This window comes from Manis javanica, chromosome 3 (assembly GCF_040802235.1).
Source record: "Manis javanica isolate MJ-LG chromosome 3, MJ_LKY, whole genome shotgun sequence".
Lineage (NCBI taxonomy): Eukaryota > Metazoa > Chordata > Mammalia > Pholidota > Manidae > Manis > Manis javanica.
The window spans coordinates 181,513,066-181,633,867 of NC_133158.1; the positions used below are offsets into that span (position 1 = coordinate 181,513,066).

The window sequence follows — 120,802 nt, forward strand, 5'->3', positions numbered from 1 at the left end:
GCTGACACACCATATCTACCCCAGAACAGTGCCTGCCCTGTTTAATTTTATGATGAGAGCTGTGTGTACATTGAATAACTCATCCACTTTCACACATTTTTTCAGCAGCAGAGCCTGGAACAGGATGTCAGAGCCCAGGCCACAGGATTTCAGAACCTAATCTCATATTCTTAACCAGTATACACACTGTCATTCACCTAATAAATGGTTTTGGAGGTACTTACAGAGTGAAGATGGAGTGGGTACTGCAGGCAAGGGGAACAGACCAAAGGCCCAGAGGGGCCACTGATGCACTGAGCAAGAGAGAGGACATGGAGGTATGAATACGGGCAGGTCAGGATTGCCTAGGGAAACCCAGTGAAGGATGGAGGCTCAGTTTATCCCCTAAGCTGTGTCCAGTACCACCGAGGGCACTGCCTTTAGCAAGAACATCTTCTCAGGGAGCCTGATGCCGAAACTTGTGGCTACATTTCAAAGTGTCCTTCTCCACTCTGCCAGGGCCTTCAGGGCACAATGTCTGGGGGTCCACCATCACCACCAGCCACATTTTTAACACCAGGCTCAGTTGCCTCTATCACTGTACCTGGGATGGGGCTGACCCCTCTGGGTTGGAATCCCAGCACTTCCATTACTGGGCTGAGCTTTGAGGGCTGCCTCTTCTTTGAAATACGTGTGGTCTTACGGGTGACCAGATAAGTGGGTCTGTGTTTCTGGGTTAAAAAAACAAATAAATGGAAACACCTCCTAACGATCCCAGATCAGGGAGGTGGCAGTGTAGCAAGGAGTGTGGCTTTAGAGGAACAGACCTGACGGAGTCCTGGTACTTTCCTCTGCCGTGGGCCCTGGCCAGTCTCCTAACCTCCCAAATTCCTTCAGATATTACTTGGTACCCAAAATACTCCTGTTGATATCTGGCTCTAAAGCTAGAGGGTATGGCCCGACTCCAGGCATGGTGACTGCTGGCATGGCACTTGGCAGATGCTGACCACTGTGTTCCCGCAGGTGAGGTCAGATTCTTTCAGAACCTGGGGCAGGGATCTTGGTGCCAGCAGTTTACTAAGAGAGCATTCCCAGGAGAATTTACTACAGGAGTGGGGAAAGCAGGCAAAGGACGGGGAAGAAGCCCCCAAGGAGTAAAGAATCCTGTGGGGAGCTCTGTGCTTGGCTCAGCTGGAGGCCAAGGAGCTGGGGTTCGCCCTCCACATCAGTCAGGTCATTGGCCACAGGCTGCCCGGAAGGGGAGCGGTCGTGAGCTCCTAAGCACTTCCAGCTCTCCTGAAGTGCCCAGTGGCTCCAGCACAGGGGACAATTTTCTGAGAGTCACAGGGGTCAGCCCCACAGGGCAAAGCATGTAGAAGCTGAGGGAAGAAGACCCAGAGCTGGTGTGAGGACTGGAAATCTGTGTGAACTTAACTTTTCTCACTTGTATTCTAAGGGCCTACCCCAAGCCCAGGCAGCTACGACCAGGACCCACTGCCTGGCCAAAGGATAAAGTTGACAAAATCTTGACTTTTAAGGAGTTTGAAAGCCTTTGTCAAGTGTACGATGGAAAACGTTTGGAAGGAAATGTGATACATTTTCTTCCCCCAAGGGAACTGAGTGGTGTCCGGGGAGGACCCTGCCCTCAGGCAACCTCGCTGGCAAGATCGACTCCAGGTGGGTGCTGTCTCCAGGAGGAGGACCAGGCAGTGGCTTCTCCCTGCTGTTTGGGGGCAGCAGGGGAAGTGATACTTAGAGGGTTTGGGCATCAAGTCCAAGGGCATGGAGCTGCTAAGCAGACCCAGGATTTGAACTCATGACTAAGGGGCTTATATTTGTTAGCTAATGCTGCATAGCAAATCCCTCCTAATCTGAGTGGTTTAGAACCACAGACATTTCTTATCTCACAGCTTCTGTGGGTCAGGGGTGTGGGAGCAGATGCCTTGGGTGGTTCTGGCTCAGGGTCCCTCAGGAGGTTGTTTTCATGCTGTTGGCCAGGCTGCAGTCATCTGAAGGCGCGACAGGGGCTGGAGGACCCAACAGCAAGCTGACTCACGCCCCCCATCAGGTGGCTGGAGGTGACAGTTCCTTGCCACTGGGCTTCTCATAGGGTCCCTTGAGTATGTCCTTCACATGGGGGTTATCGAGGCTTCCCCCAGGGCAAGAAATCCAAGAGAGAAGGCAAGAAGGAAGCCATAATGTCTTTTATGTCCCCATCTTGGGCCTCACACACCATCTCTTCTGCCACATCTTACTGGTTAGGAGCAAGTCGCTAAGTACTCCATACCTACGGGAAGGGGGTGTGCCTGTTATAGGGGGAAGCAGCATGTAATTTACGGACATATGTTAAAGCCATCACAGTGTGTACAGATGCTCCTACCTTACACATCTGTTTGGAGAGTGCTGCCCTTGATGTCCTGGCTGGTTCGGGCCCCCTGTGCCACTCTGCCACCCTGGGGGCTGTCTCCCCTCTCCTGCTTCACCCACCATTCTGTCCTCCAGACGTCTTCTTCTCTAGGCACCTCAGTTCCACTTTCCCAGACACAGAAAGGAGGTGCCCTGAGACCTGTGCTTTCACTTTATGGGAAAGGAGTTCTGCATGGTCATATCCATTGAGGATGCTGGTGAGTCTCTGCAAGGCTGAGGCAGAATTTCTCTGCCCAGAAGATCTGGTGCCCATGCGTGTCTTAGCCTAGATGAATGCTGATTCACTTAGCACATACTCTCTGATCTGAGTATGAAGGAAGGCTTGGCCACATCCCCCCATCTCCCTCTCCAGTGTCCCTGTGAGGCAGGAGGGCAGGTGGGGGAACTTGGCCAGAGAGAAGGTGAACTGAAGCTAGGAGCCAGATGTCCAGTGATGGCTGCTGCTGACCTTTCTGCCACCCTGGGCTTTGTGCTGGGGTGTGGCAGCTTAAGCGTGTGCCATGAAGACCCCCACCTCCAGGGAGCTTAACTGACCAAGGGCCTCAGCTCCTGGATCTTAAATCTACCCCTCATTTGTGCTGAGGCCACGATGCTTCCCATGGACCCATCAATACTGAGTGCAAAAGGGAGACTCCGACTGGCCATCTGACTCCTTGGATGTCCCCTAACTTTGGCCCCAGGATGCCCGGATGGCTTTGCCGAGCCTCCCTAGACAGCATAGCCATCCAGGCTGCTCAGTCTACTCCTCTCCCTCACTCTGAGTTAGGGTTTCCAGACAAAATACAGGATGCCCAGGTAAATATGAATTTCAGATAAACAACAAACAACTCTTAGTATAAGTACATCCCAAATATTGCATGGGATATGCTTCTACTAAAAAATTAGTTGTTGTTCATCGGAAGTTCATATTTACCTGGGTGTGCTGACTATTTGTTAAATCTGGTGATTTTACCTGGGATCAGACTGCTCTGCTCTCTATTTTCTGTCACACATGCACGTCCTCTAATAAAATCTTTGCATGTTTAATCCCTTCTTGGCATCTACTTTTCAGGAGACCTGGACTAACACAGTAGGGTGGGGCTAAGGGTGGGGAGCGCAATGTGGGCAGGCTTAACTTACAAGCATCTAGTTTCATTACAGCTCACATGGACCTGGGAGGGGCCCATTTTTTCCTGCTCAAAGCCACAGTAGTTTGGGGGAAGGGGAGTTGTTCTCCCCAGGTCCAGCTTGGAATGTAGTTTCTAAGTGTAAGAGAGTTCTAAACCAATTCTCCAGTTTTATTGGGCTTGATAATTGGAAGAATGCAAGGGAAAAGCAGATTCCTGGGTCCCTTCCTCCAAAAATTCTACTTCTAGAGGTCTAGCACTAGGGGGTCAGCAATGTGTATTTTTTCAGGCTCCACACTATGTTTTGAAAATGCACAAGAAAAATAACTCATCATCAAAAGTTTGGTAAAACTTTCCATGAATGCTACTGCTCAGGCTTATTCAATGCGCTCTCCAGGTGAGAAAGTTTAGTAGTCAAGGCATCAAAGCTAGGAGTAAGTCTGCTTTCCTTTTTTCCCCTTCAGACTTATTTTTTGAAGCCTCTCTCTCAAAAAATTTGCTAAGCATTTGAGTCACTGAGAAAATACACACCTTTTTTTCTTATGAGAGCAGCACAAGTCACTTTACCCCTTGCCTGCTAGGAGGCTCAGAGCAAGATTTTCATGTAAGCTGCAGTGCTCTTCCTAAATCAGGAATTCTGATACCACAAATTACTGCCCCCCGCCAAGCAAACACACATGGACTTCATTACATTCTTACTGTTGTTTGTTCCTGTCCTTAATAGTGTAATGTCTCTTTGTTTCTTACTGTAAACAGCAGCCTCTAGTCCTTTCAGAAGTAGGCAGGGTAGAAACCAGTCCTCACTCACCTGACTCCTGAGAACTGGAGGTGCTTCCCAGGGGCCATGATAATCTGTTCTGTGCTTCTGTGGGATGGTTAAAGTAAACAATAAGCTGCAGAGAGGGTGTGAACTTCAGCAGAGCAGCCAGCCAGGTGACATCCTTAAAGGCAGAGCAGTGTGGGTATCTGTGCAAGGGTGGTGGTTGAATGGTGGAACCAGTGTGTTTGGAACGGGTATCGGCTTATTCTTATCCCAGGCAGGCAGGGCGAGTTGGCAGGGAAAGAATGTCCTGACTCATCTGTGTCTCAGTTTCTCTTAGGGTGGAGGGCTGCCCTTGGGGGACTGGGGAATCTGTTAAGAAAGAGATGGACAATAGGGCTTCACATGAAGCTTGTGGGAACAGGAGTTCCAGCCAAGGGGTCAAGGCTTCTTTCATTCCAACATTCAACCACCATTTCTCATTGAAGACCTATAAAGTTTAGCCATGCACTAGGGGCTGGATTTGGGGCCATCAGGAGGCCTGCCACCCCAGAGGCTCAGGCCACCAATTTCTTATTTTATGATCTGCCTTAGAGGACAGCTACCTGAGGTTGAAAGAATCCAGCATCTTTATTCCCATTTTCCCAGGGGTGTCAAGTTCTTGTTCTTCAGGTTCAGTAGGTGACATGGGGAAGGTTACTTGAACTATGTCTGTAGAATGGGTGCATGGGGTTGGGGTGGAGGACGTGGGGCTCTGAGTCCCAATGTCCTGTGCAATGACATCAGTTTCTCCTTCCCTGGCAGTGGGACGGCTGGACATGCTGATGCTCAGAGCCACCCCGAGAATGGGTTCACTGGCTGGGTGCAGGGCCAGTGACTCCATCTGCCTAGGAGCCAGGAGCATTAGTGCTGCATCTGGACTCCTGCCCTTCATTATGGGAGTGCCATCAGCAACCCATGGACATGCACTTTTTCTTTTAAATGGAGCTCTAAATCTAAGGGGCTGGGGCTGGGGAAGTAGGGACTCAGTTCTGAGTAGGTTTATTCAGTCCATCTTCTAGCTTCATACGGTGACTGACTTGATGGAAGGAAAAGAAACCACCCCCAAGCCTTAGGCTTCCCAATGCGATGAAACTGCAAATGGGTTTTTAAGCCCAAACCAAAGGTGGCCAGAGGCAACTGCTGACAAGACCAAGCCTGGCCAGTTGGCACTGTAGGTAGAGGAATAGGGCAAATTCTGGCCCATAGCAGACCATGGGAAAATCACTGGCCATCTGGAGCTGCAAGTTTCCCCAGTAACATAGGGAAATCTTGTCTTCTGTGGAGTTTGCCCCAAGCACTCAGGGTGAGGCAGGTGTGAGTACACCAGGTACCAGGTACTGGGGTTCTCAGTGGGACTCACTCCCCTCTGTCTTCCAGGAAAATAAATATCAGGACCATGACACTCCATTCTGGAGGGGGGATAAAGAGCCATTTGGGGCCCCTGTAAGCATATTTTGTGAAATTAAGTCATAGACATGCAAGCACAAAAGGTACCGTTTCAGAACAGTAGAATTAAAGGATCCCTAATTCCACAGTGCTGGCTTTCTCCCAGATGCCACTCTACCCCTGGAGGGCAGTGTCCTGTCCTTATTTACAAAGTGACCAGCACTGAGTGATCCTCTGCCGAAATAATTCCCAGAGTGTAACTACCACTGAGTGTAAAATCTCTGGCTGGTGAAGACATTAGCTAATGTCCAAAGCCCACGGGGGCTGTTAAGTGTAGTCTCATTGTATAGGGGAGGGAACAGATGGAAGTGTGAAGGGGCTTGTCAGGGCCCCCAGGGAAGAGCCCCCAAGAGAGCCCCAGTGAAGGGTTGGCACTGGGACCTCCATTCATGAGCTCGCTTCAGAATAAGGGATGGCAGTGGGGGTGATGGCCTGAGCTGAACAACGACCTTCCAGGTTTTTCCAGCTCCCTTCCCTCTCAAGTGGGTGCACTCAACAACCTTCTGTCTTAATAATATGGGCATATTATTACTTTCCCAGCCAACAAAGTGGGGAAAATACATCTTTGCTGGGAAAATGTGATGCCATTCCTGCAGGGAGGGAGGCCAGCATGAAGAGCAGGGGGGGCATTAAGAGAGGGGCCCAAAGGAATGGAGGAGTGGCATGTGCAAGGCCCCCCACCTATGAAGTGACCTCCCTATTTCATTCCTCCAGCTGGAGCAAGGTCTGTGGAAATCATGACACGCTGGGAGTGGCTGGAGTTTTGCTATGGAAGCCAGTGTACAGCCACAGCCTGGTGTGAGTTGACATGGGGACAAGACACAGTTGCTGAAAGGGTGCAGACACTGCAGACCTCTGGCCAGGCCCTGCCAGAGAGGTCCCTGCCTTCACAGAGCCCTTATCTTGGGGAAGAGAGGCTAGTGCTTCGACTGTGGTTGCTAGCCACAGGCTTGTTTTGGTGGCTTCCAGGCTGGGCCATCTTCCATGCAAGTATCAGTTATGTCCTGCTCTTGCAAGGGAAGAAGAAAGAAAAGGTCCTTTCCCTTTGCCCTCTCCCCAAAGGCCTGGGTTTGTGTTCAAAGGGTCAGGCTAGAGCTATAGGGTACCTGCTCGGGCCAGGCAGGGACTGTGAGTGAGAGTCAGGAAGGAGGAGAACTGACAGGAAGGGCTAGGAGAGTGCTGGTCGGCACCCCCGAGGGTTATCCGGGGCATCAGCTTCACCCCACATTGCAAGATCTGATTTTTCAAGAGTAGCTGGACATCTAGATGAAATCACAGGACATGCAAAGGTTGGTGGCTCATTGAAAAAATTGCAGACATAGTTTCTGGCCCAACAAAATCCCATCTGTGAAAAAAAAGAAAAAACAATAAAAATAGAAGAAAAAAAAGAAGTGTCCATCAGTGGATGAATGGATCACAAAGTGGCCTGTCCATGCAATGGGATATTACTCAGCCACAGAAAGGCACACAGTTCTAATCCAGGCTACTGCACAGATGAGCTTTGACAACATGATGCCAAAGCAAAGAAGACAGGCACAAAAGGTCATGTACTGTATGATTCCATTTATATGAAGTATTCAGAATATGCAAATCTATAGACACTGCCAGAGCCTACGGGAGGAAGGAGTGCAGAGTGACTGCTTAATGGGTACAGGTTTTATTTTTGGGTGAGGAGAAGGTTTTGGAACTAGATAGAGGTGATGGTTATACAACATTGTGAATGTATGAAATGCCACTGAGTTGTTCATTTTAAAATGGTTAATTTTATGTTTTGTGAATTTCACCTCAAAAACCCCAGACCAAAAACCTTACAATCAGCTGCCTTCATCTCAGTCACAGACACACACACACACACACACACACACACACACACACACACACACCCTGTCTCTTGTTCAGGGGTCAGGGGTCAGGTGGTCAGGAGCCTCCCTCAGGCCTTTCTTCCCAAGAAGGGATGAGGGTGGTGGTACTCCAGAGGGCACGGAGTGGGCCTGGCTGGGTGAGGGCAGCGGGCTGCCGGGGACTGGAGGTCACACACTAAGTGTGGACGGCTCCGGCATGGCCAGGGCCCGCAGGGCTCCCACGGAGTCACTGCTGTGGGGGGTGGCCCTGGTCACCGGGAGCAGTGTGCCAGTCAGGGTCCGAGGAAGCACTTGACAACAGCCTCAGGCAGCAGGAGGAGCCACAGGAAGGTCAAAGCCCCAGGAGCCCAGACTGGTCCTCCCCTGTGTTGCTGGCACTATACTCACCTTGATATTTTGGATAGAATTGACAGTATCTAAAAGGAGGTATGGAAATGAGTGACACAGCACATCCTCTGGGTCAGGGAACCTAAAGTCACATTATTCTGACTTAGGAAAACAAAGAAATATGGTGCCGGTTCCAGGGAACCATTGTCCGTGGGGAGACAGGCAGGGCAAGCCAACCTGGCCAACCTTGTCTGGTGGCAAGTGACAGGAACCTCGAGGACACTGGTCTGCAGAGGTGGATGCGGCGTGGGCACCGGGGTCACTGGCTCAAGCAGCAGGGGCTCCAGGGGCAGCCCTTTGGGCGCACTTCCCTCAGGCCTTGAGCACCACCAGGCCCTTCTTCTCATTCTGTTTCTTTCCCTCCTTCCCTTCTTTGTGTGTGCCGCGTTCTCACACGTTCTCTCCTGGATCTGGCGAGAGCTGCAGCAGCCCCCCAAGCTGCCCTGCCTCCAAGTTGGACACTGTTCCTGAGTCAGCCAAAGCCTCCTGGGGTCTCACTGGGTGCAGTTCCTGCACCATCACCGCAGGATGCACCAAGGGAGGGCAGGACCCAGCCACACTGCAGCCCAGCCAGTTGCAGCCTTTTTCCAACAGATGTACCAGAAGGGGGCCTGTGTGTTTCTCTGGCCTATACTGAGGGCTTTCTCTGGAGGGAGGGTGAATGGATGCTGGGTGGACAGACGAAAAATAGAAAAGCTCTCATGGGAAGGCTTCCTGGAGAAGGTGACATCTAAGCGAAAGGACAAAGGGAGAGATTTGGGGAGTGAGTGTAAGACTGGATAGTGTAAGTGGATTGGGCAAGTCTCAGAGGTAAGCCAGAGCAGGCCCGGGAGCTCCGGGGTTCCGCCTCTGGCAGCAGGCAGTGCATGTGGGGGAGTGGTGAGAAGGTCAGGGGGCCACCGTCAAGGGCTGTGCTTGCCAGGCCAAAAGCGTGTCAGCTTATCCAGAGGACAATGGGGCCATGAAAGGCCTTTAATCAGGGAATTAATGTGGCCAGAGTTGCATTAAAGAAAGACAGCTGTAGACGCTGTGGGCATGCTCCAATATCTGTCCTGTACAGAAAGACATCCTCAACAACGGTCTGGCTGTACTCAGCCATGAGAAAAAACTCCTTTATTCTAATGATAACCATCCACAAATTTAGACATTTTTTAAAAAGACTTATTTTAAATTATGAAGTATTTCAAACATACAGAAAATAATGTGCCAACTACTCAGATCCCACAGAAGTTAACATAGCTCCGCATATGCTCCAGCTGTTATTTTATTTCAGAGATAAGAAGTAACTGACACAGACACCTTTCTCTTCCTTCCTGATCAGAGTTCACCACCCGCTCCCCCAAAGTTAGCGTTAATCCTTTCCAGGCACGTTTTTACATGCGCAACACAAACATTGTATATATGAACACAGCAGTGTGCACTGAGCACTTAAAAAAGAGTGTCTCCTTGAACTATATCTAAAAATTCCTTCTTTCCGAATTGCTTTCTGCACAAAGACCAGGTTGTACCTAGTGAGTTGAAACAGAGTATTGACATGGATACTGGGATAATTCATGACCACAAAACGTTAGGGACCGAAAGATTGAGAGAAGGCAAGCAAACCCCTGCCTTGCCTCTGGAGAGCTGATAACATGCACAGTCTTCTACTTTCTTGGTCGATGTGGTCTTAGTGTAAGCCTCTGGAAGGGTCAAACCAATCACCCCAGAGGGTCTTGAGTCAGTATGACTAGTTTTTGGGATCTCAGCTCTTGACTTCCTTTATCTCCAATCCCCTCACCCTGAGAACAATCCTTGCACTATGTTGGAACCTTTCTGGGATTCCAGTAACATGTTCAGGGACGATTCCAGGACATGTTCAGGGACCGCATGTCAGCTGTGGTGCTTGCCGAGGCCTTTCAGGCACACAGAGAAAACACATTACTTGGAATATGTGTCCATCCTGGATAAGATGGGTCACTGCCCCCTCAAGGGTAATTAACTTCCCTCCAAGTGGTTCCTTGTTCTCTTCAAGGGATAACACTTTTTGGGGTCTGGGTTGGTGTCTGTTGCTGGTAGGCAGGACCCTCAGCAGTGACAAGAGGTAGATGAGTCTGGGTAAGTGGAAGCCCATGCTTCTGGCCCATGTACAGACTCACCTCTGCCTTGTGGCTACTCCACTTGTGAGCCCGCTGTGCAAACACGGGGTGGCCAGGGACAGAAATGCGCTAGCATCTGCCAGCCCAGTCCTTCTGCTCATGTAATTATTTAGTGTCTCTTCTGCAGCAGACATTCTCTAACTGGCATTAACATGCAGCACAGAAAGCCTCACAATTTGTGCCTACGTGCATAGGTCCACCATATGCCTCTTCCTGGGACCTTCTTGTCCCTGATCTTCCAATCTGGTTCCTCCTAGACTCCCGGTCAACCAGTTAGGCCATCCATCAGTGCTCATGCATCTCTGTATATTCTTATCTCAGGCCACTCTCCTTCCACACAAAGTAGATGCCCAGGTGTACTCTGCCCACAGCCTGCCCATGGCCAAGACTTCCTTTCTCTACTGGCTTCCATCCCTAGGTGGGGCTGCAGTGCAACAGCGGCCCATTTCCTCTGGGACCCTGAACTGAGTAACCCACCGGGGGATCTGGGCTCTGGCCTTTTCCTCTTCTGTCAGCTGGTCACAGGGACCCCTTGTGGGGCCAAAGGCATGGGCTGAGGGAGGGACCTCAGCAGCAGTGATGGGTCACTTGCAGGGCTGCATTACCTGGTTGCAGCTCTCCTGTGCTCTCCGGCCCCGTTTATGCCTGATCCTGGATGTACCAACTCCACTGTGTGACGGACTGCAGCTAGGCCTGCCCACTTTATGAACTGGTACGTCTGACATTGCCCAGCTCATGATGGGCAGTTTTGCCACAGGGTCATCTGCTGTCCCAAGATCCTATGGTCAGTTCCAATGTGCTTTTTTTCTGAGTGGCATATAGTTCTTTTCTGCAATTGTATGACTTTGGTCCAGAACCCTGTGGGTCTGTGCTGTGCCTCTCCTGTTGAGGCTTGCCAGAGGCTCCACATAGCAGCTCTTTCTGCCACGGATAGCATGGGATCTTACAGAGCACATGGCCTTGCAGCAGGGCTGCAAGCATTACATCCAGGACCTGAAGCATAGCCCTTTCTTTCTCTGGGCCCCACTCATAACCGTCAATTTTTAGTGTCACCCCCAAAATGGACCAGAGCATTTTTCTCAAAATGTTACCTCCAAAACCCAGAGGCATATGCAGTGTTGTACTTCTTTCAAAGAGGCAGAAGACCCAAAGGACAAACATATGTCTTTTACATTGAATGGAATGTCTCCCTATGTCCCAGAACCATTGAACCCCTGAGTCTTTGTAGTGTTTATGACTCATTATCTGAAGTGACTGTGCATCTGAGGTCCTTGCCACTTCTTATACATCTGTTCCAATTAACATCATGTCATCTATGTAGTAGATCAGTATGATATTTTCAGGAACAGTCTAAGTGGTCTGGGTCCATAGATGCTATTGTGACAGAGAGAAGGTGAGTTAATACAACCCTAGGGCAAGACCAGGAGTGTATCCTGTTCTCTGTCCTGTGGGAAAGTAAACTGAGCTGTATGGAACAGAGTGCATTTGGCAGATCTGTAGGCACACACAGCTTACCAGAGGCCATGCTAATCTGCTCATATAAAGATACCATATCCAGCATAGTTAAGTTTGTGTTAGGCTCCTGTCATCAGAACCAGGCTTTTGAGTTAAATGGTGATATAGTGGAGATGACCAGGTGTTTGAGGGTGTCCTAATCTCTGTTATCCCCCTGAAGTGGGATATCATTTGTGATTTATTGTCTTGGTAGGAGTGGATATTGTTTCAGGAGCTTCCACTTAGTTTTTGCTTCAACGTAGCTCTTATTCTATTGGTTGAGGAACCAATGAGGGGATTTAATTGCAAGTAAGTCCATTGCAATTAAATAACTGGGAGCTGGAGAAATGACAACTAGATAGGTCAATGCACCCAGTGGACTGACTGTGAGGTGAACTTGAGTTTCATTTATTACCTAACACTTACATGTCTCGTTCTCACAGGTACATTAGGGCTTTTTGGTGCTAAGAGATCTGGGCATTTCTCTTCCCCCATTGTGCAATTACATGAGTAAACATCCATGGGTTCATTTGAGGAAGGACTGGGGGAATCACTACTAAATTTAGTTGGCACGATCTGCAGAGCTCTTCCTTCTGGGGACCTGGCAACTCCAGGATGGGTTCCAAGTCCAAGCACTGGCTCAAATCTGGAAACCGAGCAAGATAGTGATAGTGAGGTGGCTGACCTTGGTCTTCTGACTGTCTCAATCACTTCTGATTGTATACATAAAGCAATACCTATGTTAGCTGCCCATCAATTTTTCCACTAGGAGCATCATCTTACATTATCCATATTACATAGATCTGTGCAGATCAGGCTGCCCCGGTTGCCATTTCAAATTTTTCACCTGTTATGTTAATTAATTGTACCTTGATTCTGTTGGTTAAGCCCTGTTACCTGACCTCTGCTATTCCTAGCTTCCACCATCCGCACTGGTATCAGGGCACCCAGTTCTGTACCAGCACCCCTTATATTTAACCCTTGTCTTCAGAGGACAGCCAGCACTGAGCTTCTCAACAGTTTGGCGCCACCTTCCCAGAGCATTGCTTACTGCCTTGGTAAAGGGAGAGACCTCCAGACCTTTCCAAGGAGCATAATACACTAATGAGTATTTCAGTCAGTCTGATAGATTTGACCCATTCTAGCTGCTCACCTTCTGAACCTTCTGATCCATTTCTCTCAAGTCTTCCATAGCAGCTTTGGTATTTTGTCTTCATTTAATGGGGATACTGCTTTCCCCAAGCTCCCAAGAGTCCTCTCAGCAGGGTATCAGGACAAACCTCTAGAACATGTTCTGCACGTTAAACCACGCAGCATGGGAGAGTGTGATCATATCAACAAACTCTTCCTTATTTTATTTATATTCTGACTCCCTTACTCCAGCACCGTGAGGCACATTCTCTCCCAGATCCTGCTTGTACGTATTAGCCGAGAACTTCAGATCCTTCAACACCCAGTCCCTCTCCTCCCTTAGCATGTCCAGCATGTCTCCATTCAAACAAATTGGCTCTGCTAAATTCAAGCTGTGCTCAAACTCAGCAGCAGATTGGTGGCTAGGAAGGACAGTGGAGATGGAACAGGAGGAGGGCAAGCATTGTCTTGCAAAGGCTCTGTCTCACAGAGAGGCCTCCGTGTCTGTGCTTCTACAGACTCAGCCAGCAGCCGAGGCGCTTCCTCTAAATGAGGGGCAGTGAGCCACTGGTGCAGATGCAGAGGTTCCAGGAGAAGCAGAGGGCAAGTTTGTCAAGTACATCTACCTACATATTCCCATCCCATCTCAGAGTCCCACTCCTTCCGTATAAGAGCTTTGAGGGGGCTGAGAAATAGGCTTCTCTGAAGTTCTGCTACTCTTATAATTAGGCTCAAAGGCTGCTCCTCAGCTCAGTCTGCCCGTGGTGCCAGGAGGTGAGCACTTTTTTAATTCTGCCAAAGAGGCCCTCTGGCTTTCACATTTTGGACCAATGATTAATTGCCCTGAGGCTGTTATTTTTCTTCTTTAAAGCATGAAGAGGTTCCGGAACAGTCACCCAGTTCCACCATCCATATTATTCTCCCCTCTCGTTGCATGTTTTTCACATGCCAAAGACATTGTGTGAGCCAGTGCACCCCCTTCCACCTGAATCCCATCTCAACCACGCATGAGAGTCAGCGTTTGTGTGGCTATACAGCAAACCAGATGGAGAGAAAGGGGAAGTGACATGCCCGGCTCACTCAGCGTGTTGCTAACCGAGCCAGGGCTCTGGTCCTTCTGCTGAGCTCTACTGATCACAGGGTGCAGCTCCCTGGATTCCAAGAAGAGCAAACTCCCTCAAATTACCTCCCTAAGAGAGAGCATAGTTACTGCAAGGACTCCCGTGCTCAGGAAGCTAGGGAAGCCCAAGATCCAGTCCTGGAAGAACCACCGAATTGGTCTATGAAGGCTAGAATTCATATAAGTACCTATGAAGCCACAACAGGAGGAGCTAGGAACCTCTGCTCAGAAGCTGGTTACTTGCTCTGGGCCTGCCTTCTTCTCTTCTGTCCATTCACTGGGCTTTTCTGTCCACATTTGAGAGCTAGGGAATCTGGCGCAACTAGTAACTGTTACTGCTGGGGAGACATTTTGCCATTGGGCCGCATCCAGGCTGCTGACCTTGCTGGACACTGGCTGCTGCCAGACCAGTGAAGGACATGCAGGGCACAGAGGGTGTTAGCAGGATCTGGGCCCGGCCTGCCTGCTTTTGAGTCCTGGCTCCGCCACCCAGAGGCTGTGTGTCCTTGACCAAGTAATTTAACCTTTCTGTGCCCATTTCTCATTTGTAAAAGGGAGGTGAAAATAGTACTTGCCTCATAGTTATCAGGAGGGTTCCAGTCATTAACGCTGTTTAAAGCCCTCAGACTAGTGCCTGGCACACCGTCCCATGCTCTGTGACTGTTAAAGAAAAAATGGGGCAGAGTGGGAGCAAAGGGTGCAGAGAGGAAGAGAGAGAACACACAAAGGGAAGAAGAGATTTGCGGAGGGAGGGACAGGTCCCTGGACTTGGTTCAGTTTCCAAGTCTCCCATTTGCAGTTCACTCTAACTTCCCTGTAGGAAAACTCTTTGCATGAAGAGTTTTTTTCCCCTTGCTACCAAGAACTTCTGACTTGAACAAACCCTTTTTTTCCACTTCCACACATGGCAGCCCCGCCCTCTCTTTAAAGTCTCACTTAAGCCTTCATTCCTCCATGAAGTTTTCCATCTTCCCAGTTTCCCAAGTCAGAAATCTCCCTAAGTACCCAGAGCACGATTTGATCTTCTCATGCTTCTTCCCACTTCTTAGCTGGTGCTGTGGGCATCTGGGCACATGCCTCGCCTCTCTGCTAAAACCTCATGGTGTCTGTCAAGTTGGGAAACCCTGCCCACCAAAGAGATGTAACATCAGAGTTTTCCAATATGTTAAAAAAAAAAAAAAAAAGGAAATGTGATCTACATCTCCAGCACCATGGCCCCACCACAGATGCTGTTAGTGTGCAGGAAGGAGCCTGTCTTATCCATCCCAAAGGTGCCTTAGCAGGATGCTACACCTGTCATGGGGAGAGGGGGTCCTCTTAGGCTGTTTTCCCAATTTAGCTCCTCTCAAGAAAGGAAGAATTGACAGTATGATTGGTCAGAGCCTGAGATGTCAAATGGGGTCATTTTTACAGGTGGACAGGGTCACTCTGTGTTAGAGGAGAGGGCACACTGGTGAATTTCCTCTTGCCCTTCCCATCCCCATGTACTAAGTATGGCTAAGTGAAACCTGTGTCTCAGCGCAGGTGCAGATGTGCTCTTCCACGCTGTTCCGTAGGGGGCTCATGCTTGCCAAGGCCTGCCTCTCTGCAGGCTGCGGAGTTGCAGGCTTCTGATTCAGGTACCAGAGATCTGGGGGTGGGAGACTAGTGAGACCCAAGTGTTCACTTGGGTTTGCTAACCTGAGCTGCCTCCTCTAAGCCAGCTTGTCCCAGAACTCTGGCCTGGGCATCTCAGTTGGGCCACCATGCAATTCATCATCTAAATCAAGCATTTGGAAAGTGAAAGGGAGGTTATTAATACTGACACTGGGGAAATAAACACAAGCTGGGTGCGTTGCAGGCAAACCAGGGCACTTGGTCCCCCCAGTCCTCAGGCTCCAATTCTGTATCCATGCAGAGCGCTTTATTTCCAATTTGGTTTTCATTGCTGGTGACAGCGCCTTTGGTGAGAAATCCCAGAGGGAGAAGAGGAGTGCCAGGACCTGAAAACCAAACCCTACCTTGAATACCGTACACATATAACAGCTTCTTGATTACTATGGGTGAAAGAATAGTGAATGTAGCTGAATTACGGCACAGTTATAATAAAAGCAGGACTGTAGTGGGGTATGTGGTGGGGAATTGATAATGGGGGGAGTCTAGTAGCCATAATGTTGCTCATGTAATTGTACATTAATGATTCCAAAATTTAAAAATTATAATAATAATAAAAGCAGGAGACAATATTGTAGCAATACCAGTAGTTAAGAAAAATAACATTGAAAATGTGTGGATCCCAGCTCATCTCTCACTAACCACGTCATTCTGGGCATGTAGCTAAACTCAGGGCTGTGTGTGATCTGAATGTCTCCTGGGGCCTTCCTGTCCCATGCAGATTTGCTACCTTTGACTTAAACACCTTATACTTCATACATATTCCAATTCCTAATCCTTTAAAAAAAAAAGCAAAACTTTTTTTCTTTATGCTTCTCTCTTCACCCTCCATGCCCATGTGTGTCGTTTCACATCAAACCTAGATGTGCACCTTAGCCCCGTCACTCTTCTCCATAGGAACCCCAACTTTTCCCAACATTTCATAGGTCTGAAGATATCATTGAAGATCTCAGGGGCCCTGTTGGGGGCTTGTCACACCATGACCGTCTGCTGTCCCGGTGGCTCCGGGTGTTCCCTTTCCACTCGGCTGTCTTCCAAGTTCTCTTCTTGTCCCACAGCCCCATGCATTCCACAAGCCTTGGAGAATGCACCTCTGTCTCCTTATGATTTCTGCTCTCTTAGAGTGGTATGCACCACCCTGCCTCTGACCCAATGCTCTGTTTTAAAGCCTTCCCCTGGGTTCTGGTGAAGAAAATTTTCTCCATACCATTTCTTCCATAAAAAAATCTGGTATAGGTTGGGCTCACAGCTCCATGAACGCTCTTGCAGCTGTAGAGATTCTCAGCCATGATTTCAGAGCCTCTCTGAAAGCTTTAGCATAGGAGACCATTGAGTGTGCTCATACATTTTCCTAAGGTGCTACTTCTTGCCTCTTTTCAAATTTAATAGGTATCTGTTACCTCTGAAATTAGAACCAGTGCTTTGGAATTTGATGTCTCATTTTACTTCAAAGGGTCTCCATTTCTATGATACAGGTGCAAGGTTGACCTGTCTCCTAAACTTATTAGCAATTATTAGAGCCATCTTTGGGTTCACAAAAGGAATAAAAAAGGAAAAAGATATAGAGGCTGCCCAACCCCTTTTCCCCAAAACAACTGGGTAGGAGTTGGAAGACTAAAAGAGGAAGAAAAATTATTACAATTCCAAGTACAAGCAACAGAAACATAGACTAGAAATGGATTAAGCAATAAAAATACCCAAGCTTGGATGTCTCTAATGTCTCCGATTCAGCACACCAATAACATTATCAAAGGCCAGGTTCTTTCCAACCTCAGCTCCTTCCCATCCATAGCCTCACAGCATCCAGTGGTCAGAGGGGCAGCATCTCTCCCTGTAGGTCTCTTCCCATCAGTAAAAAAAAAATTTCCCAAAAGTGCTCCATAAACTTTCACTCATTTCTCACTGGACAGATTTATATCATATGTTCCTCCCTAAACCAGTCACCCACAAGGGTAATGTACCACCAACACTAACATCCCCCCCTGGCCCAGTCAACCCCCACAAATCACCTGACTGCCGTGGAGGAGCTTGGGTACCAGGATGAAACTGGGCCTGCTGGGTGGTGAACAGCCACGTGTCTGCCACAGTGAGACTGAACGAATGGATCTTGGAGTGTGAAAGTCAGGGAAGGAGGGCTCAACCCAAGGATGTTTGCCTGGCTGGGGAAGAAAGAGGAAACAGGTCAGACAGCTGTCCCTGCTGGGGGCAGGGTGCTGCCCTCAGTTGAAGACATTTTGTTTTCTCCTAAGAAACATCAGGGCAGCTGCAGGCAGGGCAAAGCATCTGAGTGGCTGTGAGCATGAGACGTGGTGAATACACTGCTTCTCGCCTTGGGGAGTCTCTGATGAGACCTCGTTTGCAGGCTGTGATCACAGTTGGTTCTGCTTCAACATGTCCACTCCAATTTCATCTGCACTGCCTTTCTGTAACACCTAACACCTAACATGCTCTTCCTTGCCTCAGATTCTTTAAAGCTGTGTATTTGCTTTTCATTTCTTTACCATTTCTAATTTTCACAATGTACCAAGAAAAAGTTTCCTTGGGTTTAAAGTCCTGTCTAGACACTCCAAGTCAGGAGAAAGTTGCAGATTCCAGCTCAGATTCTGTTCTGCACAGTTATAAAAATGTTCAGTCCAACCAGTTGTCCTTTCAGACCCCAATGCCCTGATGGAAATATTTTTCTAGTTATATATCAAACTAATCTTGAGATCTTGGCTCAGATAACCAGCTCCTAGCTGATTTCCAGTCTACAGTATAAAGTCATTTCTGTCTGCCTGGCATAACTTAAATGCATTTTAAAATCAACATAGTTTGCAAATAACACCATTGTTATATGCTCCCATAATGGCACTGGTGTCTACACAAGTCTAGAAAGAAACTTGCAGCAATGCTCCTACAATACCCCCCAGGAAAGATTCCCATGACTGAAAGAGTTTTATTGCCAGTGATTTTTCTGTCTCCATTCCTTCACCTTCATTTCACTAAAATGCTATTTAAATAGTCTTTGTCTTAATTCTGGCTCCTCAAAGGGCTGTTGCAAACCCTGGAGATGGGGCCATTGGTTGAGGGTTCCAGTTAAGAGAACACTTTTGGCAGGCTGTTCGGGGCTTGGATGTATAAAAAACACTGCACTCCCACTCAGCATCTCCCTGGATACATGGGAACTTTGATCTGGATGATGGGAGTGGGGGTGAGTTTTATTTGGGCTGAGGAGGTGGAAGGACTACAGGAACAATGCTGTGGCACCTGTTCTTTGAACCATGATAGAGCAAGAGATTAGAGATGGAAGCTGCTCAAGTGAGAGTTTTTAAGACCCTGGATCCAAGCGCAACTGCCTTAGGGCCCAGGGAGCACAGTGGGGTGCTGGCTGTGGGTATGACTGGCCCCTTGCCCGTGCCCAGAACCACGGACAGTGTACCGCTGGTCTGCATCTCTGTGTGCAGGTGGGAGCTGGGGCAGGAAGGGGTAAAATATCAGCATGTTAGCAGGTCCAAGAGGACATCCCTGCGGGACTCCTGGAAGTAGCAGGTTGCCCCACAGGGTTGCTGATAGCCCGTGGTCCAGCCACTGGAGCTGGGGCCCTCCACATCTGGCTACAGTCAGGAAGGGTGGCATCATTTTGAAGTCATAGGCTAGTGAGGATTCTATCAGTTTAATCTAATCAAAAGACCAAGAAAGGCAAGCAAACATGTTTCTTTCCTTCAGTGGAGTGCATGACATCAACTTCCCACTTCACCTTCTAACATAAACTTGGCCAGAATCACGGTTCCAGCTATCCAGTGCTGTGTAACAAATCACCCCACAGCAGAGTGCTTAAACAATAGTTGCTGTGTAGTCTCCCACGGTTTCTGTAGGTGAAGAGTTTGGGGAAAGTTCATCTGGGTGATTGCGGCTTGGGTCTTTTGTGTGTTTGCCATTGGAGAAGGGCTAAAGCTCAGAGAGCTGAGATTGAAGCACAGCTGGCTGGGCACCTCTGTCTCCTCATGGGGTGTCAGGGGCTCTGGGTGACCTCTCCATATGGCCTACTTTAGGTTTCCTCACAGCATGGTGGCCTTAGGGCAGTCAAAATGCTTCACACATGAGGGCTACAGTGAGAAAGGTGGAGTGTGTCCCCTCTGATGGCCTGGCCTCCAAAGCCTTGTGTTGCACCACTTCAAGAATGCACTATTCATTGAAACAGTCACAAAAGTTCACCCCATATCAAGGGAGGGGAATTAGATCCCACCCCTGGCTGGAGGAATGGCAAGATTCTAGAAGAATATAGGGGACGGGGCGACACATTGTTGCATCCATCTTGGGGAAATATAATCACAACCACCTTTTCCATGCATGGTGAAATCATTCTTCTGAGACTCCCTCCAAGGATTCTTTAAAGACAGCCTCTACCTGTGATGCTGTTCCTTATCAGCATTCAGCCACATTTTATACTGGCTTGAATCCCACTCAACCCCCAAGCCAGATCCTCCGTCATGTCAGCCGCTCTCCTCCTGCATGCTGTCTAATATGCAGTGCCTCCGAGGAAAACCACTGCAGCTCTCCTGCCCTCCTGCCCAGTGATCGTTTCCTAAAAAGGCATTGAACTAACAGTTCTCATGAAGGAAGAGTGCAGAAATCCATCAGAACACTGACTAAGACTCAGGGCAGCTCTGGGGCGCCTGGCTGATTGCAACATCCTTGAATTCTTTGATCTGAGCATTGCACACACCAATGAGATACTTAATTACACGGGGGCTGGGTGGCCGTGGAGGAGAGGGGAGTGTACGTTTAGGGAGAAGGCCAGAAGGATAAATGGATTTGGAGACTGGGAAAGGCTCTCAGGGAATATTTTCCAGGCCTGCAGGCGTGTAAGGACACTTCCAAATTGCCCGTAAGTGAATCATCTTATTGTCGATCATCATGAAGCCTAGTTAAGAATAATCATATGTAACAGGCCTAGAATCAAAGCCTTAAATTCTTATTATTTTATCACTAGAACCTATTTAGAAGCTTGGAGAGCAATCTAAAAGGAAAGGTCAAGATGAGAGCATTTGGAGACAGGACAGCAGAAAGACAAGGGTCTTCCTATGTGACTGTTCAGAAGGACAGGCTCATGGAGAAGCAGGGAGCTTCAGCCAGAAGAGACCTGTTCATTGAACCACCTAGGTCCCCTGAAGCCATACTCAGCTGCTGCTCTCTCTTCTCTGGGGTATTTGCCCTTCTTTTATGTGGTAGTGACATAACCAGGCCCCACACACATCATGCAGTTTCATTTCTTTGCAGTTTTTCTAAGCATTGAAGGTGGAACTCAAGACACAAGCGTGAATTCTGGCTCTGTTACTGTTGAGCTGTGTGACTTTGGGCAAGTCACTTAACCTCCCTGAATCTGCTCGTGGAAACTGTAAAAAGGAGAATTTTAAGCCCTACCTTTGTGTTATGATAAAATGATATGAGACTATGAATAAAGTGTTTGGAATAGGCTTGGACCCAGCTGGTGCAAAATCAAGTCTGTTCTCTTCCTGTTCCCTCTTAATTATCCACTGAGCATTTTATTTTCATTTTGCAACCAGCCTCAAACTTTTCTTTTGCCAGGTGTGCATTATCAAAAGCAGCAAGGCATTTAAAATCAAAACATGGTTATAATAAAGGGCAAGGACTTACTACTCTGGGGGATTCAGCAAAGGAGGGCTCCTTTCCTGTGGTTTCCTTTTCACGCCTGGGCCTTGCAAACCGGGTTCTCTGAATGGGAGCGTGTCTCCTGGTGAGTTGGAATTCCACTTCGGTCTCTCAGAGAGCAGACCGGGACCATGAATCCAGGATACGGCCCACCTCCTGGCTTTGGATCCATGGATCCAGGATCCCATATTTCCCAGCCAGTCACCTGTGGCCATCACAGCTTTAGAAAGAGATGTTGGGTTTTTGCTGTGGACCCTGGGTCCGTGAGGCCCGCAGGGGCCTTGTAAGGCAGACCCCACACACCCCATTCAGATCCAGCACCTTATGAGCCCACAGGGAAGGTCAGCTGCTCCTGCTCCTAGGAATAAAAGCCCCCCAGATAATACACCTGAGAACCCAGCCGCCTCCTGCTCCCCCTCCTCATTGGGAGGCCTCCCCTCTCAACATGTGTTTCTCCTCAGGGCACACAGTGCCTGGGACATGCCTCCATCAGGGCCCTGCCCCCTTGGCAACGGGACCCCAACTTGGGTGCGAACTGCCCTCCCTGCTGAGCAGTGTGCACACGGTCCCTGCTCTCTCCTCTCACCCTCCTGGGTCTCAGGGATGAGCTTGGCACAGAGACGCTCAGGGGATACTTGACCTAAATCAAACTGATGACAGGCAAGACTCTTAAGGTTCTTCTAACCCAGATCCATGATGCCATGATTAATTTTTTTGAAGTGCCTACCCAATCAACTTCATTTTCAGACTCTGATTAAGTCAAAAATTTCACATTTCATCTCAGATGTACATAAAATGTTGCTTAAAATTTTTCTCTAAATGACTCATCCTGCTTTGAACCTTCATTTCTTTTTCTTAAAATCGTCTTTAGAATTAAAAGCCTCTGGAATAGGAAAAGTGTTCTTAAATATAATGTGAAACACACTATCCATAAGGGGAAAATTTGATAAATTGTGCTACATTAAAATTAAGAACTTCTGATCATCCAAAGACACCCTTAAGGAGTGACAGACTAGGAGCAGACATTTGTAATAAATACACCCAACAGAGGATTTAAGATACTTAAAGAACTCACAGACATCAGTAGATGAGGATGACAGCTCCATAGGAAATGGGCTGACCACCTGACCTGGCACTTTACAAAAGAGAATATTCAAATGCCCAGTCAGTATACAAGAAGAGGCTTGCCTTAGCTCGGGAGGCCACAGCAAAATGCCCTGCACTGGGTGGCATGAACAACAAACTTACTGCTCACAGGCTCGAGGCTGGGAAGTCCAAGATCAGGGTGCCAGCCAATCTGGTTACTGGTGAGAGCCCTCTTCTGGGCCTGTAGATGGCTGTCCTTTTGCTGTGTTCTCACATGGCAGAGAGAGAGAGAGAAGGAGAGAGCTCTCTCCGCCATCCCTTCTTATAAGCACACTAATTCTATTGGATCCAGCCCCATCTTTATGACTTGATTTAACCATACTCACCTCCTCATAGGTTCTATTTCCAAATACAGTCACACTGGGGGTTAGGGCTTTAACATATGAGTTTGGATAAGGGGACACAGTTCAGTCCATTAAAGGCTCAACGTAAAACTATAATGAAATGCCACAGTATACCCCCCAGAATGGCTAGTTGTCAAAGGTTGACAACTGCAAGTGCTGCAGAGGACGTGGTACAGCTGAAACTCTCCCCACTGCTAATGGGAGAGTAAATTGGGATAACCAGGCTGGAAAACCTCTTGGCAGTATCTACTACAGCTGAACATATCCAGACTGTACAGTCTAGAAATGCCACTCCTAGGAATATAGTGAACCAAAATGGGGACATTTGCGTGTTTTTATTTTGTTGTCAATAATATAAAATCACATGAGCAACATTGTGGTTACTAGATTCCCCCCATTATCAAGTCCCCGGGGCATTTGTTTTTAAAAAGCTGTACACAAATGCTCACAGTAGCCCTATTTGTAGTTGCTAGAAATCAGAAGCTCCCCATGTGCCTTCACCAGCAGAATGGCATTGTCATAGATTGAACTGTGTCCCCCGACAACTTCATATGTTGAAGTTCTAACCCCCTATACCTCAGAATGTGACTACATTTAAAGAGAGAGCCTTTAAAGAGATGACTGAGTTAAAAAGGGACTGTTGGGGTGGGTCCCAGGCCAATCTGCCTGGTGTCTTTACAAGAGGAAATTTGGACACACAGAGAGACACACCAGGGATGCTTGTGCACAGAGGAGAGGCCATGTGAGGACACAGCAAGAGGGCTGCCACCTGCAAGCCAAAGACAGTGGCCTCAGAAGAAACAGCCTGCTGACACCTCGATCTGAGGCTTCCAGCCTCCAGAAATGTGAGAAAAGAAATATTATGTAAGCCACCTAGATTGTGGTATTTTGTTATGCAGCCTGAGCTGACTAAGACAGGCATATTCACTCCACAGCCACCACACAGCAACAGGGATCATTGAGCCATGACACACTCCACAGTGGGTGGGGTCCCACAAAGGTGGCGGTGAGCCACAGGAGCCAGCCGCCAAGGAACACCAACCACACATTCTACTGTATAAAATTCAAGACCAGGCAAAGCTCATCTGTGCTGCTAGAAGCTTACATTGAAGTGTGTCATATGTATAAGAAAGTATGCAACTGACCTGGGGGTAAAGCCCATAAGGAGAACTAGGGGCTTCCTGGTGCTGGTCAGTTCTGATTCTTGATCTAGGTGCTGGCTACAGGGTGGGTTTACTTTATCGTGAGAGGCACCAAATTTGGTACCTACAATTTGTTCACTTTTCTGATCCTTGAATAAAACTTTACCAAAACTTTTTGGAGAACTATGTCCCTCAGCTGCCTTAGAGTGCACCTTCCCCATGAAGGCATCTCCCCTAGCCTTTTTCCTTTCAAAAATGAGAGCAGAGTTGTCCTTCTCCACAGGCTCCCACAGGTCTGGGCTGAGGTAAAGCTCTTCTGACCTGTCTTTGGGTATTGGCTCTTCTCACTGTGTCCCCTGCTCAAGTGTCTGTGGCTTGTGTCACCTGTGCTGTCAGCCTGGACAATGCACTGTAATTGTTTCCAGAGAGATCAGTCAATCTGCACCGGCATGTGATGTACCTAGGGTTGGGCAGTGCATAACCTGCACAGCAGTCCGTGGCAACCCTGACCCTCGCCTCAGCTCCCAGGACTCCGTGGAGCCTGAGACCGAGACATGCCCTCCACTCATCCCCTGCCTCACCTCTGCCTTCAGCTGCTGTCACTGCTGTGGCCTCTGCACCCTTCTCTGTCCCTCACAAAGACTGGAAGACAGGGATTCCCTGGATCTCCTCTGGAACGGGCAGGTGTGGGGAGCCAGGGCGGGGCTGTGAAGTTGGTGTGGCCTGTGGAAAAAGCCAAGTTGCTGAGATAGCAACACAGGAGCCGAGGGAGCAAGGGAGAGAATCGGGAGTGAGCAGGCCTTAGCTCCTACCTCCTCCAAGGCCCAGTTGCCCCCCACTACCTGGGCTTTAGTTATTTAATCCGGCAAATTTCCCTTTCAGCTCATACTGGTTGAAATGGGTTTATGTCTTCAACAACCAAAAAAAGTCCTGACTAATACATCCCTGAAAGGTTTTTTTCCCTAAAGAGGCAGACTTCCTTTAAAGCTGAACTCAAACCCTAGGCTTGAGGAAAGCAGAAACATTTGCTCAAGCTTTAAAAGAGCGAATTGCGTTTGCCCACCACTTCACCCATTTGCCTTCTGATCATTGAGGTTATCCAAATGCCAGGCTCAGCCTCAGCTTGAGCAAGATCAGGATGGGGAATTTAGCTGTGTATTTGCTGAATGAACAGATCAAATGAATGTGACATACAGGCTGTACACTCACTGACCCAGGATTTGCCATCTTAATGGTGGGCACTTAAGATGCTGGTTTGTTCTGTGGGAGTGATGAAGCCTTTCTGAGAACCCTGTGGGGCTGACAGAAATTCAGGCATTGTTAGGAAGGTGGATTCACTGTTCAGATTACAGGGGCGATCTAGTTTTTGATATTTCCTCACGGTCAGAACTCTAGCTCTGATGACCTGTCTGAGTCTTTCCAGGAGCAGCTGACAGTCTTTTCGGGAAGCCAGTGTCAAGAAGCCGTTGTGACATAGATGTCACCACAGGACATGATATGCCCAGCAGAACAAGGCAACAGACATCAGCGCAGGGGGTAAAGTCTCTTGAATGTGGAAATGGTTACAGAAAGCAGGAGGCAATCTGGCTTGCTTCCAGAGAGAAGTAAGGTTTCCAAGGCCCCACAAGGACAGCCCTCTGTGAGTGATGCCAGCTCACAGAGCAGGACCCTGCCAGGCACAAGGTGCCCTCTGCCATTCTCGTAGGGTGAGTGGGCTTATCCCTCCTATTAGTGTCCCTGTAGCCCTGAATGTTTTGGAGACTCTGACCATGTACCTGCCCACTCTCCAGGTGCAAGAGGTGGTACAGAACAACTCTAGCACATTTCAGCATGTTCACCCTGAAAGTGGGTAAAAGCCTTATTTCCCAGGAACAGTTTATTCTGGATAAGGGTGTTTGTTCAGCTTGGAGGGGCATGATAGTGGTATGCATGCCAAATTAAATACAAAATTGCTTTCACAAATGTATCATCTCACCAGTGCCTGCATCCGCACATCCTCACCAGCATTAGATATGAAGATTTTTAAAACATTTTTCCTCATTTGATAGATATAGACTGATATTTATTGTTGGTTTTTGTGTTTTTATCGTTATTTAAATAATGACATGGGATAATGTTTTGAATGATCACCTAATGCATATTTCTTTCTCCATAATCCATTCTTTTCTTTCTTACAGTAAGCTTGGGCCAGGAAGTAGAGGCAAAACTCTCTGAGGAAGAGGAGCGTGGCTACAGTATGAATCAGACACGGTGTATCTCTGCTTTGGGTTTTGAAGTAGTCTTAAAATCTCATAGCAAGACAATCATCTTGAAAGCCAGACTTTCAAAGAGAGAGTTTTCTTAAAACTTCTAAGGCTGGAGTTTTTACACATCAAAAAGTCAAAGCTCAGAGAAATTGAATGATCATTTAGTGAATCACAGAGAAGGTCGTAATGCAGATATGACGAAAAGGAAGTTTCTACCCCACAGGAAGAAGAACAGCTATTTTGAGCCGCGGAGAAAGAACTGAGAAGCAAGATGAGGCTGGCGGGGTCAGGCTGTGAGCACGCTGGCCCTTCCCGCCCCTCCCACTGGGATCAAACCCAGGGAATGGAGGGTGGGAACACTCAGGTGGTTCTAAGACTCCAGAACATCAGGACTGGTGCCTCCCGCTCCCTGGGTGTGGCCTGAGGAGTTGTCACACCCTTCAGAGGAGCCCTTGAGTCCTCCTGACACCGCATCCAGCACAGCGCCCAGCCATGGAGTCGAAGTGGCTGAGGGGTGAGCTCTGGTCCATTGGGCCTGAGATGCCACCCCTGGTTCCCAATGTATGGGCCAGCCTGAAATGTGGAGGAGGTCCAGAAGTTCCTGTGTATCACAGGGGGTCCCAAAGAGTAGCTAGGGTGCTAGCCGGTGAGTTCCCTAGGACACCATCACAGCCAAGGGCAAGTGCCCAAAGCTGCGAGAGGGACTTCTCAACAGAGGGCCAGATGGCTGTCCCAGACAGGCCTCAGGGAACCCGCAGCTTCCAGGAGAGCCAGGCAAGACATAGGCAGCCAGGCAGCCTCCAACCGTGCAGAAAACTTACGGTTGTGCCCCAGGACCTGAAGACACACGTAAGCTCCCCCTGCAACCGGCTGCTGTCTTGGAATGAAGAGGGAACAGAAAACTCTTGTGGTAATGGAAAAACCCAGAGACAGGTCATTACCCAAGAAGAGATGGCTGTAACCCAAGGGAGTCGGAGACTAGAACAGCAAGAACAGGAGTTTTTGCCTGTCACAGAAATGGACCCTCAGGAGCTGACTGGGATTTTCCAGGCAGCCATGTTTTCTTTGTGCATCTGAGCAAATTCCACCTTTACAGGATACTCATGACTTTTATAATGACATGCTTAATTTTTTCCAATTGTAATGGTAACATGATTTCATTTTACAAAATTTGGGGAGTAACACAATGAAGAAGAAAATTAAAATCCTGTCCTTTCACAAACCATAGATAACCACTATTAACATCTGGGTTTATTTCCTTCCAGCCATTTTTTCCTGTATGTGTGTATTATTGTGATTGTACACTTGTACATCTTGTTTACCGACAAGACTCTTTAAAGTATAAAACACTTTTGTTTGTGAGAAGGCATCCCTACCACTTGGGTTTTATTTATTATCTTTGAATAACTAACAATTCTGAATGTTCACAGTACCTACAGCCATTAAACTGAAAATAGAAGAAGTTAACAAAGTTGATTTTCCCAAATGCTTCAACACTGATTGAAGTGTAATCAATTAAACTTCCCTAAACATTTGATTGCATATCTCTAGGACATCAGATTTTCTCATGTGCTAAAATGGAGAACAGTATGACAATGATTTCTAAATGAGCAGTATTTACACATAAAGCAGTTTACAAAAGTGCTGAGACTGTGGATTTACATGCTCTCTCATCATCTTATTCTTATTCTTGGATTTATTTCTCCCCAGGGGCTTGACTTTCTTTCTTCAGCCTGGAAGGCTGGGCTGCCTTCTTTACTGGCTGAGATAAAGAACAGCAGCTCTCAGATGATTGGCTTTGATATGATTTGGGCTTTTGCAGTCCTGGTCTTTGCTCCAAAACGACACTTGCTCTGGGTGTTTTTCCCTTTTAAGTCCAGCCTGTTACAATCCTGCTTTACAATTGTCCTATGAGGTGTTGGGGATACTGGCTTAATTAAGATAGAATTTGTCACATTGAAACTATGTTTCTCTTTTTCATTGACTATTTTGACCTATAATGTTGACCCTCTTCTCCCAACTCTTAACAGCATTATGTGAATGATTAAAATTTCTTCAAAAAAAATTTTTTTAATGGCTCTATAAGATTTACTAGGGTGGATGCACCATGATTTATTTAATCTGTTTACTTAACTATTGGACATTTAGATGGTGCTCAATTTGTTTTCCATTAAACTCATCTCTGTATGAATAATGCTCATGAATCTCAGCTTGCATTTCTAGTTTCTTGGGTTAAACTCATAGCAGGGAGCCTCTTGGGTCAATGGTTATGAAGACCCTTAAGGCTTTTGATACACAATGCCAATCGCCTCTGGAACGCTCTTTAGGCTTCAGTGTTCTCATGTGATCCCACATACAAGAGGAGAAGGCATTGCTGTCTTCCTTTGGAAACAGGGAAATTAAGACATGGCAGAGCAAATTGTCTGAGTAGGGAGTTACTCAGGTTCTGGTGAAGGGCGCTCTGGGCTGGGATTCTGCATGTCACCTGGGTAACTCCCATATAGGGACTGTGCTTTTCAAACTAACAACTCCAACCCAGCCTGACGAGACCAGACTTAAGTAAGGGACAGTGGAAAATAATATTTAGAATCAGGACTGTTCTAGAAAAGCTGGAATATGTTATGGTTAGCTATTCATATCTACATCATCCAGTATGGTGGCCACCAGCCATATCTGGCTATTGAGTTAGTGTGACTGAGGAATGGAACTTACTTTAATTTTAATTCATTTAAAGCACAGATAATTGATTCAATTATTGGAAAGCTTTTAAGTATGTTTGGACAGCTTAGGTATGTGAATCTATTTTTTTTAACTGTTAAGTTTATGAAACCTAACTAAATATAGATCAATATTTCCAATGAAAATTTAGCATCCAAATTTAGATGTGGTCTAAGTGTAAAATAAACACTGGGTTTCAAAGAGTTAGTATGAAAAAAAGAAAGTAAACTACCCCTTTAGTAAATGTTTTATATAAATCACAGGTTGTAATAGTATTTTAGATGTATAGAGCTAGATAAAATAAATTATTAATAATGTCACCTTCTTGTCCCTTTTAAAAATAAACTTTTTATTTTAGAAGATTTTTAGATTTGCAGAAAAGCTGCAAAGATGATATGAAGAAGTCCCACATGCTTCACACCCAGCTTCCCTATTATTAACATCTTAACATTATTATGATATATTTGTCACAATTAATGAGCCAGTATTGATACATTATTATTGACTAAACCTTTTTCAGATTTCCCTAGTTTTTGCCTACTGCCCTTTTCCTGTTCCGGGATCCTAACCAGGATACTGCATAGTACTGAGTTGACTTATGTCATGGGCTCTGACGACCTCTCAGATTTTCCTTGTTTTTGATGACCTGGCAGTTTGGAGGCATCCTGGTCAGGTATTTTGTAGACTGTCTCCCAATAGGGATTTGTGTGATGTTTTTCTCCTGATTAGACAGGGGTTGCGGATTTGGGGGAAGATGACCACAGAAGTAAAATGCCCTTCTCGTCACATCATACGGAGGGGACATACTGTCAGCATGACTTACTGCAGTTGCTGTGAACCTCCAGCACCTGGACAAGGTGGTGCGTGTCAGGTTCTCCATGGACAAGTGGCTCTTTCCCCTGCCCCTACTGTCCTCTTTGGAGAGTACACTATGAGCAGCCTACCCAGGGGGGAAACAGGCGCCACCTCCTCCGGAGTGGGGAGCTACATCAATTATTTGGAATTCTTCTGTAGGGAAAATTTGCCTCTTCTCCCCCAGATATTTATTTATTCAGTCATTTATTTATGTCGGTATGGATTCATGGATATTTATTTTATTCCTTGGGTTATGATGCAATTCCTCTTCAATGTTTTGTTCCTCAAATTGTTCTATCTTTGGCCACTGGAAGCTCTCTCTTTGCTCCTGTATCCATTTGACATGTCCCACCATGGTGGGTGTTTTGAACCTGCTTCTGTTTTCTTTCTTTGCTGTGGTTACTAGGAAATTTGAAATCACACTGTGGCATGCATTTTATTTCTGTTGGACAGCTTCATCCAGACTCCTCTGCAGGCAGGGACTTGGTGTTTGGAAGTCTTGACCCTGGGACCAAAAAGAGGGTCTAAACCCTGTAGGCATAAATCTTGCATTCAGTTAATTTTCCCTCTTTACTTTGGCTGCTGGGCAGCTCAGTGCCAATACTGCAATCCTTATTCAGAAATATCTTGGTACATTGTTTCCTTCTGAATATATTTATACCTTTTATCTCTGTTTCACCATTGCCTCAGTTCCAACAATTAATCATTTTTATCTGTTTGTATTGTACATAATTTTGTTAAGCCATCCTGAACCCTTTATGAAATAAGGCAGGTTTACAGGACACTGTCAATGCTCTATCCAGATCCTTCAGACAATCTATTCAGATCCCCTTTTACTGGTGTGTGTGTGTGTGTGCTTGTGTGTGACTACCACCATTTTCAACAGCCAATCTCTGTGCCTCTTCTTGGGAGATCCAGTCTTACTTAGGCTGTTAGGGGAGCTATTACCCAAGAGTTTACATCCCTCTGGGGTGACCCTGAACCAGTGACTGGAGGAGTATGAGGATGTGGAAATCTTATCTGGTGCACTGAGGGCTGGAGGTTGGGATCAGAGTCTGTGGTGCTACTTATCTGTGGTGCCTCCTATGGCATCAGGCTGAAGCCACCCTCCGTGGGACTTCCTGAGATGGCACTTGGTGTGGCTGCCCAGGAAGTGCAACCTTCAAAAATCACTTGCACACTGAGCTCACCTCAACACCTGCTTTGGGGAACTGACCTAAGACAGCCAATGATACATTTTTTTTGGTATCATTAATCTACAATTAAATAAGGAACATTATGTTTACTAGACTCCCCCCATCACCAAGTCCCCACCACATACCCCATTGCAGTCACTGTCCATCAGCGTAGTAAGATGCTGCAGAATCACTACCTGTCCTCTCCATGCTGTACAGTCTTCCCCACGCACCCCCCAATATTATGCATGCTAATCGTAATGCCCCCTTCCCCACCCCCCTTATCCCTCCCTTCACACCCATCCTCCCCAGTCCCTTTCCCTTTGGTAACTGTTAGTCCATTATTGGGTTCTGTGAGTCTGCTGCTGTTTTGTTCCTTCAGTTTTTTCTTTGTTCTTATACTCCACAGATGAGTGAAATCATTTGATACTTGTCTTTCTTGGCTTATTTCACTGAGCATAATACCCTCTAGCTCCATCCATGTTCTTGCAAATGGTAGGATTTGTTTTCTTCTTATGGCTGAATAATATTCCATTGTGTATATGTACCACATCTTCTTTATCCATTCATCTACTGAAGGACACTTAGGTTGCTTCCATTTCTTAGCTATTGTAAATAATGCTGCGATAAACATAGGGGTGCATAAGTCTTTTTGAAACTGGGCTCCTGCATTCTTAGGGTAAATTCCTACGAGTGGAAATCCTGGGTCAAATGGTATTTCGATTTTGAGTTTTTTGAGGAATCTCCATACTGATTTCCACAGTGGTTGAACTAATTTACATTCCCACCAGCAGTGTAGGAGGGTTCCCCTTTCTCCATATCCTCACCAACATTTGTTATTGTTTGTCTTTTGGATGGTGGCCTTTCTTACTGGTGTGAGGTGATATCTCATTGTAGTTTTAATTTGCATTTCTCTGATGACTAGTGATGTGGAGCGTCTTTTCATGTGTCTGTTTCCCATCTGAATTTCTTCTTTGGAGAACTGTCTGTTCAGATCCTGTGCCCATTTTTTTATTGAATTATTTGCTTTTTGTTTGTTGAGGTGCATGGGCTCTTTATATATTTTGGATGTCAACCCTTTATCGGATCTGTCATTTATCAATATATTCTCCCATACTGTAGGATGCCTTTTTGTTATATTGGTTGTGTACTTTGCTGTACAGCAGCTTTTCAGTTTGATGTAGTCCCATTTGTTCATTTTTGCTTTTGTTTCCCTTGCCCGGGAATATATGTTCATGAAGAAGTTGCTCCTGTTTATGTCCAAGAGATTTTTGCCTATGTTTTTTTCTAAGAGTTTTATGGTTTCACAGCTTACATTCAGGTCTTTGATCCATTTTGAATTTACTTTTGTGTATGGGGTTAGACAATGATCCAGGTTCACTCTCTTAAAATGTAGCTGTCCAGTTTTGCCAACACCAGCTGTTGAAGAGGCTGTCATTTCCCCATTGTGTGTCCATGGTTCCTTTATCATATATTAATTGACTGTATATGTTTGGGTTAATATCTGGACTCTCTATTCGGTTCCACTGGTCTGCGGGTCTGTTCTTGTGCCAGTACCAAATTGTCTTGATTACTGTGGCTTTGTAGTAGAGCTTGAAGTTGGGAAGTGAGATGCCCCCTGTTTTATTCTTCCTTCTCTGAATTGCTTTGGCTATTTGGGGTCTTTTGTGGTTCCATATGAATTTTAAAACTATTTGTTCCATTCCAGTTTGTTGAAGAATGTTGTTGGTATTTTGATAGGGATTGCATTGAATCTGTAGATTGCTTTAGGCAGGATGGCCATTTTGACAATATTAATTCTTCCTAGCCAAGAGCATGGGATGAGTTTCCATTTGTTAGTGTCCTCTTTAATTTCTCTTAAGAGTGTCTTGTAGTTTTTAGGGTATAGGTCTTTCACTTCCTTGGTTAGGTTTATTCCTAGGTATTTTATTCTCTTTGATGCAATTGTGAATGGAATTGTTTTCCTGATTTCTCTTTCTTCTAGTTCATCTTTAGTGTATAGGAAAGCAACAGATTTCTGTGTATTAATTTTATATCCTGCAACTTTACTGAATTCAAATATTAGTTCTAGCAGTTTTGGAGTGGAATCTTTAGAGTTATTATGTACAATATCATGTCATCTTCAAATAGTGACAGTTTGACTTCTTCTTTACCAGTCTGGATTCCTTGTATTTCTTTGTTTTTTTCTGATTGCCGTGGCTAGGATGTCCAGTACTATGTTGAATAACAGGGCAGATAGTGGGCATCCCTGTCTTGTTCCCAATGTTAGAGGAAAAGTTTCCAGCTTCTCACTGGTAAGTATGATGTTGGCTGTGGGCTTGTCATATATGGCCTTTATTATGTTCAGGTACTTGCCCTCTACACCCATTTTGTTGAGAGTTTTTATCATGAGTGGATGTTGAATTTTGTTGAATGCTTTTTCAGCATCTATGGAAATGATCATGTGATTTGTGTCCTTCTTTTTGTTGATGTGGTGGATGATGTTGATGGATTTTTGAATGTTCTACCATCCTTGCATCTCTGAGATGAATCCCACTTGATCATGGGGTTTGATCCTCTTGATGTATTTTTGAATTCAGTTTGCTAATATTTTGTTGAGTATTTTTGCATCTATGTTCGTCTGGGGATATTGGTCTGTAATTTTCTTTTTTGGTAGGGTCTTTGCCTGGTTTTGGTATCAGAGTGATGCTGCTTCATGGAATGACTTTAGAAGTATTCCCTTCTCTTCTATTTTTTGGAAAACTTTAAGGAGAATGGGTATTATGTCTTCTCTATATGTCTGATAAAATTACACAGTAAATCCATCTGGCCCGGGGTTTTGCTCTTGGGTAGTTTTTTGATTACCACTTCAATTTTGTTGCTGGTAATTGGTCTGTTCAGATTTTATGTTTCTTCCTTGGTCAGTCTTGGAAGGTTGTATTTTTCTAAAAAGTTGTCCATTTCTTCTAGGTTTTCCATCTTGTTAGCATATAGGTTTTCATAGTATTCTCTAATAATTCTTTGTATTTCTCTGGGGTCCATTGTGACTTTTCCTTTCTCATTTCTGATTCTGTTGATGTGTGTTGATTCTGTTTTTCTTAATAAGCCTGGCTAGAGGCTTCTCTATTTTGTTTATTTTCTCAAAGAACCAGCTCTTGGTTTCATTGTTTTTTCCTGTTGTTTTATTCTTCTCAATTTTAATTATTTCTTCTCTGATTTTTATTATATCCCTCTTTCTGCTGACTTTAGGCCTCATTTGTTCTTCTTTTTCCAATTTCAATAATTGTGACTTTAGACTATTCATTTGGGATTGTTCTTCCATCTTTAAATATGCCTGGATTGCTTTATACTTTCTCGTAAGACTGCTTTCACTGAGTCCCACAGAAGCTGGGGCTTTTTGTTGTTGTTGTCATTTGTTTCCATATATTGCTTGATGTCTATTTAAATTTGGTCGTTGATCCATTGATTATTTAGGAGCATGTTGTTAAGCCTCCATGTGTTTGTGAACCTTTTGCTTTCTTTGTACAATATATTTCTAGTTTTATACCTTTGTATTCTGAGAAATTGGTTGGTAGAATTTCAATGTTTTTGAATTTACTGACACTCTTTTTGTAGCCTGCTATGTGGTTTATTCTGTAAAATGTTCCATGTGCACTTGAGAAGAATGTGTATTCTGCTGCTTTTGGGTGCAGAGTTCTGTAGATGTCTGTTAAGTCCATCTGTTCTAGTGTGTTGTTCAGTGTCTCTGTGTCCTTACTTATTTCCTGTCTGTTGGATCTGTCCTTTGGAGTGAGTAGTGTGTTGAAGTCTCCTAAAATGAATGTATTGCATTCTATTTCCTCCTTTAATTCTGTTAGTATTTGTCTCACATATGTTGGTGCTCCTGTATTGGGTGCATATATATTTATAACAGTTATATCCTCTGGTTGGACTGACCCCTTTGTGATTATGTAACGTCCTGCTTTATCTCCTGTTACTTTCTTTGTTTTGAAGTCTATTTTGTCTGATATAAGTACTGCAACACCTGCTTTTTTCTCCCTATTGTTTGCATGAAATATCTTTTTCCATCCCTTGACTTCTAGTCTGTGTATGTCTAGTTTGGTTTTGAGGTGAGTCTCTTGTAGGCAGCATATAGATGGATCTTGTTTTTTTATCCATTCTATTACTCTGTGTCTTTTGATTGGTGCATTGAGTCCATTTACACTTAGGGTGATTATTGAAAGATATGTACTTATTGCCATTGCAGGCTTTAGATTCGCAGTTACCAAAAGTTCAAGGGTAGCTTCTTTACTATTTAACCATCTAACTTAACTCGCTTGTTAAGCAATTATAAGCACAGTGTGATGATTCTTTATTTCTCTCCCTTCTCATTCTTCCTCCTCCATTCTTTATATGTTAGGTGTTTTATTCTGTGCTCTTTTGTATTTCCTTTGACTACTTTTGTGGGTAGTTGGTTTTATTTTTTGCCTTTAGTTAGTATTTGCTTGGTCTGCTTTCTTTGCTGTGATTTTATTTTTTCTGGTGACATCTATCAACCCTTGCCTTAGTAGTGCTTCCATCTAGAGCAGTCCCTCTAGAATGCCCTGTAGAAGTGGTTTGTGGGAGGCAAATTCCCTCAACTTTTGTTTGTCTGGGAATTATTTAATCCCTTCTTCATATTTAAATGATAATCATGCTGGTTACAGTGTTATTGGTTCAAGGCACTTCTGTTTAATTGCATTAAATATACAATGCCATTCTCTTCTGGCCTGTAGGGTTTCTGTTGAGAAGTCTGATGATTGCCTGATGGGGTTTCCTTTCTAGGTGACCTTTTTTCTCTCTCTGGCTGCCTTTAATACTCTGTCCTTGTCTTTGATCTTTGCCATTTTAATTACTATATGTCTTGGTGTTGTCCTCCTTGGGTCCCTTGTGTTGGGAGATCTGTGAGCTTCCATGGTCTGGGAGAATATTTCTTCCCCCAGTTTGGGGAAGTTTTCATCAATTATTTCTTCAAAGACATTTTCTATCCCTTTTTCTCTCTCTTCTTTTTCTGGTACCCCTATAATGCAAATATTGTTCCATTTGAATTGGTCACACACTTCTCTTAATATTCTTTCATTCTTAGAGATCCTTTTTTCTCACTGTGCCTCAGCTTCTCTGCATTCCTATTCTGATTTCTATTCCATTAACGGCCTCTTGCACCTCATCTAGTCTTCTCTTAAGTCCTTCCAGATATTGTTTCATTTCTGTAATCTCTATCCTGACTTCATCCCTGAGCTCTTGCACATTTCTCTGTAGGTCCATCAGCATGGTTATGACCTTTATTTTGAATTATTTTTCAGGAATATTGATTAAATCTATCTCCCCAGGCCCTCTCTCTGGGGTTGTCTGGGTGATTCTTGTCTGGACCAGATTCTTCTGCCTTTTCATGGTGATAGAGGTAGTCGTAGACAGGTGGCACATGTGTCTGCTGGGAGAACAAAGTCCTTTCCTGCTTGTTGGTCACCTTGCCCTTGTCCACTGCCTGTGTCTGTTATCCGCACACCAGAAGCAGCATCCGGGTTAATTCCCTGAGCTGCTGTGGGCGAGGCAGCCCTCAGGCTAGCCCAAAGTCCTATGGGGAGTGGCAGGCACACCAGGTGTGCTCTCCTGCAAGAACAGCACCCCTTCGTGCCTTGCCCCAGCTTCCTCTGCCTGCGCCAGGCAGCTGCACACTGGCAGCAGCGTCTGGGTCTGGCCCCAGTAGATGCACACTGGGAGGAGACTCTGGGCAGTTGCTGAGGGCATGGTCGCTCTCTGGCTGCTCCACCACTGTGGCGGGGCAGCGCCAGCTGTGAGGAACAAATAGCAGGCTGCTTATCACAGTGAGGAGCTTCAAAGCTGCATTGCCACCCAGGGGGCTAGGGCGCCTGAAGTTCACCAGGATTCCCAGCATGCTGGGCTAAGTGTGCCAGATCGATTCTGTCCAACTGTGAAGTCCCTGTCCCTTTAAGATTTTAGAAAAGCACTTGCTTTTCTTTTGTCCCAGGGGACCCAGCTGTGGGGACCCACTCACAGAATTTTCTTTTCCGTTTCTCTAATATCCAGTACACCATGCAATGTGTGTCTGTTCTCCCGGTGCAGATTACTAGGGCTGGTTATTTAGCGGTCCTGTGCTTCCACTCCCTCCCTGCTCTGACTCCTTTCCTCCCGCTGGTGAGCTGGGGTCCAGTCAGGTCACAGCTTTGTATCTTACCCCATTCATGAGATGCTGAGTTCTTGCAGATGTAGATGTAGCCTAGCTGTTGTACTGTATCCTCTGGTCTCTCTTTTAGGAATAGTTGTACTTGTTGTATTTTCAAAAATATATATGGTTTCAGGAGGCGATGTCCACCGCCCTACTCATGTCACCATCTTGGCTCCTCCCTCATTGTATATTTACACATTTTGTTTGTTCATTCATCTTGTGGGTAAAATTGTAATATTTTCAGAATATCTCACCTGGCTTCAGTGTATCTGCATATCAAAAGGTGTTCCTAAGGGGTGGAGAAAAGTGGTTCATCTCCACATCAGTGAGTAATTACCTGGGCAACTGAGGGCTTATCTGAACCTGAGAGGTGAGGGGAAGGTCCTTGCTTGCTTCTTCTGGAGCAGGAGAGAAGGCCCTGGCCTGCAGTTTGTAAGCTTACCCCATAAACGGGTTTTAAACTTTATTTCTCCCTTCAACTGATTTCAGTTTTAGAGGCATTCTTCCCTGGGATTTCTTCTCCCTGGAGTTACACATGTGTTGGTGGAAGTAAGCCTTTCCTTTACATCTACACCCTATCATGCCCTTTAAGCAGAGAGGCTGAAGGCACTCAGCCCCAGTAGGATGCTCTCATGGTGCTGGCCCTGGCTCGTTCAGGCCACAGGCACCCCCACTGGTCCCTGACACCCTTTGGTAATGGTTCTGAGAACAGCAATTAGTAGTAAGAATAGCTTACACACGTTTCCATCAATTAGCCATAGCATGAACTTCATGTCTTGGTCTTCTGAGGGGACTAGAATAAGCTACTTGTTCCATGAGGGTGGTCCTGTCCTGTTTGATTTCCACTGTGTACCCAGGGCTCAGTTATTACCATGTAGCATACAGTAATACTGAATAGGTATCAGAATATGGAAAGAGAGAGCTGGCTGCTGGACTGGAGCAGTAATACTACCTCCAGTACTGTCTGTTGAGCACCTACATATGCCTGGGGCTTCACAGATATTCTCGCTCTTCCCCCTCAATAGTTCTGCAGGGATAGACATCATTGTGCCCATTTTATAGGCAGGAATGCTGAAGTTAAGTCTTAACCCAGGGTTGTACATAGTAGAGCCAATACTCCTGGTGGAATCTGTGTTTCTGGAAGGACGTGGAGAGGAGGTAAAAGTAATGCCTGTCCACATCTGCCTTTGGTATGTTATCTTTGAAAAATCTCTACAATACCTGCAGGGAGGTACTGTTATGATTTCCATTTGATAGACAAGAGAACTCAGGCCCTGAAAGCAGCTAGCAAGTGGCAGGACCAGTATTTGAATCTGACCTATCAGGCCTCACTGTGCACCACCTCTGCCCACCTGACTGATCCCATTTCTCACTCCCTTCTGCAGGACATCACCTCGCAAGCCAAAATGTCAAACATTGCTGCTTCTTTGGCTTCCCTCTGAATGAGGCTGGCAGGACGAAGTGAGGCTACTGGGATTTTTGCCATCTGGCTGCCTGGGACTTGGGGACTCCAGAATGAAGCGGATATGAGTCATAGAGAACACAGGCTCATTTGCACCCAGTAACCACACTAGTCATGGATCCATGCTTAAAAGGATTTGGGAAGCTGCAGGAGCTGAGGCTGGGGCACGCCTGGGGAGATGAGGCCATGCTGGAGGATCCCACGTCTGTTTGCTGCCTTGTCCATAGGAGAAGAACATCAGCTAGAAGAGAATGTGGAGCACCCCCCCCCTCACCCTGAAGGAGAGGAACTTTGCAGTCACTTGCCCCAGCACAGGACTCTGACCCTCCAGGTGGGTGTGCAGGGGGTGGGTCTGTGGCATCCTGGGTGAAAGGCCTCTGGGCCTGCCCACAGCTGTCTGTGCCCCTATTTCTCTGGCAGTCCCATATGGGAGGCATAGCTGTGTCTGCCCCCAAGTGCTCTAACACAGGTGAGAAGTCAGAGCAACCAGGCCAGGGCGGGGGCCTACCTGGAGGGATGTCACTTGGAAATAGGACTGCCAGTTCCCATGGAAGTATCTGGGGCTCTTTAAGAAAAATCCTGAAGGTTGTATGAACTACAGAGGAATTCTACCAAATGTTCTCTGAGCCTAGGCTGGAAGGGGCCCAGAGGAAGCCACCGGATACATGATTCTTGCCAACAATTCAGCAGAGAGCTCTGGAGGGCCTGCTGTGGGCACATCTCTGGAATATCAAGATGGCAAAATTCAAGGATTCTCTTTATACTCAGCGAGATAATATCCTGATACCCCACAGCGGGTTTTGTGTGTGGGAATCACAGACGTGGTCTTGATCCTAGTTTTGCTTCTTAGCTGCTAAGTAACTTTGAATGAGAGACATCAGGTCTCAGAACCCCCCTTCCTCCCTGTCACAGGCTGGGAGCTGAGGATGGGTTCCACTGGCCAGGAGCGGACACAGGTCACCCTCAACCCATGGCAGCTATGGCCATCCTTCATTTAATTATTCGGCAGAGCAGTTAAAAGTAGGTTTGTCAGATAAAATACAGGGTGTCCAGTTAAATTCGTATTTCAGGTAAACAGCAAACAATCATTTCAGTACAAGTATATCCCAAATACTGAGTGGGACATACTTATATGACATGCATTTGCTGTTCATCTGAAATTCATATTTAACTGGTGGCCCTGTATTTCTATTTGTTACATCTGGCAACTCTGCTTAACCACTCTGGGTCTTGGTTTCCATATCTGCCACTCCAGACAGTTATTGTAACTCCCTCACAGGCTATCCTGAGGCTAACTGAGAGAATTCTGAAAGCATGGGCCCTGCATGGTGACTGGCTGCCTGGCCTAGCGGGCACTGCGCAGAGAGGGTCCGCAGTTCATGCAAGGGAAGGGGGTCCATGCCTCACAGTCCCCACCACTTGAGTCCTGGAGCTAATCAAGTCCTCCTTCAGTGGGAAGGAGGGGTTGCCCACTGCTCCAGGTGCCTCAGGCCTTCCACAAGTGCCCCTGCCCTGCTCTTACTTCTGCTGCCCATGAGCCCAGCCTTGCCACCTTCCTGCCTGGGCCTCTGCCTGTTCCTGCCCCGCCAGACTCTGGGGGCTGCTGGCCTGCTGGAAGTAGGCGTCCTCTGCCTGGGTCCTCTGCCCCAAACTCCAGCCCAGACTGCATCCGTCCGTCTTCCTCTACTGCTCCACTCTGCAGAAGGTGCAGGCTCACCATGCCAGGCTCCACACTGTGCCCACCGTGTTCCCACAGGATCATTCCCCCACAGCCCTTTGACCCTGGGTCAGTGTATCAGTGTAACAGGACTGTCGCCTGAGCAGCCGCAGCACCTGTGAGTCCTGAGTGACAGAGAGAACAGAGACCTCCCAGGCCACAGACCCTGGGGAGGTAAGCTGCTACTTTCCCTGATTCAAGTCTGACTTAAGAGGCTCATTTCCATTAGAAGTTTGTAGGTTGCAGTGTCTTCTGCAGGTGTCTTCCAGTCCCTTGCCATCACTGTATATCTTATTTACTTAGAAGGTCAGAAGAGAGGATTTTGAGCTTTGTTTCTTTGAGGTTTAACTTTTGTTTTTAAACATTCCAGTTGTTTTTGAGATGTTTCCCATCCCCTTCCAGCTTCAAATTGAGGTTTGATGTTCTTTGAGGAGATTCAAGTTCTGTACATGTTGTATATGAGATCACATTTCCATCAAGGGCCGCAGAACACCCAGGGGGTGAACAGCTGGTACAGTAGAGATATTCCAAACTCAAGGGCCATAGTGCCAACCAATGGGTCACGTGTGGTTCTCTACCCTGAGAAAATGGCAGCCCTTTGAACTGGCTTTAAAAGGGAGGGGAAGACAAACCAATTTTTAAAAGTGGATAAGAGTCTTCACGAAGGAAGAGATATGAAAGGCCAATAATCACGTGGAAAAGTGCTCAGTATAATGAGCCATCTGAAAAATTAAAATGAAAACCACAATGAGAAAGGGCTGCACACTCACCAGAGCAGCTGAAGCGGCAAAGATGGACACCACCAAACGCTGAGGATGCTGGAACCGCTCCACTCATACTGCTGATGGGAGTGTAATATGATACAGAAACTGTGGAGAAAATGGAACTCTTACAAAGATGAATATAAACATACATCTAGCCTATGACTGCCAATTCCACTTCTAGGTGCCTGCCCAAGAAAAATGAAAATACATGTTCATGTACGTGAAGTTTCACAGCAGCCTTAATAAAGTAACTCAAAACTGGAAGTAACCCACGTGCCCATGAACTGGAGAACAGAAGTGCTGTGGTACAGCCGTAGAATGCAATACTACTTGGCAATAAAAAGAAGCCAAGCAGTGAAATGCGTGACAACATACTTGGGTCTCAGATGTACACTCAGCAAACGTGGACATACACGAGAGTCCATACCATATAACCACATTTGTATGAAGTTCTAGAATGCTGAAAGAGATGGGCATGGTGGTGACTATGCGTGTGTGTGTGTGCGTGGTGGTATGGTATGGGAATTATGGTTATAGTTCGGGAAGGGAACAAAAGAACTTTTGGAGGTGATGGAAGTGTCCTATGTCTTAATAGGGTCTGGGTTATATGGATACATTTTGTCAAAAGTGATCATATACTTGCAATCTTGTTATGTGTAAATTACACCACAAATAAAACAGTGAAGCAAACCCCTCTGCCCCACATAAATTAATTAATTTTTTAAAAATAGAGGGGAAGCGAACACATTTTAAAACGTTTCCCCTTCAAGCTGGATGCTCAGCATAGCTCATCCCATCCTAAGTGAGAAGATTTTATTATCAACTCTGTTTTGCGAGTGAGAAAATGTGTTCGGAGAGATTAACTAACTTGCCCAGGGTCATCAAGAGAATGTCAGTTCCAGTCTGGACCCACGGCTGTCTGGCTCTGTGACCCATGCTGGGCCACATTCCTGGGCTCCCTGACCAGGGTGTTCAGTGATGCACCAGGAGGGAAATAGGTTTTACTCTTTGATGATCAAGTTAAATAATTAATTATGAAAATAAACAGACCCTGGTGCAGCAAACACATTTTGCATAAATTTTTAAAATAAAAGATAACAGTAAAAATCATTTCCCCTTGAAGGAGGCAGGAGTAGGTAATAATCTTAGTCTACCCAGGGTGGCGGAGCATTTTCCACCATGCCCAGGGAGACTTTCGTAGAAGTTAGAGAATTAATTTGTTGCATTGTGATACCACCGTGCCTGTGTGTCTGGCCACCAGCCCCTGCCCCTGTTGGCCTGAACCACTCACTGAGCAAGTGGGCCCTTGTCTGATGTCCATGCACACCCGAAAAAGACCTGGTGCCTGCCCTTGGGGTAGTGGTGGGGTGTGGATAGATCTGCTGTGTCCCTGCTTTCATCTACCAGATAAACAGACAGCAGAGGATACGTAGCTTCCAAGTTTGTTGCATACAGCTGCACCACACATCAAGGTTATGCTGTAGGATCTATCAGTTTGGAGAAGTGGAACTCTGATTCTTTCAATGCCCATGAGATGAACTTTTCCTGGAAGGATCAGGCATTTCCCCCACAGCCTTTAAGGCTTCTCGAATGCTGTATGCAAACACTGTTTGCACAGTGCTTCCAGGTGTTTGCCCAATGATGCAACTCCTCAGACATCCGGACTTTGGAGATGGTGTAGAGCAGGCATCAAACTATGGCCTGTTTGGGCTTGTTTCTGGTATGAACTGTGAGCTAAGAATAATTTTTACATTTGTAATGGATGAAAAAAATCAAAAGAAGAATGATTCATGACTTGTGAAATTTATATGCAATTAAAACTTCCATGTCCATAAAGCTTTCCTCTAACCCTGTCACACTCATTCATTTACAAATTCTTTATAGTGCCTTTGAGCTACAATGGCAGAGCTCGTATTTACTACTTGGCCCTTTTTACAGAAGAAGCTTGCAACCCCCTGACGTAAAGAGATGTGTCTCGCCCAGAGCCCACAAGGACTGTAGGGGGACAGAATTACCCAGAGCAATCTCTAGGGTACGCTCTCTCTCCCCTCCAGAGAGGGTGGGTGCTGCTCCCAGATCCAGCCTCCGGGACATTGGTGGCTCCCACCAGCGCGGCCCGCTGGACACACCTCGCTCCCAGGACTCCTCTGAATGCCTGGCACTAAGCTCTCTTACACGGCACCCGTAAGAATGGCCTTGACCCCTGTGGGACACAGGTTTTTCATCTGGCACCAAAGATTCCTATAAAAAAATGATATAATTTCTCTGACTGATCATTTAACTTTTAACTTTTGGAAAAAGGTTCTTAAAAAAGAATTCTAGCTCTCCTAAGTGAAAATATGCCTCGTTAGATCAAAATCTTCTAAATCTGGTTACACAGGAAAAAAAATAAGAAAAGCAAGCAAGCAAAGGGTTTCAGGTGTTGGATGAATTCATGTTTGTTTGAAAGTAACTTTTAGTGGAATCACCAAGCTATGATCCCCCACCCCCCAACCACCACATGTAAAATGCCAGTGAGGGGGCACAAACTCATGGGAGGTGCTTTGTTTGTGAGGACACCCGCATCTGAGCTGTGACCTTGGGTACGTTAGTCAGTCTCCCAGAGCCCGAGTCTGTTCATAAATCATTGAAATGGTGAAAAAATTCCCTACCTCCTAAGACTGCTATGAGCATTGGAAGGTCGAGCTCCTGTCATAGGGTAGGTACAGAGCGCATGCTCTTTCTCCTCTTCTTCTCCCTGTATAGACCCTGCCTCAGGTATGAGTGTGAACTGACAAAGTCAAGTAAGTCATTTTGTGAACGTAAAAATTTCTCATTTCTTGTTTACCTCACTGGCTTGAAAAATCTTTTTTCCACGGCTCTGGCCATTTGAATAGAGGAATGCAAGAATCATAATTTTGTAGATTATTAGACCCACACAAATTGCCAGTTTAAATAGTCCAGTGGCAAAAATAGTCTATCTTAAAAACCCGCTTTTCTTATTTGTACTATATTTTTCCCTTGTAAGTCACCCAGAAAAATGAGTGTCCTGGGCCTCTGTTTAAGTCTGGCTGGTGAGGAAATATTGGGGGGATGCTTATTCATAGTTGGTGTGGTCTGACTGATCTGGAAAATGGCAAAGAGAAGCCAGAACATGAAACTGCAGGCCTGACGACAGGGCCTCCCCTCAGTCAACAGCCTGATTCTGTGGACAGGAAACCAAGGCTCAGAGGAGGGCCATTGCCTATGGCCAAACAGCAACTCAGTGCAAGGCGGGTAGTGAAGGCAGGAGCCCTGGAGCCCTGTTGCATGTTATAATCAGTCCCCAGACCCTGTTGCATGTTATTGGCAGCCTCAGCAATACTAATACTGCAAGTAATACTAATAATAATTATGAATATTAATATTGACACTGTAGGACTTTATTTATAAGTATTGGGGAGCCAGGACTTTGAACACAGAGGCAAATGGCAGGGACTTGACTTTGTCAGGGAAGGCCAGCAGCACCTCCACTGGCACAAGTGTGGGACACCCAGAAGCAAGGCCGGCCAGCAGACCACACCTGAGACTACGAATGCCCAGAGCTCAGCATGCAAACAGGAGAGGGAGTTTGTGTCCTACTGGCACGTCTGAACTTCACTCCCCACTCTGCCTTGCTGGGAATGGGACTAGGGAGCAGCGTGAGGTCCGCAGTGATTGATGGGCACCCCACCTGGATTCCCTTCCCAGGCTGGCTCACCTTGCCCCTGCTGGGCTGCTGACAGCTCTCAGCTGCCTCCTCTGGAGACCCGTGCCCAGCCAAATGGGAGCTGCTGGGGAGACTTTGCCCTCCCCTACCCCCAGCCTTGGACCAATGACTGACTGATGGGGGAATACAAAAGACCAGTCGCTTTCCTCCAGGTGGGGCAACTGTGTGGTGCTATCGCTGCTCCAGGGCTCCTGTGGGATCAGGCTGAAGCCAAAGCAGCAGAGACGACATCCTTGCTTTGAACCTCTCTCTGCCGCTTTCTGCTTCCCTCGCTCCCCTCCTCCTGAGGGCACCCTGTCAATAAATCTCTACTGTGAGTCTCTCCATCTTGGGGTCTGCTTCTAGGGACCCCAGTCGGAGACAAGATCCATCAATGAAGACCTTAGCACAGTCCATTTATTGTGATGGGTGCTGAATACATTTTGACCCATTGCTGGCTCCTGGCCTTGGCTGGTTGCCACCCCTCTGGCCCCATCCCCTTCCTCTCTCTGGGTGCTCTGTTTTTAGCACTTCTGCCTGCAGCATGGCCATCTGAATGCAGCTGTTAACTGGCCATGCAGAGCTGGGACAGCTTTTTGGGCAGCATTACACAGGAGTGAATATCCTTCCTGCTTACTGAATCTCAGAATTCATTATCACACCACAGACATCAAATAAACACAAACAATACAAAGCAGCTTCTTGATTATTGACTTGAGGAGACGAATCTCATTGTTCATCCTCTAAAGTCATGTTCTGTTTCTTATCAGCCTCATCTGAGACCTCAGACTTGAGAGTTTAGAGGTGGACTGGAGAGGAGGGCCGGTTCTCCGGGAGGTGTGTGGGACTGTGTCTGGCTCTGATATGTGTCTGGAGATGACAAACTTGGCATGAGAATGATGGCAGACTGCCTCATCTGCTGTCACCATCAGGCCTCTGGCCCTTGGATAGGTCTCAATATCCTGTGCAGCTGATCTCTTCCCCACATGTAAGGAATGCAGCCCTTGTACCACCTGAGATGTCCTCCATTACCTTTGGAGGGGACCACCAAAGGGCCATGAGCGGGGAAAGCAGAGCAGTAAGAAGCGGGCACCCACTGGGGGTAAAATATGTATGATATATGCATTTGAACACTTGGTGATAAATATTAGCCCTGGTCACTGGTGGCTACTGGGATGGCCGCTGATACTGCTTCATTCACCTTATGAAGGGTATTTTCTCATTTTTCCATGATGTAGCCCTGGTATAATAAAGAAAAGTCTTAAAAACAGCTAAGTACATCACAATTTCACTTTTTAGTATAAATAATTACTCATGGACACATGCACTGTGGAAAAATGCAGGGCTTATTTTGGGGTGATGGAAAGATGAGTCCTCTTTTTCTTCTTTCTCATTTATCAACGTTTCTAATATTTGCACAGTGAGTATACATTATGTGTTCAAGCAAGAGTACAAGGACAATGCTCTGTAGCAAAATGTCCTTCCTAAGCTATGACAACCAACACGAGTGGCCTCTCGGAGACATTGTGACAGTGTGGAGCTGGCACCGGGGGACGGGCCTCTCAGGCTGGATGAGGCACCTTTCGGAACTCAGTGATCTGAGCCCTCTAGGGCTGAAGGAGAAAACTGGTTAAGGGCATTGGAGAGTTGGTGGAGCCGTCCATTAGGGGGCAGCTCTTGCAGGAGGGAAGCCAGCCGAGCCCGCTCCTGCCTGCAGTCCCCACTGCTCGGGCCAGCAGCCACCCTGCTGAAGGTCCCCAGCTGCCCTGACACTCTCCTTCTCCACCTGCCTCAGGCTCTGGCTCCAGGACATCCACTCCATTTTTATGCCCCGTGTGCCTTTGTGTGGGGTCTTTAATTCTGTGTGTGTGGGGGAGAGTGGGATGAGGTAAAGGGTAATATTTCTGTTCTTAAAGCTTTCTTCTCTTTGATTGAAATGTAGTTGATACACAATTCCTTTGTTTTCAGGTGTACAACATAGTGATTTGGCAATTGTATACATTGCGAATGATCATCAAGGTAAGTATAGTCACCATCTGTCACCATACAAAGATATCACAATATTTCCTATGCTGTACTTTCATCCCCATGACTAATCTATTTTATAATTGGAAATTTGTGCCACTTTATCCCCCTCATCTATTTTTTCTCTCCCCCAGCCCCCTCCCCAGTGGCAAACAAATACAGTTTGCTCTCTGTATTTATGAATCTATTTTTAAGCTGATGTTTTAATTCTTTTTTCTTCTCATTGCTTTTCCGTCTCCTTATCCTTCTCTCTACAGTCCAAAGTGACAATTAGTATGGTGTTTATAGTGATTTATAATTATTATTGCCAGTGCAGCGCGCCTCTAGCAGCTGCAGAGCGATCTAGGAGCACAGGAGGTACTGTAGAGTATAATGCTAAAGCCTATGTAAGAAGATCAGCATCTTTCTTACTAGGAAAACCAGAGAATTTAACTTGAGCCAGGGCACTCCCATGATCATAAAATGTTCTAAAATAAGATTCTAAGGAATTATAATAATAAATTCACAATTCTAGATCATTACACAGTGTAAATCATGATTTAAGTTCACAGAGGCCACAGTATGAGGAAGCCCAAGAGGCCGGAAGGCACAAATGTGTCCTCTGGAATAGAACCAGCATGTTGCCTGTGTTGCTGGGAAACCGCAGGGACTCAGAGAAGCCGCAGCACAGCCCCTCGAGCTGGAGGGGGATTTTAGATTGTGAGCAAGATTCAAAACTGCAATCCAAGGGTCAAACCTGAGAGGGAGGGCTAGGGGGCCAGCGATCTTTCTGAGCTCCCTCCCATGCCCACTGACCCTCAGGATGCCTGAGGGAACTTTCTGGAAATCCAGCAAGGACTCTGGTCACAGAGCAAAGTGGGTCCTGGTGCGTACTATGAAAGTAGGTTATTTCCTCAAGTGCCAGAACAACTTTCTGGGAGACAGTTTGTACTCAGAGTCAAAATAGGGTGTTATCAAGATGCCAATTATTTTGGTTTTTATCACTGCTGCTATGAAGCACAAACCACAGCAGGTCCTCGGGGGTACATCAGCTCACCCCTGTACATCAGGAGACAGTTCTGGGAATGCTCAGGCAGTGCAGACACCAGGACAATACTAAGGTGAGGTGAGGAGAGAGGACTTTAATTGTCAGGAATGCACAGCTGCCATTCCACCAGTCCTCAGAGGACCTCAGTAAATTCCCACCAGTCCTCAGAGGACCACAGTAAATTCCCAACATCCTAAAAATATGCTTGGACCCTGGCCTGGCCCGGGTGTGGCAGAAGACGCTGAGTGTCAGTGCTGGCATGGAGGATCCTGAGGCCGGGTTGAGGACTGACTATGATCCTCATAGCTGGAAGTGAGGGGTGGGAGAGGAAGGCAGCTTCTTAGGAGGTCTGGTGGAGGAGAAAGAAAGGCTGTGGATGTTGAGGGTCCTGCTGATGTGGAGACCCTGGCTTTAGTTGCTGATCTATAACAGAGTTGCCAGGTGGGGCATGCACTAAATGTCTTTACATTGCCTTTAACTTCCCCAGTCCTTATAGCTTTAAACTTCTTAACCTAGCTGAGAAGTGGGTGATTTTCCCCTGTGAAAGGGGAGAATTGGAACAGTGAAGCCTAGCTTCTTGCCCCTGATGTCAGTAAGTCAGTCATTTCTATGCAGTGGGGGAGGGGCTCAGCCAGGAGATAGAAGAGGCAGGCCTCTGCTGACCTCTCCATTCCTTTTCCCCTTTTTAATTCTAACTTTTCTCCCATCCTTCTCCCTAGATGACTTCTTGATCATGGGGATCCAGAGTGTATTTTTGTCCAAATCTTCCAGATTGAGTTCTTTTGGGACCCACTCTACCCGAACACTGGAACAGCCACCAGGTTGATGACCTCCAACACTGGAGCGGCAATCTAGCTTCCAATGTGGGCAAGTGATGTGGGTGTCAAAGAGAGAGTTTAGAGACAGCTCTCCTAGGATGAATCCTTTGTGTATTCACCAAAGTCCTAGAATTGTGGCGGCCGGACACTGGGTTTGGGAGTTGTTCTACCAGTGTTGCTCCTGAGAGCAAGTTCTCCTCTCCAACAGTGACCTGGACATGTGACCTCCTTGGCTCCCCCGTTATAGGGTGGGGCCACGTGACTTGTTCTCCTCAATGGACAGATAGGATGGAACTTGCCTGTGTGAGACCCTCCAGAGGTTACTTCCCACTAAGTAGGTGATGGTGGCCACACTGTCAAGTCAGAGTACGTTCAACTTGGGTCCCTGAGTGATTCCAAAGGGCAGGACTCCTTGTCAACTTTGGACATATAGCATGAGCAAGGAATAAATTTTTCTTTGTCTTAACCCACTGAGATGTTGGGGTTACTTATCACTGTGACATAACCCAGTATATCCTAACTGATATCAAGAAATCGACAGGCATTCTTCTTTTGCCTTCTGTATCTACGAGGTGCAATGATTAAACAAGAATTGGCAGTAGTAGGTGTTTCCATATCACCATTGACTGTGGATATTACAGAACTACCCAAATGGAAGAGGAAAAAATAGAAATGTGTGATCTGTGTAAAAGCAACACAAATAGTAACCTGATCTGCTCCCCATATGTGGAGACAAGTGGCTAGCACAATTCTGCATCTCAATATGCAAATTGCTTGTCACAGGTTGGCTTCCCGAAGAAGCAGGTTGTGAGCTAGAGATGAGTGTGCAGGTTTATCAGGGAGGGTTCTTGGATTAACACCTGTGGAAAGGAAGGGATGGAGGAGGCAAGAGCAGACGGAGGGAGAAGCCAACCCTGGGAGGAGCCCCGATAGTGGAAAGACTTGTCAGAGCTGTCCTGAGGTTCTTGTGTTGACCAGTCACTGGAAATGGTGCCCCAGGAAGGGGGTGTGGCTTTGGGTGGGGGTGGGGGGTCCCTTCTGCCCAGGCCAGCCCCAGTGGTAGAAGACCAGGGTATTCAGATCAGGGGCCGGCACCATTCTGATGATGAATGTGGACAACTGAGTCAGGCAGCCCACAACTGGATTTTGCAGGGTGGGCACACATCATCTTGGGGGTAAACTCTCAGGAGAAGCAAGAATAACAGAATGGTGATTTATCCTGGGGACTTAACCATGTCACTAGCAGCTCAAGCTGTCCCCAAGAGGGTTTAGGAACGGGTTGGAATCTGGGGATCCCAGACACACACATATGCAGGCTACAGTGGCACACTTCCCTTCCTGTCAAAGGAAAACTGCTGATGGAACTTCAGGGCAAATCGAACTGACTAGAGAACACTCCCGACTTCCTTTACCCAGCGGACGATCACAACTTAAGAGACCAAAGGAACACAAGGCTCCACTTGGAGCTCTGGCTCTCAGAGGGCAACCAGTCAGCATAAAGGAGAACCACCCAGTCCATAAGGGTGTGTGTGTGTGTGTGTGTGTGTGTGTGTGTGTGTGTGTGTGTGTGTGTGTGTGTGTGTGTGTGTGTGTGTGTGTGTGTGTGTGTGTGTGTGTGTGTGTGTGTGTGTGTGTGTGTGTGTGTGTGTGTGTGTGTGTGTGTGTGTGTGTGTGTGTGTGTGTGTGTGTGTGTGTGTGTGTGTGTGTGTGTGTGACCAGTCAGCATAAAGGAGAACCACCCAGTCCATAAGGGTGTGTGTGTGTGTGTGTGTGTGTGTGTCTGGCTCTCAGAGGGCAACCAGTCAGCATAAAGGAGAACCACCCAGTCCATAAGGGTGTGTGTGTGTGTGTGTGTGTGTGTGTGTGTCTGGCTCTCAGAGGGCAACCAGTCAGCATAAAGGAGAACCACCCAGTCCATAAGGGTGTGTGTGTGTGTGTGTGTGTGTGTGTGTAATATTAAGTGCCTGACCTCTCCATTCCTTTCTGGGGTAGGTCAACAGAGGACCAAACCTTGAGTGATGAGCTCCTAATTTTCTTAGGAAAGGGAGTTTCTGTTGATGAAAAAAATGCCAGCCAGGGAGGCAGAAGACTAAGACTTAGTCTCAGCTCTGTCTGCTTGTGCAGCTGTGTGATTATAGGCAAAATGTTGAACCTCTCTGGCCCTTAGTTTCCATTTTGGTAAAAAGCAGGGAAAGTGATTGTGAGTGACTGTGCATGTGTGTTACACTAGGAATACTTAATGTGACTTCCAGGATTACAAATGCTGTGATTATATTAAAACTGACAAAGGTTGGCAGTTATTGATTCTCTCCTGCTAGTTACCACAGGATTGGAAGAGAGTGCAGTTCATGACCCATCTTGCTTTGGGGCATAAGAAAATTTATTGTGACTTGTGAGGCAAGTGGATTTGCATTCCATTGAACAACTTCTATGTCTGGACCAGGAGTAGAGGAAGACCTCACTCCCTCCTCTCTGAGAGGCGGGTCTCTGCCAGAGATAGCCCTGGATCTCAAAGAGCCAGAGAGGCAGCTGACCCTGTTTCTCCTTCACACAGATTCCTGTGAAAAAAGGGTCCCATTTCTTTGATATAATAGGGGCATCTCAAGATAAAAAGAGGCTACATATTTTGAAGGCCACTAGCACACAGCGGTTTTCAGACTTGCAAAGTATGAGAATCCCTTGTAGGGCTTGTTAATACGGATTGCTGGGCTCCACCCCAGAGTTTCCGATTCAGTGGGTCCTGGGGTGGGCTCTCAGTTTTGCATCTCTAACAAGGCCCCAGATGATGCTGATGATGCTGGTCCAGAGACTCCCGTTTTGAGAACTATAGCTCTAGAACAATGTCAAGTACTTACTCAAAAATGGGGAGGAGATGGAGCAAGGAAAAGTAGCTTTTAAAATCTTTTAGAAAGCCTTTTAAAAATGGCTTTTACATTAGTCACTTAAAGGACTTCTCATTTACTTTCCTGAAAAGAATGCCCAGCAGACACTATAATGTGGAAACCAGAGGACAAGAAAGCCTTGCAATCAACTATTTAGCCCCAAGTTTTTATCTTTAAAAAAAAATCTTACTGATGACAAAATATCTCAGGTTTTAAAGCCGGTTTTTGAAATGTGCTCATATGCAAAAGTGTACGCATATGAAAAGGAGATGTACATGTCTTTTAAAATGAGTCATTCCCTTGAAAGACATCCGGCTCAGAGGAACAACTGACTTTACCATTTGGGCACTTTACTGGGTGTTTTGCAAGCTGCAGTGGGTTAAAAAGACAAATCACATAAAATCCTGATTGCCACCATGACAAGGGTCAATGAGGCTGAGGGGCGGGGCATTGCGGGTAGTGTGGTAAGAGCTAAGGCAGTTGCGATTCGGACAAGGAATATGGTTTTCATCTCCCACCCCTCCCAGGCAGATAAGGCGGACAGAATCAGCCCTTCTCTAACTTTCTGGGTACTCCCTTCCTCAATTTTTGGGGAAACATCTGGTAATTCTTGGATTCCTTTTCCTAAATCAAATAAATAAAAGGCTCCATATGGATCTTTGGAGGAAAATGTCTGTATTAAAAGCCAAAAAACACATTAGTACAAGAAGAAACGCCCACTAGGCCACGTCACTGGATAGATCCACTTGGAAAAGGTTCATAAAGTTCATTTCAGGCGGTAACAATATGTGGGTGTTAAATCCTTCCCATGCCCCCAACCCCAAACCCATTTAAATAAATTAAAAAACAACAAACTTCAAATACTATGTTTGGATACAAAGAGCTTCTCTTACTACAGCAATAGCAATTTGATTTTTTTTTTTTTACTAAAACTTCCATTTAAAACAGTTATTAAATATATAAAACAAATACACAGGATTTGGTCATTTCTGCCATGAACACAGGGCACGTGGGTGCAAGGAGGGAGGAGGGTAGAGGATGCAATAGAGGGGAAAGGGCCCGTTTCCCAACTGTATCTTCCAAGCGGACCCCACCCTTCAGGGAAAGGGCTTGTCTCTGCTTTTGCAACATGAAGCGCGGCACGAACCTGGCTTTCAACCGTGTTGGGCCTCTCTGGCGGCCCCCTCCCCCGAAGAAGAACTAACGGTCACTACAGCACGAAGCACACTTGCCGAGTCTCCGGCGGGAAGGCACCCGAAAGCGCGGACACCCTGCGGACGCGGGGAGGAGCGGAGCGGCTCACTTGGTCGCCGCCCCCGAGGTGACAGCCGCCGCGGCGGCGGCGGCGGCGGCGGCAGCGGCGGCGGCAGTGGTCCCCGCGGGCACTGCGGCGGGGGCTGCCGTGGTGGCGCTGGCGGTGGTCCGGCGCTGCTCCATGCCGTTGGGCAGGAAGCCGGCGATGATGGGCACCGGCCAGATGAGGGCGGCCACGCTCCACACGACGATGACCAGGGTCATGAAGCAGGCCACGAGCGTGGACTCGATGGGCTTGCGGTTCAGCCGCCAGCCCGGCTCGCCCTGCAGCTCCTCCAGGCTGAAGTCCAGGCAGCAGAAATGCAGCGGCTCGCCCTGCAGCCACAGCGGCCCAGGGGGCTCGGCCGCGGGGTAGGCAGGTAGCGCGGTGGGCGCCCCGGCGGTGGCGCCGGCGGCGGCGGGCCGGAGCCGGCCGGGACGGCGGCCGCGCACCCAGCCGCAGCCCACGCAGAGTCGCAGGTCCTGCTGCGCGCCCCCCGCCGCCAGCCCCAGGTGCTCTATGAGCAGCGGCGGCCCGACGCGGTGGAAGGCGGCGGCGAAGAAGGCACGGCCGTGCGCGTTGGTGGAGAAGAGTAGCAGGTCGCACTGGAAGCCCCGCGGGCGGCCCCAGCGTACGAGCAGCGAGCTCAGCATCTGCCGCTGCACGCTGATGTTGCACGGCGCCGCCGCCGCCGCCTCCTCCGGGCCCGGGCGCTCGGGGGGCGCGGGAGCCGCCGAGGCCAGCAGCGGCGGCGCGGCGGGCTCGCCAGAGGACGACGCGTTGACGGAGGCGTTGGGGGGTGCCCCAAGGAGACCGAGCGCGTCAGCTGCCCCGCCGCGGGCGGGCGGCAGCGGGCAGGCGGCGGCCAGCAGCGCGGCGAGCAGGGGCAGCATGGCCTGCGGCGGGGGCGCCTACGCGCGCGGGGAGGGCGGTGGCTGCATGGCGCACGGGAGACCGGCCGGCGAGCAGACGGCGGGCCCGCGGGAGCTGGCGGCCAGGCGGAGTGCGGGAGAGCAGAGCACCTGCCGGCCCGCGGGGGCGGCGCGAAGGCGGTGGCGGCCGTTCGCCCGGTGCGGGGATCCCTTCCGGCTCAGTTGCGTCTGGGGTTTCCCGCCGCCCCCGGCGCGGGGGCCCTCGGACTGCCGGGCAGCTCTGCGGGGCTCGGCGCTCGCCCGGAGCAGGAATCCCCGGCTCGGCTCCGCCTCCCGGGCGCCCCGCCCCGCTCCGAGACTCGGGGGGGCGGAGTTCACGCGCCGGGGCGGGGACAGGGGGACTCCGGGGGCCGACCGGCATGGACGCGTGGCCAGCTGCGGGGGTGGGGCTGGGACCGAGGGGTGTCGGGGGATTGCCGGCGCGGGACGTTGGCCGGACCAGGAAGCCTGGAACGCGCCCTGGCGGCCCAGCTCCTCAGCCAGAGTCCAACAACGGGCTGAGAAGGCGCCCTGGGAGCACTGTGTCCGCGTAGGGAGGGTGGCGGGCCGCAGCCCAGCCCTTGGTCTCGCCTTAGTGGTCCCTCCTGAAGGAGAAACTGAGGCCGAGAGACAGGAGAAGACTTGCCGGCCACCCTTCAAGCTAGAAGCTGAACCACTAGTCTTTTCTGCCTTTCTTTGATATCACTTAAAATCTTAAAGCTATAGTTGGCTGGTTTTTAATGCGTCTCCAACTCAATTGACCCACTTGGTATACTCCTCACAGCAAGCAAACCTTAAGGAAAAATTCCAAGAACCATACGGATTCTAGGTCGCTTGCCACCCTGGGGTCCGGATGGGCAGTTTCTCTTGCAGAAAAGCACTCCTCCTGTGCAGGCCCCCTGCCTGGCAGGTCTAAGTGAGCGCATACTTAACAAAGATTCGTCTGTAAAGTCTGTGTCAGGGGACAGTTCATCCCAGTTAGGATAGTAAGGGCGGCGGTGGTGGTGGGGAGGTGAGTGGGGAGACTGCCAAGAATAACGTGCCACCATCAGATTTGTATTTTAAAAACTTTCCTAGTAATTTGGCTCCTTACACTTGGAAATAAAATCCACTGCTGCCACTCTAAGGGAATGACTCTGTGGTCGCATTGTGCTCCATGAGCACCAGCTATTCTTAAGAGGGAAGGGGGGTGGAGGGAGCAGAAACAGTCCACCAAATGGCCCTTCCTCTAAGCCAGCTAAATTTCCCCAACAGAACAACATTGCTAGGCATCCTGGCTGATTACATTTCTGGAAGCGTTGTGCATTGTTTCTAAGGAGTAAAACCAGGTTGAGGAAGACATAAAAATAGCTTCAAAATATAGGTCCAAACCTGGCTGGCCTCTTTCCAGCTAAGCAAATCGTTACTCTGACTTGGCTCAGTTTTCCCACCTGAACAGTGGGGTCAGTGGTACCCACCTTGAAGGGTTGTGTGATAAATGCACTCAACCCAGTGTCTGTCCATCTGTCCACAGAAGTGTTCGTGTGATCACTACCAGTGCAGCTGGAACCGGTTGTCTGGAATGGTCCTTGGTTTCAAGAGAAATGGTTCATTCCCCCCAGGGGATAGGACTACTCTTTTGTCTATGCCTTCATCACTTTTCTGCTGGGAAGTGTACTATCAGAGAAGACAATGCGAATTTTCATGCTTTTATAAAAATTACTTTTCCTTTAAACTGTGCATGTCAGGAACAGAATCCGCTGTCTGCTGCAGCAGGACTGTTTAAGTCTAAGCTGTGCAACTGGTGAGCAGCCCAAGAACATCAGGTCATCCTGAGGGCTGAGAGAGGCCCAGTCTTCAAGGGATGTGCTTTGATCCATGCTACAACAGCAAGTGACACTCTCTAGGGTTTCAGCCAGTGGTGAGGGTTTCCTGGCATTGTCTGTGCAGCAGGGAAAGCAGAAGCAAATGGAGAAGACAGATCCAGGAATTTGCTGCCAAGTTGAGCCGCTGTAGCCCTGTGTCCCTGCAAGCTGCATTCTACCCACTTTTCCAGCACATGCCACAGACTCTGCACCTCACCCTCATTTAGAGGGACAGTTGAACAGTTCCTGTGTTTTCTAGATTGATTTGCATTTTGGACAGATGGAATTTGCGAAGAGAAGATACAAACTAAGTAAGTTAATTTTCTGTCTTGTTTACTGCTGTGTTACCAGCAACAGGAAAAGTACCTAGTTCAGGGTAGAGGCTCAGTGTTTGCTGATTGAACAAATTTGCCTATTTGCTAATAGCTCTGACTAGCCACTATTTATTTAGTACTTTGCATGTGTCACATCATCTCTACAAGGATTCCATAGATGTGATACCTATATTATGATGCAAAAACAGACTCAGAGAGTGTAAGTTACCTGAGGTTGCACAACAGTCAGCAACAAAGCCAGAACATCAGTGCAATTTTCATTGACTCAAAAGTTTGTGCTTTTTAAAGAACTAGTGGCATCTTACCTCATGGAGGTTGGGTTCCTAGGTCTGTGCGTAAGTTAAAAGAGTATATGGTGCATATTTATTCTATTTTGAGAAAAGTTTTCTGTTGAGTTTCTTTTTTAAAGATATATGTATTACAGACATGTATATAATATAAAATTTTATATTTTATATAAATATAAAAACATGTATAATAGGGCTTACATTCTGTGCCTATATCATGGCTTATATACTGCCCTGTACTTCTTTCTGTATTTGAAATTAGCTCAAATTGATTGACTTATTCTTGATTTCTGTGAAGGATCCATCTTTATATATGTTTTTAAAAGGGGTGAAAATTATTTTGAAAACTGACACACACATGCACACACAATGATTTCCTTTCTCTAGTCCTTCAGTTCAGTTGACAAAATCCTGTTGTGATAATTCAGGATAAACAATACAGGAGGACACTCACTCTTGGGTAATTTTTTCTCTTTTAATTTAACAGAGGGATACATGGTTGGTCTTATACACCTAACTGATGATCAGCTGTGGAGTATAGTATTTCTATATAAGGGATTATATAGGTTTGTACCATTTATGATAATATGGGTTTGTAACCTATGTGAGTGATAAAATGGGTTTGTGACTTTAAAAAGGGAAAATTTTGTTTTGTATGTTGTTACCTTTATGGAGCAATAAAATAACTACATATTTAAAAACATGGGGAAAATATATCATATGTTAGAAATATATTTATTATAACAACATCATACAAATATTGGAAGACAGTGGAGCGAACAATGATAACTGCAGCTACCTGATATCTTTACGTTTCTGTATCTGTATCATTGTTCTTTTCTGCATTTTTCATATTCTCTGAAATGGGCAACTAAGACTTCTGAATAAAAAGAGACTATATGAAAGGCCCATCACCTTTTGCAACCATTACGTCTTTGTATTCTTCCCTTCAGCCCAGAAGGGACCCGGGGAGCCAGCCGGGACATTGAGTGATCAACATGCTGTTGTCGCCTGGGTGAGCTGCCATGGCTCAGCTATAGGAAGAGACTGTCTTACGTTACGGCTCCTGGCCCCGTCTGATTCATCTCTTACCACTTTCTCTTCCCATTGCCCACTCTGTTCCAGGCATGCTGACTTGCTGTTCCTAGAACACACCCAGCAAACTACAGACTTAAGGCATTTGCCCACGCTGTTTCCTCTGCCTGGGACACTGTTCCTTCTGATAATTGGTTTGCTTGCTCCCTCACTTCCCTCAGATCCATGCTGAGAAGTCAGCTCCTCAGAGAGGCCTTTCCTGAGCACTCCTGTAAAACAGCACCCATTCCTACCATCCATCACTCTCCATCTTCTTGGGCATCATTCTGTGTCTTCCTGGTATTTATCATCAGCTGACATACTGTATGTTTTTATTGCTTAAAGTCTCTCCCTTTGTTGGAATGTCTGCTCCCCCAAAGCAGGGCTTTATCTGTTTTATTTAGTGAAATAGTACATGGCACATAGTAGGGGTTCAGCAAATAGTTGACGAATGAGGGAGTGAATTCAAAAGACTGGCTAAGCCAGCCAGCAGGATGCGGGCAGCAGCTTAGGGACCTGAGAAGCACAGAGCCACACCCATTTTATAGCAGCAGGGCTGCAGAGGATATGGGCCCCACTGGAGGCACCTGGCTGGGCAGTTCGGCCTACAGGCTGAATGATCTCACAGACCCTGCTTGCCCAGCAGCACTGAGGCATGTGAGCCAGAGCAAGCTGAATTACTAGGAAGAGCAGCCCAGATAAGTCCAGATTTTCCTTCTCTCTCATTGAAGGAAGAAAGGCAAACGAGACTCCTTCTATTTGCCCAAATTCTGTAATTTTTATAAACCAAGTGGAAGACTTTGATGAATCTCTGTTTTGTCTATAAATACAGATAGCAAGTTTTTCTACATGGGCTGTATTGTTAGAAAACAATCACTGAGGACTTCAAAGAACATAATTAGTCATCTGCACAGCAGTTCCAGTCTCCTCATTTGCTATGCTCCTCCCTGTAGTAGCTAATTTTTCTTGTATTGCCTATTGAAGTAATACTTAATGAAAAGGTCTCTCCGGGTTTTGGAATTCCTTTCATCCACCGGCCTCAGAATGCTGCAGGTCCAGTAATTCATTAGTCCTCTCCTATTAATGTGGGTGGGATTCAGATATTATTACTGCATATTATGGGCTGAGAAATGAACAAGAACCACAAGAGAATCATAAAAATAGGGCAGAGAAAAGGGGCTTAGAATCCAGTGGTCCGGCCATATTTGAGGCACTGGTGAGGCTGTGGTATTTGGGTTGGTGTGTGTCATAGGGTCGGCAATTGGGAATGGGGTAAGAATGCTTTTCCTGCCTGTCTCCCTGAGAAATCCCATTCCTCAGATGGGAAATTTGAGTACTGGCCACAGGAGCAGCTGTAGAGCTGGACCTCTGTAGCATGCGCTGGGGGAGGTCTGGAAGCCCCCAGGGTTTAGCTGAGTAGATCCGACCATCCTGCACCATCTGTTTCCATGCATCTTCATGATCACCCTGAGTGTCCCAGCCAGATCTCCTGGGTATGGGCATCTATCCTTCCTGCCCACTGTGGGCAGATGGGAGATTTGCTTCTGCAATTATAGCCTGCACAATTCATTCAACAATTAATCCTGGCTGCCTTGGCCCAGTGTGGCTGCCAGCTCACGCTCTGATACATGGACTTAATTCTGCCTGGTGTGTGCATTGTTTGTTTGTGCACGGTGTGCAGGGCCAATGCTGGTGTGTCTTTTCTATCTGGAGACCCAAGCCTCATGCTGGGCTTCTGGTAAAATTTCAGCAAAGACTGAGAAAATAAGCCTCTGCTGTTGTGGAAAGATGGAGAGTCTCTAAGGAAACTGGCAGGAGAAAAATGGGGCTCATGTAGTACATGTGGTGAAGAGAAGGGCTATGGCCATTTCATAGATGAGGTCAACTGGGTTTCCTAGAGATTAAATCACTTCTACAAAGTCACACAGTGGTGGAACCATTGTCTGACAATCTCATTGTTAATCACAGCCCTGCTAAATGATCTCCACTGCTATTAACCACCTTGTGAGCTGGAGGTCATTGCCCTGTGTTACCGGTGAGGGAGCTTGTACAGGATGGCTGGGCTGCTGGTCAGGGCCAGCTCTATGCATCTCTTCTGCCTTCCAAGTATATCTATCCTGCATCATACCCATTTCATAAATTCCACCAACAATGACATTCTGGAGGATGTTTTCCCAACTCGGTGTATCCTTGCTGATGAAACCCTGGATTGCTCTTCCCCTGCATCCATTGCTCTGCATCCAGGGCTACCAGGGTTCCTGGTAGAATAAGTGCTCAGTGATGGCCAGGAATCTAGAATTTGGCAGAGACTGTTCAGCTGGGCAGACATCCAGCCTGGAGCTCCTGAGATATCTGGGTACCCTCAGGTTTGACACTGATGAATTTTAGAATAATGTATTTACAAATTACTCAGAGAGATAGTCAAGAGGAAGATAAAAAAGACCAGAAATGTTGACTAAACCACTCTGATGGGGACAGCAGAGTAGCTTCCATGAAACAGCTGCCATTAAACACTTATTCCCAGGGTTAGTGTCCATCAGATGATCCTAACTGAAGCTATCTTCAAAACCCATTTTTGGCAATATGCATTTGGTAATGTGCATTTCTATAACTTTGATGCTACTTAAAGTAATGTTTTTGGAAAGATGACCTTTAAAGTAAGTGATATTTTGTAGTTCTTGTATCCACCTTCTGAAAAGTCAAAATGTCATTTAGCATTTATAACGGTAAATTCTGAGCATTTCAGTAAGGCAGACCTGGGAGACGGAGCTGGAGATCTGAGTCAAGGCGACTGAACGTTCCCCATCAGCCACTAACAAGCATCAAACAAATTTAATTCATGCTGCTTTTAAACAGCACTAACACTCCCTTCAAGTGAAGGGATAATGAAATAATTGGCATTCCATTTCTAGAGACAGGGAGGAGATGGGGAAGCAAGAGCCCATTTTGAGAGAGCCAGGAACAATGGGACATATTTATCAAAGACTTTGATGCCTTCTAACAGCACCTTTTCCTGCTGGACCTACCGGCTGTGCATGCTTGGGGACAACTGTCACTTGCCTGGGCACATTCAGTGATGCAGATGTCTTACCTGGCATTCCCCTCATGCTGAGGTGTCTCTTGGTCACTCTCTTCTTTTTCTACTCAAGTCCCCAGATTCTCAACTTGAGAGAGTTGTGACTCTGCACATGGCCTTTGCAGCCAGCAGGCCTGGCTTGGCTGCCTCTGCTTCACCGTGCTGTGCCTTAGTGTTCTTGTCTGTGAGATGGTACTGAATGTTGCTCTATTGGGAGCATTAAATGGGACCATTTTTGTAAAATGGTCAGTTCAGGGCCTACACAGGTAAGTATGCACTGAGTGTGGCTAGCACTTTTAGTTCCAGAAAAATGGCATGTGGCTCCTCCTCTGTCCTTACACTGCTATGGAAATTCTTGTATTTGCACCTGCAGTGGTTTGTCAGTGTTCATGGGAAATAAAGAGAGAAGGATAGCTCCTGACTTAAAAGAAGCTCAACACCTGTCTACATGGAGTCATTCCTAGTGATCAGGCAAAACTGGAACCCAGTGGCTGTGAGAGCTGGAAGGGATCCCAGAGACCACCTAGTCCACACTCTTCATTTTATAGATGGGGAAACCTAGGCCCAGAGAGTGATGCTGGCCTTGCCAAGGATCACAGTTTGTTTGGAGCCAATCCAAGTCCCCTGGCAGACTAGGCGTCAGACACACACCTTTCTAAGTACAGTCCTTTGCAAAGCTGTCACAGCCACACTTTAAAAATGAGGTCCAGTTGCAAAGTGAGAGTGAAAAGCTTCCCTGATTTACTTAGGGAAGGAAAGGGAAATGATAGGCTTTGTAATTGCTGGAATCATACTTCTAATTCTGTTTACAGGGTGGAGGATTGATTGCATGGGCCGAAAGTGTCAGCACACTCGGCAAGCTTCTGTTTTCATGCAATTAAGTCTTGCTCTTACCAGGTCAGCTGAGGACCTCTAGCTGGAAGGCCAGGCTAGACTAACCCCAGCCTCAAGTCCTGAGGAAGTCCATGGGAATAGGCAAGAAGTTGGAGTCCCCAACGCAAGTGAGGCCATCAGGGCCATCAGGTCATGCTTCCTGACACCTGGGCTGCTGGCCAGACTCCAGCAGTCCCTGTGTGACATCAGAATCCCCATGTGACTGACCACTCAGAGCCCGTTGTAGTCTGTCCTTGCCTCCCTGGCTGTCCCCTTGATGACAGTCTCCATCTTGACTGTGCCTGGGGTTGCTCTGCTCTTTGCACTTGGGAGATGTGGGCCATGAGCCTCTTCGTGGAAGCACCCAGTGCTACCCTCTGGCGAGCCATTGACCAAGTGACGGAGCACACAGACGGGAGGCATCAGACTTCTCCTGAAGCCAAACCCCAGTGGAAATCTGTGAATGAAGTCCAGAGATCTCCTGAGCTGCCCACTTGCAACTCACTTTTGAGTGACTCTAGTAGAAAGAAAACACACTATTTGGCCTTCCATAGGCACACAGAGGCTTACAATGTCCCATACTCCACCATGACCCAACCACCTGTCACAGAGTCTGCTACCTGTAGTCACCTACAGGCTCAGGGGCAGGCATCTCCCATGGGGACTTGTGAAAGTTCTGAACTGACCCCCTGTAGCTTACACGTTCCTTAAATCTGGTCTACTTTAGTCTCTTGCTGATCAGTGACCTGGCATGCATCTTGGTTTAAGTTCTAATATGGAAAATAATATTTATCTTGTAGGCTAACTTGGTTTGGCTGGAAATGGTTGCCTAAGTGCTGTGTTAAGAAGGATTCTGAGGCCATATCTGGGCTCAAGGGGAAAATATTATGATGGATCAACAGTACCTGCTGGGGTGCAAAGGAATACGGAGAGCAAATATCTGTGGTTTTGTCTGTTATTTTCTTTTAGAAAGGGCATCCCTTTCTCTTGGGTATCTGCTGCTCACAATTCCATTTGTTCTGGTGGGGCTCTCAGTTAGAGTACCTTGCCCCTGGCTTCAGTGATGAGCATGTGACCCAGACCCATAAACACAATGATGTCCAGGGGACAAACATGTGACCCAAACCAGCCAATCAAAGATGCTCCTTGGGATGTGCCACATGAAGCTGGAGGAAGGTGGCTCTTGCCTCTGAAATACTAGGTGGGATAAAGTGAGATAGAAGCTGCCTGCAGCTCTGCCCAGCCTCTCCCCCATCCCCTGCCCCTTACTCTTCTTTCTGCACATGAAAAGTCTGTTTGCAATAGGAGGGAATAAGGCCAACAGCAGGAATGGAGAGATACAGGAAGGCCTGACATCATCATTTGAGACCCTAGATTTCACTGGAACCAAAGCCTGCACTGCTCCTGCTCTGACCAGATTGTGAGCTGAAAAGCACAGCTCTGAAACTGTAGGCTGGTTAGAGTTAAGTGTCTGACACCCACAACCAAAAATGTGCCACAGCCAGCTGTCAGCCCTCTTGTCACTCAAAACACTTTCAGCTCTACCATAGCCCTAATCCCACTACCTGACTCCATTCTTTGAACCCCTGTAATTCTCTAAAAGAAAAAAGACTTTTTCTCTTGCCTTAATCATATTCACTAATGTTTTGTGTGCCATTCCCTTCCTCTGCTCATTTTCAGAAGAAATTTCTGTTCTCTGTGATACTTAGCATTTGAACCAAGCCACTCAGCTTTTGTGAATCTGTGTTCTAAGGTGAATGAAGAAAATGTTTGTAGCTCCGAGACATTTATCATATGTTGCTTACGATAGCAAAAACTTGTAATATTTCCAGAATATCTCGCCTGGCTTTAGTGCATCCACAGGGGTGGAGAGAAGTATGGCTTTAGTGCATATGCATATCAACAGGTGTTCCTCAGGGGGTGGAGAATGGTTCATTTCCATATCAATGGGTAATTACCTGGGCAATGGAGGGCTTATCTGAGCCTGAGAGGTTAAGGGGAGGCCTGGCTGTCTTCTGCTGGAAGAGGAGAGAGAGAAACGGCCCTGGACTGCAGTTTGTAAACAATAAATGGGTATTAAACTTTATTTCTCACTTTGATTTTGGTTTTAGAGGTATTTTGCCCAAGGATTTCCTCTCCCTGGACTTACAATTGGAAATCAGCCAAATGCCCCCAAATAAGGGTACTGTTAAGGAAATGCAGAAATCGTCACATTGTGAAAAAGTATGTAAGCCATGACAATTCTACTTACAAAGAGGTTTCTGCATAGCACGTCCCTGAGGCTCCCATGCTGAGTATAACCCCTCTCGTGGTGTCAGAAGTGTGGAGCCCCCAAGCACCTGTGGTTATTTGTACAGCCTTAACTGATTCAGTGTGCGTTTAGCAGAGGTCACATCACATAGGGCTTGCAATTCTGCTGATGATCCTTTGACACCCTCCCCATTTTGGGGTCCCACTCTCTCTAGATTTTGCCCATGCAGCACCCAGCCTCACTGCCTTGTGTCCATTCTCTTTTCTTCTATATTACCTCAGAGAACCTCAGAGTCATCTGTATGAAGAGCAATCTGGGTCTTTCCCAGCTCCAACCCCCAATGAATTCGTCCTAGGACTCCCTGACCAGAGCGAGGCAGGTGACAAACTGCACTCTTCCTCCTAATGTGGCAGTCAACTTCTGGTTTTTGCCATGGACATTGGCCTTGAGCTTCCCCACCTCTGCCAGAAATGGCCTTCCAGACCTTAACTGCTCCCAAATCCCCTGGAGTACCCCGCCTTAGCATTTAAGATTCACCAGGGCAGGGGTGGGGCCCGAGAATCTGCATCCCTAAGAAAGCCCCAGGTGATGTGCATCTGATGCTGAAGCCATGATCAGACGCCACCTGAACAGATAGAGGACTCTCCTTAGAGAAATTTTGGTGAACAATATTTTCTCCGTCTTGTCACATATTATTATACCATTATTGGAGTTTTCTCCAATAATGGTATAATACAGTTACATAAAAATGTTAATGCCTGGGGCATCTGCTTCCCAGTTTCTTCAGAGAAGCAGAGAAGAGGATCCCAGACTGCCTATCAGCTGGGTTTGCTTAACAAAGAGATCCAGAATAGGTTCCATGTTTTGCAAAGAGGATTTCCAGCAAGTACCCAGGGCAACCCCCACTGTTCCCAGGCCAGAGAGGGTGATGGCATTGGGAGCAGCATCGGGCATGGGGCTGGGCCAGCAGGGATTAGAGCCTGGGGCCCCAGAAGCCAGGTCAGGGACCAGTTGACATACTGCGAGCTGTATTTAGATAACACTGTGCCAAAAGCATGTCAGAGATGGCCAAGGGCAGAGCTTCCCAGCTGTCCCTGCCTGCCCCCCAAGGCCCTTGCTCTCTGCTGGATGGACCAGGCCAAGCCAGCATCAGCAAATAATGACGGCCCCTCAGACGGCACTGCTGGAGAAGCCCCAGGTGGTGGAGAAGTCCTGGGAAACCAAGTGCTAGTCCCAGTCCCGGCATTCACAGGTGAGGCTTTGCTCTTGAGCATCATGTCCTCTTCTGGGTTCCATGTCTCAGTCCATGTAAAACAAGGGGCCTGCACCAGGTGATGTCCTCTGTTCCGTGAGACTCCCACCCTAAACGGGTCCTCAGGGTTTGCCTTCATTAGGATTGTCTTCTGTTATTGTTGGGGGGAAGGCACAGAAAGCCAGCCCAAATGTTGTGAGAACCCAGACCAGTTAGCATGCCTTGATGCATTTTGCAGCCTCCTTGGTTATGAGGGGTGGTCAGATGGTGAGAGACCCAGCACCCTGTCTCAGTCCCTGGGGTGCCCCTTTTATTCTGACAAGTGAGGAGCTGACAAGGATGTTGGGGAGCACAGTTTGGAGATGGATGGCATATTTGGCTTCCAGATATTGGGAGTGCCCATCACAGCTGGACTTCCTTTGGCTCTGCTGTCTGCATGGTGATCTGAAGGTTTGGGAAGAAAAGCATCAGTAGCTCTAGTTTGGGCCTCTCTGTGGATGCAGCCTGGGTGTGGCCTGGTGTAACTTGGGTGGGGATGGGGGTGGGATAACATGCTGGGGCAAAATACCTTTGAAACCAAAATCAGTCAAAGAGAGAAATAAAATGGGAGAAATTTGTTTATTTCTTACAAGCAGTCATCCACTTCTGCTCACCCATCTCTCACACAACCTGGCTGCAACCAGATATGCCCTCAACCTCCGGTGTAATTACCTATTGATTTGGAGATGGATTACCTCTCTCTACCTTTTGGAAACACCTACTGATATGGAGATGCACTACTGCCAGGCCAGAGATTCTGGAAATATTGCAATTTTACCCACACCCGGGATGGGACCAAGGACAGTACTGCCATCTGTGAGCAGGAGTGTGGCACCTCCCTGGAGCCAACCATGGGAATTGGCCTTGAGTACTATGATCCTTGTGGGCTTGGGGGTCATTTACATAGTTTCCCCAGATCTATAGTCACACTGCTCCCAGGACTTAAAGAGGAGTCATCTGCCAACAGGAGCTCCTGTGGCCATGCCAGCCTCAGGCAGGGCCCTTCTCCCTGACGGGGCTGCCCCTGTGACTTCAGGCTTTCTCCTTTTCTCCCTTGCTGTGTCCTTCCTCTATTCTTGTGGCTGACAGCTACTGGGCACTTCACACCTCATTGAAAAGTCACCACGATAATTACCAAATCATTAACAGGGGATTTTGAAAAGGCACTTCAAAGCATCTCTCCCAGAATTGTTAAGACAGGTATAAAAGTCTATCTGGGCAGAGAGCAGCTGGTTTAAGGGGATGTTGAGAAACAATGGGTAGGTGTAAATTGGCCTGGGCTGAGCTGCAGCAAGGCTAGGTAACCTCTCAAATGGAGCACGGCAACAAGCAGGCAGTCTCTAAACGTACAGGTTTAGACAAAACACCTAATGTGTACACTTTGTTAAGGAATTTGACCTGTTTTGGAAGGTTCAGATACAATAAACCTAAATAAACCTTCTTGCATCAGAGGCTTCATTATTAATTTTACTAATTGAGATTAGTGAGCACCACATGCCTGAATGGCTGGGGATTGGATAGGCCAGTTCACTCTCCTTATGCCAAAAACCCCACAGGAAGGAAGCGAACAAATGGTTACATCTCAAATATTGGGGGGACTATTGGGCATGCCTATTTAAGCTGCCCATCTTACTGAGCCCTTAACACTCGTGGTTGCATCATGATGAACCTGGAGATTGTTTGGATGGATATACAACTCTTTCCTACCTGCATACTTCTTTTCAGAGATTCCCTCCCACTTGGAACTGATCTCTGGGAAGCCACAGACTCAAGTGTGGATCTCAGTCTTCCTGCCATGGCCAGAGTCAGTGGGTTTCTACACGTCTGAGACCTCTTGGCAAAGATGCTGGGACTCGCCCTAGAAACATGGAACCAGAATCTCAGAGGCTGAAGACCTGGCATCCATACTTTTTGGAAATTATTAAGGTGATTCTTGGCAGTTTTTAGAGTTCTGGTATTTGGAAACTACAGGAGCTGAACATACTTGTGGTTTCTTTCTTTTTTTGCATTTTCAAAGTTATTGCAGAGCACATCTGCTTCAACATACTGCCTTTGGGTCTTCAGCAATGTTATCTCCTTGTGAGGGCTGTTTTGCAAGATGCATTTCCTAGATGCCAGACAGAAACTGCAAGCTGAGCACAGGAGTGTTTGGCTCGTGGTGACCATCTTTAGCACTATGCGAGCATCTGTCTGGCACCTTATAGTCTGGTGAGGCAGAGTGCGAAGCATCCAGCATTTACTGGTGTTCACATATGGAGTGTAGCAAACTCCACCTAGGACAGCATGCTATCTGGGTATGACTTGCTAACAACATGCAGCTGTCCATTTGTGCATGAGACCGCCATGCTGTGTGGGCCTAAATATGCTGGTCATTTCCACACCCCACCCTAGCCTGCCTTCTAAACAGTGGGCCATGTAGCCTGAGGCTGCCTTTTGCTACCACCATGGTGGAAAAGGGAGGTACTGGGTGGTCCTGGAGGGGAAGAGGTGACAGGAGATTCTGGGTAGTCCCAGGAGACACAGGGGAAATGGGAGGGCTGGGTTACCCGAGAGGGGATGGATGAGAGTGACAGGTAACCTGCAGTGCTAGGGAGGAAGTGGTACCAGCTACATGGGAATCAACAGCTTAGGAGACCCTTTCGAACACACGGATCAACCTGGGGGACCTCCAAATCCTTCAAAGTACTGATAACTTCGGGATTTTATTAAAATCACCTTGAAAAATCTGTCCCATTTATCATAGGCAACCCAAAGTCTCTGATCTATCTCTAGGCATTCTTGGGGCACCCCCACTTCTGCCTGCCACTGGTCCTGACTCCGGTTGGATTTCCAAGTTCTGTTCTGTACTATTGTTTTTCCCACAGGCTATCACCCTGTCTCATGCAGCCTGATCTCTTCTTACTCCCCAGTCCCACCAGCCCAAGGATTTGGGTGGAGCCGACTTCCAGACCCAGTTCAGGAGAGCCCAGAGACATCACAAGGACACCATCGCCCTCAGTCTGGTCTGGATCCTATATGCACATGCTGCTCTGTGTGCTGTGAAAGCCCACATCTCATTCTGGCCCATTCTCTTCTCATCTAGCATCTCCTCACTCCTCAGAGACCTCTGGTACCCGACTTGCCAGGGCAAAACTGCCAACATGGAAGGGAAAGTAAGAAGATTAATTGAAGATTGACCTAACCTTCCTGTATATCTCAATGATCTGACCTCAGCATTAGAATTAAACAGCCAGAGATTAGATTCTGCAGGCATAAACCAATAACACACAAATTTTGGCAAATCATATGCAAATAACACATGTGACTTTGTCCTGGATTGCTCTCCTTAGATGTGTCTCTCAGGAGCAAGCAAAGAGAGATTATTGGCAAAGTACACTCAAGATGTAGGAGCCAAAGGAACAAGAGACGAAATGGTAGATTCTTAAACCTCCACTGCATGCCAGGAAATTTTACGTGTGTCATTTGCTTAACATCTTGAGTGGCCGCTGTGTGCCTGGCATGGTAACAGAGACAGTGAAATAAACAAGAAGCAGCATGCCCTCCTGCTCCCACCTGTGATGACTTCTTTGCTTCCAGCAACCCTGTGAGCTATTTTCATTCCTAGATTGCAGGTGAGTCAGCAGAGATGCAGAGAGTCACCTGGCCAAGGCTACAGTGCTAATAAGCAAAGAAACTCCGATCAGACCCCAGGTCCATCTGACTCCAAACCCCATCCTGAATGCTATAATCCACCGCCCTGGGCCTTGAAGGGAGGCACCATCCCATCAACTGCCCTGGCTGTCTTGGAAATTTGTTGGGTGAGGTCAGGGAGAATATTTTAGGTTTATTGGGGTCACTTCTTTCCTTTGGCAATATGGAAAGAGCCAGAGCTCAGGCTCTGTGCAAAGCAGATGGCTCTGGCCTCCATGCTGGCCCGGTCAACAGGAGGGAGGGCTGGGTTCTGGCAGTTCTGTTGCTAGGGTTTCTGAAAGGGTAATTTTGCAAACAATACCGAGAAATTGATTGTGGCAATAAATTACCATTCTAAAAGGAATTATTTTTATCACTATGTTCTGAGACCCTGAAGAATGCAGCAAAGACAGGCTGAGTAGGTTATTCTCTGTGTGGGGGCCAAGAGTGGGGGCACAGACAGAAGTGTGTGCATGTGTGTATATATTCCTGCCTGCTTCTCAGCTTGATGAAATGTATTATGCAGACGCTAGGCCCTTCCACCCTAGGGTGTTCATCAGAGTCTGAGATGCTGTGTCTTCCCTGGACACCTGCCTGTCCAGGTTGTAGCAAGAGGAACTGACCTTAAGGGAAGATATCTTAAGAGCTCACAGTTGGCCTGGACCCAACAGATATCAGATGGGGAGTCCAAGGCCATCCCCAGATATTTTGCTGTGAGAGGCTGGCCAGGAAAGGCCCTATCACATGTTCAGCTGAGGTAGAGGTGTAAGTGTCACCCTTGTGTGGAAAGGAGAACACAGTGCAGGGCACTCTGACTTAACACCCCTGATATCCTCTGCACACTTCTGATTAAAGCTAACTTCCTCTGAGCTGAGCACCCAGATAAGGAAAACAGACCACGAAGCCCAGAAGGCCCTGCCTCCCTCACTTCCAGCCACACACTTACCAGGGTAAGCTCTCCTGGCTTTGCCTGTTTGTGAATTACATAAAAGCAATCATACAGGTACATTTTGGAAGGATGATTACAAACTCAAGTCCTGTAAAGCTAATGATAGGTTTATTGTCTGGGATACTTGTAATTTAAAGGAATCTTTTGGCGATGTCTTATGTAATTGTGTTAATTGACCTTGGCCCCAAGCCTTGTGCATGCTGAGATTTCTTAATACTGAGCATGTCTTTCAGGACTACAGATGCATTTGGTGTCCTGGAAATTTGCCCACAAATGCAGGCAGAGTGTCAGGGAGAAATCAACATTAACACTGAATTTTCATTAAACAGGACCATCTCTCATTTCTTTTTGTCACAGATTACTGATTGTCAACTTTGACTGCACGTTGGAATAACCTGGATTTAAAAAATATTGATGCTGGGGGTCCCACCCCCAGAGGTTCTGATAATTTGGCATGGATCCCTTTGGCCCTCACTGTCCTCAGAGTTCACCTGTGGGGCATGAAAGAAAAAGTTATCTTGACACTTGGTAAGGCAAGACTTCAAATTATTCAGGTGGACTGCCACAGTGGGGCTTTGTAGTAGGGCTCAACTTCAAATACCATGAGGAGACACGGTGATTTATAGCCAGGGAGCAGGGTGAGGGGGTCAGGGTATGGAAAGTTACTGAAAGAGTCAAGTAATTCTTTGCTAAACTGACCTAACATATTCCTGCTGAAGGTACGTCAGGGCAATCAGAAATTACCTTATCAGAAGAGGAATTTGGTCAGATATCAAGGGTGATCAGGAACTGAGGATGGGGGATTATGGTTAAATGGACTTGATAGGATTCTTACTAAAATTGGGTCATGCAAAATGGACATGAAAGTCCAGATGTCTAGACCTACTTGGGAGGAGGATTAGAGGAGCCTAACTGGAGTTTGGTCAAGGACACACCTAGTCAAGTGTTATGGAATCTGGGTAGAGAAGGTTCTGGCATTGGAAAGGCCTTGAAGATGTTGAAACAAGAAGGAACCAGATGATACATTTTCTACCAAGATGTTGAGTTAAGCAGAGACCCAGGGCAGAGGTCATTTCTCTGATCTCCTCCAATGACAGTCTGGGTCCCTCTTGATGGCGATTATCATGGCAATGAGAGTCGGGGTTGGGAGGGAAGAGAAAGAGGGTGAAAATTGTGTGGCCTGGGGCAAGTTGCTTAATATCTCTAAGCCTTTGATCTATAACATGAAGATAATAATGATAATACCATACCCACAGGTTTTCTGGGAGCATTAAACAAGGTAAAGCATTTAATCCATTTAGCATGGCAAGGGGCACATTGCAAATGCTCAGAAAATACCACCATCATTCAAAGTTGCCACAAAAGGAATGTTTATACTGTATAATCCTCAATTAAAATGTGCCATTTGAGCTTGGTCAGAGAAGAACACTGACATCACCTGATATTCTTTTAGTCAGATGGGCCTCTCTTTTCTTCAGAGGCCACAAGCATGAAAATAATTCCTGGGGCTCATGAGACTTCAAGATGTGACCACACTGCAAACTAGGTCTAGGTCTGCTTAAAAACACAGGATGAGTGCTCGCTTTGGCAGCACATATACTAAAATTGGAATGATACAGAGAAGATTATCATGGCCCCTGTGCAAGGATGACACGCAAATTCATGAGTGTTCCATATTTAAAAAAAAACAAAGCACAGGATGAAAGGAGAGGGTGTCGGATGACCCACTCTGGCCTCTCTAAAGCCTTACAAATTGAAGACAGAAAATGTTTTTCTCAAGCAATATATTAATTCTCTTATGAGAATACAGTAAAATGTAGTGGATTCACACCAGAACCCAGAATTTTATAAAATTGTGAAAAGAAGAAAAACTTTCCTACAGCTGAAAGTTCAAATAACCATAACTCCAAGCACTCTATTTTCTTGGGTTTTGGTGAAATCAAGGTAAGGTGGATCAAGGATGGAGATAGTTTAATAGGCAACTCAAGATCACCCACTCACATTCCATTCCAGTAATGTGAAAGGGAAATTTAAACCCTACCTAACGTTGGGCTAATGTCCAATCTTAGCAGGATGACATCCCAAAACAACTTCCTCTGGACCTATCATTGCTCATCCCTTAACTTTTACATTCTACAGGGCTGTAAAAGAATATTTGGCCCTTTCACTTGATATCCACAAGTGCCCTGTATCTGATATCCAGGGCAGCGTTGCCTCCATCTACTAGACGGACTGTAGAAGATCCAATCACTTTTGCCTTATTTTTTTTTAACAAAACCTCTATTTTGTTTCAGCAGTTACCTCTGCTCACAAGACTTGAAGAAGGTGACTGTATCTCCAGCTTCAAGGATAGATCCTGACTGGACAACCCCAATCCTTCCCAATGATTGTTTAGTAAAGGACATGTGACTCAATTTTGGCAGATGAGAAGTGAGAGGAAGTTTGCCAAGTGTCTCTAGGAATGTTTCTTTTGCTCCTAAGAAAGAGTCAGGCTGAACATTTCTGCATCTGAAAGTGACTCCTGGAGCTGCTGCTGTGATTTTGAGACTAACCCAATAATAAAGTCTGTTGAGGTGACAGCCTGAAGCAATGGAAAGAACCTGGGTGAGCTTCCAAGTATGCTGAGTGGCCCCTGACCTCTGGGCCTCCAGTTATGAAGGATTGATTTTCTGAATTGCTTAGAGTTTTCTGTTACTTGCAGCCCAAAGTATCCTAAATGCTGTAAGAGTATTCTGGGACTCAGAGGTTAAGTGAATTGCTTATGGTCACCAGGCTGCTAAGTGGTAGAGACCAAATGAATCCTACATTTTCCCACTCTTTGTTCAGGTTTCTGCTTTCCTCTATCTCAAAATGATCATTTTACTTCTCTGAAAGGAATTACAGGGTATACTATCACTGAATTGAGTGTTTACATTTCATTCCTCAGGGCAGTTAATAATGCAATGGCCAGTAATGGCCTATAGCAAACAGAACTTTCATGTCCTTACTGAAACCAAGCAGAAGTCCCATGGGGGACAGGTGCTGAGGTCCTGGCCATCCCCCAGACTGCATGTCTCTCCCATTTTACTCCCTCTGCCGTCTCTGCTGAATTGTCTGCCCCACACATGTTCTCAGCCCAAGCATCATATATTCCAATCTCTAATTGCTCTTACCCATGCAGAACAGACCCATCTTTGTTTTGGACATCGCCGGAGCATCTACATGCTTTTATCTCATCCCCAATATGCCTTGTTGCCCAATGATTCCACTGATCTGTTGTATCAGATGATTTCATCTCAAAGAACAGTGACTTAAATAATTAGGGAATTTGTTTCCCTACTTAGTGAGAAGTTGCATTGTTGGCAATTTCCAGTCTAGTGCAGCCGTTCTGCCTGCATCAAGGACCCTGGCCCTTTCTTCTGTGTGTATCCCTTACCAGGCTTTGTGTATTCACCATATTTCTTCCCATCATGTAGAAGTGGCTGCCATTGCCCCAAACACCATGTCATCACATGGAGAGGGCCAGAAACAGGGAACGAAAGGGGAAAGAAAATGCATCAAGGACCCTGGCCCTTTCTTCTGTGTGTATCCCTTACCAGGCTTTGTGTATTCACCATATTTCTTCCCATCATGTAGAAGTGGCTGCCATTGCCCCAAACACCATGTCATCACATGGAGAGGGCCAGAAACAGGGAACGAAAGGGGAAAGAAATCCTCACACCTTTCTCTCTTATTTTTCAGAGAAAGCACTCTATCCTCAAATCTACCCAATAATTTTCCTAAGGCCGCAGAGCTGATAACAGCAGAGCAGGGCTTTAAATGTGGACAGTCTGACTCTAGACTGTCCGCCAGAAATAAGATGCAAGCCACCTATGCAATCTTAGTTTTTTAGTAGCTACATTTAAAAAGTAAAAAGCAGGTAAAATTAACATATTTTATGGAACCCAGTGTATCCAAAGATTATTTCAATGTGTCATCAATATCAAGATTACTAATGAGATATTTTACATTATTTTATACTCTTATTTTTATTTTTTATTATTTTATTTTGTTTATTAGTATTATTTTACACTGTCTTTGAAATCCACTGTTTTTTATACTTACAGTACATCTCAGTTCAATCACTATATTTTCATCGAAATACTCAGTCTGTATTTATTTTTCATAAAATTTATATTGAAAACAAAGATACACATACCTGAGTTGTTCCAAATAGATTTGAAGTTTGCCAATAGTTGCATCAAGTAACAGTTTGTACATTACATTTAAATGTTAAAAAGTAAATACAAATTCATTTCTTCAGTCACACTAGCTTCATTCCAGTGGCTACTGTAGTGGATGGCATAGTTCCAGAGCCTGTACACTTAAGATTATTTTTAAAAATCAAAGTGCTTGTAACCAAGTACACAGTAATGTGTCAGCAGGTGTCCCTCTATATTTAGGTGACACACAAACTCTACAACTAGAAGACTGGAGACCAGTCTTGTTGATGTTGCCCCGTTTCCAGTTGGCTGGTGACCTAGGGTGAGCCACTCTACTTCTCTTGCCCTCCGTAAACTCCTTTGTTAATGAGGGAGTACGTGACCTCAAGGATCTCTTCTAGCTCTCAAATGATGCATTATTTCTCTCTTCTAAAAGAGGAAGGAATAAGGACATTATTAAAGCTGTGGGCACCAGGATACACACTGGCATTCTCTTCACTGAAATATATAACATTGGTGCTGCCACTCTGCATGTACTGTGATGCTGTGAGCAAGCAGGGCTCACACAGCCTCTCTCCCACTCAGCCAGCACTGAGGGACATACTTATTGTATCTTTCTCCAAAATGCCCAGGATAACAAAACCCTGAAGCATTGTCTGGGCTCCAAATTCCAGGAAATATTGCTAATTTGTTCCTTTTGCACACTACCTCTTAAGGAAGAAAAATCCTATAAATGGATGGAAATGCCTGCATTGCTTTCTGCCATGGTTTTGAGTCACAGGCTTCCTGGAGTGGGCTGTGTTCTTTTATATGCAAAAGAAAGGGCCTTTGGCTCTCCCAGACTCCCCTCTGGTTAGACTGTTGGCACTGTGTACTCCTGGCTTGTTAGAATGGGGTTGGGTTTATCTATTCTATTTTAGCTATGGAGCTATGATATGATGACCAGGGAATTCAAGTCAAATTGGAGAGTAACAATTGAAGCCCGAGGTTTAGCAGTCCACATAATAACTGGGTTTGAGTAGATCTTGCCTTCTAACTGGAGGGCATGGAGCTATCAGTGGGATAAAATTCTCAGGGTCTGTGGGAAGGTCCCAGTTCTCAAAAATAATTCCCCCAAACTTGTAACCTTCTACTACTAGAGGTTTATTTCTCTGGGTCCTGTAAGGTAGGCATAGTGCACAGAGCCTCCTCACTCACAAACAAGAGATTCTGGTCTTAATATTGAATTTGGAGAGAAGGATAGTAAGAAACTGAACAGAAGAGGGGGCAGTCCGTCTCCCTGGATGCTGGAGGAAGGTGCCAAAAGTCGTCCACCATTTTACATTCAACTAATGCCATACAGCTGTTTATACAGACCAGGAAATACATAAAAATTTCTGCCGCCAGTTTATGCTCTGCTTAAAGGAAAGACAGGCTAAAAGGAAGCAGGGGCTTGGTTTCCTTACTTCATTAACCAGAATAGGGATTGTGATAATTCATTTGCTCATTCATCTTCTCATCCATTAACTGTGGCAGATGGCTTTCTGCTGATGGGTTCTGCAATCCCATGTGTGGGAAGGGGGTTTCTCCACACTAACAAGCCACTGGCTTGATGTCCAGGAATTCAACTTAATTTTGACACTGTTTACTCAAAGGTAGCTTCAGATTCCACAAGATTGCTCTCCGCTTCAGATACCAATCATACAACCAGGTTGTCACTGTGCTTATGACTGACCAGCTACTGATTAGAGGGTCCCACAACCTCCTCTGTGAATTGGATTAATTTGCTAGAGGCTCTCAGAACTGAGGAAACCTGTTTACTCATTAAATTACTGGTCTGTTGTAAAGTACACTAAAGGATATGAATCAATAGCCAGACGAAGAGACCCATAGGGCAAGGTCTCAAACAAAGGAGATTCTGTCCTTGTGGAGTTTGGGGCCCCCTAGGGCCACAAGCGGAAGCTCTTTGGCTCACCAACCTGTAAATTGTCCATACCCTTGTCCTCTTGTATGTAGGCTTCATGGGCATGATTGATTAAATCACTGGCCATTGGCAATTGCTTCAACTTCCAGCATTCTCCCCTCCTTGGAGAGGAGGAACTGAAAGTTCCTACGCTCTGTTTTACTGGTTTGTTCTCCTGGCAACCACTCCCCATCTCTTGGTGCTTTCCAAAAGTCACCTCATTAACCTAACAAATGACACCTTTATCTTTCTCAACACTTAGGAAATTCCAAGAGTTTTTGGAGCTCTTTGCCAGAAACAGGGGTGAAGGCTAAATATATGTTTATTATAAATCACAATATCACACCTGCCCTCCCTGTACATGTGTGCCCTCCTTCCATCAAAACCTGAGTTTATATTCCCCTTCCCTTAATGCTGGGCTGACCTATGACTTGCTTTGACCAGTGGAATGTGGTGGAAGTCATTTAGGAGACTGCTTGGCCTTCAGGAGATTGCACCAGGGCATAAAGAAACTCAGGAGAGACTATGGATGAGGAGAAGGCACATGGAGCAGGAGAGGACATGTAGAGAAGCCTGAGGAACCAGCCTATTTCAGGGTGAAGCCTTCTGGGACCTTCCTGCCAAGCCCACTCACCATCTTAATGTATCAGTGAGTGAGTGACCCAGACAATGCCACGTGGATCAGAAAACTCTGACCCGCAGCTCTGACCACCACCCAAAATCACAATCTACAGAATCATAAAAGATGTAAATTTTTGTGGTTGTAAGCTGCCATGTTTTGGGGTAGTTTGTCGCCGAGTCATACACAATTGAACATTTACTATATGCTTTTGGCAGCTCTGTTTAAGCGGGTTCCCTTTTACACCAGTTTTCTAAGATAAATTTATGATCACAAACAGGCACTGAAATTTGTTAAATGATTTTTTCTTTTATTGAAATGAACATGTGATTGCTCTTCTCTTTTAGTCCATTGATCTTTAATCTGCTCTGAATTTTTATGTAGTCTTTCAGCAGAAGTCTTGTACATCTTTCATTAAATTTGTATCTGTATATTTTATGTTTTTTGATACTATTGTAAATGGTATCCTTAAAATTGTTTATTTCCTAATTATTTGTGACAGAAATTGCTTTTTATATATTGACCTGTGTTCTGTGACTTTGCTAAACTCACCTATTAGTTTTAGTAACTTCTTAAAGATTCCTTAGAATTTTCTTTATTCACAAGCATATTGTTTATAAATAGACATGGTTTTACTTCTTGCCTAGTGCTTGTGGCTTTTATTTATGTTTGTTGCTTTACTGAACTTGTTATGACCTCTAGGATGATGGCAGGTGGAAGTGGTAAGAGTGAACCTTCTATGCCTTGTTCCCGCTTTTGGGGAAAGCACTTTCTTTCATCATGAAGAACCATGTAAGCTTTAGGGTTTCTCATAGATGCCCTTTATCTAAGGTTGGAAAAGGTTGCATTTGTTAAAAAACAAAGTTCAATCAAGTAAATTTGAAGATCTAATTGGCTTTATAAAATAATTCATGAGTCAGGCAGCATCCCATCTTACAAGTAGAGAGGAGCTTCACGAGCCTCACAGAAGGAAAAATGTTTATAGGCATAGAAAGCATTAAAAACTGAAATGAATTTATTGGCAAGGAATGCATTGTTTAGGCAAGGTTATCCTCCAAAGGGGCCTGTGATTTTTTTCCTTTTTAACACCTTCTATTCATAATTTGTTGGAAGTTGAATTTTATCAGTCTTTCTTCAATAATAAATGATCACATATTTCCTATCTTTCACTCCATTAATGGGATTGATTACAATGTGGTTGGCAACCTCCGAGATAGCCCCAGTAACTGCCTCCTCCCAGTATTCACACCTTTGTATAATCCCCTCTCCATGAGAATGACATGGACTTAGTAACTCATAATGAATATAACACAGCAGAGGTGGTGGCATGTTAGGTTATTAAAAGGCTGTGGCTTCCATCTTGGGTGACTTCCCTGGCTCGTGTGCTCTGAGGAAAGCCAGCTGCTGGGTTGTGAGTTATCCTGTGGAGATGTCCAAATGTCATGGAACATAGGGAGGCCTTTGGGCAATAACCAGAAGAGACTTCAGTCCAATAGCCCACAAGGAACCGAGTCTGGTCTTGGAAGCAGATCCTCCCTCAGTCAAGTCTTCAGATGAGACCACCACCCTGGCTGACTCCTTGGCTGCAGAGAGACTCATGGAGACTCTGTGCCAGAGAACACAGTTAAGTGGCACCTGGATTCCTCTGCCACAGAAAGTTTTGGTGGTGATTTCCTTATGCAGCAATAGATAACTAACATATGTATTGATTATGTTTTAAAACTAACATAAATCTTGCATTATTGGGATAAACCTCATGTGGATAAAATGAGAGTTCCTGTGGCCGGGATTCTCACCTGGCCCTGGTTGACAAGCTCACTGCATACCTGTGGACAGTACATGGCTGTTGACTCTATATAAAGAGCTCCACCCAGTGCTCTGGGTGCAACACGGTGGCAGTGCTGCAAGGCTGCAGGAGAGCAGAGCAGAGGCTGGAGTGGTGGCAGCACCGAGGAGAGAGGCCCAGAGGATGGCTGTGCAGGAAGGCTGTGCAGAGAAGCCCAGAGGATGGCTGTGCAGACAGAGGGGCCCAGAGTCAGAGACTGGCTTGCTGCATGCAGACTCACTCTGAGTGAATGGTATTCTAGTGACTGACCTGCCACCTGGAAATAAAGTTGGGTATAACCCTTTCACCCCAAGGACATTTTGCTGTCATTTCCTTGGTCACACTGAATCCATAGCAAACTTGCCTGGGGCTGAAACCCATTGGCAAGACAATTGGCATAGTCGACAGGATTCATTGTTGACCAAGGAAAAAGACAGGCTGCCCTTATGGGAGGGGTGCTTCAGCAGGCTGCCACTGTGAATGGGAAAAGAGTGGATCATCCCCCAATGGGTATGTGGTCTGAAGTGGCTTGCCTCCTAGAGGACTGGGCCCCACCCCAGGACTGGAGGCAAGTGGAGGTGACACCTGAGGCAGTAGGGGTGGCCCTTGGTATAGTAAGCAGATCCTTTGAGAAGTAGAGTGACCATGAGGCAGTGGGGACTGTGGGTTGGCTGCTTCTCACAGTATTAAAAAGGTCTACAGAGGAGACCCAAGAAATGGCAGCACAAGAACACGAGCTGCAGACTTCTGTGGATTCCCTGAGGAAGGAGATGGCATGATGCAGGAGGAGGCAGCATAAGAGTGCCAGCAGCAAGGTGCCATTGGAGACAAGATGGCAGTGCTGCCAGGTGTTCTGAAGGAGGAAGAGACCATCAAGGAAAAAGACAAACTCCTAAGGGAAGCACAGGTGGAGGTGACATGAGAACGTCAGCTGCGAAGCATTGAGCTGAAAGTAAGAGACCTTCTGAAGACTGAGCTGGCATTGTTGCGAGGCACTGTAGCAGAGGAGGCACTTGGGGAAGTGGAGAGAAAGGTGCCATCAGCCCCAGAAATGGAGGAGCTGGGGAAGGATGAAGGGGTGGTGCTGGAGGCACTGGCCCCTCCTGTATTGAAAGCATGCCCAGTGGTTGTAAAGAAAATAAAGACCCAGCAGCTGAAAGTTCCCCAAGGAGAGGAGCAGCCCCCTCCCAAGGTCGTGGAGCACTCTATGCTCCACCCCTATACTCAGACTGAGCTGGGGGCTGTGGGACTTAGGGATGGATGGAATTGTTCTGTCAGGATCAGAGATGGGAAAGCTGTCTTCCCTGACAGCGCAGCCCGCCTTGAGGCAGCAATTACAAAATGCGAGGTGACACATACAGTAGCCGAAGCAACGAGAACCCGGAAAGAAATAAGACCTGTTACTCACAGGAGGGATTTGAGGGGCCCCGTGAGGGTTACAAGGACCCAGATGTGGATTGATTTGATATAGGCAGGAGTAGATGGAAGGAAATTAGATGGGAAGCCAAATAGGATCTCACTGGAGCTATGGCAACAACTGAAACCAGAGCAGCAGTTCCAGCCATTAAGACCAAAGAGGCAGAGGTCAGAGACACAGCCACGAGTCTGGCCTGTGTGTCTGCAAGACTTTTTGCTGGAGAGGCTAGAGAATGATGTTTGAGCTTCCTTGCACAAGGACCATTGTAGAGGACTGAGGGCACATAGACTGAGAGGAGAGAATCCTGGAGGGGTGGAGTGTGGATAAAATGGGAGTTCCTGTGGCTGGGATTCTCACCTGGCCCTGGTTGACTAGCTCACTGCACACCTGTAGACAATACATGGCTGTTGACTCTATAAAAAGAGCTCCGCCCAGTGCTCTGGGTGCGACACGGTGGCAGGGCTGCAAGGCTGCAGGAGAGCAGAGGCTGGAGTGGGGGCAGTGCCGAGGACAGAGGCCCAGAGGATAGCTGTGAGGACAGAGGGGCCCAGAGGCAGAGACTGGATTGCTACATTCAGACTCGCTCTGAGTGAATGGTATTCTAGTGACTGACCTGCCACCTGGAAATAAAGTTGGGTATAACCTTTTCACCTCCAAGAACATTTTGCTGTCATTTTCTTTGGCCACACTGAATCCATAGCAAACTTGCCTGGGGCTGAAACCCATTGGCAAGACACCTCACTTGGCCATGATATATTATCCTTTTATATATTGTTGGATTTGATTAACTCCTATTTTTTTTAAGGATTTTTGTGTTCAGGTTCACGAGGGACATCGGTCTGTTTCTTTTCTAATGTCTTTGTCAGGTTTTAACATTAGAGCTAGGCTAGCTTCACAAAATGAAATCCTTCCTCCTACTTTTAAAAAGAGTTTATATAAGATTCATGTTATTCCTTAAATTTTTGATGGAATTCACCTGTGAATTCCTCTCTTAATTATAAGTTCAATTATCATATATGTAGTACATTCCAATTTTGTTTCTTCTTAGGTCACTTTTTCCCCTTTTACAGCTTTAAAGATTGAAAATAAAAATAAATGGGCTGATTATCAAAAGAGAGGCAGTCATGGCATAACAAGAATCCTAAGGCTGGTTAGTGTAGCAGAACTGTGAAGTGTGGAAATGCATTTGTAGAGAAGAGTCCAAGGGACCAAGCAGGTGGGAAAGACAGCATGGGTGAGAGGGTTATGATGCAGCAGTGGGGTGAAAATATTTTAGGAACTTTAGGATGCTAGAGAGTAAAGAACAGGAGACTGATTATGGCTTATATTGGACTCCCTAATATCTTTTAGAGAAACATGCATTAAATGAAAATTCTTGTCTGCACCAAGCTGAAGTGTGACAGCCCTTTGGGACACCACTACAAATGCTTGGGACACAGGGGAGGAGGACTAATGCTTTGTAAACATTATTTTTCAGTGCTCTGTGTTATTTCCTGGACTTCATTAAAATAACAGATACTTTGTTCCCATTGCTTCATAACAAATTACTCTAAAATTCAGTGGCATACAAAAGCCATTTATTACTACGTTCATGGATTCTTTGGGTTAGGAATTTGCACAGGGTACAATAAGAACAAGATGTTCCTGCTTCACATTGCCTTAGAGCCTCCACTCTCTCAAGCCCCTCTTTTCTGTACCCACTACACCTGCCAGGCCCAGTCATCTGAATGTCTTTTAGGTTCTTTCACACTGCATTTCCTGTGCTGAGGTCTTTTCTCTATATAAGCTTTTCCCAGTCCAGAATGCTCTTCTCATATCTCCTTGGCTGATTAATGCCCACTCTCCTTTGGGCTTACTTAGATGCTTCCTCCTTTGGAAGTCCCCCCAGGCCCTCTGTGCCTGCCTGTAGTACCCTTCCCCTGGGCTTCCTTAATTCACTGTACATCCCCCATCATACAATTCATCCTGCATTAATGATTCTAATGTCCAACTCCCCAACCAGGGTGCTAGCTGCATGCGGCCAGCGACGGTCTCCGTGCTGGCCGAGTGTTATCCCCCGCACCTGGCACAGGGCTCCATGTTTATTTGTTGAATGCATTAATGTGCAAGGTGCGCATTGTTCTTCCCATTCTGCAGAGGTGAAACGGTGGAGGAAAGTTAGAGCTATCCCAAGTCACGGTCAGTTCATGGCATAGCTGAGTCTAAGTGCTGGTCACACCACCACCCAGACCCTCGCACGACTTGGGAAGAGGTTACCAAGCAGATTTGAAGCAACCCCCACAGCTTTGGTGCTTGGTACTCTGCCAGCTGTAGCCACTGTCTTTCCATCCTGGATATGCCGGGCAGCTGGGTCCATGGCAAGAAAAATCCTGCTTATTAACCTAATTTTACTCTTTCACCTGTGACCCACCCAGGAGGAGATTGTGCCATTAACTTGTCTTGGTCAGACACAGCCAAAGAGATGCAAGTTCTACTCCCGTGATGAAGGCCCCTCCACAACTAAATCCTGACCTTAATATAGAGACAGTGCATAGGGAGGTGCTGGGGGCAGTGGCAGCTGGATGTGGAGACAACAGGCTTTTGCTAGAAGAGAAGATGACAGTTCTGTTTGCTTCCATTGCTAGCATTTTTCTTTCCCACTGAGATCAGTGACAAATTGTTTATTTTTCTTTTTCCTATTTGGGAAAAATGTACCCACAAACTACTTAAATCGGGGAAGAAACAAACCTGACAGCCAGACAACTGGATCACCATCGTTAGCAGCTGCTACTACTGGGTGTTGAATCAATAACGTTGAACCCCCCAGACTTCCCAGAACGGAGCGCTGAGGCCCTGGGACACGGGAAGCAGGAAGGGCCAGGCCTGTGAGACGGTAACCAAGCAACAGACACGCGCTCTGAAGGGCAGGGCAACCAGGGGAGTGTGGCAGGACCCCAAGCAGGATTCAAGACCGCAGCCTCTCAAGGCACAGAGAGGGGTCCTGAGGCAGATAGCTCAGGAGGCCAGATTTACAGGAGGTAGGAGCCCTTGGTTTTTAAGGGTGAGAAATCCAGACAGGCATGGGAATTTCTGAATTCCATAGCAACCAAATGACAATGAAATAACACTGATACTGAAGCCACATCTCAGACCATGGAGGAGCTCTCCACATACTTTCTTTTAAGGATGAAGCCATTTTAATACTCAGTAAACAACACAGGGACCCTTAACAAAAGAAGCTATAGAAGGGCCAATACCCTTATGGAACAGGCCTCAAATTTTTAGTCAATAGGGAAGTGAAAATTGAAACCAAAATGAACCCTTTCATGCCCCTGGGCTGGCTGACCACAGAATGACACCCCCTTACAGGTGAGGATGTGGAACAACAGGGAATGCAAAATAGTAGAACCAATATGGAAGATTGTTTAACATGTTCTTATAAAACATATATGGCTGTACCCTAAGCCCCAGTAGTTGCACTGTTAGATATTTAATCAAGAAAATAAAAACACATGTCCACAAAATGATCTGTATATATTAATTTTCATAAGCAACTTTATTCATAGTAGCCCCAAACTGAAAACAACCCAAATGTCCATCAACTTAAGAATGGAGAAATAACTTTTCTACATAATGAAATACATTCAGGAATTTAAGAGAATGAACTAATGGTATATGCAATAGGATGAATGAATCTCACAAGCATTATGCTGAGCAAAAGAATCCACAGTCATTTCTATGTAATTCAAGAACAGTCAAAAACTAACCTGTGGTGATAGAAATAAGAATATGGACATGAGGGAACTTCTAAGGGTGAAGAAAATGTTCTACATTTTGCTTTGGGTGGTGGTTCCAAGGGTGCAGACAATTGTCTAAACCTATCAAGCTTAACACTGAAGGTCATTGCACTTTGCTGTGTGCTAACTGTACCTCAGTTTTTAAAGAGTCATAAGCAAATTGGAGTCTCAGGTCTAAGATGACAAATACAAAGCTGATATACTATTACTTCAGTTTCTGCTCCCATGGCAGACATTACTAATTGATTTCTGAATTCTGTGCCCTTGAGTTTCAATGGGGCTTCAAAACACATTATAGTATAGCTCTCCAAGCAGCCAATCTATGAATCACCAATCTGTTAGGGGTCAAAGCCAACACGATGTATTACTGCTACAGTGACCCTCATCCTGTTCTCTAATTTGGTGAGGTCTGGGGAGATGCAAGTTTTCTATAAAATAATAATCCCATTACAGAGAAGTATTAAAATAATTCAAAACCCCATTTTCTTAAAATGACCAGTCATTCCATTGTAGTATAATTTCCTTCTATTATGTTTTCCTAGTTATAGTTTTAACATACAACTATAGGTCCTGTTTCTCATTATTCTCAGTATTTTTCTAGGTTACCTAACAGTTTTCATCACTTCTTTTTGTTTTTTAAAATAGTGGCATAATTCTCTGAGGAGATGCAGTAGTATTTACTGACCCTTTCCTAGAGATGCAACCACTCCTCCTCCCTTCTCATTTATGCAGTTGGGGGCAGGTTTGGGGTCATGGGCTGTTGACTAACTTTCACCCAGTGCCTGCTACATGTAGTCACCATGTTTAGCATTTTATATATATTGCATGAAATCTTTACAACCACCCTTTGGGATAGCCAGTTACGCTTTATCCATAAGGTAGCTGAGGCATGGCGCCTCTAAGGAACTACTCACCCCAGGCCACAGCCCAGGAGGTGGCAGTGCTGGGGTTGAACAAGGTGCCTGATCCAGAGGAGCAAGGGAAAGGCCAACGGATTCCTCCCTGCAGAGCAGCCCACATCCCAAAGGAGGCCTCAGAGGGCAGCTGGTTCTCTGGGCCCACTGCTGCAAGCTAGAGCAGCCCGTGCTGGTCAGACCGAACTCCACCTTTCTGCTCCAGGCTGGCCATCCCCAGCATCCAGAGAATTAGAAATGACTATCCCCCTGGTCTGTTGATTTATTACTGGGATGCATTCTGTGGCTGATTCACTCCAGGGATCCCTGTGGGCTAACCCAACAATCCAGAAGCTTCCACTGCAGAGGTGGATGATGAGAACGTCCTGCAATCAATGTCTTCCAGGTTTTGGGATCCTCTGCCTGAGTCTTACGGGCAGAACTCTGGATGCTGTGAAGTATCATTCAATTACCAGAGCAGAGGTGGGCATACCTTTTTGGATCACGACCCAAGGACTGCTTGTTCATGGCACTTTGTGGCCTATTTCTTAGCAAGCAGGCCAGGTGGTTTGTCTGAGCCCCTCTTTCACTGTACATGAAATGGGGCAATAATGTCCACCTCACATGTGTGGAATGTGGGAGGTAATGACAGCCCATGTCAACTCTTAGCCAGGAACTGGCAGGTTTCTTGTTCACCTGTCTGGATGAAAGTACCCTAGTGCTGCCCAAGAAGACAGCAGGCTTTTTATTTTCAGCAAAACCTCAACTATTCTATCAACACATTTGCCAAATAAAGCTTCAGATCACTTTCCCTATTAGCAGAAGAGGACACCTGAAGGCCAGTGGCCTGCAAACTTTCAGTGTGTGGTGAATCTTTTTAGGGGTATTAGCCTACCTCTCCCCCTTCCTCAGACCTACACCCACCTCTCCACCCACACTGTGGCCCTATGAACTCACATGTTCATGCTGACCCTGTCCCTCTGGCCAGAGCTGGTGGGCACATGATCTGACATGGTATCAAATCTTCCAGAAATTTAGGTTGTCATTTAGAAATGAGGTGGGTGCCTGTTGGCCAATTGACAAGGACACGTAGGCTGGGGGGGATTTGGGAGTGGCACATTCTGGCCCCGTGCATGGATATGTAGAGACAGGAAGAATGCAAAGAGAAAATAGAGGCAAAGACCTGCAGAGAACAGCAGGGCCCAGGGACAGTGTGGGATCCAGGAAGAGCAGCTGAGGGACACGGACTCCATGCTGCAGGATTCCATTTTTACATAGTCTAGAAAAGACAAAACAAATCTAAGGTTATAGAAATCAGAACAGTAGTTTCCTGGGATAGGGTGTAGAGGGGGCAAGGAACACAAGGGAACTTTGTGAGTAGTGGTGGGGATCCTGGGGGTGTACAAGTTTGTCAAAATGTATCTACCTATACACTTAAAATACATGCATTTCATTGTATATAAATATACCACAATAAAGTTGATTTAAAAAAAATAAACAGAGGGAAGAGCAGCAGAGAGAGTTGTGGGCTTCAGTTCCTGAGAGGCCTGGTGGTTTTCCCAGCCGGCCTCCTCAGCACTGGAGGAAAAATGTTCCCTGGTTCTCTTACCCACACAAAATTTTGTGAGACCCTCAGATCGCAACTTCCTCCCCTTTTCTGCCTAAGCCCATTCGGGTTGGATTTTTGCTACTGCAGCCAAAATGTTTCTGAACAAGATGGAGCTATGACAACTGCTCCTGGAGAGACAGGGTCTGGGGGACATGGTAACAAGGCATCCTTGGCTTGTATAAGCTGTTTCAAAAGTGATATCTCTCCTCTCTAAACCCAAACCTAAGTATCCCCTTCCGTGTCTTCTGCCCATCACACAGAATCACATCACATGTGTATATGGTGGACATCAATCGAATGAATCCATCCAAATACCATTCCACTTTTTTGTGAAAACCACAGCTGTGTTCCCCTTAAGGGACTTCACCCCCGCTGGTTAGCTTGTGAGGCTCAGCCAAGGACAGGGACCCCACATCCTGGGACAAGGGTTGGGGCATGACCCAGGCTTGCCTGTGAAGCATTCTCCTCCCCCTGCCCATGCTTCAGCTGAGCCAGCGCCCCATCCAGACGGCACGGGCGCTCTGCCCATCTTCTCTCTGGGGTTGCTGGGCTGGAGGATGTGAGCCTGGAGTGGTTGGAGCTGGCTGAACCCGTGTATCATGCTGAGGCTAACATTCCAGATATGCCTCTGGACTTTATAGTTGTAGGAACCATTTCTGCTTTTTTGCTTAAAAGCCGAGTCTCTGCCACTTGTAAGAAAAAAACTCTGAGTTGGTAATATACATATTCACAGTTTTATTCAGGAGGAAGCCATAGCTTCCAGCTACATACATTCTGTTCACAGGAGGGAAAAAGAGGAGAGAGGAAATGGAGGCCTGACTAGCCCAGTGTGGCGAAGTAGCTCTTTAAGGAATGGTCCTGATGATTGCTCCCTGCCCTACACCTGGGTTTATATTTGTTCCAAGCTGAAAACTTCTCTAGGGGCGGGGGGTGTCCCACAGCAATGGCTGTTTTCACCTGTGGAACGATGAAAAACATTGTTCTTTCTGTCCCATTTTCAAAATATTGTATGAGTTTTTTCTTTCTCTAATAAATGAGTTTGTGGAGGTAAAATTCTCATTACCAAGAAATGATCATTGTGAATACTGATGTCTACTCTAAGGATATGAAGATCAGCTTTAAAAATCTCACAGTGTAGCAGGGGAAACAGACAGATGATCAAGTGAAGAAAAATATAGAAGTTCACTGGAGGCTCAAAGGAAAGAGGTATCAATTCTAGCTGGAGATACCGAAAGGGATTCATAAAGGAGATGGTTCCTGGGAAATGAGGAGGTATTTTCCTGGTAGGCAAGGAAGTGAAGAGCATTCTGCCTCAGTGGTGATGTAAGGGAGTTAGGATTCAGGGAGGATATAGTGGCCTAGACAAAAATCACCTTCACCTGTTAATTTATTCTTTCATCTCAGATTCTCATTCTGGGGTATTTTACTTCTTCCTCAACTACAGCCCTTAGAAGTTTCTTTACTGAGGATTTGTTGGTGGCAAATTATCTTCATATTTATATTACTGAAAATGTCTCTATTTCACTCATTCTAGAAATAATAGCTTTGTTGGGTTTATAAATCTAGTTGACAGTTATTATCTCTATCAGCCCTTTGAGAACATTATTCCACTGTCTTCTGGCTTCCACATCTGATGTTGAGAAGTCAGATGTTGACACTTATGCCTTTGTGGGTAATCTGTCTTTTCTTTCAGGATCTTAAGATCCTGTCTGTCTCTGGCATTCTGTAGTTTCACTATGAGGTATCTGGATATGGCCTTCTTATGATTACCCTATTTGGGATTTTTCAAACTTTCTAAATATGAGGATTTGTATCTTTAGCCAATGCTGCAACATTTTCAGCTATTTCTTTGAGTATTGCTTCTTCCCCATTCTATTATCTGCTTTTGGGACCCTGATTAGATCTATATTGGACTTTCTCACTCCATTCTCTAATTTTCTTAATTAAAGTTTTCCATATTTTTGCCTTTCTGAGTTGCATTCTGTATAATTTCCTTCAGATTTATATTTGAGTTCATTGATTCTTTTTTCAGCTGTGTCTATTTTGCTTTTCACTTCTTTTATTGGTATTTTAATTTCTATTCTTTCTTCATTTCTAGAAGTTTACTTGGTTCTTTTATAGTACATCTGCTTGTTTTTATAGTTTCTTGCTTCTTACTCATTTTAAAATTCTATTTAATCATATTAAAATAATATTTTATATTTGATCATTCTAATGCCTAATCTTTATAAGTAAAAATTTTTTCTCCTATTACTCATGATGACTTATTTATATGGTTACTTTCTGATTTTTATATTGTGAGCGTATATATGATGAAACTCTCCTTGCAGGAATTTTATGAGGCCTGACAGAGCTCGCCTCTGTCAGGAGTTTTAGGTACTACAAACCTGGGTGTCTTTGAACTAAATGCTCACCTTGGGGTTTTTGGTATATTCCAGTATACATTCAGTCATTAACCCTACGTGAGGGCTGGTCAATGGCCTTGAAATCTCAAGGGAAGCTTTTTTTTTCCTTCTCCTTCATGAAAATTGGTTCTGAGTCACGATTTCATGCAATCATCTTCTGGTAGATGGGATTTTTTCTAATTCACCCCTTTTCTCAGGTTGTAACCCCTCTGAGCTCTGTATTTATGCAAGGTTTTGCTGCTCTGGATCTATATTACTATTCAGATCTAAGGTTTGTTTTCTTTTCCCACCTTCTGCCTCTGCCCCAAAATGCTTTCTTGTAAGAAATTCCAGGTCACTTTTTCTAAAGACCTCACACTCTGAAGTGCTTTCTGGTTCTTATTTATCTTCAAGGTTCACTTTACCTTTAAATCTTGCTGATTTTCTGAATCACAAGTGATTTCCTTACTTTACTTTCTTGAAGACCATTTCATTGCTACAAAGGAGATTGTGTGTGTGTGTGTGTGTGTGTGTGTGTGTGTGTGTGTAGCACATTAAGATGTTTTAGCAAGAAGGCCTCAGGATGTACAAATTGTTCACTTCTCTTCATCAGGCTAATTTTCGTTACATTGGCTTCTCTTTGTTCATAATACCTATAATCTTTTTTCCAACTGCATTTAAGATCTTTGTGGCTTTTTCTTTGCATTAATATGATTATTGTAAGTTCCTTCATGACAGCAATTTGATTTTGAGCTTTCTACTTCTTACTATTTGTAATATTTTTATTAATTCTTTAATGGTATTGTTTTTGTCCTCAATTTGTTTTCTTAACTCTGAAAGATCTATCTTGATTTCAGCCTATTGATTTGTCAACTTCCCTTTCCATCCCTGCTTCACGCGATTCACTGAATCCATTAGAAGCACTCATGCTCTGTTTTGATTTCTTTTAGAATATGTTCTCCAGCTATCTTTCAGATGCTTTGTTCTCTTCTTCCTTTTTGTTTACTATGGTGTGTTCTCATAGTTTGAGAGTGGACAGTTATATCAAGACAGAGCATGTTCTGCGAGAAATTCCCTTACAAATATTTCTTGTTCTATCTACTTTTTTGTAACCTGACAGTGTGGGGCAGTGGTGAATGTTCTCCTAATTTGCTGTGGGGTTTTGAAGCTCTTTCTTTTATCTGAGAGAGTATCTCCCTTCTGGTTAATTTCCAAAATATATGAAGAATTCATACAACCCAACACCAAAAAACAAATAAGCTGATTAAAAATGGACAGAGGACATAAATAGACATTTTTCCAAAGAAGACATAGAGACAGTCAACAGACACATGAAAAGATGCTCCATGTCACTAATCATCAGGAGCATGGAAATCAAACCCATAATGAGATGTCACCTCACCAGTCAGAACAGCCATTACAAAAAGAAGAGATATAATAAGCGTTGTCAAGGACTGAGAAAAGAGAACACTCATGCACTATTGGTGGGAATTTAAATTGGTAAAGCCATTAGGGAAAGCAGTATGAAAGTTTCTCAAAAATTTAAAGTAGGAATACCATACAACCCAGTAATTCCACTTCTGGGAATTTACCTAAAAAAAAACTGAAAATCACTAATTCCAAAAGATATGTGTGTGCTCCTATGTTTATTGCAGCATCTTTTATAGTAGCCAAGATATGGGAGCAACCTAAGCATCCATCGATAGATGAATGGATAAAGAAATTGTGATATATACATATACAATGGACTATTACTCAGCTATAAAAAAGAATGAAATCTTGCCATTTGTGGGACCATGGATAGACCTAGAGGGTATTATGTATGTTAAATGAAATAAGTCAGAGAAAGACAAATACTGTATGATTTCACTTGTATGTGGAATCTAAAAAATAAAACAAATAAATAAACAAACAAAACAAAAACAGACTCATAAACATGGAGAACAAATTGGTGGTTGCCATAGGGGAGGAGGGGAATGGGGGTATAGGCAAAATAGGTGAAGGGATAAAGAGCTACACACTTCCAATTATAAAAGAAGTAAGTCACAGATATGAAAAGTGCAGCATAGAGAATATACTCAATAATCTTATATGGTGACAGCTAGTAACTACACTTATCATTATGAGCATTATATATAAATTGTTGAATCACTATGGTGTACATTTGAAACCAATATAATACTGTATAGCAGTTGTATTTCAATTTTTAAAAAGTATCTCCTTCTCCTCTCCATGGATGTTTCCACTACTCTTACTTTCCCTCCCACCCTCACCCAAATAGAAGAGGAAAAGAAAATATTGTTTCTCCCCAGAATTGGTCTATGAGTGGAATTCTCAGGATCCTATTGACTCACCAGAGCTACGTGTAGGAGGTATGCTGCACTCTGTCATCTTCTGAGTTATTTTTTCCTCTTTGTCACCACTTCTTATGTCATTGTATTATGCCCTTATCTGGCTCCTACTGATACATTTTCTGATGTGTTTATTTATTTATTTTTACTGTTTTTGTCATTTCCTTAAGAGTTAGAAGAAAAAGCTTCTATGATGTTATTTTACTTCGCCAACTCAACACAGACTTATCAGTGTTTTATCTTCCAGAATTTTCTCAAACATTCTGTTCACTATAAGCTACCATTATTGCTTTCCAGCACTTTTATGGTTTCATTCCTTAAATACACACACACACACAGAGTTACACATACACTCTGCTGGGGGAGCAGCCGTGTGTAAAGGACAATGTTTGGACTGAATGCCCATTTACTTAAGGATGCTCATTAGCTTTTGGCTGATATGGCCTTTATCTGCCAACTTGAGAAAGGTTTCCTATAAACTAAGGCAATACTCTTAAGCAAATTGATGCACTTCTCTACCACACAATTGACTAATATCAAGCACAGGAGTTAGATTCATCAGGACTTCTTAAACAGAGAAATGTTAGAGAGTTATCGGTATGGTACTTAAGTACATTTTTAGGGGGGAAGAGACCTTAGCTTTTATTAGGCAACCTCTCTAAGCTCTAAGCTTGTTTCCTATCTGTAAAGTGAGGATGACAATAATGTTACTCACCTCATAGGGTCATTATGAGCATTAAAGAACAAAATTCCTGTTAATCTTATTTACTTAAGTAAAACATTTGGCATAAGGCCTGGAATGTAGTGAATACTATTATTATTCTCAAAGAAGCCCATGATCCCCATATTTTAATAACCACTGAAATAGAATATATTTCTTCTAGTTTTTTATTACTGTATACAAAACACTAAGATCTAGTAGCTTAACCAGCAATTTCTTATCACTCACTGTTCTGTGGGTTGAACTGGGCTCAGCTGAACTAGGCTCTGTTTCTACTAGGAGCTCTCTCATCCAGTGGCCATCAGACATTGGCTGGCATCAGAAGGCTTAGCTGGGTTGGCCGTCAAGATGGTTCACTCTTGTGGCTAGCAGTTGATTCTAGCTGCTGGCTGAGAGCTCAGCTGTGGCTGTCACTTAGAGTGCCTGTACATGGCTTCTCCATGGACTTGGGGTTTCTCACAGCATGCAATCTGGGTTCTCAGAGTGAGCAACCCAAAAGTAAACCTTCCAAGAGACGCAGTCATGGAAGCTTTCAAGGCTTCTTATTATCTGAGAGAGTAAACACTGGGAGATACGGCTCATGTTACTGAGAGGCTTGGTTCACTGGTTGCAGGGGGCAATTTTTGGAAACTAGCTACCACATTTTAAGGTCTCTTCCAGGTCTGGTATTCCATAATTACATTGTCACAAACTGTTCTCTGTACCTGGAAGTATATCAGATACCTTTGTCTACTTTCTCATTTCATCCTCAAAGCAATCTTTTGAACTCCCACTTTAAAAATACGGAACAGGCTAAGTAACCTGGTCGGGGTCCTTTAACTCCCAAGTCCAGTACTTTTTGCCCTAGTGGTTTGGAGTGCTGCCGTGCATTGAAGCCCTGCCCATATATCTAGCATGAAGCTGGGTTCCTGCATGAGGCTGAACACCTGCTTGCTAAAGAAACAATGATCTTTGAGAACCCCTCAAAAGACAGGATTGCTTGAATCTATCTCCCTGGTGTGGCTCACACACTTGAGAAGTAGAAACATATTTCATTTACTGTCTATATGCAAGACAGGTAAAATCTTTGAACAGCCATCTTTGAGAAGAGAAGTGTAAACCAAAGCACAGTGGAGCAGCTTCCCTGCCACCCTCCTTTGCTGCAGACATGGATTGGCAACCACACTTTGCTGGGATACAGTGTATCTGACTGTGTGGTCACAGAGGAGGATCTTGACAGCCAAGCAGGCCAAGAATTAATCTTTTCCATCATCAAAATATAGATCAATTCCAACCCATCCTGTCTGAGCATGTAGCTACCCACACCGAAACAGGCAGCATCAATTAAACACCCCTAAAAATACCCTTCCACAGAGGAACTCGTGAGAATGGAGTGATTTACTCTGAGATACTTCCTCTCTAAGGGCATTGTGGGAGTTTTCTTGGCCTACTTTCCAGGCCATCCAGCCCTGCCTGGGCTGGGGAAGACCCTAGAGGCCCTGACATTCTTCTTTTGGTCTCCCCTGACAGCTGTTCTTCCCGGCACTTCACAGTTTATGAAGCCCGTTCACATTCCCTCACATGACACTCCTCAGGCATTCTTATTTTACAGGAAGGGAAAGACAGGCAGGAAGAGGGAGATACCTGGCTCAAGGAAATGTAGTAGTTAGTAAAGATCAAAGCTCGAGGCAGAATGATTTTCTTCCAACCCCAAATGCCAGCCCATCCTGCCCTTCTGCAGCCCCCAGGGCACTGCAATCCCACTGCAGGCATGGCTGACACCTTGAGAGCCCACTGTGGCCCCAGGGAACTGCCCTGAGCTTCTTAGCGTCCACCCTTCACCTGCCCTGTGTCTGCTGGTCTCGGTAGAGTCACTTGGAGCCTGGGAGCCATCTCAGCCAGGTCACTCCGGCTACTGACTCCCAGGCTCAGTGCGTTGCATAGCACTAGCTGTAACCATGAAACCTAATTCTTTTCTTCCCAGCGCTAAGTCTTTCAAAAACAGTTCCAGCTAAATATAACAAGGACGCACTTTGGCACATCTTGCCAATCTTACAGGTGATTCATAGACCTCACTCAAGACACCTAGGGGGATAGTAGGTGCTACGTGGTTAAAAATACTTGCTCTGTTGGAAGGTGCCACACATGGATCTAATGAGTCCACTCGGCTCCTCCAGAGGCCTGCAGTAGCATGGGCTGACTGAGCCTGGCAGTGGGCAGGTTTACACAGGACTTCCTCTGGGCCTCAGGCCTGGTTACCACACCAGCAGAGTACCAGTCTTCCCAAATGCCCAAAAGCCAGCCAGGAAGAAATGCTGACAAGAGGTCAGAGCAGCAGGGAGCCAGTTACATTTCATGCATAAGTGCTGCTGTGCAGAGTCCCCTCCTCTGATGTCCCAAAGGTGCTGCCATAGACAGAGGTTTACTGCGGGGCTGCTGCAGGTAAACCTGCAAGGGAGTGAGGGAATCAGGGTGAGGCAGGGAAGAAGCTGGGCACCTGTGGATAAATGGAAGCTCCTCTGGCCAGGATTCTAACCTGCCCCCACACACGTGTGAACAATACGTTGCTAATGACTCTACATAAAGAGCTCCACCCAGTGCTCTGGACGACACAGTGGCATGGTTGCAAGGCTGCAGGAGAGCAGAGCAGAGGCTGGAGAGGTGGCAGCGCTAAGGACAGAGGCCCAGAGGCAGAGATGGGCTTGCTGCATGCAGACTCGCTCTGAGTGAATGGGATTCATTCTAGTGATTAACCTGCCACCATAGAAATAAAGTTGGGTATAACTCTTTTATCCCAAGAACGTTCTACCGTCATTTCTTTGGTCACACTGAATCCATAGTGAACTTCCTGGGGCTGAAACCCATTGGCAAGACAGCACCCATGAGGGTTCAGATTGATTCTAGTCTCAGCCCAATCCCGTGCAGAGCCTGGAGGCAGGAGCTGCCTCACCTGGGGGCCAGGCCTTTTCACCACGGGCTGTCACTGGCTGTGCGCTGCCCCTGGGGGTGTGCAGAGACTTCCAGGCTCTCCGGACAAGCTGCTTCCTTTCGTTGAATGAGTCTGTGGAGGTGGGAACAGCTGTGACCTTCAGTTACTCACAAGCTCAGCAGCTGGGGGATGGGCACACTGGCCAAGTGGAAAGGAGCTTGGCAGGACACCAGCTGCATCTCCTACAGCACCGCTTCCTACCTGTCTTCAAAACCAGAATGATCAAGCATCCTAAGTCATGTTACCCGCTCATGGCAGAACATTATCTTCTATCTGTCTGAAGGGCAAAAGGAAGCCAAATATGGTATCAACTCATTCATCTTGATTTACTTCTGATTTTCCACCTGTGGGGCAATCCCTATGACAGAGGAAGAAGTCAAAGCATAAATATGACTCATTCTTCCCCCTTCCATGCTCAACCCCCCTCTTTTGGGGCCAGTGTACTTGCCGAGACTGCTCACTTGTGCCACACTTCAGGTTGGTCTCGTCCTTATTTCACAGTTGACTTGGCTGTACTCAGAGGTCTGCCCCCCCAAAAAGCATGACCCTTCCCCACGGTCAGGCTAAATATTACAACTAAGTTCATCCCTGGCCACCCTCTCCAAGAAGCCTCTCTGCGCAGGACAGCCACTGCTGTCTCCACCTACCTTGGAACTGACAGCAGTAGCCATTACTTCCTGCTTTATTTTTTTATTTACAGCAGGAACCTTATATTAGTGTCTGTGGCAAGAAGGATGGGAGGCAGAGAGAGGTCATGTGCCAAGCACGGTGTTAAGTGTGATTTACTTAACTGTATTTATTTAGTGGAGCACAGTGTATGTATATGTAGTTATGATGTGTTTAGCCATCAGTAACTCTGAATTTCAGGTAGCTTAAAGGTTAAGGAAGAATCATTTCCTATATAACAATAAATCCAGAGGTCTAGCAAGCAGCTCAAACCATCATTAGCCACAGTATCCAGCCCCAAAACCGGATTCCCACAGGGTAATACATATGCTTCTTCAGAGTGCCTCACATCCCACACAGATACTGCATTACCCGTGGAGTAAATCCTAAGAGTGGTAGGGAAATAAGCAAGGGAGACAGAAAGCACATGCATGCAAGAAAATATGGGCAGCTATTTCAGCCTTCACTTCAGCTGAACACATTCACATAGTTGGGGCATGACATCTTCCTCTAAAACCTATTCCATGCTCCCTTTCCCTTTAGCACCATCACAGCAGATAGAGTTCTTGACCCAGTGAGGTCCCCAAACTGTGAGTTTTGAGGAATCTCGAGTCCTTGGTAGTCTTGCTTAAATGAGTTTGTCAAAGTCTTTCATTAACTTTTAAAAAATACTGGACCTGATGTAAGCAGGTTCACCCTCCTTACCACTGTGAGGGCTGTATGGCCTCTGCCCCTAGTATTCATATAAGAGCACCCGTCCCTGTTGCCACCCCACTAACCCTCTTTGTGCTGTTCACCAAGGGGCATGAACACGTTTAGACAGACAGGTGGCAGCCTCAGTTTTCAATACAATGCGAGCATTCTTTTGTCCCCTTTCTTGAGCATTAGCCCTCAAAGATGGCAGAGCCCAGAACTGCAGAAATAATGTATCAGGCAGGATCCCAGCAGGAAATTACATTCACCTCACTTGATTTACATGAAGAGACTTGACTAAGGGACCACTTACGGAGGGGAGGGCAAGGCTAGGGAGCGTCGCACAGGATGCTGAGGCACCCAGAGACTAACACAGAGAAGGAAGCGGTCATCACCCCAGGCCTGAAGGGGTAAAGGGAGGAGACGGTGTTACCTGAGCCTAGTGAGATGGGGGCTGAGGTGAGATCCCTGGGCAGCAGTGATGTTATGCGGAAAGGTAGCCCCTGACAAAGACGCAAACCATCTTGGAGAGAACAGAGAAGAAATGCCAGCTTTCTCTCTCTTTTTGCCTCCTCTTACCTGCCTGAGCTTTCCTTTGGCTGGTCCAGTGGCTAGCCAGCTAGGAAAGGCCAAGTGAGACAGTCTCTGGGGCAGAAAGTGGGAAAATGGGTCAGTAGAAGGAATATAAAATAACCAACATAAGTAGCAGATAAAAGTATTTGCAGGTGGAGTATTAGGTGTCAGAGTGCGAGATGTGACCACACTTCCATCCCCTGATCTTAGCTACTGGCAAACTGGGGAAGCAGAAGAGGCAATAGCCAGACCAGCTTGGTGGCAGTGAACCCTGTTGTTACACTCATACACCATCTCTGCTGATGCCACTATAACCTCTTGTTTGAGAGCTCACCGTGTCACTGACATCCATGGTCAGACTGCCCACCTCACTCCTGAAAGCCTACTCCCCAGAAGGGCTCTTTTTGTGACCATTCACCTGAGATGCTGTATCATCACATACTCTGTACCCACTCTAAGATGCCAATTCTCATAACTCTTCCCCAAATTTTCTTGACACTAGTCCTGCAATCTTCTCCCTTTCGAATGTCTGACCGATGAGCCAAACCACCAGCCGTAGCCTGTGAATCACCATAGATCAATTCCTCTGGTCACCTTCCCTCTGGAAAAAATGGAACTCAAAGTTCTTCCTTCTGGGAGTTTTTCACTTCTTATTGTTTTCAAAGCCACCTCTGAATGAGTCTACAGAAATTCAGAAGGTAGAAAGCCATAGGTAACCTAAACTTTCTCCTCAGTCAATGGTCTCTTGGTGTCCTTTGGTCCTGCATTCAGTCTCTACTAAAGCTCAGAAGCAAGCCAAGAATTGTTTCTCAAAAGGAAAATCATCATTTGTGAAGAAGACTTGGTTCTTCCCTTAAACCCTTAGACCTGCAGTGTAATTATTCTCCTGGAGTTTGCTATATGCTTTACAGTTTTCCAGTCCATTTAGACCCAGTGTGAGCACTGTTGGATCTTCTGGGTCCTTAACTCAAAGAGACAGAGCTTCTTGTCTAGTCCAAGACACTAGGCCAAGAGCTGATTCCTACCCTGGACCTCACTCAGAACCAGTAGCCTTTGGGTAACTCTGGTAGTAAGCTGAGCAACACATCCAGTCACAGCATGTATCTCCTCCTAAATACAATGGAACCCAATGAGTATTGTGCCTTTTTCGTAGCACTAGATATGACTACTTGTCTTTAACTCTGAGGAAGTCATCAGATCACTTCTCAGATTACCGTATCCTCAGAAACTTCTTCATGGTGCTGGGACCTAGTATTTTTATGGGATTTCTCTCTCACCTTCCGGCATGCATGTGTCTTACCAAGGCCTCTGGAACACCATATACTTCCTGGTGTTTGGATTCTAAAAGCATGATACTATCAATGTAGCATATGATGTCTTGTGGGACGGTGAAGCAAGATCCTTGTACAGTAAATTATGGCCCAGAGTGAGAAAGCTGATATAGCCCTGAGGGAAATGGTGAAGCCAGACTATTGTTCCTGGCAAGTGAACACAGAATGCTTCCAGTTTTCCTCTAGATAAGTAACTACAGCCCCAGAGACTGTTCATTTGCTGAAGTAAGTACCCACATTTGGACAATAGTTATAGTTGGGGTCTCTACCTAATTAAGTTTATGATAATTTGTTGTCATTATCCAAGTTCTATTTTTCATTCTTCAAAGGTTAAACTGGTGAGTTAAAATGGGGGATATGATGGAAATCAATACCCCTACATCTTTCACATCTTTGAATATTTTCAATATTGAATTTTGTTACTATTAATGAACTTTGTAATTCCCTCATGGATGCAGAATTGTGTTTTGGTTTATAATTTTGGGCACAAGAGAAGCTCCAAGCACTCTCTCATGGCCCTTCTTACTATAATTGCCTTTAATCCAAGGCCAGAGAGTCAGCGTGGGGATTCTGCCTCTTGCTGAGCATGTTTATTCTAGCTCTATGCTCAGAAACCAGGAGATTAGCCACTATATGCTAGGCTATAAATGTGTAAAATATCTATGGGCTGACTGATATCTTTTTGGTTCCAAAGGACGCTAGTGGAGTCCTGGGTCCCTCAGAGCAAATGTCCAGTTCTCGCCAAATGGTCTGAGGCTTTATTTCCCTGTCCCCAGAACATAGTTACCCTGGGACTGGCCACAGGTCCCGTTGGGAAAGTGGTTATGGCAGGGAGTGAGAGGACCTTGAAGAGATTTGCATTTCCCATGAAAGTAAATGTCATTAGGTGACTTCATTACAGGGCCTCAAGCAAGGTGGGAAGAGCCTCTTCAGACTGGGGAGGAAGGGACATTTTCTAGAAAGAGTGGATTACTGGGCCTTGGTAACTCTCACTAAGCTGTCCGGTGCACCTGGAAGAAGCGTTTATTCCAGGCTAGTTATGATATGTAATGTACATACTGTTGCCATTATCACATTATGAAGGAACCCTGTCATCTCTGCTCTGGTGGCTAAATTATGCTCTAGTTGGCCTCTGGTGAAATTGTAACATTTCCAGAATATCTTGCCTGGCTTTAGTGCATTTGCATATCCTCAGGGGTGTAGAGAAGTTCATCTCTATACCAATGGGTAATTACCCAGGCAACCAAGGGCGTGTCTGAACCTGAGAGGTTAAGGGGAGGGGCTGGCTTGCTTGCATCCTCTGGAGCAAGGGAGAGAGACGGTGCTGGACTGCAGTTTGTAAGCAATAAATGGGTTTTAAACTTTATTTCTCCCTTTGACTGATCTCAGTTTTTAGAGGTATTTTGCCCTGGGATTTCCTCTCCCCCGACTTACGTCTGGCAGCAGTCAACAGGGTGCCTCTGAACTCGAAATCTGTCATAATGGGTGTGACCTTTGGGAGGGCTGCTCCTGTGGATGGTGGGGAGGCCCCAGCGGATGCAGCAGCAGAAGGTGCTGCTTCACCTGTTATTATCCCCCCAGCTGTGGGGCTTCCAACTTGGGAACCCCTAGAGGGGAATTGGTCTAGGGTAAAGTACCTCCTAGAGGGGTGGGACATTCCCCAGAACTGGGGAAGGGTGGGAACACCAGAAGCTGCAGAATTAGCCCTCCGTGAGTTGGAAGACTACTTGGAGACCTTAGGGGGTCATGTAGCGGCTGCCATTGTAGGGTCTCTTTTTACCCAGATATTGGAAAATGTTATTCAGGAGAAAGAGAGGATTATTGAGGGACTTCGGTGGGAGAGAGACACACTTCAGTATCACTTGGAGGAGCTGGGTGATAACCTATGGGATGTTGTTAAAGAAGAGAGGCAGTTACTGAAAAGACAGGTCACACTCCTAGAAGATTCCTTAGTGGCGGTGAGGGGGAAGGCAGCAGGAGAAGCCACATTGCAGGAGGCTGGGGGGGAGGGAGAGGAAAGAGTAGTGCCTTCAGCCCTGGAAATGGTGAAGAAGGAGCCATTGGTGAAGGAGCCTGAGGGAGAGGAGGAGGAGGCAGGGCCACTGGTGGATCTGCTACCCAGGCCACCTCTGGAGGTACCATCTTCTGTTTTAAAGGCCCACCCAGCTGTAATTAAGAAAATAAAAATGAAACAACCACGGGCTCCTCAGGGGGAGGAGCAGCCCCCTCCCCACGTTGGGGAGCATTCTATGCTCTGCCCCTATACCCAGAATGAGCTGGTGGACATTAGAGTCTGGTATAGGCAGAGGCCATCAGAAGCTCTGCCAACATGGCTTTTATGTCTCTGGGATCTGGGGGTGGAAAACATTGTGTCAGGTACTGAGATGAGTAGAATGGCTTCCCTGATGACTCACCCTTCCTCCAGCAGTGGTTGCAAAATGCCCGTCACGTCTCAGGGACTCAGACACTCCTGGAATGGCTGACAGCTGCCATCGGGATAGTTTGGCCTAATCAGAGTGATTTACCATATTTTCTCAGTAGTTGGAAAACATATGCAGAGCTCCCAACAGGCACTGCAGGAATTGGGTATGAAAAACATCATCTATAATATGTATATCATGTGACTGGCCATTTCACCAGAGGAGTGAGAAACCTGGTGCTGCACACACCTCCCACATCTCTCTTTGGGTCCCTAGTGAATCCTCTTGCCCCCCATCTAGGGCAACCATAAGGGAGGCTACTCATAAGTTAGCAGATCTGGGGGAGGTTGAAACAATAAGGGCATGGGGGAAGTACGGGGCATGACTGAAAGGAGAGGTGCAAAGGGCCCCGTGAAGGTCTCGAGGACCCAGGTGTGGGTTGATTTGATAAAGGCTGGTGTAATGAAAGAAAAACTCATTGTGCAGCCCAATAGAATATTGTTAGAACTGTGGCACCAATTAAAGCCAGAGCAGCAGTTCCAGCTGCTGAGGTCCAGGACATGACAACGAGAGTAAAGGTCTCATGCACGGCCTGTGTCCCTGCAAAACTTCACGGGAGACAGTACTCAGGATTCGCCCAAGCCCTCAGCCCCACAGGACAATGATTGGGCATTGCAGTTCGACTGAGGGGGGTGGGGGTCAAAGCCCCCACCTTGGGGGATATGGTGGGGACCAGAGGCCACATGTAGCATTAGCAATTCATTGGTCCCCTGTGAATGTACAATGTGTCCTGGTGCTGGTGGACACAGGAACTCAGTGTTCTCTGATTCATGGCAACCCTGAGCGTTTGCCCGGGACCCCTGCTGTGATAGATGGCTATGGGGGGAAGGCAATTAGAGTGAAGACAGCCCAAATCTCATTGGGGATAGGGCATTTGCCCCCACAGGAGTATACTGGGAACATTTCTCCCATCCCTGAATAGATTTTGGGGGTAGATATCCTGCAGGGCCTGTGGTTACAGACCACTGCAGGTGAGTTCAGACTGAGGGTACGTGTGGTAAAGGCAGTTCTGAGGGGACATGCTAAGCACCCATCTGTAGTTCTGCCTGTACCTCGGTGGGTGACAAATATTAAGCAGCATAAATTGCCTGGGAGGCACAAGGAAATTAGAGAAACTCTATAGGAGTTGGAGAGGGTGGGCATCATAAAGCCCACTCATAGTCCTTTTAATTCCCCAGTGCGGCCAGTGAGAAAGCCAGATGGCTCCTGGTGTATGACCGTGGACTACAGGGCATTGAATAAAGTCACACCCCTCTGCATGCTGCTGTCCCCTCTATAGCAGACATTCTGGACACCCTCAGTCATGAACTGGGAACATATGATTATGTAGTAGACCTTGCTAATGCTTTCTTCTCTATTGACATAACACAGGAAATCCAGGAACAGTTTGCCTTCACGTGGGAAGGCTGGCAGTGAACATTCACTGTCCTTCCACAGGGATATCTCCACAGTCCCACCATCTGTCATGGACTTGTAGCCCAGGACTTGGCCACATGGAAGAAACTGCAAACAGTGATGATATTATGCTCACATCTGATTCTCTTTCAGATTTAGAAGGGGCAGTTCCTAGACTTTGCAACGTCTACAGGAAAAAGGATGGGCTGCGAACAGCACCAAGATTCAGGGACCTGGTTTGTCTGTAAAATTCTTGGGGGTTGTCTGGTCAGGTAAAACTAAAGTTATTCCTGAAGCAGTTATAGACAAGGTCCAGGCTTTCCCCACCCCTACCACTGTGGCAGTATTACAAGAGTTTTGGGGTCTTTTGGGCTACTGGAGAGTGTTTATCCCTCACCTGGCACAAATTCTGAAGCCCTTATACTGGTTGGTACAAAAGAGCATCAGGTCGGACTGGGATGAGACATGTGCAGCTGCTTTTACTGCTGCCAAGCAGGCAGTCAAGGCTGTACAGGCCTTGAATGTAATGGACTCATCAAGGCCCTTTGAACTAGATGTTCATGGAGCTGAAGATGGTTATGGATGGGGTCTTTGGCAGCAGCTTGAATGGACATGCCAACCTATTGGATTCTGGTCACAGCTATGGAAAGGAGCAGAGGTCCTGGTCACCTTGATAGAGAAGCAACTGGTTGCTGTGTACCATGCCTTGCTAGCTACAGAGCTCATTGCTGAAACTGCTCCAACCAAGATAATAACCACCTATCCCTTCACGGGGTGGGTGCGAGAGGACCCAAAGGCCACAGAGTGGCATGGCACAGACACCTACACTGGCCAAACTGGGCGCATATTTACAGCAGTGCAGCACCCTCTCTACTAGCCCCTTAAGTGGAGAACTCCTATGCTTATTGGGGTCAGTGACCTATTCCAGTAGAAAGCACGAAGACCTTGCTTTTCAGCCCTTGGTAGCCGAGAATCCTTCTCAGGCGGGAAAAGCCCCTCTACCTGAAGATGCTTGGGTACACAGATGGCTCTAGTTGTGGGCAGCCCCCAAAGTGGAGGGCTGTGGTTTTCCATCCTAACACTGAGACAATATGGATGGAGGATGGAGAGGGGAAGAGCAGTCAGTGGGCTGAGTTGTAGGCAGTATGGCTCGTGATCACCCAGGAGCCTTCCCCCATAGTTGTCTACACTGACAGCTGGGTGTTCTATCAGGGCTTGACCCTGTGGCTACTGACATATTATCATGCCAACTGGATGGTTGGTCACTGGCCCCTTTGGGGGCAAGTGGTGTGGCAAGACCTGTGGGCCTCTGGTCAGACTAAGACTGTTACTGTATATCATGTGACTGGCCATTTGCCTTTGGCATCCCCAGGGAATGATGAAGCAGGCACATTGGCCCAGGTGCGCTGGCTACAAGGATGGCCTGCCTCTGATGTGGCCCAATGGCTACACCAGCATTTGTTGCACATGGGGCAAAAGACAATGTGGGCTGTAGCCTATTGGTGGGGCTTGCCACTGACCTTTGAAGAAGTCAACTGAGCCTGGAAGGGGTGCCTTGTGTGCTCTAAGAGGGACTTACACAGAGTCCCACAGCAACATGGGACAACAGCAAGAGGGCCAATACCCCTTGTCAGTTGGCAAATAGACTATATTGGGACTTTGCCCATATCAGAAGGATATCGGTATGCCATGACATGTGCAGACATGGCTATTTGACTATTGGTTGCTTTTCCTGCACATCGTGCAGATCAGCAAACCACCAAGAGGGGCCTGGAGCGTCTCTGTGCAGCCTATGGCCGGATGGAGGTGACTGAGAGTGATCAAGGCACCCACTTTACTGGACATGCATTACAAGAATGGGTGCATCAATTAGGAATAAAGTGGAAATTTCATATACCATATAATTCTACTGGGGCAGGCATGATAGAGAGGTACAATGGTTTGTTGAAATCTGGCCTGATGTTGGACACCAATAGTGGTGGGGTTGGTCAGTTCGCCTATGGACAATGCTGTGGTGACTGAATGAGAAGCCACGTAAAGGAGCTTCGAGCCCTGTGGATATGCTCACCCACCTTGCTGCCTCTCCTATACAATTGTATGTCCAAACCAAAGAACTATTGAAGCCAGGATATGGCCAGCAGAGCAACAGCCTGCTGCCAGCCCCTACTGCCTTAAGCCCTGGAGACACTGTTGAACAGACCTGGCCCTGGACATTTTGACACATGGACCAGCAATGGCTGGCCCTTCTGGCACCTTGGGGGAAAGGCCTGGAAGCTGGCCTCCTGTGTATTCCTGGAATAACAGCTAAATGGCCCCCAAAGGTCATGGCAGTATACCCAAAACATTCAGGAGGTAAGAGCATCTTGCAGGGAAGTTTTGTTTTATCTTTATGGCCAGTGCATGTACCTCCCATAGTCCTATATATCAACCCATCTGTAACTCCCACAGGGAGGGGGGTGAACGTCTGGTATACAAGACCAGGACGAGATCCCATTCCTGCCACTGTTTTATCACAAGACCACTCTCTTGCATGTATCCTACCTGATGGACAAGATTTGCCTATGCTGGTGTCATTAAAACATGTATCTTATAGCCCCCCTTGAGGTTATTTTCCCCTACAGTCCTTGTGGCCTGAGTGCGCCCCCTGGCTGCAGCTGCCATGTGATGATTGCTCTGAACCCTTGGCGACTGCCTGCCTGTGGAATGGACGGGCTATGGGCTTAGTCTGCATGGAACTTTGAACCTAGCTGAATCTGAAAGGGCAAGCTCCCAGATTCTATTTCAGCCAATTGGGACCCAGATCCTACCTCAGCCAATCAGGACCTGGATCCTATTTCACCCAATCAGAGCTTGGTCTCTCCTCCCCAGTCAGCAAAGAGCTCACCCACCACCCTTAGACCCTGCCAATTGACCAGAGCCATGACCTATCACCCCACCAACTACCCCTAGATCCAGCCAATCAGCCAGAGCCATGACCATCACCCCACCAACTGCCCTAGAACCCCATAAAAACCTTTGTGGTATTGAAACTCGCTCTCTTTCTCTGGCATCTTGCCACTGTGATGGTGTAGATGAGAGATAGAGCTCGAGCTAGCTCGAATAAAGGCTCTTTGCTTTTGCATCGGTGTTGGCTCCTTGGTGGTCTTCTGGGATTCGCGACTTTGGGCAAAACATTTGGGGGCTTGTCCAGGATCCCAGAGACCCCCAGGATTCCCAACCTGGAGGGCCCGGTGCCGGCTGGTGAGTGCACTCAGTTATCTGTCTGTCCTTGTCTACCTGTATCTCACTCTGTCTTTATCTGTGTCTCACTGTTTTTGTTCGCGTGCAAGCCTGTATAAGCCTGTAGGAGCTCCAATCTGAATCTGATATATAAGACTATGGGAGGTACATGCACTGGTTGGCATTGACTTAGGCGGACGCGCTGGTGGGTCACTGGCCAGGGGTCTTAGGAGACGTCCCTTGCCCCCGTCTGGAAGACAAGGTCCTCATCTGTGAGGAAAGTCAGCTGCCAACTGCAGTTCAACAGGCCCTCAACTTACTTTCAGTTTTGCCTTCGCAGCCGTGGCAGATTCTTCTCTGTATGTGCCTGTTTGTTGTTTGTCGTGTTTGTCTTAAGTCTTATTGACAGAAGAAATGGGACAGACACAGACGACCCCCTTGTCTCTCATGACAGACCATTTTTCTCAGACGTTAGGGAGAGAGCTCACAGTTTGAGCACAGACATCAGGAAGAGAAAATTTCGTGTTTTCTGCACCTCGGAGAGGCCGTCCTTTAATGTTCACTGGCTGCTGGAGGGAACATTTAATCCAACCATTCTTTTACAGGTTAAAGATATCAGGGGAAGAGCTAACAACCTCAGTGTGGAAGTCCAGAAGGGTCAGTGGCAGACTTTTTGTTCTAGCGAGTAGCCAGTTTTCAATGTCAGGTGGCTGCCAGAGGGAACCTTATCATTATGTCGCAGTCTGTATGTTTGTGTGTCTAAGTGTGTAAATGAAAATATCTTTCTACCTCCGGATGGTATTAATGAAATTGATTTAAAGACAAGCACTTGTGAAAATTGGGCATTCTAAAACTTCCAGAAAATCTGATAAAAAAAATGTTAAGCATTAATGCTAATTTGGGTTTGCCTGAGGCGGGCATGTCCTTGTAGTTATCAGCTGCCTAAGTTTACCTAAGGTCATTTAAGTGATGTTATCTGCTAAATCTTTTAAGAATAAAATGCTTAAAGGCTTGGCTTTGTCTAATATTCAGTAAAGGTCTTGTAAGTAATCTAGCATAGTTGTTATGGATGAGTGAACTAAATGAGTGTGGCAAGTGAACACCTCTTTAATTGTGTGTTACAGTGTGTATACCTCCCTGCAGCCTGAGAATCTTTGTAGTGAACTAAAATCTTAAAGTTTTGCTAAGTTGATATACTTTATGTTTAGTGAGAGATTGTGCTGTAAAGCTCAGTTACAGCAATTATAAAATGTTCATAAATTTGTCAATCTAAAGAATGCTAGTGTAACAGTTTACAATAGCCTACTTCTCAGTGTTCACTAGAAATTAAGGTACCTAATGGTTTTAAGTTCTAATTAAAACTACTTAAAGTAATAAGGAAAACATTTCTGTATGCTAAAGAACGTGTCTTTTGATAAAAGAAAGTAACTATTGTAAAGTACAGCTGTTTATTTAGAAAGAGAAATCTAAATATAAGAAGAAGGTTGTAGAAAGCTTTGGAAGAATTTAATATGGTCATGCTATATAAAATTAAAGCAAATGAATCTCGGTATCAAGTACACAGCAAAATTAGAATTTTGTTTTCAGTTAAAAAGACAAAGTTTTCTTAAACTGTTAGTCTGCTCTTAATGTTGAAAGATTGCAATAGGCTTTCTAATTGTTTTATCAAAGAAGTTTCTCATGCTTAAAGTCTCACTGAGTTGTCTGAGTATTTAAGAAAATGACACCTTAATATTAAAAAGACTAAAAGCTAAAGTTTGCTAACAACTGTGTAAACTTCTTTATTTGCCTTTGAGGTATTTTGTCATTCTGGTTAAATAGATAAGTATTGCTTCATAGCAACCTATAATACTATTTAAGCAAGTGCCAAATAACACTTTTCTTCTGACAACTTCCCAAAATCAAATTCAAAAAGGTACTTTTACCTCTAGTTAACTGTGATATTTTCTAGAGGGCCCCTGGAACATGTCAGAGGAATTTTTTTTTCTCATTGGAGAAAGTATTTGACTAATTTGGCTTATTTATCTGATATATACTTACCTGCTTAATTACCTGGAAAGCACTGTCAAAGAGAATGATGCTAAACTTTGTTACTGAATGTTTTTTTGTTACAGAAATATCCGAATTTCCTTATGTCTACTGTCTTGCAGTAAGCTCTCATCAGATCTTTAACCATTGTCATTTGTAAGTCTTTTGCCATTTATAGTCACTGTTTTATTACTCCTACACTAGTAAAGAACTAGATTTCAGCAGAACAGGTATTGGTTACATAGGATTAAGTGAACTACGGAAGATGGTTTTGTGACTTTTTGTTTCAGATGTTGCTGATAAAATGTTTTAAGCTTTTTCTCTTAAGCTGACAACAGTTTCATGAATGACAATACCTTTATAAGCAGAATTGAAACATTTATCTTTCTCTCTACCTGACCCCTCAAGAATTTAAAAGCTTTCAGTATTTTTATGTTTCATGGCAGTATGTTTATTTGCATAAGTTCAATAAGAACCTGCTTTCCTTGTAAGAGGACCAATTAAAAACACATGTTATACTACCAAGGCTTTGACGGAATGTCATACCTGAGAGACACGTGCATAAACTCAGATATGAACAGCTTTAAGGAACTAAGGTTGACTTTATAAAGCCAACAAAGCCCCTTGAAAGAAGTGGCCTGGTACCTTCCTTACAGAGTTCCCAGCAGCCTCACCAGGTGAGTAAGGAAGGTCACTTCCTGGCAGGTGCAGGAACCTCAAGAAGAGAGGAATTCACACAAATCTACAGGTACTGAAGGCAAAACCTGATGGCAAGTCTGGCTTGGCTGTCTGGCCTCAAGAGGCCTTTAAAAGTTCAATTTGAAATTCCTTACAAAAAGTTCCAGCAAGGCACGTTTAAAAGAGCCTATGTAATCAATTGCTCTTCTTGCTGCACTTATGCAAATAATCAAGCCAACTCTTAATTGTTTTCTTAATCTGGCTAATTCTAATAAAAATAAGGGTGATTTTAGAGAAAAGTGTTGTTTCAATAATGCTGTCTTATCTATACTAAATCCTAATATCCAGAATTCTAGTTTCCCCATAATACCTGACTATGATTCTCCATTAGAGTCTTCATATTTCTAGTTCTCATATTCAGCCATGCATTATTAATCTCGTCAAGTTTGTCCTTCCAGAATAGAAAATCCAACTCCAGATGTTGCTACTTAACCTAATAACACAATTTGTTTTATCTTGCCTAGAAGCTGCAAAACTGCAAATAGTAATAGAAATGAAACCCAGAATAGAATTGCCAACCTTCTGAGGCCCTCTCAACTGACCAGTGATGGAGACCTAGCTGCACCCTTTACTGCGCCCCTCTCAGCATAAAGCAGCCAGAGCGGTCATTGCCCCTTTTCCCTAGCAGCAGCTAGGGTCTCCATCTGTAGAGAGGAGAATGAGACAGGGACCATAGGCTTAGACAGAATACGGTGAGAGCCTCTGGAGAAAGCAAGGCAGGATATTTGCAATCAGAGCAACGTAACTACATGCTGGAAAACACCCCCCCCTACTAAAACTATATTGAACATTAAGCTCTAGAATCATTCTTCAGTGAGATCAGTTAATGTTCCCCAGATAAAGAATGAAAGGAAAGGAGAGACACATAGCAGCAATTCACCGGAGAGTTCCGCTTTATTAGGGAAAGGTACTGGTTTATATAGGATGGGGCATAGGGTGATTGTGGTGTTACTTCTACGGGGCTGGTGGTTGTTGGCTAGGTGCTGGGATTGGGAGGGGGGTGAGAGGTGATTGGGCTTCAGGTGGCGCCAGCGGGAACCGAGGACCCCGAAAAGAAGCCAGAAGTTCGCCATCTTACTGGTGGGGACCCTTCATTCCCCCCTTTCTCCTCTATGGGTTTGTGGACGTTGCTTTCTCTCTGACTGCTTCCTGCTGAACAGGGGAGGAGAAGGGAGTGAGGGTTTGAGGATTGGGAGGAAAGGGTTGATAGGACTCCCCACAGTAAGGATGAGTAGATGTGGACTTCTTCAGGTTGGAAATCAATGAAGGTTCCCTGTAACCATAGGTTGAGGACCTGTTGATTCCAATGGTGCCAAGAGGATATGGGTGTCAGGAGCCAGGCGTCTGCGGCCATTGTTTCCAGGAACAGTTTCCAGCGGAGAGAGGGGTCCATCTCAGCATGTGGTGAGGAGGTCACGTGAGGGTGAGGGGTCTTCCGTGGCCAGAAGCTGGTAGTTCCTGAGTAAAAGCTGGTTGAAAGCTTGATTAGAGATTTTTCCGATTTGGGATTTGATGAACTTTATTATACAGGGTAAGAAGAGACAGACGAGAAGAATGACTATTATGGGGCCTGCAATGGGCCAGAGCCAGGTGAGGAGGGGGTTTGTTAGTATTGAAGAGAATGGGTTGGAATTGGAAGCAGAGTGGAGGCTGGAGGCAAGGTCAGTGAGTTTGGTGATGTCAGTTTCTACAATGCCGGATTCGTTGATGTAATAGCAGCACTCTTCCTGGAGGAAGACGCAGGTGCCGCCCTTCTCGGCTGTAAGCAGATCTAGGGCCCGCTGGTTTTGAAGGGTGACTTTAGCTAGCGAAGTGACCTGTCTTTGGAGAGAGGCTAGGGAATCGGCAGTGGATGTCAGGGCTCCCTCAAGTTTGGCGTCGAGATCTCTAACTGCCCATAGAGAGTGACCCAAGGCTCCTCCTGAAAACCCCACCCCAATGGCTGAGGTGATTAAAGAGATACCGACCATGATGGGAAGGAAAGCAGCCCTTTTTGTGCGCGAGTGCAAGGGAGGTTGGAGCTCAAGGAATTCTGCCATGCTGTAAAGTGTAAGCTGTGGGATTAGGGTGACGAGAATGCAGGGTGTATCGGAGTTGAGAGGTAGTGAGTTGAAAAGGCTGCCATTACACCAAAAGAAGTGTCCCGGTTGTGTAAAAGTCTTAGAGCCAGAGGTAGGGGTGTAGATAGAGAGGCAGTGAAGTGCACTGGAGGGAGGTGGAGTTGGGCCTACACAGTGGTGGACGGTGAGATTATCTGGGTATTCTGGTTCCCATAGGGGTATGTCTGCCAGGGGACGGAGGGGTTGTCCTTCTGCATGGAAGGAGTAGTTGGAAATATTAAGGGGCACGGCGGCCAGCAGTGGGCGCTGTAGTGATGCGCACAAGAAACAATTGGCTGTGTTAAGGGTGTGGTTGAGAAAGATGGTGGTGTCCTGAATGAGCTGTAATGAAGAGTAGGAGAAATGGGAAGAGGGGTGGGGATAAGAAGATGAAGAGGCACTATTAAGAGTTTGGATAATGACTTTTTCGGAATGTCTGCTATCTGATGCAACTTGAGAGATCTGGGAATGAGAGGGAACATACTTTCGAGAGATATGAAGGGTACTGTGGGGGGTCGAAGACCCCCCGTAGTAAACTGAGGCTGTGACTCTGGCAGCCCATCGAGAGTCCCAGGGATCTGGGATTGATAAGGAGAATGAGCCATTGGGATATTTCATGAAACGGTTGGAGGAGTAATACTGTGGGTACTGAAAGTTACTCATGTAGTGAATGGTGCAAGACTAGTAGGGACATCTCCTGTAGGTATCTGGCCATCACCTGCAATAGGCTTGTTTTTGGTCATAGAGGAAGCAGAGGTAGGGAGAATAAGGGTAGCTGCTAGTGAACACTTCGGTGGAGGGAGGAAAGTGGAGGTATAAAGGCTCAGAGCAGCTTTTCAGAGGGCAGTCTGGTGTGGCAATGAGGGCAGTAACTTTTGTTTGATGCTGTGTGTAAGTCTGTCTGACTTTGAATCGCCATACAAAGGAGGCTGGGGTGGTGGGGAAGACAATAGGAATGAGGGAAAAAGCAAGAGAGCAGTAAAGGAGGAAAAAGTCATGATTCAGGTATGGATGGCAAGGGGGGTGAACAGGATTTTGGAGGAAAGAGGACAGTAAGGTCAGGAGTCTGGAGGGAGGGAGAGTCTGTAAACTTTTGTAGGTTAAGAGATCTTTTAGGTGATGTGGGGACAGAATGGTAAGGGGCGCTCTGAATGTCAGTTTATGAGCTTCTTTCTGCAAGAGCTGTCTAGCGGCTAATGCTCGTAGGCAGGGGGCCCATCCCTGAACTGTGGGGTCTAATTGCTTGGAGATATAAGCTACTGCGGCAAAGGATGAGCCATAATATTGGCCTAGGACTCTTAAAGCTTGACTGGACCTCTCATGAATGTATAATGAGAAGGGCTTCGACAAATCAGGAAGATGGAGAGCTGGGGCTTCTACAAGGGCTTGACGGAGCTTAATGAAGGAGTGTCGGGGTGAGGAGGATAATGGTTTTTTAGGGGGTCTCTTGCTGAGGTTGTATAGGGGTCTTGCCAACAGGGAGAAGTTAGGGATCTACGCTCTAAAATATCTAGCCAGACCTAGAAAGGAAAGGATTTCTGTCTTGGTTTTGGGAATGGGCAGGTCAGAGAGGAGCTATTTTCTGTCTAAGGTAATGGACTTTCTTTGTTGAGATAGAAGGAATCTGAGGTAAGTGACAGGAGGGGAAGAGATTTGAGCTTTGACGGGGGATACTCAGTAACTTCTGGAAGCTAGAAGGTTAAGTAGGGAGGCAGTGTCAAGTTGAGACTGTTCCCACGAGAGACTGCAGAGTAGAAGATTGTCCACGTATTATAATAAGGTGGACTTGGAGTGATCATGATGAAACTGTTTGAGGTCCTGAGCTAGGACCTGTCTAAAAATATGGGGACTATCTCGGAAGCTTTGTGGCAAAACTGTCCAAGTGAGTTGTTCAGAATGTCTTGTGTATGGGTCCGTCCAGGTGCAGGGGTCTAGAGGGATAGAAAAATGGGTCCTTGAGATCTAGGACTGAGAAGTGGGATGCCGAGGCAGGGATCTGCAATAAAAGACTGTATGGATTTGGAACTAAGGGATGGATAGGGACAATGGCTATGTTGATGAGGCGAAGGTCTTGGACAAGGCGGAAAGATCTGTTGGTTTTTTTAACAGCTAATATGGGGGTATTAAATGGGGAGTGAGTGGGTCTGAGGTAATTTATGTTTGAGAGATCTTGAATGATGGGTTGGAGGCCTATGAGGGCTGAAGTGGTTAGGGGGTATTGGGCTTGACAGATATACTGAGAGGGGTCACGTAATTTGATAGAGGCAGGGGGACATAGGACCACGGAGGGGCTTGTAATGTCCCAAACTTTGGGATTTACAGGGTGTATGAGGGCAGAACCAGAGCTTTCATTGGGTAGAGGGGGGTCGTCGGCTATGAGGGCCATCAGAAAGGGAGTACTGGGGGCTGTGGGAGTGGATATAGTTATGGAAATGTGGAGGAGGGAAAGGATGTCTCGTCTTAGTAAAGGGATGGGACACTGGGGCATAACCAGGAAGAAGTGGGAAAAAGGTATGGGATTGTCTTGGATTGTGCATAAAAGGGTGGGCGGGGGGTTTAATGGGAAAATCTGTTTACCTCCTACCCCGACTATAGGAGTAATGGCAGGCATGGTAGGGCCCCGGTATTCTCGCAAGACTGAGAAGGTGGCTCCTGTATCTAGGAGGAAGGAGATGGGGCGACCGTCTACTGTTAAAGTAACCCTGGGCTCCTGTTTGGTGATGGAAATGGTAGGGCGAGAAGCCCCCGGGCCCCATCAATCTTCTTCTGCCAGCCCCACTATGGTGGGCTTAGGATGGGGGTTGTTCGTCCAGCCTCCCCTTCGGGTGGTTGGGCAATCAGACCCCCAGTGGCCCTTTTTGTGGCATCTGGGGCATGGGGTGGTAGGAGATCTGGGGGAGGGGCACGCCCTTGACCAATGTCCCTCTTTTCCGCACTTGAAACAAGCTCCTGGGGGGGGCTTGTCTGTAGAGGGGCGCCCAGGTTGTGGTTTTATCAGCTGGGCCAACATCTGGAAATTGGCCTGATCAGCTTTTTGTTTACGGCGTTCTTTCTCCTCCTCCCGGTTATGGAAGACTTTAAAGGCCACTGTTAGGATCTCAGTCTGTGGGGTAGCGGGGCCCTGTTCTAACTTTTTGAGTTTAGCTTTAATGTCGGGGTAGCTTTGAGCTAGGAAGTATGTCATAAGGACCTGTCTTCCTTCAGGTGTTTCTGGGTCCAGGCTGGTATACTGTAATAGGGCTTGAGTGAGTCTATCTAAGAACTCGGAGGGGGTTTCGTCTCTCTTTTGAATTATGTCTTGGAGCTTTTGAAAATTGACTACTTTACGAGCTGCCTTTTTTAGACCTGCTATTAAGCAGGAGGCAAAAATATCTCGAGAGTGGAGACCCACAGCCGTGTTATAATCCCAGTGTGGGTCTTGTTTGGGGACAGCAGTGGGACCAGGGGGACAGGTGGGGTCAGTCCTGTGGGTTTCGGTAGCATGCATTTGGGCGAAGTCCCAAGCTCGTCTACGCTCCTCAGGGAGGAGAGTATTGGCCAGGAGCATGAAAATGTCATGATGCGTGAGGCTGTAAGACTGGAGGGTCCATTGAAACTCCCTGATGTAGGTCGTGGGATCAGTGGAAAAGGAACCTAGGCGTTTCTCTAGTTGGGCTAAATCTCTTAAGGAGAAAGGGATGTGAACGCACACGCTGCCTTCGGATCCTTCTACCTCCCGGAGGGGGGCGATAATTTTGGGAGGCTCTTGGGACTGAGTCTGAGGGGGACTGAAGGGTTCTGGCTCAGTCTGTGGGGGAGTGACGCGGTCTAGCCGTGCCTAGTTGAGCAGGTCCTGAAGTGCAGAAGGGGGGCAAAGAAAATAAAGAAAGATAGAATCGGACCCACATGTCGCCAGCTAGCAGCCCAGCTGCTTACTTCTGCCGCTCTAGTTGGGCTTGAACTCATGACTCTGAATTAAGAGTCCCATGCTCTACTGAGCTACAGCAGGGCTCCAGTTAATTGCTTATGGAATGCATTGTTTTCTATTCCTGCCACATCGGCAAGTGGGGGAAGGGCATAGCTAGAAGCAGGGGCGGTGTTTCTACACATCTTCAAGGTCTCCCTATTTTCAGAGTGAGGAGTCTTGGCAAGATATGTTTTTGTGGACAGATAACTTCTAAGGACTGCACCGGTTGTTCTCTAGCTTGTGCTTTCCCATGCTGCGTTCAGACATGGGGGGAGGTGCTTTCCCATTCTCTCTACAAACATGTGAGAAGACAAAGGCGGTCCCTAACAGGGGAGAAACAGGTGATGAGGGCAAAGATGGAGGAGGCCCCTGGGACCTAGTTAAAGGGGGGCTGAAAGGCTCAGGCTTAATCTGCAGGGAATGAAGGTGGAGGAGGTGAGATGGGGGAGGAGATGGTTGGGGAGGAAGGGAGAAGGGCTGTTGTAGGAGAAGAAGGGGAAGGGAGTGAACAGGAGGCTTCTGCGGGGGCGGCGGCTTGCAGGCTAGGAGAACTTGGGAGGGGGCGGGGAGAGGAGGAGGCAGAAAGCTTCGATATAGGGAATCTCCTTCCATTTTTTCAGGCGCTGGCAGTAGTTAAAAAGATCGCGAGTGATGTTAGGATCAAGAGTTCCCCTGCAGGCCATTGGTTTTTATTGTCTAGGGGGTATGTCGGCCAATCTTGGGAGCAATATTTACGGAGAAGTTTTGGTTTTATATCAGGCATCAGGGAGAGGGTAGCCAGATGCTTAAGCAGGCATTCAAGAGGTGAACTTTCAGGGAGGGATGAGGAGGCTCCCATGGCTAAAGGACAGAGAAGGAGACAAACAGGGGAAGACGAACGGAGATCCTCGGACTGGAAGCAGACCACAAGGAGACAAAGGGCGTCCCCGATGATCCTTGGTGGTCTGCGGAAACTCGTATACGAGTCGGAATTTCTTGGAAAGTGTGGGTCATCACCCAGACTTCCCTAAGAAGGCAGAGTGCTGGAGTCTCGAGGTACCTAGCGCTAGGCGTTTTCGGCGGACGGAACAGAAGGAGGAGGGGGGGAAAAGGGAGCGTTCTCATCCACAAAGGAGTCACCTCGTTTATGGCTGTTGGAGGGGGGTGCCTGAGAGTCAGCCGCACCCGTGAAGGCCTGAGGCAGGGATTTATGACTGTCAGAGGAGGGGCCTGAGCGTCCGCCGCAGCCGTAAAGGCTTGAGGCGGGGATTTATGGCTTTTGGAGGAGGGGCCTGAGGGTCTGCCGCAGCCGTGAAGGCCTGAGGCGGGGAGCGTTCCCTCCTCGTCCCCGAGCGTCAGGGCCTTGCCGGACGATCACGGTCAATGACACTGCGATAGCTCGGGGAAGAGTGGCCCACTCTGGGGGGAAAACTTACCTAAAGGCCAGAGAGGAGTGGTGAGTGTGATGAGCCAGCGCCGGAAAAAGAGGACGAGGGCAAGCTGCTGCTGGTGTCAGGGGAAGACGGGGCCCAGTTGGGGTGTCCCGTCTCCCAGGTTTCGGCACCAATGAAAGGAAAGGAGCGACACATAGCAGCAATTCACTGGAGAGTTCCACTTTATTAGGGAAAGGTACTGGGTTATATAGGATGGGGCATAGGGTGATTGTGGTGTTACTTCTACGGGGCTGGTGGCTGTTGGCTAGGTGCTGGGATTGGGAGGGGGGTGAGAGGTGATTGGGCTTCAGGTGGCGCCGGCGGGAACCGAGGACCCCGAAAAGAAGCCGGAAGCTCGCCATCTTACTGGTGGGGACCCTTCAAAGAAGAGTAGCACATGTTTTATTATGCTAATCATTTGTAATCGTGTATAAGATTCACTTTAGCATACTAAAAGGCCCAGGCCTATGTGCTGTCTTCCCTCCTTCAGATCTGACTAGGTAATTTTGCAAGCTGAGCAATTGACTGAGCATGCAGACCCAGCTGTAGATGGCATAGTAAAAGGCAGGTTTCTTTAGCAAATAGACAATATCTCAGCCCACCTTAGAGGCTGGGCACGCAGTCTTTTGATGTGCGCCTGAACCAAGGCGCCAGTGTCCCAGAGAGAAATCAAGGCAGGAAATTATCTTTAATATTCAAGGACCCCTTGCCATCCTACTCCTTTTACTAACCCTTGGGCCCTGTATCATCAACAGGCTGGTCCAGATTCTCAGAGACCACGTGGGGGCCGTCCAACTGATAGTCCTCCGTGCTCAATACAAGCCCCTAGTAATCTTGTTACCTTTAGACCAGGTATCCTCAATAAACTGATAACTTTTATTAAAGATAGAATTAATACAGTTCAGCTAATGGTGCTAAGACAACAGTATCAGCCTTTATCTCCTTACAACTGCAAAACCTTATTAGACCCATGATTGGGTCCCTTCTTAGGATCCAGAGAAAGGGGGGAATGAAAGGGCAAGCTCCCAGATTCTATTTCAGCCAATTGGGACCCAGATCCTACCTCAGCCAATCAGGACCTGGATATCCTATTTCACCCAATCGGAGCTTGGTCTCTCCTCTCCAGTCAGCAAAGAGCTCACCCACCACCCTTAGACCCTGCCAATTGACCAGAGCCATGACCTATCACCCCACCAACTACCCCTAGATCCAGCCAATCAGCCAGAGCCACGACCATCACCCCACCAACTGCCCTAGAACCCCATAAAACCTTTGTGGTATTGAAACTCGCTCTCTTTCTCTGGCATCTTGCCACTGTGATGGTGTAGATGAGAGATTGAGCTCAAGCTAGCTCGAATAAAGGCTCTTTGCTTTTGCATCGGTGTTGGCTCCTTGGTGGTCTTCTGGGATTCGCGACTTTGGGCACAACAAAATCCTCCGGCTTGAGGATTGTCATAATTTTATTGCTGTTGCTATTGTTATGTCATTAGTCTGGTCACAATGCTCCAGTTTTCTCTCCCAGGGACCACTGAGGAAGAAGGGGAATGAGTAGATTGTAAGGCGAGATTTCTGGAGGGGTGGCCTGTGGGTAAAATTGTAACATTTCCAGAGTATCTCTCCTGGCTTTAGTGCATTTGCATATCCTCAGGGGTGGAGAGAAGTTCATCTTCATATCAGTGGGTAATTACCTGGGCAGTGGAGGGCTTAAGTGTACCTGAGAGGTGAGGGGGAGGGCCGCTTTTGCTTCTGCTGGAGCAGGAAAGAGAGAGGGCCCCAGATTGCAGTTTGTAAGCAATAAACGGGTTTTAAATTTTATTTCTCCCTTTGACTGATTTCAGCTTTTAGAGGTATTTTGCCCTGGGATTTCCTCTTCCTGGACTTACACATCAGTATTTTGAAAAGCCCTTGGGTGATTCTAATGTGCAGCCAGGCTTAAAAGCTGCTGTACTACATTATGCCATGGAATTTCTGGAACTCTATTTTATGTTTGCTGCAGTTGGATCCAGGATTAAGTCACCCAATCAATTAGAAAGAGTAATTAGAACTGCTACCAACTGTTCAAGATAGCCTATTAAAAACAGAATCTCTGGTTGGAGCCCAGCTGTTGACAAATGCAGCCTTATCTACATTATGTTTCTCCCTCCCTGGTCAAGCAGCTTCAGAGTCAGTTCCCATACATATGTCCATGCTTCTTCATGGCACAAATTAGTGAGGTCTTGCAATTTTTTTTGTGTAGATGTCTCTGTTTTCCAGGTTTGACTTTATGTTTGGAGGGGAACATGAAGAGAGTTGGTGTTCCATGGCAAAGTAATTTCTGTAGGTGAGGCGTTCTGGGGCCTCAGGCAAGGCAGGGAGAGCCCATGCAAACAGGGAAGGAGAGAATCCAGATCTGACAAATGCAGCCTAGAGGGGCATGGTCCTGCCCTTGCCCTTTCCCCCAAGTGTAGCTGGAAGCAGCCAGTTTATCCCCACTGGCCCTTAATTCCTTACACCTTTTATACTATTTGCTGGCAGTGGGTGGCCTAGTACGTATGTTTGTTCAGCACACTGGCCTTCTCCTAATGAGCTGCAAGGGAGAGCTCTGCCTTAAAGTAGCCCATGGAAGAGAGGAAGGGGTGCCAGTTCCTATGCTCAGCTCTTCCCGTCAACTGCTGCCCTCGGTCGGAGTCCAGCTCACGGGGAGCTGTTTCCCCCTCAGTTCTGCACTGCATCGCCTGGCCCCTTGGTAGTTGCCTGGGCACCCTTGGTTCTTCCACATCTGAAAACACAGGGTGACCCAGCACTAGTGGAATTTGGGCTGTTGGCCAAGGGAGTGAAAGAAGCCCATACAGTGAACCTGAGAAAATGTGCAAGTTTCTGTGGGTAAAAAGCACTTTTCCTTTTCAGTTTGTGTTTAGGAAATAACTCGGATGAGACAAAATCCTTTTTCAGTCAGTGGGGCTGAAGGCTTGGAGGAGTGCAACCTGGTCTAAACTCTAATCTCAAGAACAAACCTGAAATCTGGCCTCATATTTCTGTGTGTGAAACCTCGAAGACTGGAGAATTAAAAGTTGTACTTAAAGGGCTTCTACAGCATTAGATTCATAGACACTTATAAGTGGCTAGGGGTTACCAAGGGGGAGGGTAGTAGGCAAGGGTGGGGGTTTAGAGGGACTGTTGAACCACTGTGATGTATGTACATTAGATAAAATTCTTAAAAACTAAATTAAAAAGAAAGTTATGTTTAAAGCACTTCCGCTGACCAGGCCCGCAGTGTCATCCTCTCCGTTGTCAGGGACTTCATGCTTCTCATGCATATGCACTTGACCTGGATAATTAACCGCTCCGAGGGGCAGCACCCCACATGAGAAAGGGCTTTCTTCATGGCTGCTCCAAGGGCGCATGTCTTTAGTAGAGGTTCATAAATTATATAGTCAGGAAGAGCTTCTTGGTTCTGGCTGATGTTGACAATTTGTTTCAAAAAGTCAGATTATACCAACATTAATCCCCCATCACCATGAATCACAATTCAGCTTTACCATCTGTATTAGTCTGTTCAGGCTGCCATAACAAAACACCATAGATTGGGTGGTTTAAACAATAGAAATTTATCTTCTCACAGTTCTGGAGGCTAGAAGTCCCACATCAAGGTCTGGCAGGGTCAGTTTCTGACGGGAGCTCCCTTCCTGGCTTGCACACGGCGGCCTTGCCACTATGTCCCTCCGTGGCCTAATTTCAGTGTGAGCGGGTTGGGGCGATCTCTCTGGTGTCTCCTCTTACAAGGACACTAATCCTATTAGGTCAGAACACTAACCTTATGACCTCATTTAATCTAAATTACTTTCTTAAAGGCTATGTCTCCAACTATAGCCGTATTAGGGGTGAGGGCTTAACGTGTGCATTTTGGAGAGGACACAAACATGCAGTTCATGATGCCTTCCATAGGACTGAGATTTGAGGTGCCACCTCATAATTTTTCCACAAAGTCCAGCAATAATTGTATAATCATGACCATAGAAAAGGAATATGTAAAGCAAACATGTCACACTTTCCTGTCCCTTACCTAAGGCAGAATTGTTAATATTTTTTCCACTGAGCCAGGATGCAGCCTTATAGTCCTTAATAAAGAGCTTCAGCAGCCACTACCAATGGACTGATGTTGGCCCCCACACTGGAATTTTTTTTTTCACACATTAAATAAGAAAAACACAACTTTCTGTCTTAAGCCTCAAGGGAACTTTACTGGCTCACAGGAACTCAAGTGACAGACTCAGCACCTCGGATGGTGTGACCAAGGCTCTTCTCTCTGGTGGTATAGATAGCTGCTGGTCGCTACAGGCTTCACCAGATGAGCAATATCAGCAGAAATAGGAGGCCCCTTTCAGTTGTTGCCAGTTGTTCTGGCAACATTCCTGGGCCTGGCTTTTTGACTGGCTTGGCTCAGGTCTGACTGGTTGTCTTGCCAGAATCAATTAAGTGGCAGAGGGAGGCAGTGCTTTCATTGACCAGACTTGGGCCACATGGTCAACCCAGGATTCGTCCCACTGGGGCCAGTGACTAAGCAAGTACACAGGATGATGTTCCAAAGGGAATGTGGAGTGAGGATTCCTGAAGGAGGACAATGGGATCTGGGCATCTGGGCAACCTAAAAACAGACTCATGCTCTGCGAGAGCTAAGCCCCATCCCCAGTGCTGCAGATCTCTGACAGGTGTGGGTCAGAGCACAACAGGGAACCTAGCAGGGAACCCAGGCCTGCTGCAAAGAGATCAGGACCTGGAGAGCTTCAGTTCCATTCTGCCCGCCCCCACCATGCTTTACTCCCCCATCAGCTTCTTGGTGAGACATCCACCAAGCTTTTCACTCAGGCTGCTTTCCTGCTCTTACCTATGAAAAGTGAAGTCCAGTATTCAACTGATCCCCCAATTTTTTATTCTCAGATTTCTGTCCATTTCTCCATTTTATCCCAGAACCTCGATAATAATAATATCAAAAAAATAACTAAGCCTTAGAATCAGAGTTCCCATCAAGACTCACTTGTTGTCTGACTGGACCCTTAGCTTGTCCAATAATGCATCTGTCAAACCAGTAGAAGATGACTGAACGGACAAACTCACTAACCTCTCAAAACAGGCAATTTCAAAATTTCAATGTGGGTAGACTTTCAGTCATTAGCCTATGAAAATGCTCAAGAACTCAGATATAAGCCTCTTTATATCTGAAAATTATGGGTATTACAGTACAACATTGCAGAAAGAACATAAATCAGCAGGTACCACAATTACGTGCCTTTGCTCTAAGTACATATGAAACCCAACCTTCTATCAGATATTTTGCAACAAACTCTGAACAATCCACCCACCTTCCTTATTCAATGATCTTCAAGTAAGTGGAGCTGCAACTATCGAGACTGATGCTTCCCTGCCCGGGGGAAGAAACCTAACAGATCTCCCTAACTTAATTCAACTCAGTTTGGTAAATGTTTAAGTTGCTATGATGTGTGAAGCTTTGTGGTTGGTGCTCTAGGAGATAAAAAGAAGTGAGTTCCTGCTCTCTCTGCATTCACACTCTAGCTCACACCAAGTCACTAGCATTCACCAAAGTTTAGAATAGAAGTACATGGTGTTTGGAAGCAGTCACACAGGATTAAAATCCTGGCTGTGTCATATCATATGCTTTTTGACCTTGAAGAACAGGTTGAGTTGGTTTCCTTATTTGTAAAATGGGTATTGATAGTGCTTGAGTTTGGAGAGTATTGTGAAAATGAAGTGAATGTGGATGTATGGAAGCTGCTGGGTAGATTTGGTAACAAAAGGTAAGTGCTTATTAATTAATTGTTGCAATTAATATCATCATAATCACCATACCCACCTCCTTGTATCTTAAAGGACAGTGGGAGAAGAGGATTGGAAGTTATGAGAAGCTTCTGTGGAGGAGGTAAAAAACTGGTGCAGGATTATAGTAGATAGTTGCTGGATTCACAACATCTAATTAACATAACAGCAAAAGTTCTTTCTAAGGTCTAATGAAGAATCCATGAACTTCAGTGACTGCCTTAAGTAGAACCCATCGTTTTCTCTACCTGGAGAAGCACCCCCTCCCTTCTGGAAAATGCCCTGTCCCCCACTCTAACCATGTGGTCTCATTGGGAAAGCCACACTGAAATGTGACTCACGCACTCTGACCAGTGTGATCAGTCTGAGTTTGGCATCATACCCCAACTGGGCCCATCTAACACCTTGTAGGAATTTTTGGCACTGGAAAGAGAGAAAGAGTTGGAATCTGTCTCTAAAAGTACAG

At 46.3% G+C, this 120,802-nt stretch overlaps 1 protein-coding gene, 1 long non-coding RNA gene and 1 other non-coding gene across 5 annotated transcripts; 1 reads left to right on the plus strand and 2 right to left on the minus strand.

The window, feature by feature from the left end:
- Positions 1–14,999: 14,999 nt before the first annotated feature.
- On the minus strand, positions 15,000–41,053 carry LOC140848235 (uncharacterized). 3 transcript variants are annotated; one of them, XR_012128802.1, is made up of 4 exons: positions 40,954–41,053; positions 24,408–24,549; positions 17,552–17,701; positions 15,000–15,519 (listed from the first exon to the last, which is right to left on the minus strand). It is a non-coding gene; the product is annotated as an uncharacterized lncRNA (long non-coding RNA). The 3 variants fall into 3 exon arrangements; XR_012128800.1 differs by lacking the exon at positions 15,000–15,519 and adding an exon at positions 15,533–15,871; XR_012128801.1 differs by lacking the exons at positions 15,000–15,519; positions 24,408–24,549 and adding an exon at positions 15,533–15,871.
- An 11,010-nt stretch (positions 41,054–52,063) lies between these two features.
- Positions 52,064–56,180, minus strand: TMEM158 (transmembrane protein 158). Its single transcript, XM_017659283.3, has one exon. It carries the CDS (start codon positions 53,590–53,592, stop codon positions 52,705–52,707), a length of 888 nt encoding a protein of 295 aa, XP_017514772.2. The 5' UTR covers positions 53,593–56,180; the 3' UTR covers positions 52,064–52,704.
- Positions 56,181–70,834: 14,654 nt separating this feature from the next.
- Positions 70,835–70,940, plus strand: LOC118968399 (U6 spliceosomal RNA). Its single transcript, XR_005056048.2, has one exon. It is a non-coding gene; the product is annotated as a U6 spliceosomal RNA (small nuclear RNA).
- Positions 70,941–120,802: the final 49,862 nt, after the last annotated feature.

Bases quoted from the DNA above. Each gene is read 5' to 3' on its own strand.
- TMEM158 (XM_017659283.3), bottom strand. From the start codon at position 53,592: ATGCTGCCCCTGCTCGCCGCGCTGCTGGCCGCCGCCTGCCCGCTGCCG.